This window comes from Pseudophryne corroboree, chromosome 5, assembly GCF_028390025.1.
Source record: "Pseudophryne corroboree isolate aPseCor3 chromosome 5, aPseCor3.hap2, whole genome shotgun sequence".
Taxonomy (NCBI): domain Eukaryota; kingdom Metazoa; phylum Chordata; class Amphibia; order Anura; family Myobatrachidae; genus Pseudophryne; species Pseudophryne corroboree.
In genome coordinates, this window is record NC_086448.1 from 686,861,209 (window position 1) to 687,005,387 (window position 144,179).

The 144,179-nt window shown below is 46.7% G+C and overlaps 1 protein-coding gene across 5 annotated transcripts; it reads left to right on the forward strand.

Annotated features, from left to right (window-relative positions):
* Positions 1 to 23,340: 23,340 nt before the first annotated feature.
* YTHDF3 (YTH N6-methyladenosine RNA binding protein F3) lies at positions 23,341 to 113,376 on the forward strand. 5 transcript variants are annotated; one of them, XM_063923789.1, is made up of 5 exons: positions 23,341 to 23,515; positions 34,770 to 34,828; positions 63,816 to 63,901; positions 71,127 to 72,692; positions 106,134 to 113,376. In XM_063923789.1, exons 3-5 carry the CDS (start codon positions 63,836 to 63,838, stop codon positions 106,155 to 106,157), a joined length of 1,656 nt encoding a protein of 551 aa, XP_063779859.1. In that variant the 5' UTR covers positions 23,341 to 23,515; positions 34,770 to 34,828; positions 63,816 to 63,835; the 3' UTR covers positions 106,158 to 113,376. The 5 variants fall into 5 exon arrangements, with proteins under 5 accessions (XP_063779859.1, XP_063779855.1, XP_063779856.1 ...); XM_063923785.1 differs by having other exon boundaries at positions 23,422 to 23,857; positions 34,804 to 34,828; XM_063923788.1 differs by having other exon boundaries at positions 23,428 to 23,515; positions 34,804 to 34,828.
* The last annotated feature ends 30,803 nt before the right edge of the window (positions 113,377 to 144,179 follow it).

Below are 144,179 nucleotides of genomic sequence, written 5' to 3' on the forward strand. Positions count from 1 at the left end.
GACCTTAACACACATTTTTATCAGCAGCTGCCCTTATTGAAGACAATTGTCTATACACCCGATATTCTGAAGATTGCGGGATTTGTGTTGTGGGATTTGAGGGATGCTCATAGTTGTATGGACCATATGGGTGCTGTGGGTAGGCTGTGTCTTGCTGTTCTGCTTGTGTGGTATTCCCTAGAGTATGTACAAACGTGCGATCAAAAAATTACATCTGCCTATCATGTATGGCCATTAACTTTGTCATAAATGATTGATGCATTTCCTTTTCGAATGCAAAAGATATCTCTCAATTCGTGCATCTTCCTGGGAATTCAGCTCACTATCCGCCTCACGCAGGTGCTCCGCGATAATGGACGTCACTGCTCTGACCGTTTGTTCTTTTTTGTTCAGTTTCTTTTTTCCGCTGTGGAACGTTGTAGACTGTGAAGGGGATGAAAAATAAGATTTTAAACCTACCGGTAAATCTATTTCTCCTAGTCCGTAGAGGATGCTGGGGACTCCGTAAGGACCATGGGGTATAGACGGGCTCTGCAGGAGATAGGGCACCTAAAAAGAACTTTGACTATGGGTGTGCACTGGCTCCTCCCTCTATGCCCCTCCTCCAGACCTCAGTTAGAGAACTGTGCCCAGAGGAGATGGACAATACAAGGCAGGATTTAGCAATCCAAGGGCAAGATTCATACCAGCCCACACCAATCATACCATGTAACCTGGAACATACATAACCAGTTAACAGTATGAACAAACAACAGTAACGGTCCAAGACCTATTCCAACTGTAACATAACCCTTATGTAAGCAACAACTATATACAAGTCTTGCAGAGTTTCCGCACTGGGACGGGCGCCCAGCATCCTCTATGGACTAGGAGAAATAGATTTACCGGTAGGTTTAAAATCTTATTTTCTCTTACGTCCTAGAGGATGCTGGGGACTCCGTAAGGACCATGGGGTTTATACCAAAGAATCCAATCGGGCGGGAGAGTGCGTATGACTCTGCAGCACCGACTGAGCAAACGCTAGGTCCTCCTCAGCCAGGGTATCAAACTTGTAGAATTTAGCAAAAGTGTTTGACCCCGACCAAGTCACCGCTCGGCAAAGCTGTAATGCCGAGACGCCTCGGGCAGCCGCCCAAGAAGAGCCCACCTTCCTAGTGGAATGGGCTTTAACCGAATTTGGTACCGGCAATCCAGCCGTAGAAATGAGCCTGCTGAATCGTATTACAGATCCAGCGAGCAATAGTCTGCTTCGAAGCAGGTGCGCCAATCTTATTAGCAGCATACAGGACAAACAGAGCCTCTGTTTTCCTAATTTTAGCCGTTCTGGCTACATAAATCTTTAAGGCCCTGACTACATCCAGGTATCTGGAATCCTCCAGGTCACTTGTAGCCACAGGCACCACAATAGGTTGATTCATATGGAAAGAAGAAACCACTTTAGGCAAAAATTGTGGACGTGTCCTCAATTCAGCTCGATCCACATGAAAAATCAAGTAGGGGCTTTTGTGTGACAAGCCGCCAATTCAGACACTCGCCTTGCTGATGTCAAGGCCAACAGCATGACCACCTTCCAGGTAAGAAATTTCAACTCAACCTTGGTAAGCGGTTCAAACCAGTGTGATTTTAAGAACTGCAACACCACGTTCAGGTCCCATGGTGCCACTGGAGGCACAAAAGGGGGCTGGATGGGGTTCCTGTCTATAGACAGATAGTTAAAAGATAGACAGTCATTAGTTAGACACTATATGGTCGACAGTCAAAAGTCAGACAGGGTCAAAAGACAGACAAGGTCAAAAGTCAGACAGTCAAAAGTCAGACAGGGTCAAAAGTCAGACAGTCAAAAGTCAGACAGAGTCAAAAGTCAGACAGTCAAAAGTCAGACACAAATTTATTTATTTTTTTCTGTTTTTTACAACTTTTGCCTCATTTACTATCCATGTCACACAAAGTATTACCTTTTAGTAAAGTTGTGGTGAGCGAAGCGGAGCGGAATGAGACACCGAGCCCGAAGCGTGGCGAGCGGACAAATTTCACCAATTTTGGGTTAAAAATGTTTAAAAACACAAAAAAAAATTATGACCCTGACTTATGACCCTGTCTGACTTTTGACCCTGTCTGACTTTTGACTGTCTGACTTTTGACCCTGTCTGACTTTTGACTGTCTGACTTTTGACCCTGTCTGACTTTTGACTGTCTGACTTTTGACCCTGTCTGACTTTTGACCCTGTCTGACTTTTGACTGTCGACCATATAGTGTCTAACTAATGACTGTCTATCTTTTAACTGTCTATGAGCTATACCACACCCGGCTGGATGTGCAGCACTCCCTTTACAAACGTCTGGACTTCTGGAAGAGAAGACAATTCCTTCTGAAAGAAAATCGAGAGGGCCGAAATCTGTACCTTAACAGAGCCTAATTTCAGGCCCATATCCACTCCTGTCTGTAGGAAGTGGAGAAAACGACCGAGATGAAAATCTTCCGCAGGCGCATTCTTGGACTCACACCAAGACACATACTTTCGCCAGATACGGTGATAATGTTTTACCGTCACCTCCTTCCTAGCCTTTATTAAAGTAGGGATGACCTCTTCCGGAATCCCCTTTTTTGCTAGGATTCGGCGTACAACCGCCATGCCGTCAAACGTAACCGTGGTAAGTCTTGAAATACACAGGGCCCCTGTTGCAACAGGTCTTCCCTGAGAGGAAGAGGCCAGGGATCTCCTGTGAGCATCTCTTGTAGATCTGAGTACCAGGCCCTTTGAGGCCAGTCTGGGACAACGAGTATCATCTGTACTCTTCTTCGTCTTATGATCCTCAACACTTTTGTGATGAGAGGAAGAGGAGGAAACACGTAGACCGATTTGAACACCCACGGTGTTACCAGAGCGTCTACTGCTACTGCCTGAGAGTCCCGAGACCTGGCACAATACCTCCGAAGCTTTTTGTTGAGGCGTGACGCCATCATGTCTATTTGAGGAGTTCCCCAAAGACGCGTTACGTCTGCAAAGACTTCTTGATGAAGTCCCCACTCTCCTGGATAGAGATCGTGTCTGCTGAGGAAGTCTGCTTCCCAGTTGTCCACTCCCGGAATGAAGACAGCCGACAGAGCGCTTACATGATTTTCCGCCCAGCGAAGGATCCTTGTGGCTTCCGCCATCGCGACTCTGCTTCTTGTCCCGCCTTGGCGGTTCACATGAGCCACTGCTGTGACATTGTCTGACTGAATCAGAACCGGTAGGTTTCGAAGAAGACTCTCCGCTTGTCGAAGGCCGTTGTAAATGGCCCTGAGTTCCAACACATTGATGTGTAGACAGGACTCCTGGTCTGACCAAAGACCCTGAAATTTTTTTCCCTGTGTGACCGCTCCCCATCCTCGGAGGCTCGCGTCCGTGGTAACCAGGATCCAATCCTGAATTCCGAACCTGCGACCCTCCAGGAGGTGAGCACTTTGCAACCACCACAGGAGGGACACTCTGGCCCCTGGGGACAGAGTTATTTTCTGATGTAAGTGCAGATGGGACCCGGACCACTTGTCCAGAAGGTCCCATTGAAAAGTCCTTGCATGGAACCTTCCGAAGGGAATGGCCTCGTAGGCCGCCACCATTTTTCCCAGAACTCGAGTGCATTGGTGAACTGACACCCTTTTCGGTTTTAGCAGGTCTCTGACCATGTTCTGGATGTCCTGGGCTTTCTCTATTGGGAGGAAGACCTTCATTTGTTCCGTATCCAGTATCATACCTAGGAACGGTAGTCGAGTTGTCGGAATCAACTATGACTTCGGTAGATTTAGAATCCAACCTTGTTGCTGGAGCACTCTCAGAGAGAGCGCCACACTGCTCAGCAATTTCTCCCTTGATCTCGCTTTTATCAGGAGATCGTCCAAGTATGGGATAATTGTGACTCCATGCTTGCGCAGGACCACCATCATTTCCGCCATTATCTTGGTGAAAATCCTCGGGGCCGTGGAGAGTCCAAACGGCAACGTCTGAAATTGGTAATGACAATCCTGTACAGCGAATCTCAGGTATTCCTGATGGGGGGCATATATGGGGACATGAAGGTACGCATCCTTTATGTCCAGAGACACCATAAACTCCCCCTCCTCCATGTTGGCTATTATCGCTCTGAGAGATTCCATTTTGAATTTGAATCTTTTTATGTACAGGTTTAGGGATTTCAGATTCAAAATAGGTCTGACCGAACCGTCCGGTTTCGGGACCACAAATAGGGTTGAGTAGTAACCTCTTCCCTGCTGGTGCAGGGGAACCTTGATTATCACTTGCTGTATACACAGCGTCTGAATTGCAGCTAACACTATATCCCTTTCCGATGTGGAAGCTGGTAAATCGGCACGGGGGCACCTCCTCGAATTCCAATTTGTAACCCTGGGAAACTATTTCCAACACCCAGGGATTCAGGTCCGAACTGACCCAGGCCTGACTGAAAAGTCGAAGACGTGCCCCCACCGGTGCGTACTCCCTCAGGGGAGCCCCAGCGTCATGCTGTGGGTTTTGGAGCAGCCGGGGAGGACTTTTGTTCCTGGGCACCTGCCGAAGCAGGTGCTCTTTTGCCTCTGCCCTTACCTCTGGCGAGGAAAGAGGATCCCCGACCTCTTCTGGACTTGTGCGACCGAAAGGACTGCATCTGATAGGGTGTTACTTTCTTTTGCTGTTGGGGAATATATGGTAAAAAATTTGATTTACCTGCTGTAGCTGTGGAAACCAGGTCCGTCAGCCCATCCCCAAACAATACATCACCCTTATAGGGTAGTACTTCCATATGTTTTTTGGAATCCGCATCACCCGTCCATTGGCGAGTCCATAATGATCTTCTCGCTGAGATAGACATGGCATTGGCCCTAGAAGCTAGCAATCCAATGTCCCTTTGAGCATCCCTCATAAATAAGACTGCGTCTTTTATATGGGCTAGAGTTAAGAATATAGTATCCTTATCCATATTATCAAATTGATCTGTCAGCTCGTCTGTCCAAGCTGCAATTGCGCTACACACCCATGCCGACGCAATTGTCGGCCTTAGCACAGCACCCGTATGAGAATAAATACACTTTAAGGTAGTTTCTTGCCTGCGATCTGCAGGGTCCTTAAGGGCCGCTGTGTCAGGAGACGGTAGCGCCACTTTCTTGGACAGGCGCGTCAGGGCCTTGTCCACAGTGGGGGGTGATTCCCAAATCTCCCTGTCCTGCTTAGGGAAGGGGTATGCCATATAAATTCTTTTGGGGATCTGCGGTCTCTTTTCCGGAGTCTCCCAAGCTTTTCCAAAGAATTCATTTAATTCATGAGATGTGGGAAAGTTAATAATCTGTTTCTTTTCCTTAAACATGTGTACCCTTGTGTCGGGGACCGAGGGTTCATCCTCAATATGCAACACATCCCTTATTGCCACAATCATACACTGAATGGTTTTAGTCACCCTAGGGTCCAATTTTACTTCGTCGTAGTCGACACTGGAATCAGAATCCGTGTCGGTAGTAGTGTCTTGTGTTAAGGGACGCTTTTGAGACCCCGACGGGCCCTGTGAGTCGGTCCAATCCGAGGATTGACCCCCTGATGTCCCCCCTAATACAGCCTTATCAAGCCTTTTATGTAAAGATGCCACACTTGCATTCAACATATGCCACATGTCCATCCAATCCGGAGTCGGCACAACCGACGGGGACACACCACTCATTTGCTCCACCTCCTCCTTGGAGAAGCCTTCCGCCTCAGACATGTCGACACACACGTACCGACACCCCACACACACAGGGATTAACCTATAAGGGGACAAAACCCCAACCAGGCCCTAAGGAGAGACAGAGAGAGAGTATGCCAGCACACACCAGCGCTTAAAAACACTGGAAAAAATATGACCAGATATATATAATATACCAATTCCCACTCACTGCGTCGCTAATGTGCCCCCATCCTCTTTTTTCCAGCCTGTGAAGTCCAGCAGGGGAGAGACCAGGGAGCCAGCGTTTTCCTCATGCAGCTTCTGTGGAGAAAATGACGCTGGTTAGTGCTGAGGATCAAGCCCCGCCCACCCGACGGCGGGCTTCGGTCCCAGTGATTTTTCAATTAAAATGGCGGGGGATCATAGATTTACTGCCTCCGCAGCCTAATAAATCTGCATTTGCCCAAATGTGAGGTTTATTGCTGCCCAGGGCGCCCCCCCCTGCACCCTGCACCCTTCCGTGCTGCTCTGTGTGTGTGTGACTGGGAGCAATGGCGCGCAGCTTACCGCTGCGCGCCTTACCTCATGAATATCTGATGTCTTCTGCCGCCTAAGATGTCTTCTGCCTTCTCATCCAGCTTCTATCTTCGGCATCTGTGAGGAGGACGGCGGCGCAGCTCCGGGACGAACCCCAGGTGAGACCTGTGTTCCGACTCCCTCTGGAGCTAATGGTGTCCAGTAGCTTTAGAAGCAGTGCCCAACTTGACAAGCCAGCTCTGCTTCTCTCTCTTTCTTCAACAGAAAACTCTGGAGAGCTCTCTGCAGTGCACCCATTCTCCTCTGGGCACAAGATCTAACTGAGGTCTGGAGGAGGGGCATAGAGGGAGGAGCCAGTGCACACCCATAGTCAAAGTTCTTTTTAGGTGCCCTATCTCCTGCGGAGCCCGTCTATACCCCATGGTCCTTACGGAGTCCCCAGCATCCTCTAGGACGTAAGAGAAAAATAAGATTTTACTCACAGGTAAATCTATTTCTCGTAGTCCATAGTGGATGCTGGGTACTCCGTAAGGACCATGGGGAATAGACGGACTCCGCAGGAGACTGGGCACTTCTTTAAAGAAAAGATTAGGTACTACATCTGGTGTGCACTGGATCCTCCCTCTATGCCCCTCCTCCAGACCTCAGTTAGGGAAACTGTGCCCGGAAGAGCTGACATTACAAGGAAAGGATTTGGAATCCAGGGTAAGACTCATACCAGCCACACCAATCACACCGTACAACTCGTGATAACTATACCCAGTTAACAGTATGAACAACAACTGAGCCTCATTAAACTGATGGCTCAGAACAAAAAACTCTATAGTTAAGCAATAACTATATACAAGTATTGCAGAATTCCGCACTAGGGACGGGCTCCCAGCATCCACTACGGACTACGAGAAATAGATTTACCGGTGAGTAAAATCTTATTTTCTCTGACGTCCTAGTGGATGCTGGGTACTCCGTAAGGACCATGGGGATTATACCAAAGCTCCCAAACGGGCGGGAGAGTGCGGATGACTCTGCAGCACCGAATGAGCAAACTCAAGGTCCTCCTCAGCCAGGGTATCAAACTTGTAGAATTTTGCAAACGTGTTTGATCCCGACCAGGTAGCAGCTCGGCAAAGTTGTAAAACCGAGATCCCTCGGGCAGCCGCCCAAGAAGAGCCCACCTTCCTCGTGGAATGGGCTTTGACTGATTTAGGATGCGGCAGTCCAGCCGCAGAATGTGCAAGTTGAATCGTGCTACAGATCCAGCGAGCAATAGTCTGCTTAGAAGCAGGAGCACCCAGCTTGTTGGGTGCATGCAGGATAAACAGCGAGTCAGTTTTTCTGACTCTAGCTGTCCTGGAAACATAGATTTTCAGGGCCCGGACTACATCCAGCAACTTGGAAGCCTCCAAGTCCCGAGTAGCCGCAGGCACCACAATAGGAGTCCTCAATTCTGCCCTGTCCATATGGAAGATCAGATAGGGGCTTTTACATGACAAAGCCGCCAACTCTGACACACGCCTAGCCGAAGCCAAGGCCAAAAGCATGACCACTTTCCACGTGAGATATTTCAACTCCACGGTCTGAAGTGGCTCAAACCAATGTGATTTTAGGAAATCCAACACAACGTTGAGATCCCAAGGTGCCACTGGAGGCACAAAAGGGGGCTGAATATGCAGCACTCCCTTAACAAACGTCTGAACTTCAGGCAGTGAAGCCAGTTCTTTTTGAAAGAAAATCGACAGGGCCGAAATCTGGACTTTAATAGATCCCAATTTTAGGCCCATAGTCACTCCTGACTGTAGGAAGTGCAGAAATCGACCCAGCTGAAACTCTTCTGTTGGGGCCTTCATAGCCTCACACCAAGCAACATATTTTCGCCATATGCGGTGATAATGATTTGCTGTCACATCCTTCCTAGCTTTTATTAGCGTAGGAATGACTTCAACCGGAATGCCCTTTTTCATCAGGATCCGGCGTTCAACCGCCATGCCGTCAAACGCAGCCGCGGTAAGTCTTGGAACAGACAGGGCCCCTGCTGTAGCAGGTCCTGTCGGAGCGGCAGAGGCTAAGGGTCCTCTGAGATCATTTCTTGTAGTTCCGGGTACCAAGTCCTTCTTGGCCAATCCGGAACGATGAGTATAGTTCTTACTCCTCTCTTTCTTATTATCCTCAGTACCTTTGGTATGAGAGGAAGAGGAGGGAACACATAAACCGACTGGTACACCCACGGTGTCACTAGAGCGTCCACAGCTATCGCCTGAGGGTCCCTTGACCTGGCGCAATATCTTTTTAGCTTTTTGTTGAGGCGGGACGCCATCATGTCCACCTGTGGCCTTTCCCAACGATTTACAATCAGCTGGAAGACTTCTGGATGAAGTCCCCACTCTCCCGGGTGGAGGTCGTGCCTGCTGAGGAAGTCTGCTTCCCAGTTGTCCACTCCCGGAATGAACACTGCCAACAGTGCTATCACGTGATTTTCCGCCCATCGGAGAATCCTTGTGGCTTCTGCCATCGCCATCCTGCTTCTTGTGCAAACTTGGGTGACCACCGTGATGTTATCTGAATGAATCAGCACCGGCTGGTTTTGAAGCAGGGGTTTTGCCTGACTTAGGGCATTGTAAATGGCCCTTAGTTCCAGAATATTTATGTGTAGGGAAGCCTCCTGACTCGACCATTGTCCTTGGAAGTTTCTTCCCTGAGTGACTGCCCCCCAACCTCGGAGGCTTGCATCCGTGGTCACCAGGACCCAGTCCTGAATGCCGATTCTGCGGCCCTCGAGAAGATGAGCACTCTGCAGCCACCACAGCAGAGACACCCTGGCCCTCGGGGACAGGGTGATCAGCCGATGCATCTGAAGATGCTATCCGGACCACTTGTCTAACAGATCCCACTGAAAGATCCTTGCATGGAACCTGCCAAAGGGAATCGCTTCGTAAAAAGCTACCATCTTTCCCAGGACTCGCGTGCAGTGATGCACCGACACCTGTTTTGGTTTCAGGAGGTCTCTGACCAGAGATGACAACTCCTTGGCCTTCTCCTCCGGGAGAAACACCTTCTTCTGTTCTGTGTCCAGAATCATACCCAGGAACAGCAGACGCGTCGTAGGAACCAGCTGCGACTTTGGGATATTCAGAATCCAGCCGTGCTGTTGTAGCACTTCCTGAGATAGTGCTACTCCGACCAACAACTGCTCCATGGACCTCGCCTTTATAAGTACGGGATAATTGCAACACCCTTCTTTCGAAGGAGTATCATCATTTCGGCTATTACTTTGGTAAATACCCTCGGTGCCATGGACAGACCAAACGGCAACGTCTGGAATTGGTAATGGCAGTCCTGTACCACAAAACGGAGGTACACCTGGTGAGGTGGGTAAATGGGGACATGTAGGTAAGCATCCTTGATGTCCAGTGATACCATGTAATCCCCCTCTTCCAGGCTTGCAATAACCGCCCTGAGCGATTCCATTTTGAACCTGAACTTCCTTATATAAGTGTTCAAGGATTTCAAATTTAGAATGGGTCTCACCGAACCGTCTGGTTTTGGTACCACAAACATTGTGGAATAGTAACCCCGTCCCTGTTGAAGGAGGGGAACTTTGATTATCACCTGCTGGAGGTACAGCTTGTGAATTGCCGCCAGTACTACCTCCCTGTCCTGGGGAGTAGCTGGCAAGGCTAATTTGAGGTAACGGCGAGGGGGAGACGTCTCGAACTCCAGCTTGTATCCCTGAGATACCACTTGTAGAACCCAGAGATCCACCTGTGAGCGAACCCACTGGTCGCTGAAGTTCCGGAGACGGGCCCCCACTGCACCTGGCTCCACCTGTGGAGCCCCAGCGTCATGCGGTGGACTTAGTGGAAGCAGGGGAGGATTTTTGTTCTTGGGAACTGGCTGTATGGTGCAGCTTTTTCCCTCTACCCCTGCCTCTGGGTAGAAAGGACGCGCCTCTAACCCGCTTGCCTTTCTGAGGCCGAAAGGACTGTACTTGATAATACGGTGCTTTCTTAGGCTGTGAGGGAACCTGAGGTAAAAAAGTCGACTTCCCAGCTGTTGCTGTGGATACGAGGTCCGAAAGACCGTCCCCAAACAATTCCTCACCCTTATAAGGCAAAATTTCCATGTGCCTTTTAGAATCAGCATCACCTGTCCACTGCCGAGTCCATAATACTCTCCGGGCAGAAATGGACATTGCATTAATTCTAGATGCCAGCCGGCAAATGTCCCTCTGTGCATCTCTCATATATAAGACTACGTCTTTAATATGCTCTATGGTTAGCAATATAGTGTCCCTGTCAAGGGAATCAATGTTATCAGACAGGGAATCAGACCACGCTGCTGCAGCACTACACATCCATGCTGAAGCAATAGCAGGTCTCAGTATAGTACCTGAGTGTGTATACACAGACTTCAGGATAGCCTCCTGCTTCACACAATTCATTTAACTCATCAGATGGGGGAAAAGTCACTGGCTGCTTTTTCTCCCCAAACATAATACCCTTTTTTGTGGTAACCGGGTTAATGTCAGAAATGTGCAACACATTTTTCATTGCCGTAATCATGCATCGGATGACCCTAGTGGATTGTACATTTGTCTCATCCTCGTCGACACTGGAGTCAGACTCCGTGTCGACATCTGTGTCTGCCATCTGAGGTAGCGGGCATTTTTGAGCCCCTGACGGCCTCTGAGATGCCTGGGCAGGCGCGGGCTGAGATGCCGGCTGTCCCAAAGCTGCGTCATCGAACCTTTTATGCAAGGAGTTGACACTGTCGGTTAATACCTTCCACATATCCATCCACTCAGGTGTCGGCCCCGCAGGGGGCGACATCACACTTATCGGCACCTGCTCCGCCTCCACGTAAGCGTCCTCATCAAACATGTCGACACAGCCGTACCGACACACCGCACACACACAGGGAATGCTCTGACTGAGGACAGGTCCCCACAAAGCCCTTTGGGGAGACAGAGAGAGAGTATGCCAGCACACACCAGAGCGCTATATAACAGAGGGATATACACTATACACAAAGTGAATTTTCCCCCTATAGCTGCTTATATCACAATTTTGCGCCTAAATTTATGTGCCCCCCCCCCTCTCTTTTTTACCCTTTCTGTAGTGTATACTGCTATACTGCAGGGGAGAGCCTGGGGAGCGTCCTTCCAGCGGAGCTGTGAAGAGAAAATGGCGCTGGCTGTGCTGAGGAAGATAGCCCCGCCCCTTCTGCGGCGGGCTTCTCCCGCTTTTTATAACATTAATGGCGGGGGTTTCTGCACATATACAGTGTTATACACTGTATTATGTGCTTTTTTGTGCCAAAAGGTATACTAATTGCAGCCGAGGGCGCCCCCCCCAGCGCCCTGCACCCACCAGTGACCGAAGCGTGTGGTGTGCTGTGGGAGCAATGGCGCACAGCTGCAGTGCTGTGCGCTACCTTATTGAAGACCGGAGTCTTCAGTCGCCGATTTTCTCCGGTTTCTTCCGTCTTCTGGCTCTGCAAGGGGGACGGCGGCGCGGCTCTGGGAACGGACGATCGAGGTCGGGCCCTGTGTTCGATCCCTCTGGAGCTAATGGTGTCCAGTAGCCTAGAAGCACAAGCTAGCTGCAAGCAGGTAGGTTTGCTTCTCTCCCCTAAGTCCCACGTAGCAGTGAGTCTGTTGCCAGCAGATCTCACTGAAAATAAAAAACCTAACAAATACTTTTCTTTATAGTGAACTCAGGAGAGCCCACTAAGTGCATCCAGCTCAGGCCGGGCACAGATTCTAACTGAGGTCTGGAGGAGGGGCATAGAGGGAGGAGCCAGTGCACACCAGATGTAGTACCTAATCTTTTCTTTAAAGAAGTGCCCAGTCTCCTGCGGAGCCCGTCTATTCCCCATGGTCCTTACGGAGTACCCAGCATCCACTAGGACGTCAGAGAAATGTTTTAATCAACAATGATTATACAGTATATAAAAATAGCAGTGGCAGCATATACATGTTTGTGGCCTTCTCCAACCTGCACACTAGCTATACTCTGCAACATTACCATGCACCAATCATTGACAAGGCAAAACCACAGTATTGACTGGAGCACCCTCACTGCTACTGAAATAGCTAAAACATGTTGAGAAACTTGCTGCCCTCCAGCTGTTGTGGAACTACACATCTCAGCATGCCTTTACATAGATTTTGCATAGGGACTGCTGCAACTGTGGCAGGGCATGCTAGGATGTGGAGTTCTACATAAGCTGGAGGGCCTGGAGTATTTACACCCCAGCTGTACAGTGGTTTGTATGTATGTAAATGTTTGTAAGTGGTAATACTTACTATTTGAGGGCAAAGTTGTGGTCTTGGGGGGTTGCGACGTCTCCACCTGAGACTCTGGTACGTCCTCAATAGTTGCGCTGATGGAATCATCGTTGGCGGTTGAGTCTTTAAAACTGCTGTCCGATATAAGCAGTGGGGATGGTGGGCTGCATTGTGAGTTGGGAAGGCCGTGCTGTGTTTCCTCACGGTCCTCCTCTACTGACATCTGGCGACTGGCACAGCTGGATGACGATAGTGCTATGGGATTTGTTAGCGCAGTTTTGCCAAAGACACTATAGCATAGGTCATAATATGCCCATTCCATCTGTCCAGCGCCATTTTTCTTGCGGCTATGGCTCATGTACTTTAGTAAATTGTTTGCGTATTGCCTTCAATTTGTTAACGACTTGTTGCTGGGTTTTTTGGATGCCTCTTTCTGCCAGCATAAGGGATATGTTCTTATACACGACAGCATTCTTAACTGTTCCAGTCACCTGCCTTCCAATTTCTTCCTCTTCCCTGAATATTAAGCAGCTCTTTTATCTCTGTGTCTGACCAGGTATGGGTAGCCATGTTGCTGTGCTGGAGCTTCTGCTGCTGTATAGTGTCTGTTTGTTTGGAAGCTGCTGCAATAAATATCTGCATGTGCCCAGCATGGCTTCAGAGTGTCTGTTTGTTTGCAAGCTGCTCCAATTCCTGCATGTACCCTGCGGCGTGTCTTTGTGCAAGCTGCTGCAATAGCTGTGCCCAACATGTCTCCCAGCGTCTCAACTCCGCGTTTAGGAGCTGCTGCGGTGCCTGCATGGTAGAGGCTAGATCCAAGTGGCCTAAGGGACCTTTTCCGTCAGGGGGAGGAGCCACGACACAAGGGGGAGGAGCTACGCCAGCGGTACAGTTGGTCTAGTATCCACACCACCAACTATTACCTTTAGTAATTAGGTGGCGAGCGAAGCGGAGCGAGCCACCGTGCCCGAAGCGTGGCGAGCGAAGCGAGCCCGCGAGGGTACTTTTCGGGTACCTTGTTCGGCCGCAGCTCCTCCCCCTGGTGATGGGTCTCCTCCCCTAGGTACGTCAGAAGGTCCCTTCTCCCACTCCAATATAGAACCAACCGTGCCTGCATATGCCCAGCGTGTCTCCCAGGGATGACATCATCGTCCTGTGCCCCAGAAGCACTAATCAGCATCTCAGAGCGTTACTCGGGTCTGAAAACACGGGTAATGACCGTTTCCACTGCACAATTACCCAGGTCATTACCGTGTTCAACCCAGGTAGGATTCCAGGGCCACTCAACCAGCGTTGAGTCGTTTCCACTTACTAAAAAATAAGAATTTACTCACCGGTAATTCTATTTCTCGTAGTCCGTAGTGGATGCTGGGGACTCCGTAAGGACCATGGGGATTAGCGGCTCCGCAGGAGACTGGGCACAACTATAAAGAAAGCTTTAGACTACTGGTGTGCACTGGCTCCTCCCACTAAGACCCTCCTCCAGACTTCAGTTAGGATACTGTGCCCGGAAGAGCTGACACAATTAGGAAGGATTTTGAATCCCGGGTAAGACTCATACCAGCCACACCAATCACACCGTATAACTCGTGATACAATACCCAGTTAACAGTATGAGAACAACTGAGCCTCTCAACAGATGGCTCAACAATAACCCATTAGTTAAGCAATAACTATATACAAGTATTGCAGACAATCCGCACTTGGGATGGGCGCCCAGCATCCACTACGGACTACGAGAAATAGAATTACCGGTGAGTAAATTCTTATTTTCTCTAACGTCCTAAGTGGATGCTGGGGACTCCGTAAGGACCATGGGGATTATACCAAAGCTCCCAAACGGGCGGGAGAGTGCGGATGACTCTGCAGCACCGAATGGGCAAACTCTAGGTCCTCCTCAGCCAGGGTGTCAAACTTGTAGAATTTAGCAAACGTGTTTGACCCCGACCAAGTAGCTGCTCGGCAAAGTTGAAGAGCCGAGACCCCTCGGGCAGCCGCCCAAGAAGAGCCCACCTTCCTCGTGGAATGGGCTTTCACTGATTAAGGATGCGGCAGTCCAGCCGCAGAATGTGCAAGCTGAATCGTACTACAGATCCAGCGAGCAATAGTCTGCTTTGAAGCAGGTGCACCCAACTTGTTGGGCGCATACAGGATAAAGAGCGAGTCAGTCTTTCTGACTCCAGCTGTCCTGGAAACATAGATTTTCAGGGCCCTGACTACGTCCAAACACTTGGAAGCCTCCAAGTCATTTGTAGCCGCAGGCACCACGATAGGTTGGTTCAGATGAAAAGCTGATACCACTTTGGGGAGAAACTGGGGACGAGTCCTCAATTCTGCCATATCCATATGGAAAATCAGATAAGGGCTTTTACATGACAAAGCCGCCAATTCTGATACACGCCTGGCCGAAGCTAAGGCCAACAACATGACCACTTTCCACGTGAGATATTTCAAATCCACGGTTTTCAGTGGCTCAAACCAATGTGACTTTAGGAAATCCAACACCACGTTGAGATCCCAAGGTGCCACTGGAGGCACAAAAGGGGGCTGAATATGCAGCACTCCCTTAACAAAAGTCTGAACTTCAGGTAGTGAAGCCAGTTCTCTCTGGAAGAAAATCGATAGAGCCGAAATCTGGACCTTAATGCAACCCAATTTAAGGCCCATAGTCACCCCTGACTGTAGGAAGTGCAGGAAACGGCCCAGCTGAAATTCCTCCGTTGGGGCCTTCCTGGCCTCACACCACGCAACATATTTTCACCATATGCGGTGATAATGGTTTGCGGTTACTTCTTTCCTAGCTTTAATCAGCGTAGGAATGACTTCCTCCGGAATGCCCTTTTCCTTCAGGATCCGGTGTTCAACCGCCATGCCGTCAAACGCAGCCGCGGTAAGTCTTGGAACAGACAGGGCCCCTGCTGCAGCAGGTCTTGTCTGAGCGGTAGAGGCCATGGGTCCTCTGAGATCATTTCTTGAAGTTCCGGGTTCCAAGCTCTTCTTGGCCAATCCGGAACAATGAGTATAGTTCTTACTCCTCTTCTCCTTATTATCCTCAGTACCTTTGGTATGAGAGGAAGAGGAGGGAACACATAAACCGACCGGTACACCCACGGTGTCACTAGAGCGTCCACAGCTATCGCCTGCGGGTCCCTTGACCTGGCGCAGTACTTTTCTAGCTTTTTGTTGAGGCGGGACGCCATCATGTCCACCTGTGGCCTTTCCCAACGGTTTACAATCATTTGAAAGACTTCTGGATGAAGTCCCCACTCTCCCGGGTGGAGGTCGTGCCTGCTGAGGAAGTCTGCTTCCCAGTTGTCCACTCCCGGAATGAACACTGCTGACAGTGCTAACACGTGATTTTCCGCCCATCGGAGAATCCTTGTGGCTTCTGCCATTGCCGTCCTGCTTCTCGTGCCGCCCTGTCGGTTTACATGGGCGACCGCAGTGATGTTGTCTGACTGGATCAGTACCGGCTGGTTTTAAAGCAGGGTTTTTGCCTGACTTAGGGCATTGTAAATGGCCCTCAGTTCCAGAATATTTATGTGCAGGGAAGTCTCCTGACTTGACCATAGTCCTTGGAAGTTTCTTCCCTGTGTGACTGCCCCCCAGCCTCGAAGGCTGGCATCCGTGGTCACCAGGACCCAGTCCTGTATGCCGAATCTGCGGCCCTCTTGAAGATGAGCACTCTGCAGCCACCACAGCAGAGACACCCTTGTCCTTGGAGACAGGGTTATCAGCCGATGCATCTGAAGATGCGACCCGGACCACTTGTCCAACAGGTCCCACTGAAAGGTTCTTGCATGAAACCTGCCGAATGGAATTGCTTCGTAGGAAGCTACCATCTTTCCCAGGATCCGCGTGCAGTGATGCACCGACACCTGTTTTGGTTTTAGGAGGCCTCTGACTAGAGATGACAGCTCCTTGGCCTTCTCCTCCGGGAGAATCACTTTTTTCTGTTCTGTGTCCAGAACCATCCCCAGGAACAGTAGACGTGTCGTAGGGACCAGCTGTGACTTTGGAATGTTTAGAATCCAGCCGTGCTGTAGTAGCACCTCCCGAGATAGTGCTACCCCGACCAACAACTGCTCTCTGGACCTCGCCTTTATCAGGAGATCGTCCAAGTACGGGATAATTAAAGCACCCTTCTTTCGAAGGAGTACCATCATTTCGGCCATTACCTTGGTAAAGACCCTCGGAGCCGTGGATAGACCGAACGGCAACGTCTGGAATTGGTAATGACAATCCTGTACCACAAATCTGAGGTACTCCTGGTGAGGATGGTAAATGGGGACATGCAGGTAAGCATCCTTGATGTCCAGTGATACCATGTAAACCCCCTCGTCCAGGCTTGCAATAACCGCCCTGAGCGATTCCATCTTGAACTTGAATTTTTTTTTTATATATATGTGTTCAAGGATTTCAAATTTAAAATGGGTCTCACCGAACCGTCCGGTTTCGGTACCACAAACATTGTGGAATAGTAACCCCGTCCTTGTTGAAGTAGGGGTACCTTTACTATCACTTGTTGTGAATACAGCTTGTGAATTGCCTGTAACACTGCCTCCCTGCCTGAGGGAGTGGTTGGCAAGGCAGATTTGAGGAAACGGCGGGGGGGAGACGTCTCGAACTCCAGCTTGTACCCCTGAGATACTATCTGAACAATCCAGGGATCCACTCGTGAGCGAGCCCACTGATTGCTGAAATATTTGAGATGGGCCCCCACCGTACCTGGCTCCGCCTGTGGAGCCCCAGCGTCATGCTGTGGACTTAGAGGAAGCGGGGGAGGACTTTTGCTCCTGGGAACTGGCTGTATGCTGCAGCTTTTTTCCCCTACCTCTGCCTCTGGGCAGAAAGGACGTGCCTTTAACCCGATTGCCCCTATTGGGCCGAAAGGACTGTACCTGAAAATACGGTGCTTTCTTTGGCTGTGAGGGAACATGGGGTAAAAATATAGACTTCCCAGCTGTTGCTGTGGAAACGAGGTCCGAGAGACCATCCCCGAACAACTCCTCACCCTTATAAGGCAGAACTTCCATGTGCCTTTTGGAATCTGCATCACCTGTCCACTGCCGAGTCCATAACCCTCTCCTGGCAGAAATGGACATTGCACTAATTTTTGATGCCAGCCGGCAAATATCCCTCTGTGCATCCCTCATGTATAAAAGTGCGTCTTTTATATGCTCTATGGTTAGCAATATAGTGTCCCTGTCTAGGGTATCAATATTTTCTGACAGGGAATCTGACCACGCAGCTGCAGCACTGCACACCCATGCTGAAGCAATAGCTGGTCTCAGTATAACACCTGTGTGTGTATATATAGATTTCAGGATAGCCTCCTACTTTCTATCAGCAGATTCCTTCAGGGCGGCCGTATCCGGAGACGGTAGTGCCGCCTTCTTTGACAAGCGTGTGAGCGCTTTATCCACTCTAGGGGATGTTTCCTAACGTGACCTATCCTCTGGCTGGAAAGGGTACGCCATTAGTAACCTCTTAGAAATTACCAGCTTCTTATCAGGGGAAGCCCACGCTTCTTCACACACTTCATTTAACTCCTCAGATGGAGGAAAAGCTACTGGTAGTTTTTAATCTCCAAACATAATACCCTTTTTTGTGGTACCGGGGGTAACATCAGAAATGTGCAACACATTTTTCATTGCCTCAATCATGTAACGTGTGGCCCTACTGGAAGTTACATTAGTCTCATCGTCGTCGACACTGGAGTCAGTATCCGTGTCGACATCTGTGTCTGCCATCTGAGGTAGCGGGCGTTTTAGAGCCCCTGATGGCTTTTGAGACGCCTGGGCAGGCACAGGCTGAGAAGCCGGCTGTCTCACATTTGGTATGTCGTCGAACCTTTTATGCAAGGAGTCGACACTGTCACGTAATTCCTTCCACAGCACCATCCACTCAGGTGTCGACCCCGCAGGGGGTGACATCACATTTACAGGCATCTGCTCCGCCTCCGCATAAGCCTCCTCCTCAAACATGTCGACACAGCCGTACCGACACACCGCAAACACACAGGGAATGCTCTGACAGAGGACAGGACCCCACAAAGCCCTTTGGGGAGACAGAGAGAGAGTATGCCAGCACACACCAGAGCGCTATATAACACAGGGATCCCACTATAAATGAGTGTTTTCCCTTATAGCTGCTTTTTATATATTTATATATCCTGCGCCTAAATTTAGTGCCCCCCCCCCCCCCCCCCCTCTCTTTTTTACCCTACTGTAGTGCAGGGGAGAGCCAGGGAGCTTCCTTCCAGCGGAGCTGTGAGGGAAAAATGGCGCCAGTGTGCTGAGGGAGATGGCCCCGCCCCTTTTTCGGCGGACTTCTCCCGCTTTTTCTGGAATACTGGCAGGGGTATTTTTACATCTATATAGCCTCTAGGACTATATATCAGTGATCGCAAAAACGCGCTATGGCGCGTATTTTACCCAATAATTGATTGTGGGGACTCAAAAATAAAAACACCCAGGGTCCCTCAGGACGCGCTCTGACCAGCAGCGCTGTCCTGCGCTGTCAGTCAGATTCCGTCTCCACGGCAGCAGAGGGAGGAACTTGGAAGGGGAGGAGACCCTGTGAGAGTGTGTGTGTGTTCTCCCGCCTCCCCTCACCGTCTGCTCCGCGCGTGCCGCACATGACAGGAATCATCCTGCTGTGTGTGTGGGCCGTAGCTAGGGCTGTGACCTCCGCGGGCGGGCTGAGGAAATCCACGGTGCCCCTCCAGCGAGCTACAGGAGTCAGACGGCGGAGGAAGCAGGAAGATGCCAGCGGTAAGTGGCGGGACAAGAGGCGGCTGCGGGTGCTACAGCATGAGGGTCATATGGGCTGGAGAGGAGTAGGGGGAAGCTCCTGCAGGACCAGACCCGCCCCATTCATTCCCTCTAACCTGCCGCTCTGTATTGTAATCTAAACCCTGTCACCCGCTCCCCTCTTCCACGATACTCTGTTGAAGCTCCACAGGGAACAGGAGCAGGGTAATACTGGAGGGATATAAGAACTGCCCCCCTCCCCTTTTCCCCAGTGTGTATAATAACTGCCCCCTCCTCCCTTCCCCAGTGTGTATAACTGCCTCCCCCCCACCCCCCTTCCCCTGTGTGTGTAATAACTTCCCCCCTTCCCCTGTGTGAGTATAACTGCCTCCCCCCACCCCCCTTCCCCTGTGTGTGTAATAACTTCCCCCCTTCCCCTGTGTGTGTAATAACTTCCCCCCTTCCCCTGTGTGTGTAATAACTTCCCCCCTTCCCCTGTGTGTGTAATAACTTCCCCCCTTCCCCTGTGTGAGTATAACTGCCTCCCCCCCACCCCCCTTCCCCTGTGTGTGTAATAACTTCCCCCCTTCCCCTGTGTGTGTAATAACTTCCCCCCTTCCCCTGTGTGTATAACTGCCTCCCCCCCACCCCCCTTCCCCTGTGTGTGTAATAACTTCCCCCCCTTCCCCTGTGTGTGTAATAACTTCCCCCCTTCCCCTGTGTGTATAACTGCCTCCCCCCCACCCCCCTTCCCCTGTGTGTGTAATAACTTCCCCCCTTCCCCTGTGTGTGTAATAACTCCCCCCTTCCCCTGTGCTCTGCCTGGTGGAATGTGTATAATGCAGTGATTGCAAAATACGTGCTATGGCGCGTTTTTACGTGCTACAAGCAGAGGGGGACTGTTTTTTTTTAAATGAGCGGGTCCTGTAGGACGCGCTGTCTCTAACTGACCAGTGCGTCTCTGCCAATACCGTTCTTCAGTGCCTCTCTCGCCATTAAATCGCCGCCGGCAGTCTCTTCCTGTCCAATCGCGCTGTCCGCAGCTTCTCCCTGTCCAATCGCGCTGCCCGCAGCTTCTCCCCATCCAATCGCGCTGCCGGCAATGTCTCCCCATTCAAGTGCGGCTGAGACGTGACGTCCCTCCTCCCTGTCCGCCAGCGTACTCGCCGTTCTGCTCCAAACTACAGTAAGAAGCAGCTGCGAGCAGGCGCCGGGGCGGGCTGTGTTATGACACACAGTGGCTGCTCACTAGCCAGCGCAGCGCAATCATTGAGGAAGCCTGTGTCTCTCTGGCTGCATACGGCTGCACTCCCTGGTGGATTAAGTAAGTTATACTTATAATCAACTAACATAGGGAGCGTATGTGTGTGGGAGGGAAGAGAGTGTCGGCAGCTAATGATGCAGATATGGAGGATGGGGCAGTGCCCATCATACACTCTGCCCATACCTCCTCAGTGTCCATTATAAACACACCAGATTCTTCCACTGTGGGTAACATACACCCCCCACACATACCCACAGAGTGACTATCACATGCACACCCACAGTGGCCATTATATACTGCTCTACCTGGCGCAATGTGTATAACGTGCTCTACCTGGCGTAATGTATATAACGTTCTCTACCTGTCGCAATGTGTGTAACGTTCTCTACCTGTCGCAATGTGTATAACATGCTCTGCCTGGCGCAAAGTGTATAATGTACTCTGCCTAGCGCAATGTGTATAACATGCTCTGCCTGGCGCAATGTGTATAACGTGCTCTGCCTGGCGCAATGTGTATAACGTGCTCTGCCTGGCGCAATGTATATAGGTGGTTCTACCTGATGCAATGAGTATAATGTGCTCTACCTGGCTCAGTGTGTATATAGGTGCTTCTACCTGGTGCAATGTGTATATATAATGTGCTCTGCCTGGCGCAAAGTGTATAATGTACTCTACCTGGTGCAATGTGTATAATGTGCTCTGCCTGGCTCAGTGTGTATAGGCGGTTCTACCTGGTGCAGTGTGTATAATGTGCTCTAACTGGTGCAATGTGTATTAATGTGCTCTACCTGGCGCAGTGTGTATAGGTGGTTCTACATGGTGTAATGTGTATAAGCGGCGCTACTCTGTGGTGTAATGTGAATTGGTACTATTATGTGGCCAAGCCCCTTCCCCACAAAGCCAGACCCTTAAATGTTTTATGCGCGCCTTCGGCGCGCACTGTCCATACTTTCCAATATGGGAGGGGGACCACCAATTCACTTTCTGCCAAAGGGCACCAAAATGTCTAGGTACAGCTCTGGAGCAGTGTTCTGTATACTACACAGCCCAGCAGCACTGTCACCCCCTTCTTCCCCTTGCAACACTTTTGTAGTGTCCAAATCAAGTTGTGGGGTTTCATATTTGAATCATTAATAAGATTAATAATAACCTTCATTCCGATGGGACCCAGAATAGGACAGGTAGGACCCCAATTTTTAAAAGTGAGGGGTCCCTGGGACCCACTTTTTTTTAGGCTCAGCGCGATCACTGTATATGATGTAGATTTGCCAGCCAAGGTGTCATATATTGCCCTCAGGGCGCCCCCCCCCAGCGCCCTGCACCCATCAGTGACCGGAGTGTGAGGTGTACATGAGGAGCAATGGCGCACAGCTGCAGTGCTGTGCGCTACCTTGGTGAAGACCGAAGCCTTCTGCCGCCGATTTTCCGGACCTCTTCATGCTTCTGGCTCTGTAAGGGGGACGGCGGCGCGGCTCCGGGAACGAACACCAAGGTCGGGTCCTGCGGTCGATCCCTCTGGAGCTAATGGTGTCCAGTAGCCTAAGAAGCCCAAACTACCACCTGTTAGGTAGGTTCGCTTCTTCTCCCCTTAGTCCCTCGCTGCAGTGAGTCTGTTGCCAGCAGATCTCACTGTAAAATAAAAAACCTAAATATACTTTCTTTCTAGGAGCTCAGGAGAGCCCCTAGTGTGCATCCAGCTCAGCCGGGCACAAGAATCTTAACTGAAGTCTGGAGGAGGGTCTTAGTGGGAGGAGCCAGTGCACACCAGTAGTCTAAAGCTTTCTTTATAGTTGTGCCCAGTCTCCTGCGGAGCCGCTAATCCCCATGGTCCTTACGGAGTCCCCAGCATCCACTTAGGACGTTAGAGAAACATATATCGATGCGCCCCCCTGTACAAAAACACGGATAAATTTAGCTAGTGGAAAAGGGGTATCAGTGAGTGGAGCACAGATCTAAAATGCAGTAACTGAGTGGTGTAGTAATGGAAGTCAGAGGTGAGGTGGGATCGGTATGGGATCCCGATGGTCGGGATGACGGCGGTCATAATACCAACGCTAGAATCCCGACATGCGGGATCCTGACGACGTGCGCAGCGTGTCTGCGCTCGTCACGCTTCAGGCCCGATGGCGAGCTTTCCACACTAATTTATACCATCTCGGGGGGTGGTGTGGACCACCCACCCCGAGTGTAGATTAATTGCCCTGGTCGGGATTTCTAGTGTTGGGATTCCCATGGATGGCGGGACTCCGGTGTCAATATTATGACTGCCGGGATCCCGATCATCGGGAAGCTGCTTCCCGTGAGGGGCATGGTACAATCAGTGAAGGGGAAAGTAATACATTGTAATAGAAAAAAAAGGACGAAAAACAACAAATAATGTAAGAGGCATAAATCAGGAATGAAAATATAGTGTTATTTATTGTTGGAGGGAGGGGGGGGGGGGGGGGCGGCGGCGGCTAAATCGGTATCTTGCTTAGGGCCCCATGAGGTCTAAATCCGCCTCTGTATACAAGAGATGTCTGATGAGGAATTACATTCTCTATGGCAGAACATAATGGAACACGTAGTTCCACAGCAGCTGGTCAAGCACAAGTTGTGTATGCCTCTGTATACAGCAGGACTGCTTCGTCACAGAACATACAGAGTGATAATCCAAGCACTCTCCTCCTGCACACCCACCGCACTGACAGCAGACCGACTGACACCCGCTAGTGATGTTACCCAGCCCCGATGTCGGCCACGCCCCCTCCTTCACGTGACCGGGAAATGGTTCGGGCAGTGACGTCACGGCGGAAGGTCAGGGGGAGCCTCGGAGAGGAAGTGAGAGTGCGAGGCCTCGTCCGCCATTGTGGAGAGGAGAGAGCCCGTCCTGAGCCAGAGTCAGAGCCGGGGGGCGAGGAGCGCAAGAGAGAGGAGACCGCCGAGGTCCCCACAGCTCCCTGTGTGTCCCCGTACACAGCAGCGCTCGCCCAGCCAGACAGCGCGCCGCACTAGTGCCCTGTAGGTGTATGCACATGATATATACATATATACACACACAGGGCTGGTGACTGTCTCCCATCACACAGACCTATAGGTGTATACACATAGAGCAGCGGTCTGTGTGATGTGCATAGGTCTGAGTACACGGCGCAGTGGCTGTTGCCCTTACATGGTCTCCATATCCCGGTGTGTATGAGGAGAGTCTTCCCCGGGCCCAGGCACATACGCAGCTGCAATCCCTGTCCCGGCTCTGCACACCCCATAGGCTAGCTGCTCAGTGATACACAGGGTGCGGATCACACGGCGGCCCCCGATCATCTCTGGTTCCACAGAAGAATGTCTGCGACCAGCGTGGATCAGGTAACCGAGGAGGAGGAGGCCTGTGTGTCTTACACTCACTGCTCCTGCTGCACCAGCCCCACTCATTCCCCTCTACATAATGTACAGAGTAATCCCACAGACCCTTATCTCTACAGTTCCTATTGCCCCTCCCCATGTATCCCCTCATCTACAGTATATATCCCCTACCTATATAACGTAATCTGCAGTGTTGTGTACCTCTAGATCCCCTCACCTCGTGTGGTATTCCTGTTTCCGTTTTATACAGTGTTCTAATCCTAAACATCCCCTTTTACAGTGTTATATTGCCACTTCTACAGTGCATCCTATATATTTCACCTCTTGTACAGTGTATTCATTCTATATATATCCCCTCTTGTACAGTGTATTCATCCTATATTCCTTGTACAGTGTTCTCATCCTATATATTTCCCCTCTTGTACAGTGTATTCATCCTATATATCCCCTCTTCTACAGTGTTCTCATCCTAGATATCCCCTCTTGTACAGTGTATTCATCCTAAATATATAATGCCTAATAGTGTTTTCATCCTATATATATGACGCCTAATAGTGTGTGTGTGTGTGTGTATATATATATATATATATATATATATATATACCCTCATGTACAGTTACCAACCTACATATGGCCTCTTGTGCACTGTTGTAGGATGCTAACTACACTTCTACAGTGTAGTTAGCATCCTACGGATATCCACCCCTACTACAGTGTAGTTAGCATTGTACATCCCCACTACTACCAGTGTAGTTAGCATCCTACATCCCACTACTACAGTGTAGTTATCATCCTACATCCCCCCCCCTACTACAGTGTACTTATCATCCTACATCCCCCCCTACTACAGTGTACTTATCATCCTACATCCCCCCCTACTACAGTGTACTTATCATCCTACATCCCCCCCTACCACAGTGTACTTAGCATCCTACATCCCCCCCTACTACAGTGTAGTTAGCATCCTACATCCCCCCTACTACAGTGTAGTTAGCATCCTACATCCTCCCCTACTACAGTGTAGTTAGCATCCTACATCCTCCCCTACTACAGTGTAGTTATCCTACACCCCCCCCCACTACAGTGTAGTCATCCTACACCCCCCCCCCCACTACAGTGTAGTTATCATCCTACATCCCCCCCCCATTACAGTGTAATCATCCTATATCTCCCCCTACTACAGTGTAGTTATCACCCTACATCTTCCCCTACTACAGTGTAGCTATCATCCTACATCCTCCCCTACTACAGTGTAGTTGGCATCCTACATCCTCCCCTACTACAGTGTAGTTGGCATCCTACATCCCCCCCTACTACAGTGTAGTTGGCATCCTACATCCCCCCCTACTACAGTGTAGTTGGCATCCTACATCCCCCCCTACTACAGTGTAGTTGGCATCCTACATCCCCCCCTACTACAGTGTAGTTGGCATCCTACATCCCCCCCTACTACAGTGTAGTTGGCATCCTACATCCCCCCCTACTACAGTGTAGTTGGCATCCTACATCCCCCCCTACTACAGTGTAGTTGGCATCCTACATCCCCCCCTACCACAGTGTACTTAGCATCCTACATCCCCCCCTACTACAGTGTAGTTAGCATCCTACATCCCCCCTACTACAGTGTAGTTAGCATCCTACATCCTCCCCTACTACAGTGTAGTTATCCTACACCCCCCCCCACTACAGTGTAGTCATCCTACACCCCCCCCCACTACAGTGTAGTTATCATCCTACATCCCCCCCCCATTACAGTGTAATCATCCTATATCTCCCCCTACTACAGTGTAGTTATCACCCTACATCTTCCCCTACTACAGTGTAGCTATCATCCTACATCCTCCCCTACTACAGTGTAGTTGGCATCCTACATCCTCCCCTACTACAGTGTAGTTGGCATCCTACATCCCCCCCTACTACAGTGTAGTTGGCATCCTACATCCCCCCCTACTACAGTGTAGTTGGCATCCTACATCCCCCCCTACTACAGTGTAGTTGGCATCCTACATCCCCCCCTACTACAGTGTAGTTGGCATCCTACATCCCCCCCTACTACAGTGTAGTTGGCATCCTACATCCCCCCCTACTACAGTGTAGTTGGCATCCTACATCCCCCCCTACTACAGTGTAGTTGGCATCCTACATCCCCCCCTACTACAGTGTAGTTGGCATCCTACATCCCCCCCTACTACAGTGTAGTTGGCATCCTACATCCCCCCCTACTACAGTGTAGTTGGCATCCTACACCCCCCCCCCTACTACAGTGTAGTTGGCATCCTACATCCCCCCCTACTACAGTGTAGTTAGCATCCCACGTCCCCCCTACTGCAGTGTAGTTAGTATCCTACATCCCCCCTACTGCAGTGTAGTTAGCATCCTACGTCCCCCCTACTGCAGTGTAGTTAGCATCCTACATCCTTTTTTTTTTTTTTTACAATGCTAAAATCCAATAGCATCTCTTATACAGTGCTGTAATCTTATCTCTCCCTCGTATACCATACTATCCCACAGCCCCTTTTTGCTACATCCCCTCTTAATGTTAAAATCATACAGCCTCTACTGTAGTGGTATCCTGCAGCCCCTCTTCTACAGTGCATCATCCCATATATTCTTTTTCTAAAGTGTTATCTTGTATATCCCCTTTTCTACAAAGTTAAAATACTACAAAAACTGTTCTATTATCTTATGTTCTTACATTCTCTGTTCTAAAATATTAAATACCCACATCCTCTCTTTAATGTTATAACCACATGTACCCTGTTCTATAATTTCATCTTACATTCCCTGTTTTACAATGTTATCTTACATCCTCTGTTCTAGAATGTAATAGGCCTACATGCCCTGGTCTCGAATGTTATCTAATATGCCCTTTTCCATAGTCCTACATGCCTTGGTCTAGGCTGTCATTGCCCCACACATGCCCTGGTCTAGGCTGTTATTGCCCCACACATGTCCTAGTCTAGGCTGTCATTGCCTCACACGTGCCCTGGTCTAGTCTGTCATTGCCCCACACCTGCCCTGGTCTAGTCTGTCATTGCCCCACACGTGCCCTGGTCTAGGCTGTCATTGCCCCACACTTGCCCTGGTCTAGGCTGTCATTGCCCCACACTTGTCCTGGTCTAGGCTGTCATTGCCCCACACTTGCCCTGGTCTAGGCTGTCATTGCCCCACACTTGCCCTGGTCTAGGCTGTCATTGCCCCACACTTGCCGTGGTCTAGGCTGTGGCTGCCCCACACGTGCCCTGGTCTAGGCTGTGGCTGCCCCACACATGCCCTGGTCTAGGCTGTGGCTGCCCCACACTTGCCCTGGTCTAGGCTGTGGCTGCCCCACACGTGCCCTGGTCTAGGCTGTGGCTGCCCCACACGTGCCCTGGTCTAGGCTGTGGCTGCCCCACACGTGCCCTGGTCTTGTCTGGACATGTTCATCTGACACCCAAACTGATGAGTAATATAAAAAATAAAATCATAAAATGCCCACTGTTGCTCCATTCACTTCACTGTGCTTTACTAGAGGTAGTATTGTATAAACATTTCTTTGAACCACACTTGAAAGAGAGGCAACTACACTGTTTTATAATTCTTTTACTTAACAGTAATTCATGATATGCTGTCCTATTTCTGTAATTATGCATTATACTATACTTCGCAAAATATGTGCCTATTGTAGTTCCTCCCCTTAGCTGAGATAGACATGGAGCGGTCTTCACTCCGCTCTGGATGAAATTGAGAGGGATGGGCCAGTCACAAGCCGCAACATAGAGATTGCAGCTTGTTTGGTTCTCCAGTTCATGGCTCCTGCCCATTACTGGGGTGGAGGGGGGGCACACACTTTATGGATATCTTATTCTAGGTCTGTGTTTCCCAACCTCTGTACTCAAGGCACACTAATACCCCTTTCTGCAGCGGCATACACTGGGATTCCACAGGGAATACATTAGGGTGTAGAGTTGGATCTTGATCCGAGGCACCAACAGGCTAAAGCTTTGACTGTTCCCAGGATGCACTGCACCGCCTCCTCTATAACCCCGCGTCCGGGCACTGGAACTCAGTTTGTAAGTTGGTGCCTGTAGAGCAGGTCACTAACAGGTGGGGCTACGCTAGGCAGCCCTGAAAAGAACTTTTTAAGAAGACTTCAAGGGCCGCAGCACTGTTTGTCATTCTGACATTATGTGCTGCGGCTCCATCACCTCCTCAGCAGCGCTGCATACTCCCGCGGCCGGGTTCCGGGTACTTGCAGCGGAGGCACACTGGTCTTCAGGCACATCACCGCTGATGCTCTCCTGTATCGCGTGGCTGCACATCAGGGAGGAGGCAAGAGGGTACTTTTTAAAAGTATTTTTATGACCACTTTTAGTATATGAATTAAAACCTTTGTTTTTTAGCCTGTGATTCTCATTTATGCACGGCGAATTACGAAGTGTGGTATTTTCTATCTCCACGGAGGACGATCATTCTTGAAAAAGACCTTTAATGAAATGCTGTTTGGTGTTTATATTATGGTACGCTTAATACCTATCGATTTGTGTGAACCCCAATATATTTGAAAAGTAATTTCTGCACTATGAGAGGCGTCTCTCGCTCTGGTTGATTACAGACCCGCTTTCCTGCGAATAGACCGACTGGAAGATATCCTCATTGAGATATCTATTGACGCTCAACCTGGTGACCAGTTGTGGTGCAGATAATCAATTGGAGGAATCAGCTGCTATAATTTTGATGTGCCTACTAAAAAATCAAATTTCCGGTACGCAGATTACCTATAGACACTTCATTGTAAATAACCAAAATTGGTGCGAAGTTACTGCACTATTAGGCGCTTGTCCCCTCCTTGTTTCTCCATATATATATATATATATATATATATATATATATATATAGTGCTACGCAGAATATACTGTTTTGTATTTTTTACTGTGTATTTCAGTCAACTCGTACCGCTTTAATCCTCTGTTTGTGTCCTGTATTTACTGTCACATAAATCAGGGGGTTATTTACTGGTATTGTGTTTGTCTGGCTATATTGTACTGTTACGCTCTAAGGCTACATTCCCTATAATGCCCGACACACACGGCGGGAAATCCGCGGACGCTTCTGCATCATGCAGTGCTGGCACCAAGGATTTCCCTGAGGGGGAAGTTTTAGCTGATGGTTTAGGCACTGGGTGCCATACATCTCGCACCTGTGGCCAATCAGGAACCACCTTGGGCAGCGTTCTCAAGTATGCTGAATACGCTTGTGACTTTTTACGCCCCCTGTGGGACCTCCTGTGCCATTGCAGCCACATATTGTCCCTGTAGTTAATCCGCCCTAGGCGGACACTCTATTTACCCAGTTAAAACAATTAAATCAATATTTGGTTAGACAAAAGTCTACCTCATGCCCCTCTGGGGTCAAGGGGTCATCTAAGCGGGCCATTTCTTCCTCACAATCCACTAATATTCTGGCTAATACTTTGGATGGGGAATATACTGATCCGTCAGACACTGATACAGTCGCTTCTGATGAGGGATCTACAACCCAGGTTGATGATCCTGACCTAGTGGAGGCTGTTAAGCTGATTCTCCAAATTGATGATGGGATCGATTCCACTACTGCGTCTAAGAAACCTGATAAGTTCAAACGTCAGAAGGTTACTAAAGTAGTCTTAACACATTCTGACCATTTAATTGACATACGTCCGGAATCCTGGTTGTCTCCAGGAAAGAAATTATCCCTGTCTAAAAAGATGGTCATCTACTCTACCTTTCACCTCACTGAAGGACCCGACGGATAAGCGTGTTGAGGGATGACTGAAGATATTTACTCTTACCAGTGCTGTACATAGACCCACTATACCAGCCTCCTGGGCTGCGAAAGGAATTGAAGCATGGGTTCAGGCAATTGAGGATGAGCTGCCTTTCTATTTCTGACACTGCCAGACAATATCTGTCTCATATTACCACAGCCTCCCACTATATTCAGGAGGCAGCCTCTGAGGCAGGTGTAATGGCAGCCAAGGCGTCTACTACATTTATACTGGCTCGCCGAATTCTGTGGTTGAGGTCCTGGAAGGTGGAACTAGACTCCAAAAAGACTTTGGAGTTGCTCCCTTTTAAGGGAGACATCCTTTTTGGGGAAGATCTGAATAAGATTGTGACTGACTTGGCAACCGCTAAGACTGCCTTTCTCCCAAGAACTAATCCTTCTGCTCAGAAGGCAAAGAGTACCACTTTTCATTCCTTTTGACCTCCAGGGAAGGCAAAGGGTCAGGCGTACTCGAGACAGGCTCGTATTTCCAAATCCACTAAGCCCAAACCTAAACAATCCTGAGCCGCCTGTTAGCCTGCTTCCAAACAAGACAAGCCTGCAGCATGACTCGGCGGGCCTCCCCCTGGGAGACCCCAGGGTGGAAGGGCGACTTCTGCAGTTTGCCCAGGCATGGTTACAGTCCACTTTGGACGCCTGGGTGTGGGAAGTTGTCTCTCACGGGTACACAATCTCTTTCAAGAGACGTCTCCCTCGCCAGTTCTGCTCGATGGTTATCCTTTCGGATCCGTTGAAAGCGCAATCTCTACACTTGGTTGTGCAATCCCTCCTGTACACAGGAGTGGTAGTGGCGGGACCTCTGTCCCAGAGAGGCAGGGGATACTATTTGACTCTGTTTCCAGTTCCGAAGCCAAATGGGTCCTTCCGGCCTATACTCAACCTCAAAGCATTGAACAAATTTGTGAGTGTATCCAAATTCCGTATGGAAGCTCTGCACTCTATTGTACTGGCCATGGAATCTGACGACTATATGGTATCCCTGGACATACAGGATGCTTACCTACATATAACTATTGCCGTATCGCATCAACAATATCTGCGGTTTGCTATTGACAACCTCCATTATCAGTTCCAGGCTCTGCCATTTGGACTGGCCTCGGCCCCTCAGGTCTTCACCAAGGTCATGGTCGTGATGACGGCCCTTCTCCGCCATCAGGGAATCAGGATCCTGCCATATCTGGACAACTTGCTGATCCTGGCGAACTCCCAAGATGTTCTACTCAGTCATCTGGAACCGAAGGTACGCTTCCTACAGGCCCACGGGTTGCTCACCAACTGGAAAAAAAACTGGTCCCTGCTCGGAGCATGGTGCACCTGAGGTCACTGCGGGACACACACAGCCAGAGATTGTTTCTGTCTCCACAGAAAGTCCTGAAACTTCAGGACAGGATCAGATTCTTCCTCTCTCGCCCAAGAGTGTCGATAAACTCGGTGATGCAAGTACTAGGTCTTATGGTGTCTGCTTTCAACATGGTAGAGTACGCTCAATTTCATTCCTGCCCTCTGCAGATGTTAATCCTTTCCAAGTGGGACCCATCGGATCAGGTCTCAAATGATCTCCTTGACTCCGGAGGTTCGTCTGTCACTGAGCTTGTGGCGACAGGACCAACAGTTGAGCAGGGGCAGTCCCTTCTGGATCTCCAACTGGGTCCTCCTGACAAGGGATGCCAGTCTACGGGGTTGGGGCACGCTGTTGGAGCAACACTCTCTCCAGGTTCGGTGGATCAGGGAGGAATCTCTCCTCCCAATAAACATTCTGGAATTGCAGGCAGTGTTCAATGCGTTGACACTTGCCCTGCCTCTGGTACAGAACAGGCCTGTTCAAGCACAATCAGACAACGCCACGACGGTGGCGTCCATAAATCATCAAGGTGGCACTCAAAGCCGCATGGCAATGCTGGAAGTATCAAAAATCCTCCGTTGGGCGGAACACCTTCTGCCAGCAATATCGGCAGTGTTCATTCCTGGAGTCCTCAACTGGGAAGCGGATTTCCTGAGTCGTCAGGACGTTCACACCAGAGAGTGGAGTCTTCATCCAGAAATCTTTCAACTCCTAGTGGACAAGTGATGCCTACCAGATGTAGACCTGATGGCGTCTCGTCACAATCACAAGGTTCCGGTCTTCGGATCAAGGACAAGGGATCCTCAAGCACCGTTCGTGAATGCACTGGCAATTCCATGGAGCTTTCGGCTGCCATACGTGTTCTCTCCAGTGTCACTTCTGCCCAGGGTACTACGGAAGTTCAAGCAAGAAAGAGGAATACTACTTCTAGTTGCTCCAGCGTGGCCCAGACGGCATTAGTTCTCAGACCTGCAAGGTCTATCGATATAGCGTCCTCTTCTACTTCCTCAGCGCCCAGACCTTCTCGTTCAGGGCCCTTGTTCATACCTGGACCTGGCCAGACTGGCTTTGACGGCATGGCTCTTGAAGCTTCACCTCTGAGGGCCAAAGGATTCTCCGAAGTGGTTATTCAAACTATGTTGAAGGCCCACAATCCGGCTTCTGCACAGATTTATTACAGGGTCTGGAACTCTTACTTCACATGGTGTGCTGCTAAGATTTATGATGAGTATTTATTCAGAACTTCTAGGCTTTTGGCTTTTCTGCAAAAAGGCCTAGATTTAGGCCTTCGTCTGGCCTCCCTCAAGGTTCATATGTCTGCCTTGTCGGTGTGGTTTCAGAGAAAAATTACGTCTTCATGATGTTCATTCTTTCACTCAGGGTGTTTTACGGATTAAGCCTCCCTGTGGCTCCATGGGATCTGTCTGTTGTTTTAAATGCCCAAAAAGAGTCTCCATTTGAACCTCTTGAGTCTGTGGACCTTAAATGCCTTACTCTTAAGGTCGTGTTTCTACTTGCTGTTGCCTCTGCTAGGAGGGTGTCGGACTTAGGCGCTTTGTCCTGTCGTCCACCCTTTTTGATTTTTCACTGTGACCGGGCAGTTCTTCGAACTCGCCTGGGTTATCTACCTAAAGTGGTATCTTTCCATCTTAACCAAGAGATTGTGGTTCTGGCTTTTCTCTTCTGGTTCGTCTTCCAAAGAACGGTCTTTGGATGTGGTACGGGCTCTCCGTATCTACGTGGAGAGGACTGCCTCTATCTGGAGGTCAGATACCCTTATTGTATTTTTTGTTTTTCACAAATGTGCCTGCCCTGCGAGTAAGCAAACCTTGTCCAGATGGATTAGAATGGTGATTGCACAAGCTTATGCGCAATGTGGACTCCCAGCTCCTGCTGCTATTCTACTCGGTCTGTTAGACCTTCTTGGGCGCCCCGCCGTGGCGCATCCGCTGAACAATTGTGCAAGGCGGCTACGTGGTCCTCCGTGAACACGTTCATTGCCTTCGATACTTCCGCCTCCCAGGATTCTTCCTTTGGACGCCGGGTTCTTGTGCCCGCTACGGTGCGTCCCCTCCCATGAGGAACTGCTTTAGGACATCCCCGATGTATTCCCTGTGGAATCTCCTTTTTCCACTGCTGCTAAATACTGTTAACCCGGGAGCGGCTCAGTGGAAAAGGGATAACCCGGGTCCAGTGACCTGGGAGTCCAATCTGGCTAGCTTGCAGTGTAAATAGGTAAGCTGGGTTGATGTGACCTGATATCCATTTACAGCATATTCAGAGACTGTGCTAGATGAGCTCCTCTCCAAGTGTTGCCACTGGTCACATGTGAGGTGACGTCACTGACACGGCAATGAGCCAGGTCCAGCCACCACTCTGAAAGGGGTCTCAACCAAGTTGTCCATCAACCTCAAAATCAGCTAAAAACACCCAGATTTTTTTGCAGATACGAAAAAACGTGGATTCGCTGATCGACATGTTTTTCAATCCTGCCAAATTTTTCACCTAGGTGAAATAACGGCCCTGCTATTAAACAGGGCAAATCCTCAGTCACCCTAAAAAGTAACGAAAGTGCATTTTTTTCGCCTAGGCAAAAAAACGCCTCTAATTGAATTCCCCCCCCTTAAAGGGGTATACCAGTGCAGGAGTTAGTGATATCCAGGCTTCAGCACACATGGTTAATATTCTCTGTAAAGCGCTGTGGAATATGTGTGCACTATATAAATAATTAAAATAACTCAAAATAATTGAGGCGCTAATTAAGTCACCTGTGACCTGTGCCCCTGTCATCCTTAAAACCTGGACTGTCAGGGTTGGGAACCTCTGAAATATGGTTTATTAATGGCGGCAGCACTTATTGCCAAAAAAAACCTACTGTTAACTTTCTATGTAACATACGTTTTAGACCTTTTTTTTTTATATAGCTATAACTATTGAACAGTTGTTGATCATGTTTAATCTGGAAATATCTGTATTGATAGTTTTTATGTCCTCTTATGTAGTTTATGGTTTAATGCAATACTGTACAATTTCTACTAGTATTAACAGCCTTATGCTTTTATATCTCAGGACTTCAGTAACTTCTATTTCCATGTAATATACAGAACTGTATGCATTATCAGTTATGTCAGGGGTTCTCAAACTGTGTGCCATGGTACCCTTGAGTGCCTCGGGACACTTGCAGGGGTGCCCTGGGTTGGTGATCCAGGACCAATTCAAATTATTTATGGTCAGTGTAATAGGCAAAACCAGTGCTGGTGGCTGACAATCATAAAATATTTGGACAAACAGAAGCAAATCTAGTCCATCACCACACTGAACCTATGCATGACATATAAGCACAGTTTACTTACTTTTATTGACCTTTGTGTGTTTTGAAAAAACACAAAAAAAATAAAACATTTTTTTTGAACCACTGCCATTTGTATTACCCAGCAATCTCTTACTTACAGATTTAAAATAAGGTTACATTATATGTGAGTTTATTTTCGTTTTCAGTTGTTACATTTATTTTTGTGCTTGTGGGTGCAACAGTATGAGCTGATATTACTGTGTGTACATATTTTTACAATTACTCTGTTCTATTAATATTTCTTTACACATCAGTATGTCATGTTGGCTATGAACAGTATTAATACAGCCCCCCCTTATGTATAGAATGGGGCATGAGAAATAATGATGGGAGTAATTAGTAAGACATTTGAATTTAATATGAAGTAGAGGTGTCTGTTCTAACTTCTAAAGAATTTTCTGTGTATTTAATTCCAGTGACCTTTTTCTTTCTTTTTCCACGTTGTTGCAGAGACCTAAAGGACAGGGAAACAAAGGTATGGTTTTTTTTATTTTTTATTAAAATATAGAAATAACGATTTTTTTTATACTGCAGTAACCCTTATAATATGTTTGTTCAGTTAGCAGTTGAAAATAGTTTTGTATAGAATTTGACATCCTGCTCAGTGTTCTCCCATGAAATTCTCCAAACCTGCAGCTTTGAGAAAGGGGGGAGAGAAACTAAAGTCTAATTTACCCAGTTCATGTGATTGCAATACTGCCACACCACTGTAAAATCACAGAGGGTTAGCAAATTAAATATATATATATTTCTCTGACGTCCTAAGTGGATGCTGGGGACTCCGTCAGGACCATGGGGAATAGCGGCTCCGCAGGAGACAGGGCACAAAAATAAAGCTTTAGGATCAGGTGGTGTGCACTGGCTCCTCCCCCCATGACCCTCCTCCAAGCCTCAGTTAGGTTTTTGTGCCCGTCCGAGCAGGGTGCTTAGGGGACTTAGGGGAGAGAAGTTCAACTCACCTGCGTGCAGGATGGATTGGCTTCTTAGGCTACTGGACACCATTAGCTCCAGAGGGAGTCGGAACACAGGTCTCACCCTGGGGTTCGTCCCGGAGCCGCGCCGCCGACCCCCCTTGCAGATGCTGAAGATTGAAGGTCCAGAAACCGGCGGCAGAAGGCTTTTCAGTCTTCATGAAGGTAGCGCACAGCACTGCAGCTGTGCGCCATTGTTGTCACACACTTCACACCATAGGTCACGGAGGGTGCAGGGCGCTGCTGGGGGCGCCCTGGGCAGCAATGTATAATACCTTTTATGGCTAAAAAATACATCACATATAGCCCTTGAGGCTATATGGATGTATTAAACCCATGCCAGATATCTCAAACTCCGGGAGAAAAGCCCGCCGGAATAGGGGCGGGGCTTATTCTCCTCAGCACACAGCGCCATTTTCCTGCTCAGCTCCGCTGTGAGGAAGGCTCCCAGGACTCTCCCCTGCACTGCACTACAGAAACAGGGTAAAACAGAGAGGGGGGGCACTTTTTTTGGCGATATTTTATATATTTAAGCTGCTATAAGGATACAACACTTATATAAGGTTGTTCCCATATATATTATAGCGCTTGGGTGTGTGCTGGCAAACTCTCCCTCTGTCTCCCCAAAGGGCTAGTGGGGTCCTGTCTTCGATAAGAGCATTCCCTGTGTGTCTGCTGTGTGTCGGTACGTGTGTGTCGACATGTATGAGGACGATGTTGGTGTGGAGGCAGAGCAATTGCCGATAATGGTGATGTCACCCCCCAGGGAGTCGACACCGGAATGGATGGCTTTGTTTATGGAATTACGTGATAATGTCAGCACATTACAAAAATCAGTTGACGACATGAGACGGCCGGAAAACCAGTTGGTACCTGCCCAGGCGTCTCAGACACCGTCAGGGGCTGTAAAACGCCCTTTACCTCAGTCGGTCGACACAGACCCGGACACTGAATCTAGTGTCGACGGTGAAGAAACAAACGTATTTTCAAGTAGGGCCACACGTTATATGATCACGGCAATGAAGGAGGCTTTGCATATCTCTGATACTGCAAGTACCACAAAAAGGGGTATTATGTGGGGGGTGAAAAAACTACCTGTAGTTTTTCCTGAATCAGAGGAATTGAATGATGTATGTGATGAAGCGTGGGTTAACCCAGATAGAAAAGTGCTAATTTCAAAAAAGTTATTGGCATTATACCCTTTCCCGCCAGAGGTAAGGGCGCGCTGGGAAACACCCCCTAGGGTGGATAAGGCGCTCACACGCTTATCAAAACAAGTGGCGTTACAGTCTCCTGATACGGCCGCCCTCAAGGATCCAGCTGATAGGAGGCTGGAAACTACCCTAAAAAGTATATACACACATACTGGTGTTATACTGCGACCAGCCATCGCCTCAGCCTGGATGTGCAGTGCTGGGGTGGTCTGGTCGGATTCCCTGACTGAAAATATTGATACCCTGGATAGGGACAGTATTTTATTGACTATAGAGCAATTAAAGGATGCTTTTCTTTATATGCGAGATGCTCAGAGGGATATTTGCACTCTGGCATCGAGAGTAAATGCGATGTCCATATCTGCCAGAAGAAGTTTATGGACGCGACAGTGGTCAGGTGATGCGGATTCTAAACGACATATGGAAGTATTGCCGTATAAAGGGGAGGAATTATTTGGCGTCGGTCTTTCGGATCTGGTGGCCACGGCAACTGCCGGAAAATCCACCTTTTTACCTCAGACCCCCTCCCAACAGAAAAAGACACCGTCTTTTCAGCCGCAGTCCTTTCGGTCCTATAAGAACAAGCGGGCAAAAGGACAGTCATATCTGCCCCGGGGCAGAGGAAGGGGTAAGAGAGGACAGCAAGCAGCCCCTGCCCAGGAACAGAAGCCCTCCCAGGGTTCTGCAAAGCCCTCAGCATGACGCTGGGGCTTTACAAGCGGACTCAGGAGCGGTGGGGGGTCGACTCAAGAATTTCAGCGCACAGTGGGCTTGCTCACAGGTGGACCCCTGGATCCTGCAGGTAGTATCTCAGGGTTACAGGTTGGAATTCGAGAAGTCTCCCCCTCGCCGGTTCCTAAAGTCTGCTTTGCCAACGTCTCCCTCAGACAGGGCGACGGTATTGGAAGCCATTCACAAGCTGTTTTCTCAGCAGGTGATAGTCAAGGTACCCCTCCTACAACAAGGAAAAATAAGAATTTACTTACCGATAATTCTATTTCTCGGAGTCCGTAGTGGATGCTGGGGTTCCTGAAAGGACCATGGGGAATAGCGGCTCCGCAGGAGACAGGGCACAAAAAAGTAAAGCTTTTACCAGATCAGGTGGTGTGCACTGGCTCCTCCCCCTATGACCCTCCTCCAGACTCCAGTTAGGTACTGTGCCCGGACGAGCGTACACAATAAGGGAGGCAATTTGAATCCCGGGTAAGACTCATACCAGCCACACCAATCACACCGTACAACTTGTGATCTAAACCCAGTTAACAGTATGATAACAGAAAGAGCCTCTTAAAGATGGCTCCTTAACAATATAACCCGAATTTGTTAACAATAACTATGTACAGTATTGCAGATAATCCGCACTTGGGATGGGCGCCCAGCATCCACTACGGACTCCGAGAAATAGAATTATCGGTAAGTAAATTCTTATTTTCTCTATCGTCCTAAGTGGATGCTGGGGTTCCTGAAAGGACCATGGGGATTATACCAAAGCTCCCAAACGGGCGGGAGAGTGCGGATGACTCTGCAGCACCGAATGAGAGAATTCCAAGTCCTCTTTTGCCAGGGTATCAAATTTGTAGAATTTTACAAACGTGTTTTCCCCCGACCACGTAGCTGCTCGGCAGAATTGTAATGCCGAGACCCCTCGGGCAGCCGCCCAAGATGAGCCCACCTTCCTTGTGGAATGGGCCTTAACAGATTTAGGCTGTGGCAGGCCTGCCACAGAATGAGCAAGTTGAATTGTGTTACAAATCCAACGAGCAATCGTCTGCTTAGAAGCAGGGGCACCCAACTTGTTGGGTGCATATAGTATCAACAGCGAGTCAGATTTTCTGACTTCAGCCGTCCTTGAAATGTATATTTTTAAGGCTCTGACAACGTCCAACAACTTGGAGTCCTCCAAGTCGCCAGTGGCCGCAGGCACCACAATAGGTTGGTTCAGGTGAAACGCTGATACCACCTTAGGGAGAAAATGCGGACGAGTCCTCAGTTCTGCCCTATCCGAATGGAAGATTAGATAAGGGCTTTTATAAGATAAAGCCGCCAATTCAGATACTCTCCTGGCGGAAGCCAGGGCCAGTAACATAGTCACTTTCCATGTGAGATATTTAAAATCCACCTTTTTCAATGGTTCAAACCAATGGGATTTGAGGAAATCTAAAACTACATTTAGATCCCACGGTGCCACCGGAGGCACCACAGGAGGCTGTATATGCAGTACTCCTTTAACAAAAGTCTGTACCTCAGAAACTGAGGCCAATTCTTTTTGGAAGAATATTGACAGGGCCGAAATTTGAACCTTAATAGATCTCAATTTGAGACCCATAGACAATCCTGATTGTAGGAAATGTAGGAAACGACCCAGTTGAAATTCCTCCGTCGGAACACTCCGATCCTCGCACCACGCGACATATTTTCGCCAAATGCGGTGATAATGTTTCGCGGTGACTTCCTTCCTTGCCTTAATCAAGGTAGGAATGACTTCTTCTGGAATGCCTTTCCCTTTTAGGATCTGGCGTTCAACCGCCATGCCGTCAAACGCAGCCGCGGTAAGTCTTGAAAGAGACAGGGACCCTGTTGTAGCAGGTCCCTTCTCAGAAGTAGAGGGCACGGGTCGTCCGTGACCAACTCTTGAAGTTCCGGGTACCAAGTCCTTCTTGGCCAATCCGGAGCCACTAGTATTGTTCTTACTCCTCCTCACCGTATAATCTTCAATACCTTTGGTATGAGAGGCAGAGGAGGAAACACATATACTGATTTGTACACCCAAGGTGTTACCAGTGCGTCCACAGCTATTGCCTGTGGATCTCTTGACCTGGCGCAATACTTGTCCAGTTTCTTGTTGAGGCGAGACGCCATCATGTCTACCATTGGTCTTTCCCAACAGTTTATTAGCATGTGGAAGACTTCTGGATGAAGACCCCCCTCTCCCGGGTGAATATCGTGTCTGCTGAGGAAGTCTGCTTCCCAGTTGTCCACGCCCGGGAAGAACACTGCTGACAGTGCTATTACGTGATTCTCCGCCCAGCGAAGAATCTTGGCAGCTTCTGCCATTGCACTCCTGCTTCTTGTGCCGCCCTGTCTGTTTACATGGGCGACCGCCGTGATGTTGTCCGACTGAATCAACACCGGTTTTCCTTGCAGGAGTGGTTCCGCCTGGCTTAGAGCATTTTAGATTGCTCTTAGTACCAGAATGTTTATGTGAAGAGACTTTTCCAGGTTCGTCCATACCCCCTGGAAGTTTCTTCCTTGTGTGACTGCTCCCCAACCTCTCAGGCTGGCGTCCGTGGTCACCAGGATCAAATCCTGTATGCCGAATCTGCGGCCCTCCAATAGATGAGCCTTTTGCAACCACCACAGAAGATATACCCTTGTCCTTGGCGACAGGGTTATTCGCAGGTGCATCTGAGGATGCGACCCTGACCATTTGTCCAACAGATCCCTTTGGAAAATTCTTGCATGGAATCTGCCGAATGGAATTGCTTCGTAAAAAGCCACCATTTTTCCCAGGACTCTTGTGCATTGATGTACAGACACCTTTCCTGGTTTTAGGAGGTTCCTGACAGGTCGGATAACTCCTTGGCTTTTTCCTCGGGAAGAAAAACCTTTTTCTGAACCGTGTCCAGAATCATCCCTAGGAACAGCAGACGTATCGTCGGAAAACAGCTGCGATTCTTGGAATATTTAGAATCCAGTCGTGCCGTCGAAGAACTACTTTAGATAGTGCTCTTCCGACCTCCAACTGTTCTCTGGAACTTGCCCTTTTTAGGTCGTGCAAGTAAGGGATAATTTAGATGCCTTTTTTCTTTGAAGAAACATCTTTTCGGCCATTACCTTGGTAAAAAGGCCCGGGGTGCCGTGGATAATTCAAACGGCATCGTCTGAAACTGATATTGACAGTTCTGTACCACGAACCAGAGGTACCCTTGATGAGAAGGACAAAATTTGGACATGGAGGTAATCCTTGATGTCCAGGGACACCATATAGTCCCCTTTTTTCCGGTTCGCTATCACTGCTCTGAGTGACTTTATCTCGATTTGAACCTTTTATGTAAGTGTTCAAAACATTTTAGATTTAGACTATGTGTCACCAAGCCGTCTGGCTTCAGTACCACAATATAGTGTGGAAAAATAATACCCTTTTCCTTGTCGTAGGAGGGGTACTTTGATTATCACCTGCTGGATATACAGCTTGTGAATTGTTTCCAATGCTGCCTCCCTGTCGGAGGGAGCCGTTGGTAAAGCAGACTTCAGGAACCTGCGAGGAGAAGATGTCTCGACTCTCCAATCTTTACCCCTGGGATAATACTCGTACGATCTAGGGGTCAACTTGCGAGTGATCCCACTGCGCCCTGAGACTCTTGAGACTACCCCCCCACCTTGAGTCCGCTTGCACGGCCCCAGCGTCATGCTGAGGACTTGGCAGACGCGGTGGAGGGCTTCTTTTCCTGGGAAAGGGCTGCCTGCTGCAGTCTACTTCCCTTACCTCTATGTCTGGGCAGATATGACTGGCCTTTTGCCTGCATGCCCTCATGGGAAAGGAAAGATTGAGGCTGAAAAGACGGTGTCTTTTTTAGCTGAGATGTAACTTGGGGTAAAAAAGGTTGGATTTCCCAGCTGTTGCTGTGGTCCCCAGGTCCGATGGACCGACCCCCAAATAACTCCTTCCCTTTATACAGCAATACTTCCATCTGCCGTATGGGATCTGTATCACCTGACCACTGTCGTGTCCCTGACATCTTCTGGGAGATATGGACAACGCACTTATCTTGATGCCAGAGAGCAAATATCCCTCTGTGCATCTCACATACATATATATAGAATGCATCCTATTAAATGCTCTACATGAATAAAATATTTTCAGTCAGGGAATCCGACCAAGCCAACCCAGCACTGCATCTCCAGGCTGATGGCGATCGCTGGTCGCAGTATAACCACCGTATGTGTGTATATACTTTTTAGGATATTTTTCCAGCTTCCTATCAGCTGGCTCCTTGAGGGCGGCCGTATCTGGAGACGGTAACGCCACTTGATAAGCGTGTGAGCGCCTTATCACCCTAAGGGGTGTTTCCCAACGTACCCTAATTTCTGGCGGGAAAGGGTATAACGCCAATATTTGCTATCGGGGTAACCCTACGCATCATCACACACTTCATTTTATTTTATCTGATTCAGGAAAAACTACAGGTAGTTTTTTCACTCCCACATAATACCCTTTCTTGTGGTACTTGTAGTATCAGAAACACGTAACACCTCCTTCATTGCCCTTAACGTGTGGCCCTAATGAGAAATACGTTTGTTTATTCACCGTCGACACTGTATTCAGTGTCCGTGTCTGTGTCTGTGTCGACCGACTGAGGTAAATGGGCGTTTTTTTTTTTTTTAAAAACCCCTGACGGTGTTTCTGAGACGCCTGGACCGGTCCTAATAGATTGTCGGCCGTCTCATGTCGTCAACCGACCTTGCAGCGTGTTGACATTCTCACGTAATTCTCTAAATAAGCCATCCATTCCGGTGTCGACTCCCTAGAGAGTGACATCACCATTACAGGCAATTTCTCCGCCTCCTCACCAACATCGTCCTCATACATGTCGACACACACGTACCGACACACAGCACACACACCGGGAATGCTCTGACAGAGGACAGGACCCACCAGCCCTTTGGGGAGACAGAGGGAGAGTCTGCCAGCACACACCAAAAACGCTATAATTATATAGGGACAACCTTATATAAGTGTTTCTCCCTTATAGCATCTTTTATATATATACAATATCGCCAAAATCAGTGCCCCCCCTCTCTGTTTTAACCCTGTTTCTGTAGTGCAGTGCAGGGGAGAGCCTGGGAGCCTTCTCTCCAGCTTTTCTGTGAGAGAAAATGGCGCTGTGTGCTGAGGAGATAGGCCCCGCCCCTTTTTCGGCGGGCTCGTCTCCCGCTATTTTTGAAGTTAGGCAGGGGTTAAATATCTCCATATAGCCTCTGTGGGCTATATGTGAGGTATTTTTTGCCTCTAATAAGGTTTTTATTTTCCTCTCAGAGCGCCCCCCCCAGCGCTCTGCACCCTCAGTGACTGTTGTGTGAAGTGTGCTGAGAGGAAAATGGCGCACAGCTGCAGTGCTGTGCGCTACCTTTATGAAGACTCAGGAGTCTTCAGCCGCCGATTTTGGACCTCTTCTCTCTTCAGCGTCTGCAAGGGGGCCGGCGGCGCGGCTCCGGTGACCATCCAGGCTGTACCTGTGATCGTCCCTCTGGAGCTAGTGTCCAGTAGCCAAGCAGCAAATCCACTCTGCACGCAGGTGAGTTCACTACTTCTCCCCTAAGTCCCTCGTTGCAGTGATCCTGTTGCCAGCAGGACTCACTGTAAAGTAAAAAACCTAAGCTAAACTTTCTCTAAGCAGCTCTTTAGGAGAGCCACCTAGATTGCACCCTTCTCGTTCGGGCACAAAATCTAACTGGAGTCTGGAGGAGGGTCATAGGGGGAGGAGCCAGTGCACACCACCTGATCTGGTAAAAGCTTTACTTTTTTGTGCCCTGTCTCCTGCGGAGCCGCTATTCCCCATGGTCCTTTCAGGAACCCCAGCATCCACTTAGGACGATAGAGAAAGGGTATTACTCCACGCTATTTGTGGTACCGAAGCCGGACGGCTCGGTAAGACCTATTCTAAATCTGAAATCTTTGAACCTGTACATACAGAAATTCAAATTCAAGATGAAGTCACTCAGAGCAGTGATAGCGAATCTGGAAGAAGGGGACTTTATGGTGTCCCTGGACATAAAGGATGCTTACCTGCATGTCCCAATTTGCCCTTCACATCAAGGGTACCTCAGGTTCGTGGTGCAAAACTGTCATTATCAGTTTCAGACGCTGCCGTTTGGATTGTCCACGGCACCTCGGGTCTTTACCAAGGTAATGGCCGAAATGATGATTCTTCTTCGAAGAAGAGGCGTATTAATTATCCCTTACTTGGACGATCTCCTGATAAGGGCAAGGTCCAGAGAACAGCTGGAGGACGGAGTAGCACTAACCCAATTAGTGCTGCAACAACACGGGTGGATTCTGAATTTTCCAAAATCTCAGTTGACACCGACAACACGTCTGCTGTTCCTGGGAATGATTCTGGACACGGTTCAGAAAAAGGTGTTTCTTCCGGAGGAGAAAGCCAAGGAGTTATCCAAACTTGTCAGGAACCTCCTAAAAACCAGGAAAAGTGTCTGTGCATCAATGCACAAGAGTCCTGGGAAAGATGGTGGCTTCTTACGAAGCGATTCCATTCGGCAGATTCCACGCACGAACTTTTCAGTGGGATCTGTTGGACAAATGGTCCGGATCGCATCTGCAGATGCACCAGCGGATAACCTTATCACCACGGACAAGGGTGTCTCTTCTGTGGTGGTTGCAGAGTGCTCATCTGTTAGAGGGCCGCAGATTCGGCATACAGGACTGGGTCCTGGTGACCACGGATGCCAGTCTGAGAGGCTGGGGAGCGGTCACACAGGGAAGAAACTTCCAGGGAGTATGGTCAAGCCTGGAGATGTCTTTTCACATAAATATACTGGAGCTAAGAGCGATTTACAATGCTCTAAGTCTGGCAAAACCCCTGCTTCAGGGTCAGCCGGTGTTGATCCAGTCGGACAACATCACGGCAGTCGCCCACGTAAACAGACAGGGCGGCACAAGAAGCAGGACAGCAATGGCAGAAGCTGCAAGGATTCTTCGCTGGGCGGAAGATCATGTGATAGCACTGTCAGCAGTGTTCATTCCGGGAGTGGACAACTGGGAAGCAGACTTCCTCAGCAGACACGATCTACACCCGGGAGAGTGGGGACTTCATCCAGAAGTCTTCCACATGATTGTGAACCGTTGGGAAAAACCAAAGGTGGATATGATGGCGTCCCGCCTCAACAAAAAACTGGACAGGTATTGCGCCAGGTCAAGAGACCCTCAGGCAATAGCTGTGGACGCTCTGGTAACACCGTGGGTGTTCCAGTCAGTGTATGTGTTCCCTCCTCTGCCTCTCATACCAAAAGTACTGAGAATTATACGGCAAAGGGGAGTAAGAACGATACTCGTGGCTCCGGATTGGCCAAGAAGAACTTGGTACCCGGAACTTCAAGAGATGCTCACGGAGGATCCGTGGCCTCTACCTCTAAGACGGGACCTGCTTCAGCAGGGACCGTGTCTATTCCAAGACTTACCGCGGCTGCGTTTGACGGCATGGCGGTTGAACGCCGAATTCTAAGGGAAAAAGGCATTCCGGAAGAGGTCATTCCTACACTGGTAAAAGCCAGGAAGGAGGTGACTGCACAACATTATCACCGCATTTGGAGAAAATATGTTGCGTGGTGTGAGGCCAGGAAGGCCCCCACAGAGGAATTTCAACTGGGTCGATTCCTACATTTCCTGCAAACAGGATTGTCTATGGGCCTCAAATTGGGGTCCATTAAGGTTCAAATTTCGGCCCTGTCGATTTTCTTCCAGAAAGAATTGGCTTCAGTTCCTGAAGTCCAGACTTTTGTAAAAGGAGTACTACATATACAGCCCCCGTTTGTGCCCCCAGTGGCACCGTGGGATCTTAATGTAGTATTGGATTTTCTCAAATCCCATTGGTTTGAGCCACTCAAATCGGTGGAGTTGAAATATCTTACATGGAAAGTAACCATGCTACTGGCCCTGGCTTCAGCCAGGAGAGTATCAGAATTAGCGGCTTTATCATATAAGAGCCCATATCTGATTTTCCATTTGGACAGGGCAGAACTGCGGACGCGTCCTCATTTTCTGCCTAAGGTGGTGTCAGCGTTTCACCTGAACCAGCCTATTGTGGTGCCTGCGGCTACTAACGATTTGGAGGATTCCAAGTTGTTGGACGTGGTCCGGGCATTGAAAATATATATTTCAAGAACGGCTGGAGTCAGAAAGTCTGACTCGCTGTTTATATTGTATGCACCCAACAAGCTGGGTGCTCCTGCTTCTAAGCAGACGATTGCTCGTTGGATTTGTAGCACAATTCAACTTGCACATTCTGTGGCAGGCTTGCCACAACCAAAATCTGTCAAGGCCCATTCCACAAGGAAAGTGGGCTCATCCTGGGCGGCTGCCCGGGGGGGTCTCGGCATTACAACTCTGCCGAGCAGCTACGTGGTCGGGGGAGAACACGTTTGTAAAATTCTACAAATTTGATACCCTGGCTAAAGAGGACCTGGAGTTCTCTCATTCGGTGCTGCAGAGTCATCCGCACTCTCCTGCCCGTTTGGGAGCTTTGGTATAATCCCCATGGTCCTGACGGAGTCCCCAGCATCCACTTAGGACGTCAGAGAAAATAAGATTTTACTTACCGATAAATCTATTTCTCGTAGTCCGTAGTGGATGCTGGGCGCCCATCCCAAGTGCGGATTGTCTGCAATACTTGTACATAGTTATTGTTACAAAAAAATCGGGTTGTTATTGTTGTGAGCCGTCTGTTCAGAGGCTCCTACGTTTGTCATACTGTTAACTGGGTTCAGATCACAAGTTGTACGGTGTGATTGGTGTGGCTGGTATGAGTCTTACCCGGGATTCATTATCCTTCCTTATTGTGTACGCTCGTCCGGGCACAGTATCCTAACTGAGGCTTGGAGGAGGGTCATGGGGGGAGGAGCCAGTGCACACCACCTGATCCTAAAGCTTTATTTTTGTGCCCTGTCTCCTGCGGAGCCGCTATTCCCCATGGTCCTGACGGAGTCCCCAGCATCCACTACGGACTACGAGAAATAGATTTATCGGTAAGTAAAATCTTATTATATATATATATATATATATATACATACATACATACACACACACACTTGTGTGTGTGTATATATATATATATATATATATATATGTATATATATAATGTATGCATATATGTGTGTGTATGTGTATATATATATATATATATATATATATATATATATATATATATAAAATATAATGTTATTTTATACCAATAGTATTGTAAGTCTGCTCTCGTGGAATGTGATTCTCGTGAAATGACCGTTGCTCTGGGATGGTGTTAAGAAGGAGGAGTTAGGTCTGCTACAGCGGGATACATATGATATCCTGGCAGACGGGATGCCGGCTGTCGCTATACGGTGGCCCCTCGCTTCGCTTGCCACAGGTCCTATTCCTACTCTGTTGGTGTTGTGGGCCCAACAACCGAGTGGGAATACCTAGTGTTTGTTGAGATTCCGGAACGCTGGAATCTTGACAGCCGGTATTTTGACTGCATCCCGCTACAGCACCTTCGCTGCTGCACCTGCTTTCCAGTCAAGGTGTTGACCGAGCGATTACTGTGCCTGTAGCCCACCTCCAGTGCAGGGTGGTCTGGGCACTGAGCACCTCCAGCTCCGGATGGTGTGAAAAAAAATGCTGGGTAGATTGCTCAACAAAAATGCCCTGGGAAAAACGCTGCTAGTTAATTGATATAGTTAAAACTAGTGTGAAGCTCGGGGTTAGTATTCTATCCCTGAAAGCAATCAGAAAGGCGGATGTGTGTGCTAAATGTCGGCAGCAAGAGCTTAAATTAAATTGCACAGGTTTGTGGCTATTTTTAATGCGGACTGCAATCTTTGACTTGCTACTGGAAAACTGTGTGCCGAAGTGCAGCTGTAATAATTTCCCCCCTCTCTGGATTAGAGATCTTACATACACACTTCTGGGGGAAATCAATTGTAGGTGTAGAGTGCAAATTGTCATTGTCGCAGCATTTAAATGGCGGCAACAGCACTGCATCGCTCACCCCTCGCCCGTTTGGGTGAATCCCGAGTTTGCACAAGAGTGCTTGCTACCCTATGGGGCAGCAAGCAGTTTTGTGTGAGCTTGGGCTATCGTAAAGTGAGGCTGTTACCACGATGGTTCAGCCGAGCGGATGTCTTCGCACACAATTGAAATCTCCCCTCTGTCTTTTAACGTTACTTCACAGCTTTATATAAACACAACAAGAAAAAAAAAATGAATATGGCATATGAAAATACTCGGGCACATAGACAGTTAACGGGTTTGGGGTGTTTGTTTTTATTTCTTCTAAACGTCATCGTCCTTAAGCTAAGCATTGGTGAAGACCATTCAGTAGTTGAAAAAAAAAATACTGTGATTTACAACCTCAGTATATTGTACCTAATGGGCCCTTTTCAATCAGTGGATTTAGGACTTGAAAAATAGATATTTCACTTACAAGCAGGTAATTGAGCTAAAAAGATACATCTACATGCGGTATACATTCGTCATTGTTGACATTTACTATCACTATTTCATTCAGATTTTGGGGTTCCGGTTAAACTGCATAAGTTTTAGTTGATCACTCTATAAATTTTTTTGACATATCCATGTTAGACTGCTGATGTTTTGTACCACACTTCTAAATGCGTCCCATTATGGATTTCCAGTGTCAGAAGCGGCACTAATCTGATAAATGGTAAACTGGACGGGTATGTAAAGTACAACCTAAAGGACCAGCAGAAATGTGTAAATGATACCTGCACAGTGCTACACAGATAATGGCACTCATTGCACAAATATTAAACCTTTTGCTGGGACTGACGTAACAAAAATGTGACACTTAGTCAACAATATCTAATTATATATTTGGAGAAAATCAGGTGAAACGTTTGAAGAAAAAAAAAAAGAACACCACCCGTCCAGACTTTCCGTATTTGAGTAGAGCCATTATGCTTTGGCATCCTGTGGCAGTTGGTGCACAAGGGTTATTTTCTGACTGGATGGAAGAATGAATTGAACTTCTATCTATCTATCTATCTATCTATCTATCTATCTATCTATCTATCTATCTATCTATCTATCTATCTATCTATCTCATAGGAACATAGTGAGGTTGACAAAGGACAAGTTGAGTTCAACCTGTATATATATGTATGTGTGTGTGTGTGTATATATATATATATATATATATACACGTGTGTGTGTTTGTGTGTGTGTATATATATATATATATATCTATATCATATGAAGATATTGAGGCTGAGAATATGAATAACATTTCAGCAAGCTGATATGTATTGCACCTTTGGTTATGAAGAACTTACAAGAACAAAAGATTAAGGTTTTGGATTGGACTTCAAGGTCACCACTTGGATAGTGTTACCAGCCTTTGGGAAGATCTCAGACACGCTGGCTATGCAAGAAGACCTTAGAATATTTCTGTGTATGAAGAGGTCGGCAAGAAAGATTTGAAAAAAATATTATGTATAACATTTATAGAAAAATTCTTTGACTAGAAAAATGTTTAAATGTTTTGAATTTGTGATTTATGTTAAGTGAGGTTACCAAGTACTGATAGACCAGGTGGCCAGACTTTCTTTCTTTGCCATATGCATTATTTATTGTTTTCAATAATTATCTGTTAAATTCAGCAAATTGTAATACAGTATTGCAATTGTGTGGAGTGATACTGAATGATATTTAGGTTTGTGCCCTGCAGAAGCTGTAATAACTTTTAATTTAGAGATTCTGAAAGACTTAATTCACCAGGGGTACCCCCGTACATACACCTTTGTGTATCAATAGAGAGATATAGATAGGTTACTCTACCAGTGGATCTGTTACCGCCAAGATTTGTGGGAGTGGATTATTCAGGGGATTTTTTGCCACTAGGGGGAATATTTCTGATGGTGGGTGTGCAGTAATACTACAATGGGGGCCTATGGATGCAGGGGATTTGTGTGAATTTGGGGGGTAAAATGGTCGGTTAAGTAGCTGAGTGATATATACTGGTGTTTTTGGCACTTAGCTTGAGAACTATTAAATTACCCTTCCCTGGTAAAACCATGCTACACCGCATGTGGGGGAGATTGTGTTTGTGCAGAACTATTTACATTTAAGAGGGGTGTGTCCAAAGGTATATTGCAGTGTAAAGATAAAACAGTCCATCATTTGTGGGCTACATGCACAAAAAAATCATGTATTGGCATCCCCTGCATTGCAGTGTGATTTTGTCCAGGGGCACGGCCACTTGCTTGCTTTGATGTGCTCTCAGCACAGGTTCGCCCTCTAGTCTGTAGTTGTCAGTTACTGCCCAACTGTTACATGCCAGTAACTGTGTTTACACTGTAGCTATTGAGCATTGCATTGTCCCTGAGCACCAACAGCTGCAAAACATTTCACTTTGTCTTGTTGATTCATGTTCTTGTGCAGTGTTGCAATAGTCCATAATATTTACATAAGGTTCTTTTCTCTATCGTCCTAAGTGGATGCTGGGGTTCCTGAAAGGACCATGGGGAATAGCGGCTCCGCAGGAGACAGGGCACAAAAAAGTAAAGCTTTACTAGGTCAGGTGGTGTGCACTGGCTCCTCCCCCTATGACCCTCCTCCAGACTCCAGTTAGATTTTGTGCCCGAACGAGAAGGGTGCAATCTAGGTGGCTCTCCTAAAGAGCTGCTTAGAGAAAGTTTAGTTTAGGTTTTTTTCTTTACAGTGAGTCCTGCTGGCAACAGGATCACTGCAACGTGGGACTTAGGGGGAAAGTAGTAAACTCACCTGCATGCAGAGTGGATTTGCTGCTTGGCTACTGGACACCATTAGCTCCAGAGGGATCGAACACAGGCCCAGCCGTGGAGTCCGGTCCCGGAGCCGCGCCGCCGACCCCCTTGCAGATGCTGAAGCGTGAAGAGGTCCGGAAACCGGCGGCTGAAGACTCCTCAGTCTTCATAAGGTAGCGCACAGCACTGCAGCTGTGCGCCATTTTCCTCTCAGCACACTTCACTGGGCAGTCACTGAGGGTGCAGAGCGCTGGGGGGGGGCGCTCTGAGAGGCAAATATAAACCTTATACAAGGCTAAAAATACCTCACATATAGCCCATAGGGGCTATATGGAGATATTTAACCCCTGCCTGACTGGAAAAATAGCGGGAGAAGAACCCGCCGAAAAAGGGGCGGGGCCTATCTCCTCAGCACACGGCGCCATTTTCTGTCACAGCTCCGCTGGTCAGAACGGCTCCCAGGTCTCTCCCCTGCACTGCACTACAGAAACAGGGTAAAACAGAGAGGGGGGGCACATTAATGGCTATATATATATATATTAAAGCAGCTATAAGGGAGCACTTAATATAAGGATATCCCTTGTATATATAGCGCTTTGTGGTGTGTGCTGGCAGACTCTCCCTCTGTCTCCCCAAAAGGGCTAGTGGGTCCTGTCTTCATTAGAGCATTCCCTGTGAGTTTGCGGTGTGTGTCGGTACGTGGTGTCGACATGTATGAGGACGATATTGGTGTGGAGGCGGAGCAATTGCCAAATATGCAGATGTCACCCCCCAGGGGGTCGACACCAGAATGGATGCCTTTATTTGTGGAATTACGTGATGGTTTATCTTCCCTTAAACAGTCAGTTGAGGACATGAGGCGGCCGGACAATCAATTAATGCCTGTCCAGGCGCCTCAAACACCGTCAGGGGCTGTAAAACGCCCTTTGCCTCAGTCGGTCGACACAGACCCAGACACGGGCACTGATTCCAGTGACGACGGTAGAAATTCAAACGTATTTTCCAGTAGGGCCACACGTTATATGATTTTGGCAATGAAGGAGACGTTACATTTAGCTGATACTACAGATACCGTAAAACAGGGTATTATGTATGGTGTGAAAAAACTACAAACAGTTTTTCCTGAATCAGAAGAATTAAATGACGTGTGTGATGAAGCGTGGGTTGCTCCTGATAAAAAGTTGATAATTTCAAAAAAGTTATTGGCATTATACCCTTTCCCGCCAGAGGTTAGGGCGCGCTGGGAAACACCCCCTAAGGTGGACAAGGCGCTCACACGCTTATCCAAACAAGTGGCGTTACCCTCTCCTGAGACGGCCGCACTTAAGGATCCATCAGATAGAAAGATGGAAGTTATTCAAAAGAATATATACACACATGCAGGTGTTATACTACGACCAGCTATAGCAACTGCCTGGATGTGCAGTGCTGGAGTAGTTTGGTCAGAATCCCTGATTGAAAATATTGATACCCTAGATAGGGACAATGTTTTACTGTCGTTAGAACAAATAAAGGATGCATTTATCTATATGCGTGATGCACAGAGGGATATTTGCACACTGGCATCTCGGGTGAGTGCTATGTCCATTTCAGCCAGAAGAGCCTTATGGACACGACAGTGGACAGGCGATGCGGATTCAAAACGTCACATGGAGGTTTTGCCGTATAAAGGGGAGGAGTTATTTGGAGTTGGTCTATCAGACTTGGTGGCCACGGCTACTGCCGGGAAATCCACTTTTTTACCTCAAGTCACTCCCCAACAGAGAAAGGCACCGACCTTTCAACCGCAGCCTTTTCGCTCCTACAAAAATAAGAGAGCAAAGGGCTTGTCGTACCTGCCACGAGGCAGAGGAAGAGGGAAGAGACACCAACAGGCAGCTCCTTCCCAGGAACAGAAGCCCTCCCCGGCTCCTGCAAAAACCTCAGCATGACGCTGGGGCCTCTCAAGCGGACTCGGGGACAGTGGGGGGCCGTCTCAAAAATTACAGCGCGCAGTGGGCTCACTCGCAGGTAGACCCCTGGATCCTGCAGATAATATCTCAGGGGTACAGGTTGGAATTAGAGACGGATCCTCCTCATCGTTTCCTGAAGTCTGCCTTACCAACCGTCTCTTCCGAAAGGGAGAGGGTGTTGGAAGCCATTCACAAGCTGTACGCTCAGCAGGTGATAGTCAAAGTACCCCTATTACAACAAGGAAAGGGGTATTATTCCACTCTATTTGTGGTACCGAAGCCGGATGGCTCGGTAAGGCCTATTCTAAATCTGAAGTCCTTGAACCTCTACATAAAAAAGTTCAAGTTCAAGATGGAGTCACTCAGAGCAGTGATAGCGAACCTGGAAGAAGGGGACTTTATGGTATCCTTGGACATCAAGGATGCGTATCTACACGTTCCGATTTACCCCGCACACCAGGGGTACCTCAGGTTCATTGTTCAAAACTGTCACTATCAGTTTCAGACGCTGCCGTTCGGATTGTCCACGGCGCCTCGGGTCTTTACCAAGGTAATGGCCGAGATGATGATTCTTCTTCGAAGAAAAGGCGTATTAGTTATCCCATACTTGGACGATCTCCTAATAAGGGCAAGGTCCAGAGAACAGCTGGAGACAGCTTTAGCACTATCTCAAGAGGTGCTAAGACAACACGGGTGGATTCTGAATATTCCAAAATCCCATTTAATCCCGACAACTCGTCTGCTGTTCCTAGGAATGATTCTGGACACGGTTCAGAAAAAGGTTTTCCTTCCAGAGGAAAAAGCCAAGGAGTTATCCGATCTGGTCAGGAACCTCCTAAAACCAGGAAAAGTGTCAGTACATCAATGCACAAGAGTCCTGGGAAAAATGGTGGCTTCTTACGAAGCAATTCCATTCGGCAGATTCCATGCAAGAATATTCCAAAGGGATCTGTTGGACAAATGGTCAGGGTCGCATCTGCAGATGCACCTGCGAATAACCCTGTCACCAAAGACAAGGGTGTCACTTCTGTGGTGGTTGCAGAAGGCTCACCTATTAGAAGGCCGCAGATTCGGCATTCAGGATTGGATCCTGGTGACCACGGACGCCAGCCTGAGAGGCTGGGGAGCAGTCACACAAGGAAGAAACTTCCAGGGAGTATGGACGAGTCTGGAAAAGTCTCTTCACATAAACATTCTGGAACTAAGAGCAATCTACAATGCTCTAAGCCAGGCGGAACTTCTCCTGCAAGGAAAGCCGGTGTTGATTCAGTCGGACAACATCACGGCGGTCGCCCATGTAAACAGGCAGGGCGGCACAAGAAGCAGGAGTGCAATGGCAGAAGCTGCCAAGATTCTTCGCTGGGCGGAGAATCACGTGATAGCACTGTCAGCAGTGTTCATCCCGGGCGTGGACAACTGGGAAGCAGACTTCCTCAGCAGACACGATCTTCATCCGGGAGAGTGGGGTCTACATCCAGAAGTCTTCAACATGTTAATAGACCGTTGGGAAAGACCAATTGTAGACATGATGGCGTCTCGCCTCAACAAGAAACTGGACAAATATTGCGCCAGGTCAAGAGATCCACAGGCAATAGCTGTGGACGCACTGGTAACTCCTTGGGTGTACCAGTCAGTGTATGTGTTTCCTCCTCTGCCGCTCATACCAAAGGTATTGAAGATCATACGGCAAAGAAGAGTAAGAACAATACTAGTGGTTCCGGATTGGCCAAGAAGGACTTGGTATCCGGAACTTCAAGAGATGCTCACGGACGAACCGTGGCCTCTACCTCTGAGAAGGGACCTGCTACAGCAGGGTCCCTGTCTTTTTCAAGACTTACCGCGGCTGCGTTTGACGGCATGGCGGTTGAACGCCAGATCCTAAAAGGGAAAGGCATTCCAGAAGAAGTCATTCCTACCTTGATTAAGGCACGGAAGGAAGTCACCGTGAAACATTATCACCGCATTTGGCGAAAATATGTAGCGTGGTGCGAGGATCGGAGGGTTCCGACGGAGGAATTCCAACTGGGTCGTTTCCTACATTTCCTGCAATCAGGATTATCTATGGGTCTCAAATTGGGATCCATTAAGGTTCAAATTTCGGCCCTGTCAATATTCTTCCAAAAAAGAATTGGCCTCTGTCCCTGAGGTCCAGACTTTTGTCAAGGGAGTACTGCATATACAGCCTCCTGTGGTGCCTCCGGTGGCACCGTGGGATCTAAATGTAGTTTTAGATTTCCTCAAATCCCATTGGTTTGAACCATTGAAAAAGGTGGATTTGAAATATCTCACATTGAAAGTGACTATGTTACTAGCCCTGGCCTCTGCCAGGAGAGTATCTGAATTGGCGGCTTTATCTTATAAAAGTCCTTATCTAATCTTCCATTCGGATAGGGCAGAACTGCGGACTCGTCCGCATTTTCTCCCTAAAGTGGTATCAGCATTTCATCTGAACCAACCTATTGTGGTGCCTGCGGCCACTAGCGACTTGGAGGACTCCAAGTTGTTGGACGTTGTCAGAGCCTTAAAAATATACATTGCAAGGACGGCTGGAGTCAGAAAATCTGACTCGCTGTTTATATTGTATGCACCCAACAAGTTGGGCGCACCTGCTTCTAAGCAGTCGATTGCTCGTTGGATTTGTAACACAATTCAACTTGCACATTCTGTGGCAGGCCTGCCACAGCCTAAAACTGTAAAAGCCCACTCCACAAGGAAGGTGGGCTCATCTTGGGCGGCTGCCCGAGGGGTCTCGGCATTACAACTCTGCCGAGCAGCTACGTGGTCGGGGGAGAACACGTTTGTAAAATTTTACAAATTTGATACCCTGGCAAAGGAGGACCTGGAGTTCTCTCATTCGGTGCTGCAGAGTCATCCGCACTCTCCCGCCCGTTTGGGAGCTTTGGTATAATCCCCATGGTCCTTTCAGGAACCCCAGCATCCACTTAGGACGATAGAGAAAATAAGAATTTACTTACCGATAATTCTATTTCTCGGAGTCCGTAGTGGATGCTGGGCGCCCATCCCAAGTGCGGATTATCTGCAATACTTGTACATAGTTATTGTTAACTAATTCGGGTTATTGTTAAGGAGCCATCTTTAAGAGGCCCTTTCTGTTGTCATACTGTTAACTGGGTTTAGATCACAAGTTGTACGGTGTGATTGGTGTGGCTGGTATGAGTCTTACCCGGGATTCAAAATGCCTCCCTTATTGTGTATGCTCGTCCGGGCACAGTACCTAACTGGAGTCTGGAGGAGGGTCATAGGGGGAGGAGCCAGTGCACACCACCTGACCTAGTAAAGCTTTACTTTTTTGTGCCCTGTCTCCTGCGGAGCCGCTATTCCCCATGGTCCTTTCAGGAACCCCAGCATCCACTACGGACTCCGAGAAATAGAATTATCGGTAAGTAAATTCTTATTTTTGAATAAGAAAAATGCTGCTAGTTTAGGTCAAATGTCTTTTTTTTTTTTTTTTTTCTTTAATGATGTGTTAACCAGTCTAGTTGTGAGTATAAAGCATATGAAAATGGCAAGTGATTACAAGAGAGATTTAAATATAGTCAGATGACATTTCTCATTATGTTGGCACTTTTGGAACTATTTCACACATCTCAGTTGTTTCTATGGACCCCTAAGTGTTTGTGATCCTGTTGTGTCCAAAGATTGGAGACTGATTGTAGAAATGCATTGTAATGTTCTATAAAGTAACTCCGATTCCACAGGAGGTCCGGTATTGGTTTGTATTTTATGCTTCTATGTATGGGCAGTCTTACAAGTGAGGCACATTGGTGTTTTTTTTTGGTTTTCTAGATACTTTGAGATTGTTAACTATAATACACTATGTATTATTGTTAGTCTTCTATACAAAAATAAGCCAACACATTATGATCACTCTTACATGAAGCGCACAACATTGACTATCTTTAAGAACAGCCCATGTCACTGTCAGGGAGTAGACAGTAAGCTGACATTAGGCACTCATTAGTGTGTTGAATGTAGAAGAGATGGGATGGTGTAAGAGTGACTTAGGAAAGGACAAATTCATTATGGCCAGTCGGGTAGGTCAGAGCACTCCTGATATAGCAAGGTCAGTGTGGTGAGAACCAACAGTGGATCACGTATTAAACCCCGTCCAAAAACACATTTCACCCGATGTTAGGAGGTGAACAAAGGCTATCCCATATGGTATGAACCAACAAAGAAGCTTTTGTGGCACAAATCCCAGAAAATGTAAATGATTGTGATGACAGTAATGTGTCATGACACAGTGCATGTATCACTTCTGTGTATGGGACTGCGTAGCCACAGGCTAACCCCCTGTCCAACACCGAAAGTGCCTACAAGGGGCACATGAACATGGGAATTGGACATTGGAACAATGGAAGGAGGTTATCTGGTCTGATAAATCCTGCTGCATCATTAGGCTGGCCTGGTATGTGTGTCATTTACTTAGGGAAGACATGGCACCACGATGCATTGTGAAAGTAAATATACTTACAAGAGTTAAAGGATTTCCTTGGTACCAGGCATATGGCCGTAATGTTTTGACTCAGTAACGTATCAAGACCAGTTATTACTATTAAAAATTCTGACTTATTAATTTGGTGTTTGGGCTATAAAACATCCCACCGCGTGAACGTTTTTAAAACAGTGGCGATTGGTCAAAATCGGTGCTCTGACCAGTTTTTGAAACGGACTCTGTGCAGCATGGACCCTCCGGTATCCTAGTTGTTATGGATTGTAGTGCAGGCAGGTTCTTTCAAACTTTGGTTTCCCAGACATGGAAACTCTTATGGTTGGACATTATATTACAGGTTGACTTATTTCTAGAGTTCCATATGTATAATAAATAGAGGGTGTATCCCTGGTTCCCATACCTCCCTATAGTCCCAGTTTCGGCATGACAGTCCTGTTTTTCGTGTACTGCCCGCAGTGTTCCATGGAGCTTGTGGGTAGAATGGGTGGCCTCCCTCTCACCCGCTGCTCTTTTGTAATTACAGATTTGAAATTAAGTTTTTCAGCTGACTGGCATTGGTAATATCTAAATGTTAAAGCATATGTTGGTTCTATAGGTCTCTTACTACTACTTAGATCCAAGTATAATAATCATTCTATGAATTAAAGATACAAATTGTATGGCTGGTAACAAGTCTGTCGGACCAGAGCTTCTTACTTGTTGTATCAGTGCAGCGGTTTCATATCTGGGGATGATTACCCATTATAGCTAATTACAAGTGTTTTGCATTTGTGAATGGGTGTAGATCAGTGTTTCCCAACCACGGTCCTCAAGGCACACTAATAGGCCCTACACACTGGGCGATATCAGTCAAAGATATGAACGATCTCGTTCATTAATGAACGAGATACCGTTCATATTTTTGAGTGTGGAGGCACCAGCGATGAACGATGCTCGGCCCGCGCTCGTTCATCGCTGGTGTCCCGTCTGCTGTGCAGGCAGGCCAATATGGACGATCTCGTCCATATTTGCCTGCACTTCTATGGAGCCGGGTGACGGGGGGAGTGAAGAAACTTCACTTCCCCCGTCACTGCCCCCCCACCGCCGGGTCGGCCGTATCCGCCGTCGGGCAGCTCGGCGGCGGATCAACAAATGTGTAGGGCCCTTAACAGTCCTGGTTTTAGTGATACCCATGCTTGAACACAGGTGACTTAATTAGTACCTCAGTTATTTTGATTTAACCATCTGTGCTGAAGCCTGGATATCGCTAAAACCTGCACTTTTGGTGTGCCTTGAGGACCGCTGTTGGGAATGCCTGGTGTAGATCATCTTATGAAGAGACTTTACACTAGAGTGTAGGCAATTTAGCATTGCGTTGAATCTGCAGTTTAGGGGGCTACAGCCTCAAGTCCTTGTGTCACCAGTTTATATTCTGGTTTCTGATTAATGCATTGGAAAACAGAAATGTGATATTATTTATCCAACAAGTGTCATCAATGTTTTGTGCCTGTTCTCTTTAGAAATAAGCATCCTTTAGCACATTCATATGTATTTCACATAAATCACATTTCTCTAACGTCCTAGTGGATGCTGGGGACTCCGTCAGGACCATGGGGAATAGCGGGCTCCGCAGGAGACAGGGCACATCTAAAAAAGCTTTTAGGTCACATGGTGCGTACTGGCTCCTCCCCCTATGACCCTCCTCCAAGCCTCAGTTAGGTTTTTGTGCCCGTCCGAGAGGGTGCAATCTAGGTGGCTCTCTTAAAGAGCTAGTTAGAAAAGTTTTTTTTTAGGTTTCTAATCAGTGTCTCCTGCTGGCGACAGGAGCACTGCAACGAGGGACTTAGGGGAGAGACTTGCAACTCACCTGCCTGCAGGAGGATTGAAGTCTTAGGCTACTGAACACTGAGCTCCAGAGGGAATCGGAACACAGGTCAGCCTGGGGTTCGTCCCGGAGCCGCGCCGCCGATCCCCCTTACAGACGCTGAAGAACGGCAGAACGGAGGTCCGGAAACAGGCGGCAGAAGACTTCAGTCTTCATAGAGGTAGCGCACAGCACTGCAGCTGTGCGCCATTGTTGCTACACGGCTCACGGATCTCGGTCACGGAGGGTGCAGGGCGCTGCTGGGGGCGCCCTGGGCAGCAATATAGAGTACCTTAGAGGCAAATAAATACATCACATATAGCCATTAAGGCTATATGTATGTATTTAACCCAGGCCAGTTTATTAGAAAAACCGGGAGAAAAGCCCGCCGGAAAAGGGGCGGAGCTTATTCTGCTCAGCACTCGGCGCCATTTTCCTGCACGGCTCCGCTGGTGAGGAAGGCTCCCACGACTCTCCCCTGCACTGCACTACAGAAACAGGGTAACAAAGAGAGGGGGGGCATAAATTGGCGATATAAATATATATTGAGAGCGCATATATAAAAACAACACCTTCTAGGGTTGTTATATACTGTATAGCGCTTTTGGTGTGTGCTGGCAAACTCTCCCTCTGTCTCCCCAAAGGGCTAGGAGGGTCCTGTCTTCAATAGAGCATTCACTGTGTGGCTGCTGTGTGTGTCGGTACGTGTGTGTCGACATGTATGAGGACGAAGTTGGTGTGGAGGCAGAGCAATTGCCGATGATGGTAATGTCACCCCCTAGGGAGTCGACACCGGAATGGATGGCTTTGGTTATGGAATTACGTGATAATGTCAGCACATTACAAAAGTCAGTTGACGAAATGAGACGCCCGGCAAACCAGTTAGTACCGGTTCAGGCATATCAGACACCGTCAGGGGCTGTAAAACGTCCCTTACCTCAGTCAGTCGACACGGGTACCGACACAGATGAATCTAGTGTCGACGGTGAGGAAGTAAACGTATTTTCCAATAGGGCCACACGTTATATGATCACGGCAATGAAGGAGGCTTTGCAGCTCTCTGATACTACTGGTACCTCAAAAAGGGGTATTATGTGGGGGGTGAAAAAACTACCTGTATTTTTCCCAGAATCAGAGGAATTGAATGATGTGTGTGATGAAGCGTGGGTTACCCCCGATAGAAAAATGCTAATTTCAAAGAAGTTGTTGGCATTATACCCTTTCCCACCAGAGGTTAGGGCGCGCTGGGAATCACCCCCTAAGGTGGATAAGGCGCTCACACGTTTATCAAAGCAAGTGGCGTTGCCGTCTCCTGATACGGCCGCCCTCAAGGATCCAGCAGATAGGAGGCTGGAAACTACACTGAAGAGTATATACACACATACGGGTGTTATACTGCGACCGGCAATAGCCTCAGCCTGGATGTGCAGTGCTGGGGTAGTGTGGTTGGATTCTCTGACTGAAAATATTGAGACCCTGGATAGGGACAGTATTTTATTGACTCTAGAGCAATTAAAGGATGCTTTTCTTTATATGCGAGATGCTCAGAGGGATGTTTGTACTCTAGCATCAAGAGTAAGCGCGATGTCCATATCTGCTAGAAGAAGTTTATGTACGCGACAGTGGTCAGGTGATGCGGATTCCAAGAGGCATATGGAAGTATTGCCATATAAAGGAGAGGAATTGTTTGGGGTCGGTCTTTCGGACCTGGTGACCACGGCAACTGCCGGCAAATCCACCTTTTTACCTCAGACCCCTTCACAACAGAAAAAGACACCGTCTTTTCAGCCGCAGTCCTTTCGCTCCTATAAAAAGCGACCAAAAGGACAGTCTTATCTGCCGAGAGGCAGAGGAAAGGGTAAGAAAGGGCAGCACGCAGCCCCTGCCCAGGAACAGAAGCCCGCCCCGGCTTCTACAAAGCCATCAGCATGACGCTGGGGCTTTACAAGCGGACCCAGGAACGGTGGGGGGTCGACTCAAGATTTTCAGCAATCAATGGGCTCACTCACAAGTGGACCCGTGGGTCCTGCAGATAATATCTCAGGGTTACATGCTGGAGTTCGAAAGGTTTCCCCCTCGCCGGTTCCTAAAGTCTGCTTTACCAACGTCTCCCTCAGAAAGGACGTCGGTTTTGGAAGCCATTCACAAGCTGTATTCTCAGCAGGTGATAGTCAAGGTACCCCTCCTACAACAGGGAAAGGGGTATTATTCCACACTATTTGTGGTACCGAAGCCGGACGGTTCGGTAAGACCTATTCTAAATCTGAAATCCTTGAACCTGTACATACAGAAATTCAAGTTCAAAATGGAGTCACTCAGAGCAGTGATAGCGAATCTGGAAGACGGGGACTTCATGGTGTCCCTGGACATAAAGGATGCTTATCTGCATGTCCCAATTTACCCCTCACACCAAGGGTATCTCAGGTTCGTGATACAAGACTGTCATTATCAGTTTCAAACGATGCCGTTTGGTTTGTCTACGGCCCCTCGGGTCTTTACCAAGGTAATGACCGAAATGATGGTTCTTCTACGAAGAAAAGGCGTATTAATTATCCCTTACTTGGACGATCTCCTGATAAGGGCAAAGTCCAGAGAACAGCTGGAAGTCGGTGTAGCACTAACCCAGGTAGTGCTCCAGCAACACGGGTGGATTCTGAATCTTCGAAAATCTCAATTGACCCCGACAACTCGTCTGCTGTTCCTGGGAATGATTCTGGACACGGTTCAGAAAAAGGTGTTTCTCCCGGAGGAAAAAGCAAGGGAGTTATCCGAACTTGTCAGGAACCTCCTAAAACCAGGAACGGTGTCAGTACATCAATGCACAAGAGTCCTGGGAAAGATGGTGGCTTCGTACGAAGCGATTCCATTCGGCAGATTCCATGCACGGACATTTCAGTGGGATCTGCTGGACAAATGGTCCGGATCGCATCTGCACATGCATCAGCGGATAGCACTGTCACCAAGAACAAGGTTGTCTCTCCTGTGGTGGCTGCAGACTGCCCATCTGTTAGTGGGCCGCAGATTCGGCATACAGGACTGGGTCCTGGTGACTACGGATGCCAGCCTACGAGGTTGGGGAGCAGTCACAAAGGGAAGAAATTTCCAGGGCGTGTGGTCAAGCCTGGAGACGTCTCTTCACATAAATATACTGGAGCTAAGAGCGATCTACAATGCTCTAAGTCTGGCAAAACCGCTGCTTCAGGGTCAGCCGGTGTTGATCCAGTCCGACAACATCACGGCAGTCGCCCACGTAAACCGACAAGGCGGCACGAGAAGCAGGAGTGCAATGGCAGAAGCGGCAAGGATTCTGCGCTGGGCGGAGAATCATGTCATAGCACTGTCAGCAGTGTTCATCCCTGGAGTGGACAACTGGGAAGCAGATTTCCTCAGCAGACACGACCTTCACCCGGGAGAGTGGGGACTTCATCCAGAAGTTTTCCACATGATTGTGAACCGTTGGGAAAAACCAAAGGTAGACATGATGGCGTCTCGCCTCAACAAAAAATTGGACAGGTATTGCGCCAGGTCAAGAGACCCTCAGGCAATAGCTGTGGACGCTCTGGTAACACCGTGGGTGTGCCAATCAGTGTATGTGTTCCCTCCTCTGCCTCTCATACCAAAGGTGCTGAGAATTATACGGAAAAGAGGAGTAAGAACGATACTGGTGGCTCCGGACTGGCCAAGGAGAACTTGGTATCCGGAACTTCAAGAGATGCTCACGGAGGATCCGTGGCCTCTACCTCTGAGAAGGGATCTGCTTCAGCAGGGACCTTGTATGTTCCAAGACTTACCGCGTCTGCGTTTGACGGCATGGCGGTTGAACGCCGGATTCTAAAAGAAAAGGGCATTCCAGAGGAAGTTATTCCTACCTTGATTAAGGCTAGGAAGGAAGTGACTGTACAACATTATCACCGCATTTGGCGAAAATATGTTGCGTGGTGTGAGGCCAAGAAGGCTCCAACGGAAGAATTTCAATTGGGTCGATTCTTACATTTCCTGCAAGCAGGATTGTCTATGGGCCTAAAATTGGGGTCTATTAAAGTTCAAATTTCGGCCGTATCAATTTTCTTCCAGAAGGAATTGGCGTCAGTGCCTGAAGTACAAACTTTTGTCAAAGGTGTACTACATATACAACCCCCAATAGTGCCTCCAGTGGCACCGTGGGATTTGAACGTGGTTCTAAATTTTCTCAAATCTCATTGGTTTGAGCCGTTAAAATCGGTAGAATTAAAATACCTTACATGGAAGGTAACCATGCTGTTGGCCCTGGCTTCTGCCAGGAGAGTTTCAGAGTTGGCAGCTTTGTCATACAAGAGCCCATATCTGATATTCCATTCGGACAGGGCAGAATTGAGGACGCGTCCTCAATTTCTCCCTAAGGTGGTTTCGGCATTTCACTTAAACCAGCCTATTGTGGTGCCTGCGGCTACTAGCGACTTGGAGGACTCCAAGTTACTGGATGTTGTCAGAGCCTTAAAAATATATATTTCAAGGACAGCTGGAGTCAGAAAAACTGACTCGTTGTTTACATTGTATGCACCCAACAAGATGGGTGCTCCTGCGTCTAAACAGACGATTGCACGTTGGATCTGTAGCACAATCCAACTTGCACATTCTGTGGCAGGCGTGCCACAGCCTAAATCTGTAAAGGCCCACTCCACAAGGAAGGTGGGCTCATCTTGGGCGGCTGCCCGAGGAGTCTCGGCATTACAACTTTGCCGAGCAGCTACGTGGTCAGGGGAGAACACGTTTGTAAAATTTTACAAATTTGATACTCTGGCTACAGAGGACCTGGAGTTTTCTCATTCGGTGCTGCAGAGTCATCCGCACTCTCCCGCCCGTTTGGGAGCTTTGGTATAATCCCCATGGTCCTGACGGAGTCCCCAGCATCCACTAGGACGTTAGAGAAAATAAGAATTTACTTACCGATAATTCTATTTCTCATAGTCCGTAGTGGATGCTGGGCGCCCATCCCAAGTGCGGATTGTCTGCAATACTTGTACATAGTTATTGTTACAAAAATCGGGTTATTATTGTTGTGAGCCATCTTTTTAGAGGCTACTTCGTTTTGTTATCATACTGTTAACTGGGTTCAGATCACAAGTTGTATGGTGTGATTGGTGTGGCTGGTATGAGTCTTACCCGGGATTCAAGATCCTTCCTTATTGTGTACGCTCGTCCGGGCACAGTACCTAACTGAGGCTTGGAGGAGGGTCATAGGGGGAGGAGCCAGTACGCACCATGTGACCTAAAAGCTTTTTTAGATGTGCCCTGTCTCCTGCGGAGCCCGCTATTCCCCATGGTCCTGACGGAGTCCCCAGCATCCACTACGGACTATGAGAAATAGAATTATCGGTAAGTAAATTCTTATTTTAAGATCAAGATCAACAATCATAATTAAACCTTTTCCCTACAGGAGAACACATTTTACCTCTGTGACGTAGGTGGCTTAAGTTGAATTATAGATGTTTGTGTAACCTGACTTTTTCTTTTCAGTTACAGTACAGAACGGTTCAATGCATCAGAAGGATGCTGTAAACGATGATGACTTTGAGCCATATCTAACTAGCCAGACAAATCAGGTATGGTAAAATTGTCAATGCTGATAATCACAATTTGTTTGTAAGATCCATAATGTCTGTTTTGGCTACACTGATTGCTCTGCTGTGATATTTGGGCGCCTGTCTGTGTGAAGTCGTCATTCCCCCTTTTTTTTTTTTTTTTACTACTTAACCACAATTAAATGCATCTCTTCAATTTTGGATAGGGGATCAGAAAATAAGAGGCAAGCTATAGTAGTTTCAGACAAAACATATGCCCTAAAGGTTTTAAGGCAGAGCTCGATGAAATCTCATGTCCATAGTGCCTGTAAGAATACAACCTGGTGGCCAGTGCAATAATCCTGTCTCTTCTGTTGCAGCTGCCTATGTCTGGTCTCTTACTACTGTGGTGGAGGCATATGGAGGTGCTAGCAAATAAGAATTTATTGCAATCTGATTCACTGCCTATAATGTATTTTAAAATAGCAGATGACATCATCTTGTCAGTTTGCAGACTCCGGAATATGAGTGTCATGTTACTGATGCACAGGGTGTTCATTGCTTGTTTACTTGTGTGAACAACGATTGTACTTTCTGTGGACTTTGATGAAATACAATGAATAATTAATGTCATAGCTGTAGGAACCATCTGGTAGGAGAGTAACCTACTGTATAATGAAACAAACTAATATACACTGTAAATCCATATTTGCATTTCTTAAGAAATCTACTTTTTTATGATTAGTCCGTTTTATCATATCTTACGTTGTCTCACAATGCATAGAACATATTTTCTCTATCGTCCTAAGTGGATGCTGGGGTTCCTGAAAGGACCATGGGGAATAGCGGCTCCGCAGGAGACAGGGCACAAAAGTAAAGCTTTTACAGGTCAGGTGGTGTGTACTGGCTCCTCCCCCTATGACCCTCCTCCAGACTCCAGTTAGATTTTTGTGCCCGGCCGAGAAGGGTGCAATTCTAGGTGGCTCTCATAAAGAGCTGCTTAGAGAGTTTAGCTTAGGTTTTTTTTATTTTACAGTGATTCCTGCTGGCAACAGGATCACTGCAACGAGGGACAGAGGGGAGAAGAAGTGAACTCACCTGCGTGCAGGATGGATTGGCTTCTTGGCTACTGGACATGAAGCTCCAGAGGGACGATCACAGGTACAGCCTGGATGGTCACCGGAGCCACGCCGCCGGCCCCCTCACAGATGCTGAAGCAAGAAGAGGTCCAGAATCGGCGGCTGAAGACTCCTGCAGTCTTCTTAAGGTAGCGCACAGCACTGCAGCTGTGCGCCATTTTCCTCTCAGCACACTTCACACGGCAGTCACTGAGGGTGCAGGGCGCTGGGGGGGGCGCCCTGGGAGGCAAATGAAAACCTTTAAAAAGGCTAAAAATACCTCACATATAGCCCCAGAGGCTATATGGAGATATTTACCCCTGCCTAAATGTACTAAATAGCGGGAGACGAGCCCGCCGAAAAAGGGGCGGGGCCTATCTCCTCAGCACACGGCGCCATTTTCTGTCACAGCTCCGCTGGTCAGGAAGGCTCCCAGGTCTCTCCCCTGCACTGCACTACAGAAACAGGGTATAACAGAGAGGGGGGGCAGAATAAATGGCAATATATTAATATAAAAGCAGCTATAAGGGAGCACTTAATCATAAGGCTATCCCTGTCATATATAGCGCTTTTTGGTGTGTGCTGGCAGACTCTCCCTCTGTCTCCCCAAAGGGCTGGTGGGTCCTGTCTTCGTATAGAGCATTCCCTGTGTGTCTGCTGTGTGTCGGTACGTGTGTGTCGACATGTATGAGGACGTTATTGGTGTGGAGGCGGAGCAATTGCCAAATATGAGGATGTCACCTCCTAGGGGGTCGACACCAGAATGGATGCCTTTATTTGTGGAATTACGGGATAGCGTCAACTCGCTTAAGCAGTCGTTTGCCGACATGAGGCGGCCGGACACTCAATTAGTGTCTGTCCAGGCGCCTCAAACACCGTCAGGGGCTGTAAAACGTCCCTTGCCTCAGTCGGTCGACACAGACCCAGACACAGGCACTGATTCCGGTGGTGAAGGTGACGAATCAACCGTATTTTCCAGTAGGGCCACACGTTATATGATTTTGGCAATAAAGGAGATGTTACATTTAGCTGATACTACAGGTACCACTAAACAGGGTATTATGTGGGGTGTGAAAAAACTACCAGTAGTTTTTACCGAATCAGAAGAATTAAATGACGTGTGTGATGAAGCGTGGGGTGCCCCGATAAAAAACTGCTAATTTCAAAGAAGTTATTGGCTTTATACCCTTTCCCGCCAGAGGTTAGGGAGCGCTGGGAAACACCTCCTAGGGTGGACAAAGCGCTAACACGCTTATCAAAACAAGTGGCGTTACCCTCTCCTGAGACGGACGCACTTAAAGATCCATCAGATAGGAGGATGGAAAATATCCAAAAAGGTATATACACACATGCAGGTGTTATACTACGACCAGCTATTGCGACTGCCTGGATGTGCAGTGCTGGGGTAGTTTGGTCAGAGTCCCTGATCGAAAATATTGATACCCTGGACAGGGACAATATTTTACTGTCGTTAGAACAAATAAAGGATGCATTTCTTTATATGCGTGATGCACAGAGAGATGTCTGCACACTGGCATCACGGGTAAGTGCTATGTCCATTTCGGCCAGAAGAGCTTTATGGACACGACAGTGGACAGGCGATGCGTAGAGGAGTTATTTGAGGTCGGTCTATCGGATTTGGTGGCCACGGCTACGGCCGGGAAATCCACCTTTCTACCTCAAGTCACTCCCCAACAGAAAAAGGCACCGACCTTTCAACCGCAGCCCTTTCGTTCCTTTAAAAATAAGAGAGCAAAGGGCTATTCATATCTGCCACGAGGCAGAGGACGAGGGAAGAGACAGCAACAGGCAGCTCCTTCCCAGGAACAGAAGCCCTCCCCGGCTTCTACAAAAGCCTCAGCATGACGCTGGGGCTTCGCAAGCGGACTCGGGGGCGGTAGGCGGTCGTCTCAAAAATTACAGCGCGCAGTGGGCTCACTCGCATAAATCCCTGGATCCTGCAGATAATATGTCAGGGGTACAGGTTGAAATTAGAGACAGAGCCACCTCGCCGTTTCCTGAAGTCTGCTTTACCAACGTCCCCCTCAGAAAGGGAGACGGTTTTGGAAGCCATTCACAAGCTGTATTCTCAGCAGGTGATAGTCAAGGTACCTCTTCTACAACAAGGGAAGGGGTATTATTCCACTCTATTTGTGGTACCGAAGCCGGATGGCTCGGTAAGGCCTATTCTAAATCTGAAGTCCTTGAACCTATACATAAAGAAGTTCAAGTTCAAGATGGAGTCACTCAGAGCAGTGATAGCGAACCTGGAAGAAGGGGACTTTATGGTATCCTTGGACATCAAGGATGCGTATCTCCACGTTCCAATTACCCCTCACACCAGGGGTACCTCAGGTTCGTTGTACAAAACTGTCACTATCAGTTTCAGACGCTGCCGTTTGGTTTGTCCACGGCACCTCGGGTCTTTACAAAGGTAATGGCCGAGATAATATTTCTTCTTCGAAGAAAAGGCGTATTAATTATCCCATACTTGGACGATCTCCTAATAAGGGCAAGGTCCAGAGAACAGCTAGAGATGGGTTTAGCACTATCTCAAGAGGTGCTAAAGCAGCACGGATGGATTCTGAATATTCCAAAATCCCAATTAATGCCGACAACTCGTCTGCTGTTCCTGGGGATGATTCTGGACACAGTTCAGAAAAAGGTTTTTCTTCCCGAAGAAAAAGCCAAGGAGTTATCTGACCTGGTCAGGAACCTCCTAAAACCAGGAAAGGTGTCTGTACATCAATGCACAAGAGTCCTGGGAAAAAATGGTAGCTTCTTACGAAGCAATCCCTTTCGGCAGATTCCATGCAAAGGGATCTGTTGGACAAATGGTCAGGGTCGCATCTTCAGATGCACCTGCGGATAACCCTGTCGCCGAGGACAAGGGTATCCCTTCTGTGGTGGTTGCAGGAGGCTCATCTATTGGAGGGCCGCAGATTCGGCATGCAGGATTGGATCCTGGTGACCACGGATGCCAGCCTGAGAGGCTGGGGAGCAGTCACACAGGGAAGAAATTTCCAGGGAGTGTGGTCGAGCCTGAAAAAGTCTCTTCACATAAGCATTCTGGAACTAAGAGCAATCTACAATGCTCTAAGCCAGGCGGAACCTCTGCTTCAAGGAAGACCGGTGTTGATCCAGTCGGACAACATCACGGCAGTCGCCCATGTAAACAGACAGGGCGGCACAAGAAGCAGGAGGGCAATGGCAGAAGCTGCCAGGATCCTTCGCTGGGCGGAGAATCACGTGATAGCACTGTCAGCAGTATTCATCCCGGGCGTGGACAACTGGGAAGCAGACTTCCTCAGCAGACACGACCTTCACCCGGGAGAGTGGGGACTTCATCCAGAAGTTTTCCACATGCTATTAAACCGTTGGGTAAAACCAATGGTGGACATGATGGCGTCTCGCCTCAACAAAACACTGGACAGGTATTGCGCCAGGTCAAGAGATCCGCAGGCAATAGCTGTGGACGCGCTGGTAACACCTTGGGTGTACCAGTCGGTATATGTGTTTCCTCCTCTGCCTCTCATACCAAAGGTATTGAGGATTATACGGCAAAGAGGAGTAAGACTAGTGGCTCCGGATTGGCCAAGAAGGACTTGGTACCCGGAACTTCAAGAGATGGTCACGGACGATCCGTGGCCTCTACTTCTGAGAAGGGACCTGCTTCAGCAGGGTCCTTGTCTTTTTCAAGACTTACCGCGGCTGCGTTTGACGGCATGGCGTTGAATGCCAGATCCTAAAAGGAAAAGGCATTCCAGAAGAAGTCATTCCTACCTTGATAAAGGCAAGGAAGGAAGTCACCGCGAAGCATTATCGCCGTATTTGGCGAAAATATGTTGCGTGGTGCGAGCAGCGGAGTGCTCCGATGGAGGAATTTCAACTGGGTCGTTTTCCTACATTTCCTGCAATCAGGATTGTCTATGGGTCTCAAATTGGGATCTATTAAGGTTCAAATTTCGGCCCTATCAATATTCTTCCACAAAGAATTGGCCTCAGTCCCTGAGGTCCAGATTTTTATCAAAGGAGTACTGCATATACAGCCTCCTGTGGTGCCTAAGGTGGCACCGTGGGATCTAAATGTAGTTTTAGATTTCCTCAAATCCAATTGGTTTGAACCACTAAAGAATGTGGATTTGAAATATCTCACATGGAAAGTGACTATGTTACTGGCCCTGGCTTCGGCCGGGAGAGTATCTGAACTGGCGGCTTTGTCTTATAAAAGCCCTTATATAATTTTCCATTCGACATAGGGCAGAGCTGCGGACGCGTCCGCATTTTCTCCCTAAGGTGGTATCAGCGTTTCACCTGAACCAGCCTATTGTAGTGCCTGCGGCTACAGACGACTTGAAGGACTCCAAGTTGTTGGACGTTGTCAGAGCCTTAAAAATATACATTTAAAGGACGGCTGGAGTCAGAAAATCTGATTCGCTGTTTATACTGTATGCACCCAACAAGTTGGGTGCACCTGCTTCTAAGCAGTCGATTGCTCGTTGGTTTTGTAACAAAATTCAACTTGTACATTCTGTGGCAGGCCTGCCACAGCCTAAATCTGTTAAGGCCCATTCCGCAAGGAAGGTGGGCTCATCTTGGGCGGCTGCCCGAGGGGTCTCGGCATTACAACTCTGCCGAGCAGCTACGTGGTCAGGGGAGAACACGTTTGTAAATGTTTACAAATTTGATACCCTGGCAAAGGAGGACCTGGAGTTCTCTCATTCGGTGCTGCAGAGTCATCCGCACTCTCCCGCCCGTTTGGGAGCTTTGGTATAATCCCCATGGTCCTTTCAGGAACCCCAGCATCCACTTAGGACGATAGAGAAAATAAGAATTTACTTACCGATAATTCTATTTCTCGGAGTCCGTAGTGGATGCTGGGCGCCCATCCCAAGTGCGGATTATCTGCAATACTTGTACATAGTTATTGTTAACTAATTCGGGTTATTGTTTAGGAAGCCATCTTTCAGAGGCTCCTCTGTTATCATACTGTTAACTGGGTTTAGATCACAAGTTGTACGGTGTGATTGGTGTGGCTGGTATGAGTCTTACCCGGGATTCAAAATCCTCCCTTATTGTGTACGCTCGTCCGGGCACAGTACCTAACTGGAGTCTGGAGGAGGGTCATAGGGGGAGGAGCCAGTACACACCACCTGACCTGTAAAAGCTTTACTTTTGTGCCCTGTCTCCTGCGGAGCCGCTATTCCCCATGGTCCTTTCAGGAACCCCAGCATCCACTACGGACTCCGAGAAATAGAATTATCGGTAAGTAAATTCTTATTTTAATAAATAAAAAACTAGTATTTTTGACTTGTCGCCAGCTCGCTAGCTAATGTGGCCACAATATATAGCCTCACCTCCACTATGCCCCTCCATCCTTGTGCCTCTCCATCCTCGTGCCACCCAGCTCCAAGTGCTGTGAGGGAGGGTAGTGAGGCTGTGTCTAACAGGAATCCAGTTAGAGCTGTGAGGGGAGGCGGCAGGGACTCCATGCAGCTCTCTAGTGCGCATCTGCAAGACGCACTGACTTACAGCCTTGTATAATAAAACTATTATATCACAAAACTAAATGTCCTATGAAACCGCAAAACCTTTTCAGATGACATACCTCCCTCCTCATATTTCAGATCTTGGAGTCAGGTGTATGGCCACATCACATAGAATCTGGCCACCACTTCAAATAGCTTTCGCTTTTTGACGGTGTTTCTATGATTTCTAATAGTTATGCTTTCAATTTGGAGCCATAGAGTAGGTTTATGTTCTAAGACAGTGTATCAGGATGCCATAATAACTTACTCAGAAATGAGCGAAGTATTCCTTACTATAGAAATATTAATAGAATCATAAGGACCTTATTTCAGAGTATTTTCAGGTTCCCATATTAGAAATTCATATCGCCATGTTATATTCTCAGAGTACCCCCAAGTGTGGACTCAAGAGGACAGCCTAGACCAATAAATAATGATTCAGACGTGATTTAAATTGTACCAGGTGGTAAACTCTGCCCCTCACTGATGTCCGCTTCCTGTGTGTACTGATGCAACACATCAATGTTAACGTGTTTATGTATATTTTAAACGTGTGTTTGAGATAATTAGTGGTATCCACTGAAAGTCAAATATATATATACTTTTTTGTTTCCATTGCAGAGTAATAGCTATCCACCAATGTCAGACCCTTACATGCCTAGTTATTATGCTCCATCCATTGGATTTCCTTACTCCCTTGGCGAGGCTGCATGGTCCACCGCGGGAGACCCACCAATGCCATACTTGTATGGACAGATGAGCAATGGGGAACACCACTACATACCGGATGGAGTGTTTAGTCAGCCTGGAGCTTTGGGGAACACTCCTCCTTTCCTAAGCCAGCATGGGTTTAATTTTTTTCCTGGGAATGCAGATTTCTCCACATGGGGGACAAGTGGATCTCAGGGACAATCAACGCAAAGTTCTGCATATAGCAGCAGCTATGGATACCCACCTAGTTCCCTTGGTAGAGCTATCGCTGATGGGCAAGCTGGTTTTGGCAGTGACACTCTGAGCAAAGTACCAGGTATTAACAGCATCGAGCAAGGAATGACAGGACTGAAAATCGGTGGAGATATGACTGCTGCTGTAACAAAAACTGTCGGTTCAGCTTTGACTAGTATAGCCGCAAACAGCGTGCCTCCAGTTAGCAGTTCAGCACCCAAACCAACCTCTTGGGCTGCCATTGCTCGAAAGCCAGCGAAACCTCAGCCTAAACTAAAACCCAAGGGCAATGTGGGTATTTGTAGCACTGCAGTTCCCCCACCGCCTATAAAACATAACATCAATATTGGAACTTGGGATGACAAAGGGGCTGTGGTAAAGGCCCCTCTTACCCAACCAGTTCTGCCTCCTCAGCCTGTAATTCAACAGCCTCAGCCATTAACTCAACCTCTACCCATGGTGCAAAACCAACTGCCTCAACAGCAGCTTCAGCAACAGCCACAGCAGCAACAAGGACCTCAGCAGCAGGCTCCAACACACCAGGTACAGCAGCAGCTTCAAAACCGCTGGGTGGCACCTAGGAACAGGGGAGTGGGCTTCAATCACAACAATGTATCTGGCAATGAGAACTTTGGCTTAGGTGTTGTTCCTGTTAGCTCCTCACCTTCTGGTGTTGAGGTTCACCCTGTATTGGAGAAACTGAAGGCCATAAACAACTATAATCCCAAAGACTTTGATTGGAGTCTAAAAAACGGGCGTGTGTTTATAATAAAGAGCTACTCTGAGGACGATATTCACCGTTCTATTAAGTACTCCATCTGGTGCAGTACTGAACATGGCAATAAGCGTTTGGATGCTGCATTCCGGTCTTTGAATGGTAAAGGCCCACTCTATTTGCTCTTCAGCGTAAATGGAAGTGGACATTTTTGTGGTGTTGCAGAGATGAAGTCTATTGTGGACTATAATGCATATGCTGGAGTCTGGTCCCAAGATAAGTGGAAGGGAAAGTTTGAAGTGAAATGGGTCTTTGTCAAGGACGTTCCCAACAATCAACTGAGACATATTCGTTTGGAAAACAATGATAATAAGCCTGTTACCAACTCAAGGGACACTCAAGAGGTACCCCTAGAAAAAGCCAAGCAAGTCCTTAAAATAATTGCGACTTTCAAGCATACAACCTCTATCTTTGATGACTTTGCACATTATGAGAAGCGTCAGGAAGAGGAGGAAGCCATGCGTAGGGTAAGTGTGTGTAAATTTGTGTGGTATGGTTTTTTTTTAGCTCCTGCTTGGCTGAGATCCCAGTGATTATTTGTACAACCTATTGGATTTAATTTCCCCATTACACTGTTAAAATATAGCAGACTCGTTGGGAATGATTTTTTATTTTTTTATTTCTTAATACAGATGTGTCCTCTTACATCTTTGCTGCAGTCGTACCAGACGACTTATCTTGGCACACCAGGTCCAATGAGACTCTGCTAGCAGTGGATTACTTTTTTTTCACGAAAATGTCTTAGATGCATCGTGATGCGGCTAGAATGCACCAGGAGACTGGGCTGATTAATTTTATATGCAACACTTATTTCTGTGTGCAACAGAGTTTCTGAATCTGCATACGCAGTGCTACGATGCCGTGGCTTGTTTCTTTGTCAAGTTCCTTTGTGCTTCATATACATATTCCGTCACACTCAGAACTACAAGTGTCTCATATCAAATTAATCAGCACAGTCTCCTCGGGCGTCCCAGTTGCATTGTGTTGTGACTAAAATGCATTTTCAGCAAAAAAAAAAAAGACTCCCAATGCTGGTGGAGTTGCATGGAAATTGTCGGCTCACTTGCGTCGGGCATCTCTTACTGTGTGGTGTATTGAGGCTAGATGGACGAAGGACAAACCTGTACAATGCTTCTAGTGTTAGGTTGATACATGTGTCTTTATATAGATGTAGGTTTTGCTTTATTAAACACCACCCATTTAACATCAGTGTCCACTGTTCTATCCCCACCTCATTTGCTCCCTTGACTTGATCCTGAGCCCATCTGCTCCTTTGTCTTTGACCTCTAGTAAGTTTACATCAGTGATGGGTTGGTGGGCTTTGTGCTGAACTCCTGTATATGCAGAATGGCTCAATACATGTGCAGAAACAAAGCTGGAATACGGTTGCCAACAGCAGCCTTCAGTTCCAGTGAGGTGGTCAGGAACTGTTATGTATGGTTCTAGGATTCTTGTGGCTGGTAATTGTGCAAATATCACAATGAATCCTGCAGTGAAAATAAGTAAATCTAAGTTCTATGGGCTAAAACTACAATACTTTGCAATTATTTTGGGTACTGCGATAATTGGTGCCCAAGGAGCATTTAAATTGTTCCAGGCATCCATTAAATGTAGCACCCAAATAGATGGGGTTTAGCTGCGCACAGTATATTGGCTAAACCTATCTAAACTCCTGGTTAGGGCACCCAAACAGCCATTAAGGGCCACAAACCATGGACTATTTGCCACCTCCAAAGGCTGCAAGAAGAAGTGTCCTCCATAGCGCTTGTGCCCGAAGAGAGTTTGCTCCGTCGGGCACCGTCTAGTGGCAACTGTGGGGAAAAACAATTAAATTCCCTCCTTAGTTTCCTTATACTTGTCAAAAGTAAATGTAATTTCTCTAACGTCCTAGTGGATGCTGGGGACTCCGTAAGGACCATGGGGAATAGACGGGCTCCGCAGGAGACTGGGCACTCTAAGAAAGATTTAGTACTACTGGTGTGCACTGGCTCCTCCCTCTATGCCCCTCCTCCAGACCTCAGTTAGAATCTGTGCCCGGACAGAGCTGGGTGCATTTTAGTGAGCTCTCCTGAGCTTGCTAATAAGAAAGTATTTTAGTTAGGTTTTTTTTATTTTCAGAGAGTTTCTGCTGGCAACAGACTCTCTGCTACATGGGACTGAGGGGAGAGAAGCAAACCTACTAACTGCGGCTAGGTTGCGCTACTTAGGCTACTGGACACCATTAGCTCCATAGGGATCGAACACAGGAACCTAACCTTGGTCGTCCGTTCCCGGAGTCGCGCCGCCGTCCCCCTCGCAGAGCCAGAAGACAGAAGCCGGCGGATTGAAGCAAGAAGACGTCAAAATCGGTGGCAGAAGACTCCTGTCTTCATATGAGGTAGCGCACAGCACTGCAGCTGTGCGCCATTGCGCCCACACTAACCCACACACTCCGGTCACTGCAGGGCGCAGGGGGGGGGCGCCCTGGGCAGCAATTAAGTACCTCCTGGCAAAAGCAGCATATATACAGTTGGACACTGTTATATGCATGAGCCCCCGCCATTAATTTCACACAAAATCGCGGGACAGAAGCCCGCCGCTGAGGGGGCGGGGCCTTCTTCCTCAGCACTCGCCAGCACCATTTTCTCTCCACAGCTCCGCTGAGAGGAAGCTCCCCAGGCTCTCCCCTGCAGACTCACGGTAGAAAGGGTAAAAAGAGAGGGGGGCACATAAATTTAGCGCATTAATCATATATACAGCAGCTACTGGGTAAACACTAAGTTACTGTGTGATTCCTGGGTCGTATAGCGTTGGGATGTGTGCTGGCATACTTTCTCTCTGTCTCTCCAAAAGGCCTTGTGGGGGTCCTGTTCTCATATAGAGCATCCCCTGTGTGTGTGGTGTGTCGACATGTTTGACGAAGAGGGCTATGTGGAGGCAGAGCAAAGTGCAGATGAATGACGTGTCTCCGCAGACGGCGCCGACACCTGATTGGATAGATATGTGGAAGGTGTTAAATGATAATGTAAACTCCTTGCATAAAAGGTTGGATAAAGCTGATGCCTTGGGACAATCGGGGTCTCAGCCCATGCCTGATCCTACAGCGCAGAGGCCGTCAGGGTCTCAGAAGCGCCCACTATCCAAAATTGTTGACACAGATATCGACACTGATTCTGACTCCAGTGTCGATGAGGATGATGCAAAATTGCAGCCTAAAATGGCTAAAGCCATCCGCTACATGATTATAGCAATGAAGGATGTTTTGCACATATTAGAGATAAACCCTGTCTCTGACAAGATGGTTTATATGTATAGGGAGAAAAAGCAAGAGGTGACTTTTCCCCCTTCACATGAGTTAAATGAATTATGTGAAAAAGCGTGGGACTCCCCCGATAGGAAAGTGCTGATTTCCAAAAGGTTACTTATGGCGTACCCTTTCCCACCAACGGACAGGGTGCGCTGGGAATCCTCCCCTAGGGTAGATAAAGCTCTGACACGCTTATCTAAGAAGGTGGCCCTGCCGTCACAGGATACGGCCGCCCTAAAGGATCCTGCAGATAGGAAGCAGGAAAGTATCCTGAAGTCCGTTTATACACATTCAGGTACTCTACTGAGGCCGGCAATTGCGTCGGCCTGGATGTGTAGTGCTGTAGCAGCATGGACAGATAATCTGTCTGAGGAAATGGATACCTTAGACAAGGATACCATTTTACTGACCCTGGGGCACTATAGGACGCTGTCCTATATATGAGGGATGCCCAGAGGGACATTTGCCTACTGGGCTCTAGAATAAATGCAATGTCAATTTCTGCCAGAAGGGTCCTGTGGACTCTGCAATGGACAGGTGATGCCGACTCCAAAAAGCACATGGGGGTTTTACCTTACAAGGGTGAGGAATTGTTTGGGGACGGCCTCTCGGACATAGTTTCCACAGCTACGGCTGGGAAGTCAAATTTTTTGCCATATATTCCCTCACAGCCTAAGAAAGCACCGTATTACCAAATGCAGTCCTTTCGATCACAAAGAATCAAGAAGGTCAGAGGTGCGTCCTTTCTTGCCAGAGGCAGGGGTAGAGGAAAGAAGCTGCACCATACAGCTAGTTCCCAGGAACAGAAGTCCTCCCCGGCTTCCACTAAATCCACCGCATGACGCTGGGGCTCCACAGGAGCGGTGGGGGCGCGTCTCCGAAATTTCAGCCACCAGTGGGTTCGCTCACAGGTGGATCCCTGGGCTATACAGATTGTGTCTCAGGGATACAAGCTGGAATTCGAAGTGATGCCCCCTCACCGTTACCTCAAATCGGCCCTGCCAGCTTCCCCCATGGAACGGGAAGCAGTGTTAGCGGCAATTCACAAGTTATATCTCCAGCAGGTGGTGGTAAAGGTTCCCCTCCTTGAACAAGGAAGAGGATACTATTCCACAATGTTTGTGGTACCGAAACCGGACGGTTCGGTCAGACCCATATTGAATTTAAAGTCCCTGAACATTTATCTGAAAAGATTCAAGTTCAAAATGGAATCGCTCAGAGCGGTCATTGCAAGCCTGGAAGAGGGGGATTTTATGGTGTCTCTGGACATCAAGGATGCTTACTTGCATGTCCCCATTTATCCACCTCATCAGGAGTACCTCAGATTTGTGGTACAGGACTGTCATTACCAATTCCAGACGTTGCCGTTTGGGCTCTCCACGGCACCAAGAATATTTACCAAGGTAATGGCAGAAATGATGGTGCTCCTTCGAAAGCAAGGAGTCACAATTATCCCATACTTGGACGATCTCCTCATAAAGGCGAGGTCCAGAGAGCAGTTGCTGATCAGCATAGCACACTCTCAGGAAGTGTTGCAACAGCACGGCTGGATTCTGAATATCCCAAAGTCGCAGCTGATTCCTACAACGCGTCTGCCTTTTCTGGGCATGATTTTGGACACGGACCAGAAGAAGGTGTTTCTCCCTGCGGAGAAGGCTCAAGAGCTCGTGACTCTAGTCAGAGACCTCTTAAAACCGAAACAGGTGTCGGTGCATCGCTGCACGCGTGTCCTGGGAAAGATGGTGGCATCATACGAAGCCATTCCCTTCGGCAGGTTCCATGCGAGGATCTTTCAGTGGGATCTGTTGGACAAGTGGTCCGGATCGCATCTTCAGATGCATCGGCTGATCACCCTGTCCCCGAGGGCCCGGGTGTTTCCCATTTGTGGTGGCTACAGAGTGCTCACCTTCTCGAGGGCCGCAGGTCCGGCATACAGGACTGGGTCCTGGTGACCACGGATGCAAGCCTCCGAGGGTGGGGGGCAGTCACTCAGGGAAGAAACTTCCAAGGGTTGTGGTCAAGTCAGGAGGCTTGTCTGCACATTAATATCCTGGAACTAAGGGCCATATACAGCGCCCTGAGTCAAGCGGAGCCTCTGCTTTGCAACCAACCGGTGCTGATTCAGTCAGACAACATCAACGCAGTGGCTCATGTAAACCGCCAGGGCGGCAAAAGAAGCAGAGTGGCGATGGCTGAAGCCACCAGGATTCTTAGGTGGGTGGAGAATCACGTGCAAGCACTGTCAGCAGTGTTCATTCCGGGAGTGGACAACTGGGAAGCAGACTTCCTCAGCAGGCACGACCTCCACCCGGGAGAGTGGGGACTTCATCACGAAGTCTTCACTCAGATTACAAATCGATGGGAACTGCCACAGGTAGACATGATGGCGTCCCGTCACAACAAAAAGCTACAAAGGTATTGCGTCAGGTCAAGAGACCCTCAGGCGATAGCTGTGGACGCACTGGTAACACCGTGGGTGTTCCATTCGGTCTATGCGTTTCCTCCTCTTCCTCTCATACCCAAGGTGCTGAGAATCGTAAGAAAAAGAGGAGTGAGAACAATACTCATTGTTCCGGATTGGCCAAGGAGGACTTGGTACCCGGAACTGCAAGAAATGCTCACAGAGGACCCATGGCCTCTGCCTCTCAGACAGGACCTGTTGCAACAGGGGCCCTGTCTGTTCCAAGACTTATCGCGGCTGCGTTGGACGGCATGGTAGTTGAACGCAGGATCCTAGCGGAAAAACCGGAGGAAGTTATTCCTACGCTGATAAAGGCTAGGAAGGACGTGACAACAAGACACTATCACCGTATATGGCGAAAATATGTTGCTTGGTGTGAGGCCAGGAAGGCCCCTACAGAGGAATTCCAGCTGGGCCGGTTCCTGCACTTCCTACAGTCTGGAGTGACTATGGGCCTGAAGTTGGGGTCCATAAAGGTCCAGATTTCAGCCCTATCCATTTTCTTTCAAAAGGAACTGGCTTCTCTTCCTGAAGTTCAGACGTTTGTTAAGGGAGTGCTGCATATTCAGCCCCCTTTCGTGCCACCAGTGGCACCTTGGGATCTCAACGTGGTGTTGGGTTTCCTGAAATCCCACTGGTTTGAGCCACTTAAGACCGTGGAGCTAAAGTATCTCACGTGGAAGGTGGTCATACTATTGGCCTTAGCTTCGGCTAGGCGTGTGTCAGAATTGGCGGCTTTGTCATGTAAAAGCCCCTATCTGGTTTTCCATATGGACAGGGAAGAATTACGGACTCGTCCGCAATTTCTACCGAAGGTGGTGTCATCTTTTCATTTGAACCAACCTAGTGTGGTGCCTGCGGCTACTCGTGACTTGGAGGATTCCAAGTTGCTTGATGTAGTCAGGGCTTTGAAGATCTATGTAGCCAAGACGGCTGGAGTCAGGAAGACTGACTCGCTGTTTATCCTGTATGCATCCAATAAGCTGGGTGCTCCTGCTTCAAAGCAAACCAATGCTCGCTGGATCTGTAGCACGATTCAGCAGGCTCATTCTGCGGCCGGTTTGCCGCATCCAAAATCAGTGAAAGCCCATTCCACAAGGAAAGTGGGCTCTTCTTGGGCGGCTGCCCGAGGGGTCTCGGCATTACAGGTTTGCCGAGCAGCTACTTGGTCGGGTACAAACACATTTGCTAAGTTCTACAAGTTTGATACCCTGGCTGAGGAGGACCTTGTGTTTGCCCATTCGGTGCTGCAGAGTCATCCGCACTCTCCCGCCCGTTTGGGAGCTTTGGTATAATCCCCATGGTCCTTACGGAGTCCCCAGCATCCACTAGGACGTTAGAGAAAATAAGATTTTACTCACCGGTAAATCTATTTCTCGTAGTCCGTAGTGGATGCTGGGCGCCCGTCCCAAGTGCGGACTTTCTGCAATACGTGTACATAGTTATTGCTTAATAAAGGGTTATGTTATGTGGGCATCCATTGTTGATGCTCTGTTGTGGTTCATACTGTTGACTGGGTAAGTTTATCACAAGTTATACGGTGTGATTGGTGTGGCTGTTATGAGTCTTACCCTGGATTCCAAAATCCTTTCCTTATAATGTCAGCTCTTCCGGGCACAGTTTCCTTAACTGAGGTCTGGAGGAGGGGCATAGAGGGAGGAGCCAGTGCACACCAGTAGTACTGAATCTTTCTTAGAGTGCCCAGTCTCCTGCGGAGCCCGTCTATTCCCCATGGTCCTTACGGAGTCCCCAGCATCCACTACGGACTACGAGAAATAGATTTACCGGTGAGTAAAATCTTATTATTTAGTTGCACTAATTGTGTGTAAACAATAGTTTAATTTCAACGGTTTTCCAGTTCATTTTTCCCCCACTGTGCTTCCAGAAGATCTGTTCCCCCCCAAAATAAAGAAATTAGCACTGCTGATTCATGGGTCTATATTCCAACCTGGGCCCTATTTATGTGGAGTTTCCATGCTCTGCTTTTTGTGTGTTTCTTCTGAGTTGTCCTGTTTCTTCCCACACTCCAAGACATACTGACAGGGTAATTAATGTGTAAACCCCACTGGGCCTGTGACTGATATGAATGATTCAGTATTCACTGTAAAGTGCGTAATGTGTAGTTATAGGAATAATCGTGAATAAATAATAAAACTGTTTTAAATACCTGTAACTGTCCCACATGCCCTGAGTTGTCTAGCAATCTGTTGCTGCAGTGAGGCGAGTGCATACATTACCCGCACTGCAATCACATGTGACATAGGGAAGAGATTGTTTTTGGAGATGTTTGTCAGCGCACATACCCAAGCCTTTCGGTAGCCCCGCATTGCTCATTTTCATGCAGGATTCTATGGGCTGCAGAGAAAATTGGCGATGAGGGTGTTCTGGCAGCACTTCTTGGATAAAATATGCATTACAGATGTCAATGTATAGAATACTGATATAATTATAATGATTAAATACATATTAAGTAATGAAACCATTATGGAAGCTCACCTGTGGAAAGGCAAATCCACAGTGTCCACTAAGAAGATCTATGTTATCTAAAAAGTAGAGTACAGGTTGAGTCTCCCTTATCCAAAATGCTTGGGACCAGAGGTATTTTGGATATCGGATTTTTCCGTATTTTGGAATAATTGCATACCATAATGAGATATCATGGTGATGGGACCCAAGTCTAAGCACAGAAGACATTTATGTTTCATATACACCTTATACACACAGCCTGAAGGTCATTTAATACAATATTTTTTACAAATTTGTGCATTAAACAAAGTGTGTCTATATTCACACAATTAATTTATGTTTCATATACACCTTATACACACAGCCTGAAGGTCATTTAATACAATATTTTTAATAACTTGTGTTTTAAAATAAATGTGTGTACATTGAGTCCTCAAAAAACAAAGGTTTCACTATCTCACTCTCACTCTAAAAAGTCCGTATTTCGGAATATTCCGTATTTCGGAATATTTGGATATGGGATACTCAACCTGTATTACACTAGAGAAAGTGGCAGTATTGTAATGGTTAATCCAGAACATACCATATAGTAACGCTTATGTAGTGAAATAGATCAATCTGAAGGTAAGTAGCAGAACTGGTTCTACAACTGTGTAACTCATAGCTGGGAGTCTTTGTACTGCTGAATTACTGTATGAATAAAGCCGGTGGACTTAAATAGGTGTAATATTTCCTTTCTTAGAACAGTAATATGATATTTAGCGGGGATGTAATAGTGGTTAATTGTATTTCTCTGACGTCCTAGTGGATGCTGGGTACTCCGTAAGGACCGTGGGGTATAGACGGGCTCCGCAGGAGACTGGGCACTCTTAAAAGAAAGATTAGGTACTATATCTGGTGTGCACTGGCTCCTCCCTCTATGCCCCTCCTCCAGACCTCAGTTAGTATCTGTGCCCGGCCAGAGCTGGATGCACCCTAGGGGCTCTCCTGAGCTTCCTAGAAAAGAAAGTATTTGTTAGGTTTTTTATTTTCAGTGAGATCTGCTGGCAACAGACTCACTGCTACGTGGGACTGAGGGGAGAGAAGCGAACCTACCTGCTTGCAGCTAGCTTGGGCTTCTAAGGCTACTGGACACCATTAGCTCCAGAGGGATCGAACACGGGCCCAGTCCTCGGTCGTCCGGTCCCGGAGCCGCGCCGCCGTCCCCCTTGCAGAGCCAGAAGAACGACGAGAAAGTTGAAAATCGGCGGCTGAAGACTCCGGTCTTCATTAAGGTAGCGCACAGCACTGCAGCTGTGCGCCATTGCTCCCTTAGCACACCACACACTCCGGTCATGGATGGGTGCAGGGCGCTGGGGGGGCGCGCCCTGGGCAGCAATTAGATTACCTTACTTGGCGAAAAGCACATAATACAGTCTGATAAACTGTATATGTGCATTAACCCCCGCCATTAAAGTACATAAAAGGACAGAAGCCCGCCGCTGAGGGGGCCGGGCCTTCTTCCTCAGCACACCGGCGCCATTTTCTCTTCACAGCTCAGCTGGAAGGAAGCTCCCCAGGCTCTCCCCTGCAGTATCCTGGTACACAAAGGGTAAAAAAGAGAGGGGGGGGCACATAAATTTAGGCGCAAAACTGTGTATATAAGCTGCTATAGGGGAAAAATCACTCAGTATAGTGTACATCCCTGTATTATATAGCGCTGTAGTGTGTGCTGGCATACTCTCTCTCTCCAAAGGGCCTGGTGGGGGAACTGTCTTCAAATAGAGCATCCTCTGTGTGTGTGGTGTCTGTACGCGTGTGTCGACATGTCTGAGGTAAAAGGCTCCTCTAAGGAGGTGATAGGGCGATATGTGTGTGGGAGGGTGTCTCCGTCGACAACGCTGACACCTGTTTGGATATGTGTAAGTGCTGAGGTAAAATTATTGCACAAAAGGTTAGGGAACAGAAAGGAAATCTACCCTGGTCTGTCCCTATGTCACAGAGTCCTTCAGAGTCTCTCTATGTTCACTATCCAAAATAACAAAGTATCGACACGCAGTTTAACTCCACTGTCGACTACGATAATGCAAAGTTACAGCCAAGAGGGCTAAAAGATATTCAATATATGATTATTGGAATAAAATATGATTTGCATATCACTGATGACTCATCTGTCCCTGACACGAGAGTACACATGTTAAGGGGAAGAATGCTGAGGTTAATTTCCCTCCTCTCATGAAGAAAAAGAGCGGGAATCTCCAGACAAGAGACAGCTTCCCACAAGAGAATTCTCAGGCTGTATCCTTTCCCCACTAGGGCCAGGATATGTTGAGAATCTTCCCCTTGGGTGTCCTGTTTGCACTAGCTATTCTCAGGGATCCTGCAGATAGTGTGCACATTCTAGTATACTACCCAGACCGGCGATTGTGACGGCATGGGTTTATAGCGCTGTGGCAGCGTGGACAGGTACCTTATCAGCAGAGATTGAGACCCTAGTATGCATATAAATATTTTAAGATGCTGTCTTAAGTGATAGATATATAATTATAAAGCATGCCCAAAGGGACATGAGTATACTGGGTCCTAGAGACAAAAGCTATGTCGATTTCTGCTTGACGTGTCCTGTAGAATATACATTGGACAGATGATGCCGACTTAAGAGGCATATGGAAGGCTGAGGATTGTGTGGAGAAAGGTTCTCGGGCCTGGTCTCCACAGCTATAGCTGGTAATTCTGATATTTTGCCTTATATTCCTGCACAGCCTAGGAAAGCACGACATTATTAAATGCAGCTTTTCGAATAAAGAAACAAGAAAGTCTGAGGTGCGTCCTTTCTTGTCAGAGCCGGGGGCAGAGGAAAGAAGCTGTACAACACAGCTAGTCCCCAGGAACAGAAGTCCTCCCCGGCCTCTACAAAAATCCACCGCATGTCGCTGGGGCTCCACAGGCGGAGCTAGGCCCGGTGGGGACACGCCTTCGTAAGTTCAGCCACAAGTGGGTTCACTCCCTGTTAGATCCCTGGGCAATAGAAATTGTATCGCAGGGATACAGGCTGGACTGTGAGAAGATGCCCCCTCACCGAGGACCCGGCGGGCTTCCCCCCAAGAGAGGGAGCCAGTGTTAACTGAAATTCGTAAATTGTATCTTCAACAGGTGGTGGTCAAGGGTCCCCTCCTTCAACAAGAGGGTGTTATTATTCGACCATGTTATAATCCCGAAACCAGACGGTTCGGTTAGACCCATATTGTATTAAAATCCCTGAACATATACCTGAAAAGGTTCAGGTTCAAGATGGAATCGCTAAGAGCGGTCATTGCAAGCCTGAAATGAATCGGGACATAAGGGATGCATACCTTCGTGTCCCCATTTATATACCTCATCAGGCGTACCTCAGAATTGCGGTACGGGATTGTCATTACCAATTTCACCAAGGTAATGGCGGATATGATGGTGCTCCTGCGGAAGCAAGGTGTCACTATTATCACATACTTGGATGATCTCCTCATAAAAGCGAGATCAAGAGAGCAGTTGCTGGACAGCGTATCACCTTCTCTGGAAGTGAAACGGCAACACGACTGGATTCTATATATTCCGAAGTCGCAGTTGGTTCCTACAGCTCATCTGCCTCGCCTAGGCATGATCCTAGACACAGACCAGAAGGGGGTTTATCTCCCGATAGAGAGAGCTCAGGAGCTCATGACACTGGTCAGGAATCCATTGAAAACCAAAACAGGTGTCAGTGCATCACTGCACTCGAGTCCTGGGAAGGATGATGGCATCATACGAGGCCATCCCCTTCGGCTGGTTCCATGCAAGGACAATGGAACTTACTGGACAAGTGGTCCGGATCACATCTTCAGATTCATCGGTTAATCACCCTATCCCCCAAGGCCAGGGTGTCTCTCCTGTGGTGGCTGCGGAGTGCTCACCTTCTCGAGGGCCGCAGATTCGGCATTCAGGACTGGGTCCTGGTGACCACGGATGCAAGCCTCCGAGGGTGGGGGGCAATTACACAGGGAAGAAAATTCCAAGGTTTGTGGTCAAGCCAACAGACTTGCCTTCACATCAATATCCTGGAACTAAGGGCCATATACAACGCCCTAAGTCAAGCGGTGTTCCTGCTTCGCGACCAACCGGTTCTGATCCAGTCAGACCGCAGGGGCTCATTTAAACCGCCAGGGCGGCACAAGGAGCAGGGTGGCGAGGGTAGAAGCCACCAGAATTCTCCGCTGGGCGGAGAATCAAGTAAGCGCACTGTCAGCAGTGTTCATTCCGGGAGTGGACATGACCTCCACCCGGAAAAGTGGTGACTTCATCAGGAAGTCTTCACGCAGTTTTGCAAATTGATGGAAACTGCCTCAGGTGGACTACATGGCGTCCCACCTTAATAAAAAGATAAAAAAAGGTTTTACGCTGGGTCAAGGGACTCTCAGGCGATAGCTGTGGTCGCACTAGTAACACCGTGGGTGTTCCAGTCTGTCTATATATTCCCTCCTCTTCCTCTCAGACCCAAGGGCTGAGAATTGTAATAAACGGAGGAGGGTGAACAATATTCTTTGCTCCGGATTGGCCAAGAAGGACTCTGTACCCGGAACTGCAAGAAATGCTCTCAGAGGACCCATGGCCTCTGCCTCTCAGTCAGGACATGTTGCAACAGGGACCCTGTCTGATCCAAGACTTACAGCGGCTGCGTTGGACGGCATGGCGGTTGAACGCCGGATCCTAGCGGAAAAGGGCATTCCGGATGCAGTTATTCCTACGCTGATAAAGGCTAGGAAAGACGTGACAGCAAGACTTTTTCACTGTATATGGCGAAAATAGGTTGCTTGGTGTGTGGCCGGGAAGGCCCTACAGAGGAATTCCAGGGGGGTCGATTCCTGCACTTCCTACAGTCAGGAGTGACTATGGGCCTAAAATTAGGATCCATAAAGGCCAAGATTTCGGCCCTATCCCTTTTTCTCTCAAAAAGAACTGGCTTCACTGTCTGAAGTTCGGACGTTGTTACAGGGGTGCTGCATATTCAGCCCCTTTTGTGCCTCCAGTGGCACCTTGGGATCTTAACGTGTGTTGGATTCCTAAAATCCCACTGGTTTGAGCCACTTAAGACCGTGGAGCTAAAATATCTCACGTGGAAAGTGGTCATGCTTTTGGCCTTAGCTTGGACTAGGCGTGTGTCAGAATTGGCTGCTTTGTCATGTAAAAGCCCATATCTGATCTTCCATATGGAAAGGGCAGAATGGAGGACTCGTCCCCAATTTCTCCCTAAGGTGGTATCGTTTCATTTGAACCAACCTATTGTGGTGCCTGCGGCTACTAGGGACTTGGAGGATTCCAAGTTGCTGGACGTAGTCCGGGCCCTGAAACTTTGTTTCCAGGACGGCTAGAGTCAGAAAAACTGACTCGCTATTTATCCTGCATGCACCCAACAAGCTGGGTGCTCCTGCTTCAAAGCAGACTATTGCTCGCTGGATCTGTAGCACGATTCAGCTTGCACATTCTGCGGCTGGACTGCCGCATCCTAAATTAGTAAAAGCCCATTCCACGAGGAAGGTGGGCTCTTCTTGGGCGGCTGCCCGAGGGGTCTCGGCTTTACAACTTTGCCGAGCTGCTACTTGGTCGGGTTCAAACACTTTTGCAAAATTCTACAAGTTTGATACCCTGGCTGAGGAGGACCTTGAGTTTGCTCATTCGGTGCTGCAGAGTCATCCGCACTCTCCGCCCGTTTGGGAGCTTTGGTATAATCCCCATGGTCCTTAGGAGTACCCAGCATCCACTAGGACGTCAGAGAAAATAAGAATTTACTCACCGGTAATTCTATTTCTCGTAGTCCGTAGTGGATGCTGGGAGCCCGTCCCAAGTGCGGACTCTCTGCAATACATGTATATAGTTATTGCTTAACTAAAGGGTTATTGTATGAGCCATCTGTTGAGAGAGGCTCAGTTATTGTTCATACTGTTAACTGGGTATAGTTATCACGAGTTGTACGGTGTGATTGGTGTGGCTGGTATGAGTCTTACCCTGGATTCCAAATCCTTTCCTAGTAATGTCAGCTCTTCCGTGCACAGTTTCCCTAACTGAGGTCTGGAGGAGGGGCATAGATGGAGGAGCCAGTGCACACCAGATATAGTACCTAATATTTCTTTTAAGAGTGCCCAGTCTCCTGCGGAGCCCGTCTATACCCCATGGTCCTTACGGAGTACCCAGCATCCACTACGGACTACGAGAAATAGAATTACCGGTGAGTAAATTCTTATTTTAAAGGGCTGTGCAAAGTTATAGGTGGTATAATGGTACATTGCAATCAGTATCATTGACCATCCTGCATGTGCAGTCTTTTGTGTTAATATACACATATATTGAAGCTATGTGAAGTGCCCACATGTATGAACAGAAGTCATAGCAAGCTGAAAGGTCATATAGCATAACACACTTTGTTCTTTTTCTAAACCATAGAAAATAGTATACTGAGACATATTGGGGGGAATTCAATTGTTTTGCGGGCACCCAAACGTAATGAGCCTCCACCGGAGCAATCCAGTTGTGTTCCCCCCTGCCCCCCCAAGTGTGCATGCCGGGTGTATGTGCCCAATAGTACGGTTAGGAATTTAGGACCTGGTTAGACTTTAAACTACAGAGTGTTAGCACATTTCAGCTTTGAGCTGAAATGTGTCCCACTGCTGCATGCGTGTGTGCCTGAAAGGAACAATTTAATTGCTCCATCAGTCGCCATCTAGTGGCAGTCTGAGGGAAAAACAATTGAATTCCCCCCCATTCTTTAAATATTCAGGCGCTAGCTAGTGACAGATTTTTAGTGTTCACGTTAGGCTGTTTTAGCAGGACGCCGCGCCTTGGCCGATATTTTTTTTTTTTAAGGGCAAAATCCACCCTGCACTTTCTGCGGCGCCCTGCTAATACAGCCGTCCGCTTCCTGCCCTCCCAGTGTGTAAAAGATGCAGCATCCATTCACGCTATGGGAGAGTGCTTGGGGGAAGCCCAGCGCCCACGCCCCCTGTAGTAACATCTGTGGGGCTGCACCGCCCACTTTCATTACGTTAGATAGCCACGCCTCCTATTTGCATGGCCATGCCCCTTTTTGGACGCGCGCTCACATATTCCCCCGCATTCCAGTACCCTGCCTTCTAAAATTTCTAGAGATAGATATTTAGTAAGTAATTTCTTAAAATATTAAAGTGATTTATTTTATGCTTACACCAGTGTTGTTGTTATTGTTTAACACTTTGCACCACCCTTGCAACCCAGGTTATTGGCCGGTGTTGACCTGGGTTGAGTTTTGGTATGAAAGGGCTCTTATAAAATAACCCTGGTCAAGTGCCCCGCTTTTTCAACTGTGTTAGCTTGCAGGATTTAACACGGGAGCTACCTGGGTTACAGGGCAGTGTGAACGGGTAACCCGGGTCATCCGACTCGGGTCTCGTCTAAGCATCATGGAGAGCTGACTAACTGGTGCTTTATGTCATCTCCAAGAGCTGGTTTAGAAGAAGCCCCAGCGTTATCCCTGGCCTGTGGTGTGAACGGGTTTCAAGCCTCTGTGACATGACTTGAAACCCGTATTCAGTAACCCAGGCTGGACTCAGAAAAGTGGTGTAAAAGGAGTATTAGTGAATATTGGGGTATATGTATTACCCGTCGTTATGGGGGAGAAGCGGTATCAGCGCACGTTATGTGCACTATACCGCTTCTCCCCCATGTAAGATACTAGCGGTGCTGGCTCACCCCTGTCCATATCGGCGCTACTATTTATAAGATAGCAGGCCTATATGCTTGGGCAGGGTATGAACGGTCAGCATCGCTATGATTGGCCATTTGATGTGTAGTAAGCTTCTTTCTCATTGCTGCTGTTTTTGCTTGTACATTTTGTCTTTCTTTCTGGTCATCCCCTTGCTAATATATTGCATAGAAATTTGATTGTAATTACTGATTTTACAACATATTTAAACACACAGTGAACACTTTATTAGGTATACATATACACTGCAATATCAATCATGTAGCAGCAACTCAATGCATAAAATAAGACCATGTCAAGATGTTCAGTTCAAACAAAACACCAGAATACGGAAGAAACCTAAACTAAATGACTGATCATTATGGAATGATGGTGCTGGGCTGCAGTTATTATTTACCAACTGTTGGGATCCCGGCGTTCAGGAGACTGATGCCGGAATCCCGACAGCTGTTGAAATTACGCCAGCTGGAATCCCGTTGAATGCCGGTTATTCCCACTCGGTTGGTGGGTCCACGCCGCCAACTGAGTGGGAATATAACTTGTGGCAAGCAAAGCAAGCCGCCGTGCCTAAAGCGTGGCAATCGGTCTCTCTGCCGGGATTCAGTCAGACGGAATGCCGCAGTCGGTATAGTGACAGCTGGCATTCTTATCTGCCGGGATATCATATGTATTCCATAGTGCCAGACTGGGGTGGTTTAAGTAACTGCGTCAGATCCTTTTGGTCTTTAGGGATGTTGACGCACAACAGTCTGTGGAGTTTACAGAGAACAATGTGCTTCATAAAAATCAAAAACCCCATGAAGCTTCTCCGTTTGTCTCCCTATTCAAATCTTTAACTTGCATTTAAAGTCAAAGTTTTTGTCTGACCCCTCCTCTCCTTCTATCATGAATACTATATCCATAGTGCTGTCCCTCATTACGCAGGTCTTTGAAGCACTGTTGGGTAAACACGGCTACCTCATTAAACCTGTGTTCTCTGTAGCAGTAGATAATGCGGGATAGCAGTACACAATAGATTGCATTCATCTTTATGAAATGTTAGTACATGCCAAGAAGTTATATGCTATTGCTTCTGATATGATATCTATTTGTCAGTGTTATTAAATCTTAGATTTTTGTTGTTGTTGTGGTCATTTAAGGTAACAGTGCATTCAAGTGAGACAGCTACCTAATGCTGCGGGCAGCCATAATCCTCCTTCAGTTTGGTGTGTGAAAGGTGAATGGTCGAGATGATACATTAAAATAGATACAGTGCATTGTTCACTTTACTGAAGGCGGGGGGTGGGGGGACATGTTGTGTGGAGTAAGAGTGTGTTTTATTTCCATCAGTTTCTACTCCAATATCAATTTTGTACTGCGTCCCTGCATTTCTGAGTACTTGCCTTTCCTCTATTCCCTTATCAAATGTTTTGTTTTCTCTTGACCCGATGGGGCTTTCCATTTGTAACCTATTGGAACAGTTATCTTATTTTTATATATATATATATATACACAGACACATGCCCGGCACTCCACCTTATAGGAAACATCAACCTTGGTGCCCTCCGTAAGTATTGCACAGACAGTTGGAATCGGCGGCACTCACAGGAATTTTCAGAAAAAAATACTCAGACTAGAAAGTCTACTGTCAACGTTTCAATTTAGTTGATAAATTTTCGTCAGGACATAGATAAAAAATAGATATGCTCACCTTTTAAAGCTTCACCCAAGTGCACAATCCATGCCGCCGCGTCCCGCGCTGGTCTCGTCTGACGTCATCAGTGCGCGCCCGTCCCGGGTCTCCTGACGTCAGGTTGCAAGGTTACAGGGAAGTGTAGCGGCCAGTGTAAAACAAACCCCTCACCATCAGATACTGTAACAAAAATGTAGCATCAATTAAGGCTTCACTTTCTGATTATATCTAAAGCCAATGTTATACTAACTATATTCTTATCAAACAACAATATATATCAAAATTTTTCTGGTAATTATGAATAATCTAAACACACTAGATTTAAATAAAGCAGTGGAGGCTAAGCTGATCATTAAGTCCATGGGGTTTCACTGTATTTAGTTCATAGATCCAGGGTGCTTCACGTTGCAATAATGTTCTTGCTCGATCTCCTCCTCTGGGGCTTTCAGGAACAAAATCTATCATTTTATACCTAAGTGTTGAGAGGTTATGCTTATGTTCCTTAAAATGCTTGGCGACCGGCTGGTCGATTTGTTTTACACTGGCCGCTACGCTTCCCTTAACCTGGCAACCTGACGTCAGGAGACCCGGGACGGGCGCGCACTGATGACGTCAGACGAGACCAGCGCGGGACGCGGCGGCATGGATTGTGCACTTGGGTGAAGCTTTAAAAGGTGAGCATATCTATTTTTTTATCTATGTCCTGACGAAAATTTATCAACTAAATTGAAACGTTGACAGTAGACTTTCTAGTCTGAGTATTTTTTTCTGAAAATTCCTGTGAGTGCCGCCGATTCCAACTGTCTATATATATATATATATATATATATATATATATATATATATATATTAATTATTATTTTTTTTTTTTAATATAGAGTTAGAACACTTGGAACTTTACCTTAAAGCATACTGAAATACAGTGTGTGCTGACCCAGGCCTTTCCCAAATCTGCATACTTTTTGAATTGACCCCTCATTGGCACCAGAAGAAAGAGTATTTTTCTGATTATTTTGTTGTCTGCTCCCAGCAAAGTTAGACCTTGCCTAAAAGTGGGAGAATTCTATCACCTGCACCCAACGGATGGGTTAATCTCTGTTCGCCGCCTTCCCCTGCTTATCTTCTCCACCCACAACTGGGCACCTGAATAGTGCATCAGTGAGCCTGCGGTGGAAGCCATCACCGCACATCTATATGAACTTATTTGAAAACTATAGGGGGTGCGGATTATGTATGGGCGCACTACACTAAATATATTGTGAAATTACTATAATAAAGGTGACACTTATTATTTTTTTTTATTATGTTTAGTCCTTTCTCACTTTTAACATGTTAAAATGTGGTACATCCTATGGTTGGAATGCGTTTGGCATCCCGGCGGTCAGGATGCCAGCAGTCATGTGACTGATGTGGAATCCCGACACCCCTTAGGAGACCGGATCTGGGACACAGCCGTCATCCCAATGGTGAGTATCGGGGTGGGGGTTATATTTAGGGCCCGGGGGAGGACGGTTAGGGTTAGGAACCTGGGAGGGGGATCGGGATTAGGCATGGGGTGGGCGTTAGCTGTAGCCGACACTTTCCGAGGGTTAGACCTAGTTGACACCCACAGAGGGTTAGGGTAGGGAACTGGAGAGGGGTAAAATACTTAACCCCGTCCAGTGTCAGGATTCTCACTGTGGGGATGCCGCGGTCAGTCATGTGACAGCCTGTATTTCATCCCCAGCTCCTATGGTCCATACCAGGGGTGGCCAGACTTTTAGGACCTTGGATCTACTTTGCTCACTTACTTACCGGTGATCTACTGGCATCAGATAACACCAATAGTGATGCACAAATTTAAAAATAGCATTAATAATGACGCAATCAAATAACACCAATAGGGACGCATACATTTAAATAACTTCACCAATAGCAGTGTCCACATTACAAAAAATACATTAATATTAATAAACATAATCTTGTTATGATTGTGTGCAGAACAGCCCCTGTGGAATTACTCTCCCCCTCCTTGTGCAGGACAGCTCGCTGTGCAACATCCCCCTCTTTGCAGATCCCCCCTGTCCCTTGTGCAGAAATCCCCCTCCTCACTCCCATTGCAGAACAGCCCACTGTTCAACAAACAGTACCCCCCCCCCCATGTGCAGATGCCACCCCTCTGCAGACTCCCCTCCCAGTGCGTAACAGACCCCTGTGAAGAACTCGCGCTGGTCGGCTTAAGAATCTCCCTGCTGGCTCGCTTGCTTCAGACTCAGGCTCCCCGCTTGCTGGCTGATCCCCTGCTGTCGCGCTGTGCCTGCTCCTGAGTCCCGCTTTCTGCCGCCGCTGACCATCCAACAGTCGCACAGTCTCCTTACTTTGTGGGTCGCGGCTGACGTCAAGACATCAGTCGCGCACCCGCAAATGGTTGCGAGCTACCGCTTTGGAGACCACTGGTCTATACAATACCATAAACTGCTTCCTCAAACAGAAACACTCAACCATACTTCTGGAATGTCCTTGGGGATACTGGGATGGATTAGTACCATGGGTTGTAGATCGGGTCCATTGGAGCCTGGCAATTTAAGAAATGTTCAGTGTGTGCTGGCTCCTCCCCTCTATGCCTCTCCACCAGACTCAGTTTAGAAAAATGTGCCAAAGGAGCCGGGTGCATTCTCTGGAGCTCCAGAGAGTTGTCTTCAGAGATTTCTTTTAGGTTTTTTTTTCTTCAGGCAGCACTGGCTGGCACCAGTCTGCCTGCATCATGGGACTTGGGGGATACCAAACCAACCTCCTATAGGGTTAATGTTTCCCATCCCTGCTGACAGGACATTAGCTCCTGAGGGTGTGCGCACACGCCGGCAGCATGCCACCACCCCTAACAGATGCCGAAGACGCGGTGACGCACTGTAAATTGTCCCGTTCCAGAACGTTTATCGAGAGCGAGGATTCCTGACTTGACCACATTCCCTGGAACTGAACCCCTTGGGTTACTGTCTCCCAACCCCGGCTACAGGCTCCCTGCAGCGTGGGAGTGAGGGGAGACTACTTCTGTGAGTTTCAAGGCTCTGCTTCTCGGCTACTGGACACCTTTAGCTCCAGAGGGTTCGATCACTTGGTGCGCCTAGCTGCTTGTTCCCGGAGCCACGCCGTCACCCCCTCACAGAAGCCAGAAGAAAGAAGTCGGGTGAGTATGAGAAGATCAGAAGACTTCAGGACGGCAGAAGACTTCAGTAACGGAAGGTAAAGCACAGCGGTGACGCTGTGCTCCATGCTCCCACACACATCACCAACGGTATTCACTGGGTGCAGGGCGCTGGGGAGGGGGGCGCCCTGGGCAGCATGTTACTGGAGCTTTTTTGGGCGGCAGAAAGATTGTGGGTGCCTCGGCACCGTGTACGGACCCCCGCCGGCATTTTTACACAGTTTGAATTTGGCGGGCCGAAGCGCTCCAGCTCACCGGCGCCATTTTCCCTGCTCCACGCGGCTGAGGGATAGACGCTGGCGGGACCTCCACGCTTCTCTAAGTAACGGGGTGGGGGCATTTTCAGAGGGGGGCCGCAGTGTGGTGCTTAATAGTGGGCAGCGCTGGGTACATATATCGGTTTTTGCGATATATGGGCGCTGGGGTGTGAGCTGGCATACTCCCTCTGTGTCCTCTATCTGGGCTTTATTGTAGGCCTGTCACCTAGTAGGGACGTTCTGGGTGTTGTGGTGTGTCGGTACTACGTGTCGGCATGTCTGAGGCTGAAGGTTATTCACCGGAGGAGGTTATTGGGGGAGCGGATGCGGGGCAAGAGTTGGGACTGTCGACGCAGCCGACACCTGATTTGCTAGCATTGCTCAGTACGATAAACTCGAATGTGGCTTCCTTATCAAAGAGGTTAGATAAGTCTGTGGCACAGACACAGGTGTGGAAAAAGTCCATGGAAGAGGCTTTGTCTCAGGTACAGACCCCATCCGGGTCGCAAAAGAGGCCATTGACTCAAGTGGTAGATACTGATACCGACACGGACTCTGATTCCGACGTCGATTTCACTGAGGCAGCGTTACAGCCACGTTTAGTTAAGAGTATTCAGTACATGATTGTGGCTATAAAAGATGTTTTACACATTTCTGATGAACCTGCGGTTCAGGAAACAAGGATTTGCTTGTTCAAGGGAAAAAAACCTGAGGTAAAATTCCCCCCCCCTCATGAAATGAATACTCTTTGTGAAAAGGCTTGGGAGTCGCCGGATAAGAAATGTCAGATTCCCAAGAGAATTTACATGGCGTATCCTTTCCCCTCTGAGGACAAGGAAAAATGGGAGGCATCTCCAAATGTTGACAAAGCTTTATCTCGTTTGTCTAAGAAAGTGGCACTTCCGTCTCCTGACACGGCAGCTCTCAAAGATCCGGCGGATCGCAAGCTGGAGACGTCTCTGAAGTCCATTTTCGCTAATTCGGGTGCATTGCTCAGACCCGCTGTGGCGTCGGTATGGGTGAGTAGTGCTATTGCTAAATGGGCTGAGAATTTAGCTAATGATATGGATTCTCTTGATCAAGATAATGTCCTTCTAACTCTTGGTTATATTAAGGATGCTGCAGATTACATAAAAGATGCAGCGAGGGACATCTGTCTCTTGGGTTCAAGAACCAATGCCATGTCGATATCTGCCAGGAGGTCCCTGTGGATCAATCAATGGAACGCTGATGCCGACTCCAAGAGGGCTATGGAAGCGCTACCCTTCAAAGGTACTGTCTTGTTTGGGGACGTCTTGGCTGACCTGGTCTCGATCGCGACTGCAGGTAAGTCCTCTTTTCTTCCTTATGTTCCCACACAACAGAAAAAGGCACCACATCAGCAAATGCAGTCCTTTCGTCACAATAGATACAGGAGTGGAAAAGGCTCGTCCTTCCTCGCTTCAAAAGGTAGAGGAAGGGGAAGGAAATTTTCTGCAGGTTCGGGCGCCCAGGACCAATAGTCCTCCCCTGCTACTACCAAGTCCACCGCATGACGCTGGGGCTTCCCTGGGGGAGTCCGAACCGGTGGGGGGCCGTCTACGAAATTTTCAGTCAGGTCTGGATTCAATCAGGCCTGGATCCTTGGGTACTAGAGATCGTGTCTCAGGGATACAAACTGGAGTTTCAGGAGATGCCCCCTCACCGGTTCTTCATTTCGGCATTACCAGTAGTTCTTCCGGACAGGGAGGTGGTGCTAGCAGCGATTCAAAAACTGTGTCTACAGAGGGTCATTATTCCCGTTCCCTCGTCTCAGCGGGGGGAGGAGTTCTACTCGAGCCTCTTTGTTGTGCCGAAACCGGACGGTTCGGTCAGACCAATTCTAAATCTAAAATCCTTCAATCCATACTTGAAAGTTTTCAAGTTCAAGATGGAATCCCTTCGAGCTGTGATCTCCAGCCTAGAAGGGGGGGATATTATGGCGTCAGTCGACATAAAGGATGCCTACTTACATGTCCCGATATATCCTCCTCATCAGGCTTTCCTCAGGTTTGCGATACAGGATTATCATTACCAATTTCAGACGTTGCCGTTTGGGCTTTCCACGGCTCCGAGGATTTTCACCAAGGTCATGGCGGAAATGATGGTTCTTCTTCGCAAACAAGGGGTTTCAATTATCCCGTACTTGGACGATCTCCTGATAAAGGCGAGGTCCAAGGAACGATTGCTGAAAAATGTAGAGTTGTCTATATCGGTTCTGCGACAACACGGATGGGTCCTCAATTTGCCGAAATCCCAGTTGATCCCGACCACTCGGCTTACTTTTCTGGGCATGATTCTGGACACGGAGTTACAGAAGGTATTCCTTCCAGAAGAAAAGGCTCTGGAATTGCAGACGATGGTCAGAGAACTTCTGAAGCCGTCAAGTGTGTCGATCCATCATTGTACTCGGGTTCTGGGGAAGATGGTTGCGGCGTACGAAGCCATTCCATACGGCAGATTTCACGCCCGCGTGCGTCAGTGGGACTTGCTGAGCAAATGGTCCGGGTCTCATCTACACATTCACCGGAAGATAAGTCTATCTCCCAGAGCCAGGATTTCTCTCCTGTGGTGGCTATATGCTCATCACCTCCTGGGGGGACGCTGATTCGGTATCCAGGAGTGGGTACTTCTGACAACAGATGCAAGTCTCCGGGGCTGGGGCGCAGTCACCCAAGGAAGAAATTTCCAGGGAAAATGGTCGCTCCAGGAAGCCTGTCTCCACATAAATGTTCTAGAGTTAAGAGCCATTTACAACGGCCTACTCCAAGCAAGAAGTCTTCTTCAAGGTCGACCGGTCCTGGTACAGTCGGACAACATCACATCGGTGGCCCATATAAACCGGCAAGGCGGAACGAGGAGCAGAGCGGCAATGGCGGAGGCCACAAAGATACTTCGCTGGGCGGAACAACACGTTAGCGCACTGTCAGCAGTTTTCCTACCGGGGGTGGACAACTGGGAAGCGGATTTCCTCAGCAGACACGACCTCCATCCGGGAGAGTGGTCTCTGCACCAAGAGGTTTTTGCAGAAGTGACAAGACGCTGGGGAATTCCGTTGATAGACATGATGGCGTCTCGGCTCAACAAGAAGCTCCCGAGGTATTGTTCCAGGTCAAGGGACCCTCAAGCCACGGCGGTGGACGCCCTGGTGTCTCTGTGGGTTTTCCGGTCGGTGTATGTGTTCCCTCCTCTTCCTCTCATTCCAAAGGTGCTGGGGATCATTCGTCGAGCAAGGGTTCAGGCGATTCTCGTCGTTCCAGACTGGCCAAGAAGGGCCTGGTACCCGGATCTTCAGGACTTACTGGTGGAAGATCCTTGGCCGCTACCTCTAAGAGAGGATCTGTTGTTACAGGGTCCATGCGTATTTCCGGACTTACCGCGGCTGCGTTTGACGGCATGGAGGTTGAGCGCCAGATCTTAGCTTGGAAGGGTATTCCCAGGGAGGTCATTCCAACTCTCATTAAGGCTAGGAAAGAGGTTACGGCGAAACACTATCACCGTATCTGGAGGAAATATGTTTCCTGGTGTGAGGTTAAGAAGACTCCCGCGGAGAATTTTCACTTGGGTCGTTTTCTCCACTTTTTACAGGCGGGTGTAGATGCAGGCCTGAAATTGGGTTCCATCAAAGTGCAAATTTCGGCTTTGTCTATTTTCTTTCAAAAAGAGTTAGCTGCCCTCCCAGAGGTTCAGACTTTTGTAAAGGGTGTAATGCGTATCAATCCACCGTTTGTACCGCCTGTAGCGCCATGGGACCTTGATGTCGTCTTGCGGTTCCTCATGTCTTCCTGGTTTGAACCTTTGCGGACGGCTGAATTAAAATTTCTCACTTGGAAGGTAGTTATGCTTTTGGCGCTGGCATCTGCCAGGCGAGTATCGGAATTGGCAGCTTTATCTCATAAGAGTCCGTACTTGATTTTTCATGCGGATAGGGCGGAATTGAGGACTCGTCAACAATTTCTACCAAAGGTGGTTTCGTCATTTCACATTAACCAACCTATTGTGGTTCCGGTAGCTACGGAAGAAGTGGCGATTCCAAAATCTCTGGATGTTGTAAGAGCGTTAAAAGTTTACGTTTCTAGGACAGCTGTTACTAGGAAAACAAGCGTTGTTTGTTTTGTATGCGGCCAACAAGGTTGGTCATCCCGCGTCAAAACAGACTATTGCACGCTGGATTTGTAGTACGATCCAGCAAGCTCATTCTTCGGTGGGGTTGCCGGTGCCGAAGTCGGTTAAAGTCCATTCTAACAGAAAGGTGAGCTCATCTTGGGCGGCTGCCCGAGGTGTTTCGGCACTACAGCTTTGCCGAGCGGCTACCTGGTCGGGTTCGAACACTTTTGCTAAATTCAATAAATTCGATACTCTGGCCGGTGAGGACCTGGCGTTTGCTCAGTCGGTGCTGCAGAGTCGTCCGCACTCTCCCGCCCGTTCTGGAGCTTTGGTATAATTCCCATGGTCCTTTTGGAGTCCCCAGCATCCTCTAGGACGTAAGAGAAAATAGGATTTTGGTACTCACCGTTAAATCCTTTTCTCCTAGTCCGTAGAGGATGCTGGGCGCCCGTCCCAGTGCGGACTATTACTTGCATTATATAGTTTCTTACTGGTTAAGTTAGTTTATAGACGACTTGTGTATTGGTTTGTTGCAGCTGGTTGCTGGAGTTTTATGCATACTGTTATCTGGTTTGGCGTTATTCCGGTTGTACGGTATGTTTATGGTGTGGGCTGGTAATTTGGTAGCCCCTTAGTTAAGACAAAAATCTTTCCTTGTAATGTCCGTCTCTCCTGCGCACAGTTCCTTTAACTGAGGTCTGGAGGAGGGGCATAGAGGGAGGAGCCAGTTCACACCCAGTCTTAAGTCTTTTTAGTGTACCCAAGCTCCTGCGGATCCCGTCTATACCCCATGGTCCTTTTGGAGTCCCCAGCATCCTCTACGGACTAGGAGAAAAGGATTTAACGGTGAGTACCAAAATCCTATTATTTTTTTTAATCTGAGAATTAACTTTTGCCTTAAATTTCAGTCATAAGAAAGTGAGGTAGGTAAATAGTTATGACAAGAAATGTGGTTTGAAATGTGCTAAAAATAATGGGGTCGATTCAATTCAGCAACAGTTGAATAGAGCTGGGAATTAGCTCCCGATGCTATTCAATACAGCGACTAGTTACCCTCAATTGTTGGGAATTCTTCTCTCACCCCCAGAAACGTGAGAGAAGAAAACCGACAAAAGGGCTGCCGCTCGGCCGGCGTGAGGCTGATTCTGTCGGGAATCGGCATCGCCGCGGGTAGTTTAGTCGGAGAATGCCCGTTCTCCCGACAAAACAACCTGTTAAGTCCGCGAGAACGGGCATTCGCCGACTCAACTTTAGCTGAATTGAATAGCATCGGAAGCTAATTCCCGGCGCTATTCAACTGTTGCTGAATTGAATCGACCCCAATGGCTTTTATCCCAGCTTTCTATAACTTTTCTGGGCTTAGATAGATATTGCATTTACCCCAAATGTCCACAACAGTGAAAGGCGCCAATTCAGATGTTGTTTTCACGGTCGCCGCTAGAGGGCACCCAACGTCAGCAATTAAATTTTTCTGCCATTCAGGGCGGCCGCGGAGGATACATTTTTTTCCTCACAGCTTCTTGATATGCGAGAAAAAATGTGTCCAAACCCGGCACTTTGGTCCTTGGTTGCCCAAAGCAGGAGTTTAGTCAATAATTCAAAATAAGACTAAATGAGCGCTAATGTTGCATGTTAGAACCAAGTAAGCTGAAAAAAAGGGGTAGGTTAAAACATTTTAAAACAATAAGATAAATGTTATGTTTAAGCTCCTTCTGTGAAGGGTTAAATGGCAGTCAGTTTGGGTATTCAGAGCAGGGGTGGTATAGTGATTACTCGAAACACTTGCGGTACCGCCGTCTTCCTAGGATACAGTCATTCAGTGTCTATGAATAATGATGATACGCAGTTCCACGGGTCGTTGGTTGGATGTTCTGATCTTCCTTGCTGCAGGGAAGATCTTAAGCTATTGTTAACAACAGCACTCTCCTGGATGTGGCTCTCTATCTTAATATCTATCGTATATGTATGCACAAAATCGTTTGTCCAAGGCTGCCGGGGATTTCAAGAGATTGCATTGTTTACAAGTCGTCTAGTGTATGGGCACCTATAGTCTGTGATTATACAGGTTGAGTATCCCTTATCCAAAATGCTTGGGACCAGAGGTATTTTGGATATGGGATTTTTCCGTATTTTGGAATAATTGCATACCATAATGAGATATCATGGTGATGGGACCTAAATCTAAGCACTGAATGCATTTATGTTACATATACACCTTATACACACAGCCTGAAGGTCATTTTAGCCAATATTTTTTATAACTTTGTGCATTAAACAAAGTGTGTGTACATTCACACAATTCATTTGTTTCATATACACCTTATACACACAGCCTGAAGGTAATTTAATACAATATTTTTTATAACTTTGTGTATTAAACAAAGTTTGTATAACATTGAGCCATCAAAAAACAAAGGTTTCACTATCTCACTCTCACTCAAAAAAGTCCGTATTTTGGAATATTCCGTATTTCGGAATATTTGGATATGGGATACTCAACCTGTACTGCTATCCCATTTACAGACTGAACAAATCCTCTCCTGAATGTGATTTGTTTGGTTTATTACCAAATGATTGCACATTGTAAAACATGCGTCAGCCAATTACATATTGCCTTATTAAAATTGATCATTTTGATTGTATGCCTCATAGGTGAGATACAGATACAGTAGCCACTCTCAGCTTTGCTCGATGCATACACATCGCGGCAAACCAATCATGTATGTGCACAGCCCTAAGCAATGTATGGAGCAATTGCTGGGTGCGAATAGTCGCAGCCCGGCACACTTTGCGGCAACAACGAGCATGGCTACATCTGTGGGTGGAATTCAATTGTTGCCGCCTCTTCCCGCCCCCTATCATGCCCGCTGGTAGCTATTCAAATGTTTCTGCAGAGGGGTGCGATATCCGCATTTCAGCTCGCTTCCCTGGTTGTGGCGAGCTGAAATGTGCCAAAAGTTACCTATTTAGGCATTCAAACGGGACTTTTTGTGATCGTACCAATGGCCTTAGTCAGCCAACTGCTATGGGCGCGATAGGTGTGATAACGGGGGACAATTGACTATCGCCCCGTGATCTCCCATCACTTCAGACGGGAGATCGGGTGCGATATATCAAATGAATTTCGCCCTGCATATCAAAATTTCTAAATAGGACAAGTTGAGAAGTTCCCCGTTGCAACCAATCCACTTCAAGTTATCATTTTTCAAGGACATTCTATAAAATGATAGCTAGAATCTGATTGGTTGCTATTGGCAAACTTACTTCAAATGAGGTGTTAGTCGGAATCAATACTTAAGTGACTCCCGTAGGTCATTGTTGGACCTCTTATTCCAAAACCATGGAGTTGGTCCCCTCTTGGGCTTTCCACTAGGTTTTGGAACATAGGTGTGGGGATTCGCATTTTTTCAGCTAGAGGTTTTAGTGAGGTCAGGCACTGACATTGGGCGATGAGGCTCACAATCCATGCTTATCAGGGGTGAGATAAGGGCAGCCAAGTTCTTGCACACCAAATTTTGCAAATCATTTCTTGATGGAACTCGCGTTTTGCATTGGGGCATTGTTGTGTGGTGCCTTCCTATAAACTGCTGCTACAAACTTAGAAACTCTCTAGAATATTGTATACTGTGGGCAGTACACATTTAGTGCACATTTATTGGTAAACTGCTCAATCAGATTGTGATGTCACTCAGGTGCTAAAAGGGAGGGGTAATTCTGGGTAAGAGAAAAACATTTTGCTATCCCTAATGCATACTGAGTGAGAAATAACACTACATAATAATCAGATAATGCAGAGATCTTAGTTGCGTACATCTACAGATATAGGGTTAAGCCCCCAGGCCAAACGGCAAGGCGTCTGTCACTGGGGGTCCCTAATACTAGGTGTGGGTCCAGGGTGCGGGACCCCTTCATGTCGGCACAGGTCGGCTACCCCAGGGTAGCACACAGGTGAAAATTAGTAAGGGTTAATAAGAAGCACATAGGTGCTAAATAAGTGAGGTATGATAAAAATAATACAAAAATATATACAATGTGACAGGTAAAAACATAAGTGTTAATAAAGTGTTAGGGTGTGCCAACCTGAAGCAGCCTAGCCATCATACCAACACAGGGAAAATCGCACCCCAAACACACCCCATAAATAATGACAAATATGTCTGGGTCTAATAGCCCAGTGTAAGGCCACATGATAATGGCTCCTGCAGCATCTGAGAGCCAGCTTACCTGGAGACACCCCTAACTTCTCCAATGGCACTCTGGAGTCAGCAATCCCTCCTAATGCTGACCCATCCATGCCTCTCTGAAATACAATGCACATTTATTGGTAAACTGCTCAATCAGATTGTGATGTCACTCAGGTGCCAAAAGGGAGGGGTAATTCTGGGTAAGAGAAAAACATTTTGCTATCCCTAATGCACACTGAGTGAGAAATAACACTACATAATAATCAGATAATACAGAGATCTTAGTTGCGTATATCTGCAGATATAGGGTTAAGCCCCCAGGCCGAACGGCAAGGCGTCTCGCGACACTGAGGATCCACATTCAGGCAAGTAGGTTCTCCTGACTGTATGCTTTACTTTATGCACCTCTCCACAATGGGTGTGTGAGAAATGGGCAAATAAAATACATCCATATACTGTACTGCAGCATATATAGAGCATATAAAATGTGTTTGTATATATCACATAATATACAATCCTCCTGGAAACCTACTTTAAAGGGCTGATTCAATTGTGGTGCGCGCTCCCTGCTGGTCATCAGCGGAGCAACAATTGAATATCTCCGATAGAAGCCCATTTGTTTAGACTGCCAGCAGAGGGCGCACACTCCACAATTGAATTGGCCCCTATGGGGTATATGCAATTAGCGGCGAATCGCGGCAAATTATCGCCGTTTTTTAATTCGACACAATTCGACAGGTGAATTCCGGCAGGTGGCTTCCGGAATTCACCATATTCAATGAAAAACGGATTCGACAGTCCTGCGGGCGAAAAACGGCTGATTTGCCGGATTTTGCCGCGATTTAAAAAAACAGGGAAAAACGGGAAAAACCCGGAAAAAAATGGCGTGGGGTCCCCCCTCCAAAGCATAACCAGCCTTGGGCTCTTCGAGCTGGTCCTGGTTCTAAAAATGCGGGGGGAAAATTGACAGGGGATCCCCCGTATTTTTAAAACCAGCACCGGGCTCTGCGCCTGGTGCTGTTGCAAAAAATACGGGGGACAAAAAGAGTAGGGGTCCCCCGTATTTTTTACACCAGCATCGGGCTCCACTAGCTGGACAGATAATGCCACAGCCGGGGGTCACTTTTATACAGTGCCCTGCGGCCGTGGCATTAAATATCCAACTAGTCACCCCTGGCCGGGGTACCCTGGGGGAGTGGGGACCCCTTCAATCAAGGGGTCTCCCCCACCCCCCCCCAGCCACCCAAGGGCCAGGGGTGAAGCCCGAGGCTGTCCCCCCCCATCCATGGGCTGCGGATGGGAGGCTGATAGCCTTGAGTAAAATGACAGAATATTGTTTTTTCCAATAGTACTACAAGTCCCAGCAAGCCTCCCCCGCAAGCTGGTACTTGGAGAACCACAAGTACCAGCATGCGGGAGAAAAACGGGCCCGCTGGTACCTGTAGTACTACTGGAAAAAAAATACCCAAATAAAAACAGGAGACACACACCGTGACAAGTACAACTTTATTACACACTGCCGACACACATACATACTTACCTATGTTGACACGCCGACTGCCACAGTCTCCGACGATCCGAGGGTACCTGTGAAAAAAATTATACTCACCTGCCAGTGTCCAGAGATAAATCCACGTCCAGAGATAATCCTCGTACTTGGCAAAAAAAAAAACACGAACACCCGTACCACCGGACTGAAAGGGGTCCCATGTTGACACATGAGACCCCTTTCCCCGAATGCCGGGACATCACGTGACTCCTGTCACTGAGGTCCCTTCAGCCAATCAGGAAGCGCTACTCCGTGGCGCTCACCTGATTGGCTGTGCGCGTCTAAGCTCAGACAGCGCATTGCACAGCTGCCTCCATTACTTTCAATGGTGGGAACTTTGCCGTCAGCGGTGGGGTTACCCCGCGGTCAGCCGCTGACCGCGGGTAACCCCACCGCTGACGGCAAAGTTCCCACCATTGAAAGTAATGGAGGCAGCTGTGCGATGCGCTGTCTGAGCTTAGACACGCACAGCCAATCAGGTGAGCGCCACGGAGTAGCGCTTCCTGATTGGCTGAAGGGACCTCAGTGACAGGAGTCACGTGATGTCCCGGCATTCGGGGAAAGGGGTCTCATGTGTCAACATGGGACCCCTTTCAGTCCGGTGGTACGGGTGTTCGTGTTTTTTTTTTGCCAAGTACGAGGATTATCTCTGGACGTGGATTTATCTCTGGACACTGGCAGGTGAGTATAATTTTTTTCACAGGTACCCTCGGATCGTCGGAGACTGTGGCAGTCGGCGTGTCAACATAGGTAAGTATGTATGTGTGTCGGCAGTGTGTAATAAAGTTGTACTTGTCACGGTGTGTCTCTCCTGTTTTTATTTGGGTATTTTTTTTCCAGTAGTACTACAGGTACCAGCGGGCCCGTTTTTCTCCCGCATGCTGGTACTTGTGGTTCTCCAAGTACCAGCTTGCGGGGGAGGCTTGCTGGGACTTGTAGTACTATTGGAAAAAACAATATTCTGTCATTTTACTCAAGGCTATCAGCCTCCCATCCGCAGCCCTTGGATGGGGGGGACAGCCTCGGGCTTCACCCCTGGCCCTTGGGTGGCTGGGGGGGGGGGACCCCTTGATTGAAGGGGTCCCCACTCCCCCAGGGTACCCCGGCCAGGGGTGACTAGTTGGATATTTAATGCCACGGCCGCAGGGCACTGTATAAAAGTGACCCCCGGCTGTGGCATTATCTGTCCAGCTAGTGGAGCCCGATACTGGTGTAAAAAATACGGGGGACCCCTACTCTTTTTGTCCCCCGTATTTTTTGCACCAGGCGCAGAGCCCGGTGCTGGTTTTAAAAATACGGGGGATCCCCTGTCAATTTTTCCCCCGCATTTTTAGAACCAGGACCAGCTCGAAGAGCCCGAGGCTGGTTATGCTTTGGAGGGGGGACCCCACGCCATTTTTTTCCGGAATTTTACCATTCCATCTAAAATAAATAAATAAATAAAAATTATTTTAAAAAATATATAAATAATACTTGTGCCTCCAAAAAAGACAAACCAAGTACCTAATCCCTTCTAATATAAATAGATATGCTATTATCAATAAAAAAAACACAAAAAAAACCTTGTTTTACATTTTTTTTATTAGTTTCACCCACCAAAGTGTGGCGGATTGAAAATGTCGAATTTACTGTCTAAAAGCACTGTTGTCGAATTTCCAAACTTCAATTGAATACACTTTGGTCGAATTGCAGCACTTGTATCATTGCAGAAAAGTCGAATTTGACAAAAGTCGAATTTCAAAAAGTCGAATTTTGAAAGTCCGTTTTTTGGACGGAAAGCACTGAATTGCATTGACGATTTTTTTTGGGGGGGCGAAAAATTCCCGAAATTCGACCGCAATTGCATATACCCCTATATATGTATGTTAGTTTACTCTGTGGGAGTAAATGTAGCACAAGCACTGGCTGCCAGTTTTGTGTGTACTAGCAGAAACTGTAAATAAAGGTGTGACTACAAGAAATGTGAATGTTCATAGGGATGCTATTGGAGCAGAGCCCTATAACAGGCATTCCCAACCTCCGTATTCAAGGCACACTAACAGTGCAAGTTCTAGTGCTATCCAGGATTCAGGTCAGATGGTTAAATCAAAATAACTGAGGTACTAATTAAGTCACCTGTGCTCAAGCATGGGTATTACTAAAACCTGGTCTGTTGTTGTGTCTTGAGCACCAAGGTTGGAAATGCCTGCCCTATAGCTGTAGGTGAGATGTGCTTAAATCACCAAATCAGAAATATGTATTCCCATGATATAACTTATACACAGGTTAACGTGAGGGGTTTTCTTCCACTGTATTTCATGCATAATCGCAATGAACATGTATCTGTCTTTAGAATAAACTGATGTCTTATAAAAAGGTTGGGTTTGTTACGTAGTTCTTTTGCTTTCTATAAAGGGGGGTACACACGTAGCGATGTGTGCCTTAAGGCCAGTACTCACTGGCAGATGTGGGGAGAGATGTGTGCTCAGCGAACCGCTCAGCAGACATCTCTCCCCCTGCTCAGCACAGCACAATGCGTGCGGGGGGGCGCTCATTTCACCTAGCGGGTGAAGTGAGCGACCCGCTAGATTGGCCTGCATGCAGGCCAATCTAGCACCAGCGATAGCGATGCGTGGGTTTGCGCATCGCTATCGCTGTGAGGGGTACACACGGAGAGATCACTGCTTAAAATCTAAGCAATCTAGTCAGATTGCTTAGATTTTAAGCAGCGATCGCTCCGTGAGTACCCCCCTTTAAATTCTAAGCAATCTGACTAGATTACTTAGAAATGAAGCATGCATCTCTCTGTGTGCATGCCCTATAGCGATGCGCGGCCCCACAAGTCGCTATTGCTGACTCTAAAGTGGTGCTGTGTGCTGTGCGTTCTGTGCTAGAACGCTCAGCACACATTGGTACTTGTGTACCCCCCTTAAGAGTGCTTGTCAGCTTGTAGAATGGTTTGATTGCAGCAGGAAATCACCTTTTGTGTAACATTGTGTTTCTCTTTTTTGTCTTACAGGAGAGAAATAGAAACAAACAATAATTGTATGGAGTTAGTACTGCTCTAAAAACAACACTAATGATGCAGACTGGAAATCGCCTAACTTGTCGAAGAAAACATGACTTATGCTTTTTATTTCTGCTTATGGCAACATCTTGAAACTCTACCATAAAATTAACTTTTTTTTTTTTTTTTTTTTTTTCCACCCCGACCCTTGCATACTGGTTTCAGCAATGCATCTATCCTTGTACTCTTCACCAAACACACCCGACTACTTCGTCAAGCACTTTCTATCCTGGAGCTTTTATCAGTAACTGTCGTCTTTTTGTAATCAAGCATCCTAGCAAAGACGCAGGAGACTCATTAAATGCAAGGATACCTTCTCCCTTTCAGTTTGTTTAATACTAACAACTGTTATAAAAGTGGTTAGTTAATGATGTGAGATTCACTCGGCTTTTGTTTTTTATTTTTATTGTCATATTTTTTAGTTGTTGGAAAATTAAAAAAATGAATCATGCCATATTTAATTCAGGAGTAAACTCTAGTTGTCCATTAAGATTTACTGTGGTGACATCAGTATGGCGAACCTAACCCACAGAATCCTAGAGACCTTTTCTTTCATTTTGTTTTGGTGTAAGAATGTTAAAGTACAGCTTTGTGGGCACCAAGTTTTACTGACCAATGTAATTGTGCTTATTCTCATTTACTGCCAGGCGCAGGGGATGCAGCTGTCTTGTCAGTAATGAGCGCAAGCCGGCGAGTTCATGTTTCATACCACTTGTGTCACAAATCTCTGTTTTCAGTAAATGCACCTCCGTACCCGTGAGGCTTTTTGTGACCTATCTAATTACATTTAACTTGAACTCTTATTACGGAGTGTTAGCAAATCTGACTAAGTGCTCTCATGAACTAGGAATATACTCCTCTAATTCACTAGCGTAATAAACTTTTTTTTTTTTTATTAGCGAGCATACATGTGGAATTTGGCACTTTCTATTTTCCCAATTCATTTGTTTGGCTCTTTCAGCTCTTAATAAATAACTGTGGGTGCTATTCAGCCGTCTATTTAAGCCTAGTCCTGATAAGTCCCACTGCCCACTTTGTGATTTGCTTTAAGTGCCTCTTCTGTTTTATTTTTAGGTTTTATTCTAGTTTAGAGAAATGATAATCTGGTAATGTGTTGCAGACAAATGTATTAATGTATATGAGCCTCTGTAAAGCAGGTGCAATTGTGCATTCTCTAAAAAAAACAAAAAAAAAACTTTCTAGCTTAATGTAGTGCGAACTTGGGATCCTCCTACGGTAGAAATGTTTTTCTATGCGAAATATGTCTGTCCAGCATAAATACTAAAGATTCTGTTACTTGCTGTCATTCAGTTATGTTTTGTCCTCTGATTTCATAGTAAAAAGATTAACACATTGACATTTCTGAAACAAATTTTAGATACCGTATAATTTTCTTTAACGCAAGTTAATGCTTTTATATCTACTGGTGAGAGAAAAGTCTATATGTATTTCCATAAAGAAATAAATTGACGATGAAACATGGCACACCAAAAATAATTCACTGAAACTGGTGAAACAACCACTTAATGCATATTCTATGTTAATGGTGTAATAATGGCAAAATGAAAAGAAAGTGTGGTATTTTGTAAAGGGGAATTGTTAGCGCTTAAGATGAAGAGTTACTTTATCCTACAGCACACAAGGAGGCATTCATTTTGTGGGCGTTCATGGAAATCCTGCTAAGAACTAGTGACATCACAAAAACATGACACACTATGGGGTCTATTTACTAAGCCTTGGCTGGAGAGAAGGTCGCTGGAGATAAAGTACCAGCCAATCTGCTCCTAAAGGCCCATACACACTGGTCGATATATCGGTCGTTCTCTTGAACGGCCGATATATCGCGAGTCCGTCGGCCAGTGTGTACACGCCCGCCCAGTTCATGACGTCAGTCCCCGACGGATCGGGCAGTGTGTATGCACAGCACACTGCCCGATCCGTCCATAGATATATCTATTAGTGTGTACCCACCTTAACTGTCATGTTACAGGCTGGGCTTGAAAAATGACCGTTAGGAGCCAATTGGCTGGTACTTTATCTCCAGTGACTTTATCTCCATCCAAGGCTTAGTAAATAGACCCCAATGGGTCTTATTCAGAGTTGGACACTAAGCTAGAGGTTCTCAAACGCAGTCCTCAAGGCACCCCAGTGGTCCATATTTTTGGTATATCCATGGTTATACCACATATGGTTAAATCAAATTGACAAAGGTGCTGATTAAGTCACCTTTGGCCAAGCATGGATAAACTTAAAACATAGCCTGTTGGGGTACCATGAGGACTGCGTTTGGGAACCTCTGCACTAAGCATTAGCACCTACAACAGTTGCCTCAGCTGCTACTGCTAAACTGTGCTAATGCCACAGGAGGCATCTTGTATAGCTAGACGCCTTCTGCTAGCTTTTGTGATCTGCTATGTCTGAGGATGCAGCATCAGATCTGCAAAAACATTGGCCATCTACGTAACCTCAGGTTATGCAGAATGGCCGGTGTTTTCATGCTGTTGGGGCCAGGAAATCTGCTTCAGAAAACACAGACCCTGGACTCTGCATGCCTACAAATGGGGGAAGCCCCCCCCCCCCCCCCTTGTTTTGTAAGATGCTCACCGTAGCTGCCTCCATCAGCACTGTGGCTTGCGGGCATTGCAGAAGGATGTTTGCGTACAATGCTGAATCAGGCTGTATATATCACTGTGTTAATGAGCAAGCGCTAACGGTAATGTTATGTAGTAACTGAGAAATATTAACCAAATGAGGCATAAAATTCAATATATTATAAAACGATATAATAAAATAAATTTATGCCTCATTTTATTATATTTTATGATTTGTTACATTTGTTTTATTATATCGTTTTATAATATATTGAATTTTATGCCTCATTTGGTTCATTTTTCTCAGTAACTGCATAACATTACTGTCAGCGTTTGCTCATTAACATATAAGCTAACGAGATTTATTGTAAGCGAGCTGCTTTACATAACAGCGCTGGATGTCAACCCCCACTATATATATCTCACCAGTTCTTAGTGAACCAATAGACTAAAGGGCCCTACACACTGGCAGATCTCACTGCACGATATGAACGTTCTCGTTCATTAATGAACGAGAATTTGTTCATATCGTGCAGTGTGTAGGCACCAACGATTAATGATGCGCGGCCCCGCGCTCGTTAATCGTTGGTGCCCCGTCGCTTATACATGGAGGCCAATATGGACGAGATTGTCCATATTAGCATGCATTGCTATGAAGCTGGGTGACGGGGGAGTGAAGAAACTTCGATCCCCCGTCACCTCACCCCCGCCGCTGGGTCGCCCGTCTGCCGTATCGGCAGTTGGGCAGCTCGGCGGCAGGTCGCCCAGTCTGTAGGGCCCTTAATAATCTATTCAGCCTTTGAGAAGGCTGCATCCATTGTGTGTAGGTGACATGTATGGCCTTAAAGGTAACCTGTGCCTAAGACTGCTATTGATATCTGTTATGATGGAGCAAAATCACCAAATGAAAAGGTTTTTGTATCTAAAATCACGCAAGTCTGTAAACATTTCTTGTTTTGTCTCTCAAATAAGTTATACACATGACCTTCCCATGGATTCTTGGGCACATAAGCATGGTTTTTTGTATGTTTTTGCAAGCATTTAATTATCAATGAATGTGTATAGTATTGTCAGCTGGCAAATAGAAAGACATCTGAAAATTAGTTCTTATATAATCTTTAAGTGACCTGTTCTTCGTGACGTGATTGTTTTTATTCCTTTTTATGTTTTGCGTAAGAAAACTTGACATATTGCCACATCTAAACCCCCCACCCCCCGCCCTTCCTCCAGAAATCTTAAAGCTTAGACTCCAAAGAGGGATTGTTTTTATGCAAATGCTTTTAAAGAACTATGCTTGTTTAAATGGATTTAATCTTTTAGTCGACAGTCTCCTCTTTTTTTAACGGTACTATTATATCAGAATTATTTTTAAGAGAAATTTTGCCCCAAAGTGATTATATGCTAAGTAAGCAATTCTGTACCATAAGTAAATTGGTGGTTTATTGTAGACTCTACTTTCTATTAGTGATGTAAGGAGTAGAGCACCTTTGTGACAGATCGTAAAGGAACACTAGTATGCTATCTGGTAGCCCTTGCTTCATTTAGGAGATGAAATCAAAATTGCCTAATACGTGTAATACGTATTCCACTATACATTTTTTTTTCCCCTGAGCTTGTATGAATATAGAGCCCTCATATTGCCATGCCACTAAGAAAGTGGAAAGTTTTCGTGAATCAACTGAGAAGTATGTTGCACTGGTTTGCTTCACTGCAAAGTATATTCCTGATACCTCCTTTAATTAACCTTGTGACCGCTTGTATGTTCATCTAGTACTGTGGGCAATACTGTTCACATCTCCAGTATTGGACTTGCTAACTAGTTTTATGCATAGCTCCCATATTTGCAGTCTTTATCTGTCAAGAATCCGTGTTTGTGGATTTAGAGAATGTGACTTTCTCACTAGCTGCTGCAGTATTGTAACCCATTTAAATACACAACAGAGATAGGTGGAAATACTACATAGCGTTACAATGGTCTGTATTACTGTATGCCTGTCAAACAAAAAGAAACTTTTTATTCTTCTGTTAAACTCTGTATAGTGCTATTTTTAAGATACGTGCTTGCTGTCTTTGAACCATTTCACTTGGTTATTTCATAGTGTTCACATGTAATGTACTTGGCTCCAGTGGTGGTAATCTCGTTGTTGTTGGCAAACTAAAAACCTTAGGAAGCCCTGCTGACCATTCGGCAACTTAAGAATAGCGCCGGGAATTAGCTCCCGACGCTATTCAATTCAGCTCCAGTTAAGTCGACGATGTCCCGTTCTCGCCGACTAAACAGGTTGAATTGTCGGGAGAACGGGCATTCTCCGACTTAACTCCCCGACGCGAGGCTGATTCCTGACAGAATCAGCCTCGCGCCAGCCGCGAGGCAGCACTTTTGTCGGGTTTCTTCTCTCATCCCCCGGGGATGAGAGAAGAATTCCCGACAATTGCAGGTCACTAGCAGCTGAATTGAATAGCGTCCGGAGCTAATTCCCGGCGCTATTCTTAAGTTGCCGAATAGAATTGACCCCAAGGTGTATTTCCTGTACCATGGGTAAAGCCACCGGTGTGCCAGATGCTTTTTTTTTTAACCAATAGTAGTTTGCATTCTTGTTAGTAGTGTTTTAGACTTTTCATTATGTTGAAATGCAAGAATATGGAAGTAAAAGCATACTAGAGAATGCAAATAACACTGCCATTGAGTACAATAACACTAGAAAAGATTTCTAGAGCTGTGTTTCCAAAAGCCGCCGCTCCCGGAGGGTTGGAGGAGAAATTTGGCGCACTCAGTCCGTGTAAAGCACATAAGGATTTACATGGACTGCAAGCGCCATTTCAAATGTTAAGCTCCCACTCATCCGGTAAGCCGCTGCTTCGTCAATTAAGCTCCTAGTGTCATACCAGCTTACATGTACTGTATTTTGGGTGTAGTATGGTATGCCGGTGGCCGGGATCCCGGCGGCCAGCATACCGGCGCTGGGATACTGACCGCCGGCATACCGACAGCTGGTTGAGCGCAAATGAGCCCCTTGCAGGCTCGCTGCGCTCGACACGCTGCGGACACGGTGGCATGCTACACACGCCACTCTACACTCCCTCCATGGGGGTCGTGGACCCCCAAGAGGATGAATAGTTCTGTATGCCTGGTGTCGGGATCCCAACAGCCGGCATACTGAATACTACCCTGTATTTTAATCATGTTACAAATACATGTCAAGTGAGTAAAAAAAATAAAAAAATGCCAGTGGGTAAATACCCCATGCCATCTGGTGGGGGGTAATAGCCTAATAAACAGAAGGAAGAGTATATGGGGGGAGGTGTCTTTTCATGAAGCAGTGAAAAGAGTGGAGAAGTGAGCCCATGGAGAAGTTGCCCATGGCAACCAATCTGCTTTGAAGTAACATTTATCAAGTACATTCTATAAAATTATACGTAGCAGCTGATTAGTTCACTCTTTTCACTGGTTCATGAATAGATCCCACATTATGATGGGAACGGTGCAGTTTGCACCTGCTCGATGCAGATTGGTCTGTTAGACCTGTTAAATGGTCACATTATATGCTGCAATATCGTGATATGGTATCTGGAAAGCTTTAAATTTAATCAAGATTTTTTATTTAGTGCACATTAAGTCCTCAGAATACGTTACAATCCTCAAGTGCTATACCAGTATTGTGAGCAGATTTATGATGCCTGCTCTTAATCTTAAGAATATTTTTTTAAACTATTTTCACAATGTATTTTCCCTAATTTTTTCAGTAGTAGTTAATTACTGTTGAATACTTATCCATCCAAAGCTTAAAATCCTATTATGGTACAGGTTAACAGTTTTAATTAAGATTTCTAACCACAAGCTCAGTCAGGTTGTATTAAAAAAAAAAAAAACAACAACTTTATTATATACCTATATTAAAAAAAATATATACATATATATGAAGTAGCTGGCATTTGGGTTGTAATCAATCTGGATATGTCGTCTAAATATAGAAATGTGTAGTAAAATTATATAATTTTATGCAGCAAAAAAAAGAAAAAATGTAAAAAAACTTGCTCGGTTGCTGGTGTTTTTAAAGGGATCTCTAGTTTTATTGCAAAGTTACATTTCACATAGGGTACACTTTTGCACCTGGCATTAAAATGAAAACTTCTGACTGCACGAAATAGAGGGTAAAAAAAAAAAAAAAAGTTACACATTTCTTTAATTTGTTACAATGTATGTTTTTGAAAATCTAATTACAGGAATAATCCAGTTGTATTACACAGTTGTGCCTCTGCATCACTCTGCCGTTTGTGAGAACTGTGGTGACCTGGTCTTGTACAACTAAATTTTATGTATGCGATTAAAAAGTTTAGATATCCCATATACTGTATACGAATACGGCAGAGCAAAATAGTCCTTACAGAGCTGGAAAATAAACCATGTTAAAATCCAGTAATTGGCATTTTTTTATTTATTGGATGTCTGTATTGTTTTTGGGCAATTTGGGAGTCAGTTTATAAACCAAAACACTTTCTCAGTGGTAAAAATAAATAGGAGCTTTGAAAATGACACTGCACAAGACCTTGAATATTGGTGATTTGCAACTGCAATTTCAGAACTCCAAAACTCTCTAAAGTTATACTTTTGTTGGGCATTCCTTTGAAAATATAATATTGTTGCTAAGTGTGTCTGTTATATTGGAGAACATACACTTTCTGCAAATTTCCATGGTTAAATTAAAGAAAAATCTTTTGGCAAGTGATATAATTTATAAATCATCAAAGTTTACATTTTTAGAGATTATGGTTTCAGGAGGTCATAGATTGCATAGAAAATGTGAGCGAATGCTTTACAGCTATAGATGTGGCTGTGGAATTGCTTACCTATTATATTACACACACAATTGCACAACTAAAAATCACTAGTATAAGCCTTAAAGCTGCATAGAAACCTGTATATTTTTATTGATTGTTTTATCGGTCTCTATGGATACACAATTATGTTTTGTAGATCATTTATTCTGAATAAAAGAAAAAATATCTGGATACATTGTTCAGTCAGTACTTGCCTCTCGCTGAAAGATCGTTCTCATCGTTATTCAATCTTACACTGACCATAGTTCTAAGGGTCAGAATTATCAACCTTGTAGAGTGAAAAAGTATCAACCAATCAGCTCCTATCAGTTTATAGGTTTAGTTTGAAAAATAACAGTCAGGAGCTGATTGGTTGGCGCTTTCTCCAAGATTTGATAAGTACCCCCATATAACTTAAGTGAAATGGATGGCTGATAAAAATTGATTTAGCATCATTATTAGTAGAGATGAGCAGGTTCGGTTTTACTCGGATTACACTCCGCTCTCAAAATGGCATCTTATTGGCTCACGGATGTCACGTGTTTTGGATAGCCAATAAGAAACCGAACCTGCTCATCTCTATTTATTAGACTACATGTTAAAAAAATCAATATAAAGGGAGTTTCCCAGGTAAAATTAAAATACATATTTCTTTAATTTCCAGGTTATGTAGTTGCAAGTTATATTGACATTTTGCACTATAGTATTACTTAGTACATCACTTTACATTGTAAAAGACAAAAGCAAGAGCAGCATTAAACGCGCTTAGTTTCCAGTATACAGACTGTTTTCTGCTAGGTAAGCACAAATAAACCAAAAATGGGTTTACTACACAGACAAAATGAGAATGGACCCCTGCACACTCGGTAGCTGCTTCTATCGACCGTGTCGGATGTGTCACCATACACATCTACATATTTATTACAAAAAACAAATGTATGACACCACTCTTGATTGCTCTCATAAATATTTTCAGTGTCACAGTATTACACAACATACCATTAATTAACATACACAAAATCTAACACTTCAATTTCCACAACTGTATTCAATTCAATATCTGTGTTTCACTCTGTATCTTACAGTGAAACACAGATTCAAAGAGGATAGGAGGAGACCAGACCAAAGAAACCTTTATACGCATAGAACAGTCACCGAAGAGTAAAACCCACTTGGAATAGTGTCCCACTAGTCCACGAATGTAAGCATACATGTGAGCATCTAAAACACTCTGAATAACAAAAGGGTGAACTGGCACATGTTAAAGAACCACACCCCATTTCAGGAGGAATTTATATCTAGTATGGGAATATATTCTGTTATCGATACCCATCAACATATGAACTGACAGACCTTTCTGATTATTTCTCTTATGTCCTAGAGGATGCTGGGTACTCCGTAAGGACCATGGGGTATAGATGGGCTTCGCAGGAGACATGGACACTATAAAGAACTTTAGAATGGGTGTGCACTGGCTCCTCCCTCTATGCCCCTCCTCCAGACCTCAGTTCGATCCTGTGCCCAGGGGAGCTCTCCTGAGTTTCTCTAAAAAATAATTTTGTTAGTTTTTTTTATTTTCAGGGAGCACTGGTGGCAACAGGCTTCCTGCATCGTGGGACTGAGGAGAGAGAAGCAGACCTACTTAAGTGATAGGCCCTGCTTCTTAGGCTACCGAAGACCATTAGCTCCAGAGGGTCGGAACGCAAGTCTCACCCTCGCCGTTCGGAGCCGTGTCGCCGTCCTCACGTAGCCGGAAGATAGAAGCCTTAAAAGGCGGCTGGGTGTGTGCTGGCATACTCTCTCTCTCTCCAAAGGGCCTTATTGGGGAACTGTCTCCATATAAATACACTGCTCAAAAAAATAAAGGGAACACTAAAATAACACATCCTAGATCTGAATGAATGAAATATTCTTATTAAATACTTTGTTCTTTACATAGTTGAATGTGCTGACAACAAAATCACACAAAAATTATCAATGGAAATCAAATTTATTAACCCATGGAAGTCTGGATTTGGAGTCACCCTCAAAATTAAAGTGGAAAAACACACTACAGGCTGATCCAACTTTGATGTAATGTCCTTAAAACAAGTCAAAGTGAGGCTCAGTAGTGTGTGTGGCCTCCACGTGCCTGAATGACCTCCCTACAATGCCTGGGCATGCTCCTGATGAGGTGGCGGATGGTCTCCTGAGGGATCTCCCAGACCTGGACTAAAGCATCCGCCAACTCCTGGACAGTCTGTGGTGCAACGTGGCGTTGGTGGATGGAGTGAGACATGATGTCCCAGATGTGCTCAATTGGATTCAGGTCTGGGGAACGGGCGGGCCAGTCCATAGCATCAATGCCTTCGTCTTGCAGGAACTGCTGACACACTCCAGACACATGAGGTCTAGCATTGTCTTGCATTAGGAGGAACCCAGGGCCAAGCGCACCAGCATATGGTCTCACAAGGGGTCTGAGGATCTCATCTCGGTACCTAATGGCAGTCAGGCTACCTCTGGCGAGCATATGGAGGGCTGTGCGGCCCCCCAAAGAAATGCCACCCCACACCATTACTGACCCACTGCCAAACCGGTCATGCTGGAGGATGTTGCAGGCAGCAGAACATTCTCCTTGGCGTCTCCAGACTCTGTCACGTGCTCAGTGAGAACCTGCTTTCATCTGTGAAGAGCACAAGGCGCCAGTGGCGAATTTGCCAATCTTGGTGTTCTCTGGCAAATGCCAAACGTCCTGCACGGCGTTGGGCTGTAAGCACAACCCCCACCTGTGGACGTCGGGCCCTCATACCACCCTCATGGAGTCTGTTTCTGATTGTTTGAATAGACACATGCCAGTCTAGTATACAGCTGGATAGCCATCGGCTGGTAGTGCTTACATAGCAGTGCTGACATAAAAGTGGTGTTATAAAAATAGCGTTATACCTGCGTTAAGTTATATTATCAGCTGTTATCGATTGTGAACTTTGTGAACCAACTCCTCATCACTCTTTGTGCTCAACAGGTATGATTCGTGGAACTGCACATCCCAGCAAGTTGTACTGCATTTGCTGATTATGTCAAATGAATATCATGATTGAATAGTTTAGGTATGATTCGTGGAACTGCACATCCCAGCAAGTTGTACTGCATTTGCTGATTATGTCAAATGAATATGATTGAATAGTTTAGGTATGATTCGTGGAACTGCACATCCCAGCAAGTTGTACTGCATTTGCTGATTATGTCAAATGAATATCATGATTGAATAGTTTAGGAATATTGAAAAAGCGAGGTTTTTTTTTTGTATGTTTTTCTCTGTGTAAAGATATAGTTGGCTGCCTTATTGGTATGTAATGTCTGTTTTTCTAAGCTAATTTATGGCCTTAGCTTAAAGGGGGTTTGTATTGGGTGGAGTTTGCAATCATTGCATTCACATTAGATATTGTTCCTATTTAAAGTCTAGTATACGGCTGGATAGCCATCGGCTGGTAGTGCTTACATAGAAGTGCTGACATAAAAGTGTTATTATAAAAATAGCGTTATACCTGCGTTAAACCGAAGGGAAACATCAACACACCAACACTACCACAAATGGTCTGCCTTAATGCCTCAAAAGTATGTAATTCATCTTATGCATATTATCTGATTTTAAAAACCTATGAAAAGGCATCCCAAATCTGCTCACTACAGTTCTCTCTTATGCAAACTTATGTATGTTTCTTGATGTAATGATTTCTTGTAAATGTCATTGCATGTGTGGGGAAGTTGCTCGGTGAAACAGTTTATTATTGCATACTGACTGGTGTTTACCTCCTTTGAACATTTACCCATTGTGTTCAGGTGTACTATATCTTTATATTTAGTAAGGTGTAGTCATGGTGTAAAGGACAGAGTATGATTACTGATTAGTAAATGAAAACAAATACTGAGCAACATCCCCAAACAGGTAATTTCAACTTTAAAATTGTCATTTATTTTGTACGCTCTGGACATGGCTACTAATAACAAATGCACAGACAAAATTCTTAAATCTATGTCTGCAAATGCACGTCTTCGACTTTTCAGCCACGTCTGGGTTCAGTCAGACGTGGATCCTTGGGCGGTGGAAATTGTATCCCAAGGCTACAAGCTGGAATTCGAAGACGTGCCTCCTCGCCGATTCTTCAAATTGGCTTTACCAGCTTCTCCTCCAGAGAGGGAGATAGTTTTAGCTGCAATTCGAAAGCTGTGTCAACAGCAAGTGATTATCAAGGTTCCCCTATTTCAACAGGGAAAGGGATACTATTCAACCCTGTTGTCCCAAAACCGGATGGCTCGGTCAGACCCATTCTAAATTTATAATCCCTAAACCTGTACTTAAAAAGGTTCAAGTTCAAGATGGAATCGCTCAGGGCGGTTATCTCCAGCCTGGAAGGGGGGGATTTTATGGTGTCACTAGACATAAAGGATGCATACCTTCACGTCCCCATATATCCTCCTCATCAGGCATACCTGAGATTCGCTGTACAGGACTGTCATTACCAGTTTCAGACGTTGCCGTTTGGGCTTACCACGGCCCGAGGGTTTTCACCAAGGTAATGGCGGAAATGATGGTGCTCCTGCGCAGGCAAGGAGTCAGAATTATCCCGTACTTGGACGATCTCCTGATAAAAGCGAGATCAAAGGAACAGTTGCAGAAAAGCGTGTCGCTCTCCCTGAGAGTGCTGCAACAGCATGGCTGGATTCTAAATCTACCAAAGTCACAGTTGGTTCCTACGACTCGGCTGTCTTTCTTAGGCATGATTCTGGACACAGAACAAAAGAGGGTTTTTCTCCCGATGGAAAAAGCCCAGGAACTCCAGAACATGGTCAGAGACCTGTTAAAACAGAAAAGAGTGTCCGTACATCAATGCACTCGAGTACTGGGGAAAATGGTGGTGACCTACGAGGCCATCCCCTTCGGCAGGTTTCATGCAAGGATTTTTCAGTGGGACCTTCTGGGCAAGTGGTCCGGGTCCCATCATCAAATACATCAGAAAATAACCCTGTCCCCCAGGGCCAGGGTGTCTCTCCTGTAGTGGCTGCAGAGTGCTCACCTTCTAGATGGTCGCAGATTCGGCATTCAAGACTGGGTTCTGGTGACCACGGACGCGAGCCTCCGAGGATGGGGAGCAGTCACACAGGGAAGAAATTTTCAGGGACTATGGTCAAGCCAGGAGGCTTGTCTACACATCAACGTCCTGGAATTGAGGGCCATATACAATGGCCTACGACAAGCGGAGAATCCTCTTTGCGACCTACCGGTTCTGATTCAATCAGACAACGTCACAGCCGTGGCTCATGTAAACCGCCATGGCGGGACAAGGAGCAGAGTGGCAATGGCGGAAGCCACCAGGATTCTGCGCTGGGCAGAAAATCACGTAAGCGCTCTGTCAGCGGTATTCATTCTGGGAGTGGACAACTGGGAAGCAGACTTCCTCAGCAGACACGATCTCCATCCAGGAGAGTGGGGACTTCATCAAGAAGTTTTTGCAGAGATAACAAGTCTTTGGGGACTTTCTCAAATAGACATGATGGCGTCACACCTCAACAAGAAGCTTCATAGGTATTGTGCCAGGTCAAGGGACCCTCAGGCAGTAGCGGTGGACGCCCTGGTGACACCATGGGTGTTCCAGTCGGTCTATGTGTTCCCTCCTCTTCCTCTCATCTCAAAAATATTGAGAATCATAAGATGAAAAACAGTACAGATAATACTCATTGTTCCAGATTGGCCTCGAAGGGCCTGGTATTCAGATCTACAGGAGATGCTCACAGAAGATCCATGGCCTCTTCCTCTCAGGGAGGACCTGTTGCTGCAGGGCCCCTGCATGTTCCAAGACTTACCGCGGTTACGTTTGACGGCATGGCGGTTGAACACCGAATCCTAGCTGGAAAAGGTATTCCGGAGGAAGTCATCCCTACTATGATAAAGGCTAGGAAGAAGGTGACGGCGAAACATTATCATCGTATTTGTAGGAAATATGTATCTTGGTGTGAAGCCAAGAACGCTCCTACGGAAGATTTCCACTTGGGCCGCTTTCTCCACTTTATACAGACAGGAGTGGATATGGGCCTAAAGTTAGGCTCCATTAAGGTACAGATTTCGTCCCTATCTATATTTTTCCAGAAGGAATTGGCTTCTCTCCCAGAAGTCCAGACTTTTGTAAAGGGAGTGCTACACATCCAGCCTCCGTTTGTGCCCCCAGTGGCACCATGGGACCTTAACGTGGTGTTACAGTTCCTAAAATCTCACTGGTTTGAGCCTCTTCAAATAGTTGAATTACATTTTCTCACTTGCAATGTGGTCATGTTGTTAGCCTTGGCATCTGCAAGGCGGGTGTCGGAATTGGCGGCCTTGTCTCATAAGAGCCCCTATCTCATTTTCCATGTGGATAGAGCTGAGTTGAGGACTTGTCCTCAATTTTTGCCTAAGGTGGTGTCATCATTTCATATGAACCAACCTTTTGTGGTGCCTGTGGCTACGGGAGACTTGGAGGATTCCAAGTCCCTTGATGTAGTCAGGGCCTTACAAATTTACGTAGCCAGGACGGCTCGGATTAGGAAAACAGAGGCACTGTTTGTCCTGTATGCAGCCAACAAGGTTGGCGCTCCTGCTTCTAAACAGACTATTGCTCGCTGGATCTGTAACACGATTCAGCAGGCTCATTCTACGGCTGGATTGCCGTTACCAAATTCGGTAAAGGCCCATTCCACTAGGAAGGTGGGCTCTTCTTGGGCGGCAGCCTGAGGCGTCTCGGCTTTACAGCTTTGCCGAGCGGCTACTTGGTCGGGTTCAAACACTTTTGCTAAATTCTACAAGTTTGATACCCTGGCTGATGAGGACCTCATGTTTGCTCAATCGGTGCTGCAGAGTCATCCGCACTCTCCCGCCTGTTTTGGAGCTTTGGTATAATCCCCATGGTCCTTACGGAGTCCCCAGCATCCTCTAGGATGTAAGAGAAAATAATATTTTAAACCTACCTTTAAATCTTTTTCTCCTAGTACGTAGAGGATGCTGGGCGCCCGTCCCAGTGCGGGCATATTCTGCATGACTTGTATATAGTTGTTGCTTACATAAGGGTTATGTTACAGTTAAGATCAGTCGTTGGCTGATACTGTTTTGTTCATACTGTTAACTGGTTGCGTATATTCCAGGTTATACGGTGTGGACTGGTATGAATCTTGCCCTTAGATTAACAAAACTCCTTTCCTCGTACTGTCCGTCTCCTCTGGGCACAGTTTCTCTAACTGAGGTCTGGAGGAGGGGCATAGAGGGAGGAGCCAGTGCACACCCATTCTAAAGTTCTTTATAGTGCCCATGTCTCCTGCAGAGCCCATCTATACCCCATGGTCCTTACGGAGTCCCCAGCATCCTCTACGGACTAGGAGGAAATAATTTACCGGTAGGTTTAAAATCTTATTTTTGTTTATTCTTATGAGAACCACTAAGGACAATACAAGTATTGAATACCGTTGTGGAAATTGAAGTGTTCAATTTTAGTGTATGGTATGTTGTATAATACTATGACATTGCATATGTGAGCGCAATCGAAAGCGGTGTCAAACATTTGTTTCTTTTTTGTCCACTAGGGGTCACTGGAGTACTCTTGGGATATGGACAGGGTGTTAGTACAGAAAGGCACATTTAAATATTAAAATAGTAACCCTCCCCATCCATACTCCCAAGATGCCTCAATGTTTTTTGTTCCTTCACCGGGGAAGGTCTCATTCTTGAAGTCTCTGGACTTTATTTTCTTTAAGATTTAACTTTTTATATTCACAGTCCCTTCCCAGCTTACTAAGAAGCTTGGGTCCAGGACTGTGTACTGCTAAAGTGCAGGATAGGCTTGTCGGCGTTCAGCAGAGGAGTCCCGCCATAGACCTAAATCCGTGTTTGCTGATTCAGCCTTGGCTGCAAGGAGCTGGACAGCGCTTATACAGAAGCCCTGTCAGAGCTTCCATATTGAACTGGGGTAAGGTGGGGTGGGGGCAGCTCATACTGCCGCCACTCCATTACGAGGGGGAGACCAGTTCTTACAGAGGAGCAGTCAGCTCATGCTGCTGTGCCCACCATGTGTGAAGTAATATGCAGTACGCTCCCCTGCCCAACCACACTGCCGCCACTGGGCGCCTGCCGATCCCCGCCTCTCAGCTCTTGTCACCACTTCCCTAATGGCCGCGGACAGCTCTCACTGCTGCCATGACCCGCACTCAGGAAGAGGAGGACATGATTTTGCCTGTGGACAGCTCTAGCTGCTGCCGCGGGCCGCTGTTACAGCTCCCTTCATCAGCCAGAGTGTGCTCATAGTTCAGGGGGAGATAGCGCTGCCGCCACTGGCTGCCTGCATGGCTCCCAGTCGCAGTAATTTTTCAGGGACAGAATATTACTTGCGCTACAGCTGTGGGGGACAGTATTAAGGTCCCTAGTACATTACAGGCTATTATGCCTACATAAGTACAGCAAGTCCCTGCATTAAGGGGAGGTGGCCAAGAGGGTTAATACAGGGTTGTGTCTGTTGCCTTCGTGCTAAGGACCTGGACGTGACAAAACGAGTGGGCAGGAGAGAACTTCCGCCCTTACAGCTCCTAAATGTTTTCTTTGTTCTCCGTTCGTTTGGGGGAATTTTTTTTTCTCTGCAAAATTGGACCCTCGCGGGCTTGCTTCGCTCACCGCGCTTCGGGCTCGGTGTCTTGCTGCACTCTGCTCGCCACACTTTTCTATTCCAAATAGATTGTGACATGGACCCAGGGGGTTATGGGAAAGGTCCTCTGCACGAAGAGAAACTAGACGCTACCGTTAATACAGGCTATTAAGCCTAGAAAAGTGGAGAGCAGGTTTATAAGTTTTCCATAAAGTCTAATGTATATATGTTAGAAAAGCTAAAGCACATGGTGTGGATGCAATTTTCTAATGACTTCCTGTTTCTTCCTACAGGAATTTGGTGTCAATCCTACAACACATGGCCACCAGAGGGGGCAGGGGTGTTATTAGGATATTTAGTGAAGCACAAGTTTAAAGAACTTAGTGTGTACCAAGTGTGGTGCACTCTGTTTTATTCACACTTCTTTTAAATATTTTTTACTGAGTCATGTGGACTTGTGTTTCATTGTACTATCTGTCTGTGTGTGCATGATGAGTAAAGCTAATGCAAAATCAAAAAAGCAGCTTGTCTGTGATATCTTTGAAAATGTGTTACGTGATGGAACTTCCACTTGCACAGTGTGTCTTGCAAATACGGGTCCAATTATGGATGTCTGCCCTGATCCTCCTTGGGCAATGATGGCAGGTGTGATGGATGATTTGAAGTCAGAGTTGGCCACTGCACGAAAAGACCATGAGGTGGCTAATTCTGACTCTAGGTTAATACCGTCTGAGCTGCTACAGTGGGCTCAGGATATTTCTAGAAGTTTGCAGGGTTTACAAAAGTCCATGTGTAGTTTGATTCCTAAAAGTAGTCATTTGTCTCATACTTGACTGGTTCCAGCGGTGTTGCATTATGACGATTCAGTGCCAGACCTGATATCTCAGGTGCAGGTTAATTGGGACAGGAGTCAGATAGTGAGGTCACTGATAACCCAGACAGTGATAATTTTATCAGGGCAGTACGCCAGGTACTAAATTTTACGGAGACTGAGGAGCCTCTATCAAATTTAAGTTTTATTTGCTAAAAAACAGAGTGTGACTGTGTTTTCCTTTAGATTCTCTTAATAAGCAGTTAATGTAAGCATGGAAAATTCCAGATAGACACAAACTGCCTTGGCATAGAAAATTGTTTAACTCCCCTTTCCCAGAGTCTATGACAATTAAATGGGAAAATTCACCACCAGTGGATTCCTCAGTTTCAAAACTTTCAAAGACGCTAACCATTCCAGTACCAGCTGCAACGATGCTTAAAGACCTATAATAGCATAAGCTAGAAGCTATGCTAAAGTCCATGTATACAGCAGTAGGAGTATTGCTTAGACCTGTTTTAGTTGGAGTTTGTGTTAACAAGACTGTAGTTGCATGGGCAAAACAGCTCAAGTTAGGCCTACAACAGGATCTTTCCACAGACCAGCTTATACTTCTGACTGATCAAATTTGTGAATCGGCTGAGTATTTAGGTATGGCTTCTATGGACGTTGGGCATGTTAGTTATCGGCTTTCAGCTTCACTAATTGCGGCCTGACGGTGCTTTGGTTGCGTTCTTGGCAGGCAGAGGCTGAATCAAAATGAGGAATAGAAGCATACTGGCAATATGTTATTTGGTCCTGAATTAGACAAATGGATTTCTCAGGCTACTGGGAGAAAGTCTGTTTTCCTACCGTTGCCCGCACCAGTTCCTAAAACCCGCTGGACCCGCGTAAAAATCTTTTAGACCTCAGTCCTTTCGAGTCCGTGCTCGAGGAACAACTGTACAGAGTAGACGTGGTAGAGGACGTGGTTTTCAACAAACCACTAACCGTCGTCAGTACACAAAGACCGCTGACAAGCCAGTGGCATGACGGTCTTCCAGCCCATCTCGGATCTTCAGTTGTGTGAGCATGCCTTCAAACATTTCACTTGGCTTGGTTACAGACATCCGCAGATGGGTGTATCCGCAATTTAGTGTTCAAAGGTTACAAAATAGAGTACGATTGCCTACCGCCAATGCGTTTTTTAAGACAGGGCTGCCGGTGTCAGCAGACAAAAGTGCATTTCTGCAGACCGCTATTCAGTCTCTAGTAGATTCCGCAGTTTTAATTCAGGTACCAGTACGCCAACAAGGTCAAGGGTTTTATTCCGATCTTTTTGTAGCACCAAAGCCAGACGGCTCAGTCAGACCGATATTAAACCTAAAGGTGCTCAATCAGTATGTCACTTACTACAGATTCAAGATGGAATCAATGCGGTCACTGATTACAGGTTTAGAACCAGGGGAATTCATGATTTCACTGGATCTCAAGATGCGTACTTACACCTTCCAGTTTGGCCAACGCATCAGGCGTACTTAAGATTTGCAGTACAACAAACCCATTATCAATTTCAGGCACTGCCATTTGGCCTCTCATCAGCACCTCGGGTATTCATGAAAGTGATGTTTGATGATTGCTCATCTCAGGTCTCTGGGAGTGACAATAGTTCCGTACTTAGACGACCTACTCCTCAAGGCTTCGTCTGAACAAATACTCCTTCACAATGCCTTACTGACGTACAGTGTACTAGTTCAGCACGGTTGGATCGTCAACTTCAAAAAATCAAGCCTGGTTCCGTCTCAAAGAATTAAATTTATAGGAATGATTCTGGACACGGTGGATCAACGAATTTACCTGCCAGAACAAAAAGCACAAAGTATTCGTCATCTGGTACAGTCACTGCTCAAACCATAGACAGTCTCAGTGCACTTGTGCATTTGACTGTTAGGAAAGATGGTGGAGTCTTTCAAAGCACTACAGTTCTGAAGATTTCGCTCACCAGCTAGATCTTCTAGCACAGTGATCAGGCTCTCATCTATAAATTCATCAGATGGTGCTATTGTCTCCAAGGGCCAGAGTATCACTATTCTGGTGGCTCCACATACAACATCTCACCGTGGGAAAACGGTTTGGAGTCTGGAATTGGATAATTCTGACGACGGATGTTTCAGAGGTTAAGGAGCAGTGGTCCTACATCGTCAATTTCAAGGTCTCTGGTCAGACCGAGAAAGATTACCATCAATAAATGTCCTGGAACTCAGGGCATTTTACAATGCTCTGCATCAGGCAGTTCAAATAGACTGTGCAGGTTCACTCAGACAATGCGACAGCAGTCACATACATCAACCATCAAGGAGGGACTCGAAGTCGCATGGCCATGCAAGAAGTTGCTGGAATCCTGAATTGGGCCGACCATCACCAAGTGATATTGTCAGCAGTGTTAATTCCAGGAGTGGACAACTGGGAAGCAGATTATCTCAGTCGTCAGGATTTTCATCCAGGCGAATGGGCTTTACATCCAGAACTGTTCCAGATGTTAGTCCAGCGGTGGTGGGATTACCCTCAGGTGGATCTAATGGCACCTCACCAAAATCATCAGACACCCCAGTATGTGTCCAGAACAAGAGAGCCAAAGACAGTGTCAGTGGATGCTCTCACAATAGCGTGGCCATAAAGCATCGTATATCTAATTCCACCATTTCTGCTGCTTCCTCAGTTACTAAAGCGGATCAAAAGAGCGTCTACGACCGTCATAATAGTGGCACCTCATTGGCTTCGGAGAGCGTAGTTCTCGGATCTCCACGGTCTACTCACAGACTAATTGTATCCACTTCCGCTACGTCCAGAACTTCTGCAACAGGGTCCGTTTCTTTACTCCGATTTAGCGTGGCTGCGTTTGTCGGGGTGGGTGTTGAAACCGCTCTCAAGACGAGGGGGTGTACCAGAGTTGGTTACACCATGTTATGTGCTAGGAAGCCAGTAGCTCATTATTACAGAATTTGGTGAGCTTATATTGGTTGGTGTGAATCTAGAAAGTATCCGACATCTTCTTTCAAGTTATCCAGTCTTTTACTTTCAGGTTATCCAGTCTTTTACAGACGGGGTTAGATGGGGGACTATGGTGAGCGACGCTAATGGTGTGTACACACGGTGAGATATTTTCTTACGATTTTGATTATATAGTCAAAATCGTAAGAAAAGTTAGTGCCGATGCGCGGTCGGGATCGCAAGCCTAGATAGTCAAAATTGACTATCTCGTTGGAAAGGGAGTCAAAATTGACGCTTAGCCAGAATCTCACCGTGTGTATGCGCCTTAAAGGTGCAGGTTTCTGCTTTGTCAATTTTCTTTCAACGCCGTTTGCCCCTTTTGCCAACAGTGCATACGTTTCTGCAAGGAGTCTTTAGAGTTCAACATCTGTTTATACCACCTACAGCTCCATGGGACTTGAATCTTGTCTTTTTGCAGTCTTCAATTTTTGAACCCTTACAACAAGTGGATATTAAGTTTCTAACTTGGAAAACAGTGTTTCTCCTACAAAAGAAAAAAAGTGAGAGAAATGCCGCCCTAGGCGCTTAAATTTCAGTGAAACATAAAATTAAAAGTTTAGTATACGATATGTTCCTTTTTATGGAGAAACTCTCTGGTGTTTGTCGTGAAGTCCATGTAGTGCTTGATTCCCAAGCAGAGTGGTGTGTTACGCATGAAAAAAACAAACAAAAATATATAGTGTAATACAGGTTTTTTTTTTTACAGTAAAATGTAATTATTCATTAAGGAATTTCTTTATCCCGTGAAATGTAACTCAAACAAAGAGTTATATAAAAAAAAGTGCAAAAGATGGTGTGTTAAACCCCGCAGGGCAGCGTACCCAACTCACTATGGTTAGGGGCCGGTGTAAGCTCATAAAGGTATTTTTAACTTCTATGGTGTTGCAAAAGGAGGCCGTACCCCACTCACAGTGTTACAGACAGCTTGAAACACATCAAGGTATCTTTCGGGTATCTCCTGAACGACGACCTTCAACCAGCATGCAAATCTCATATACAGTATATGTGGGAAAATATACGTTATGGTAAGAACTTACCATTGATAACGGTATTTCTCCTATGTCCACAGGATAACAATGGGATAAAATGGAGCGACAGCGGATTAGCACCAAACGATCACAAGCTTTCAGGCCTCCCAGGATGCAACGGGCTCGTCCATATATCCCCGCCCACTGGCTTAGTCAAATCAGTTGTATTCCAAAGCACTTAGGCAGGAGCATTATGTAGAACCCTATTCAGGCGAGAAGAACACACATGCACACCCTTCCATGCAAGAGGGAAGAGGTTAGTGAGTATAAAGATTCTCGAATCAGATGCGTCAGGGTGGGATCCCTGTGGACATAGGAGAAATACCGTTATCAACGGTAAGTTCTTACCATAAAGTATATTTCTCCGGATGGGTCCACAGGTTATCCACAGGATAACAATGGGATTTCCCAAAGCAATTTTTAGTGGTGGGGACGCTCCTGATTAGACAGGAGAACCTTATGCCCAAATTCAGCATCATGAAAGGCAAAAGTATCCAAGGCATAATGTCTAATGCAGGGATGGGGAACCTTCGGCCCTCCAGCTGTTGTTGAACTACACATACCAGCATGCCTTGCTACAGCTATGCTATTTGGCCATGCTAAAACTGTTGCAGGGCATGCTGGGATGTGTAGTTCAACAACAGCTGGAGGGCCGCAGGTTCCCCATCCCTGGTCTAATGAATGTGTTAATGGAAGACCATGTGGCTGCCTTACATATCTGTTCTGCTGAAGCACCATGTTGTGCTGCCCATGAAGGACCTACCTTACGTGTCAGACTATAAAAATAAAATAAGAAAGCTTAGGGCTGCCAAACACAGCAGCCCTGTGACCATGGTCCGACTTCCTGCTGCACCAAACAAAAAACTGATTTGACTGAGCCCATTGCATCCTGGGAGGCTTGAAAGCTTGTGATCGTTTGGTGCCAATCCGCTGTCACTCCATCACATCCTATTGTTATCCTATGCAGAGCCGGCCCTAACCAATATGATGCCCTAGGCAAGATTTTGGCTGGTGCCCCCTAGCACCGCCGCTAGTTCTGCAGGAGGTGCCTGGCATGAGTCAGATGGCAGCTCTGCTAACGTCAGGCGCCTTTTGTTTATTAAAATGCATCATATTATTTGCATTACTATGTGGCTAGGATGCACAAGCAGCTTCTGCTGATTAAAATGATATGCATCATGCCTATATTCTGTGTGCGACTGCGGCTGTATCTGCATACGAAATGCTACATTACAGTGATGTCCAGGAACATAGGATTTCGTATGCAGATACAGCCACAGTCACACACAGAATATAGGCATGCCGCATATCATTTTAATCAGCAGAAGCTGCTGGTGCCCCTAAGCATACCAAATGCCCTAGGCATTTGCCTAGTTTGCCTATGCCTAAGGCCGGCTCTGATCCTATGGATAACCTATGGACCCTGCCGGAGAAAAACCGGAGTAAACAACCAATGTGTAGTATCTTTTTTTATAGGAGGTTTGGAAATAATATTCCCCCGCAATATTTAGTGCTTACTCTTAGTTAATGCAAAAAAATCATCCCTATTTCGCATATAGGTATAAGGGTGTAACCCACTCACTGTTGGTTAAATAAATCAACCGCATATCAAGGTATCTTTACGAATCGGTTAGTAGATATAGTAAGCGTACCCAACTCACAATGTTGTACAGGTTTCAAAAGCACATCAAAGTATCTTTTCCTTTACATCCTCAGGAGGTTATCCTCAAGATGGTATAATATCCACATATATATCCAATATCCTGGCCCATCTAGTAGTGTCACGCAGTGGCTGAATGTCGAGAGTGGGCCGTAATTATTCAGGCCACTGACAGCATCTCCAGCACGCCCCTGTCATTTTTAAAAATATTCTGCAATTGGTGTATTTAAACAGCAGTACCCCTGGACTCATACGGCAGTGTCAGACAGGATTGCACTTTTCAATAACTAGGCCCCAAACAGCACCTCGTGCAAAGATGTTGAAGAGGTGCAATGAGGTAGCTGTATGACTAAGCTAAGTAACACAAACAATTCCCACTGGAATTATACGTCCAAATCACTGGAATTAAATGGCAGTACCACTGGACTTATACAGAAGTGTCAGACAGGATGGCACTTTAAAAAAAATAGTCCCCAAACAGCACCTGATGATAAGAAGAAAAAGAGGTGCATGATGGAATTGTCCTTGGGCCCTCCCACCCACCCTTATGTTGTATAAACAGGACATGCACACTTTAACAAACCAATCATTTCAGTGACAGGGTCTGCCACATGACTGTGGCTGAAATGATTGGTTTGTTTGGGCCCCTACAAAAAAAAGAAGCAATTAATACCCCCACCAAAAAAGAAGCAATCAATCTCTCCTTGCAAAAACTGGCTCTACAGAGGCAAGATGTCGACCTCATCCTCTGATTCCTCACCCCTTTCACTGTGTACATCCTCCTCCTCCTCACAGAGTGTTAATTCGTCCCCACTGGAATCCACCATCACAGGTCCCTCTGTACTGTCTGGAGGCAATTGCTGGTAAAGGTCTTCCCAGAGGAATTTATAATTCATTTTGATGAACATCATCTTCTCCACATTTTGTGTAAGTAACCTCCTACACCGACCGCTGACAAGGTCACCGGCTCCACTAAACACTCTTTTAGAGTACACACTGGAGGGGGGCAACCTAGGTAAAATAAAGCCAGTTTATGCAAGGGCATCCAAATTGCCTCTTTTTCCTGCCAGTATACATACAGACTGTCTGACATGCCTACTTGGATGCTGTCACTCATATAATCCTCCACCTTTCTTTCAATGGTGACAGAATCATATGCAGTGACAGTAGACGACATGTCAGTAATCGTTCGCAGGTCCTTCAGTCCGGACCAGATGTCAGCTTTCGCTCCTGACTGCCAGGCATCACCGCCAGCGGGTGGGCTAGGAAATCTTATCCTTTTCTTGCAGCCTCAGTGGCGGGAGAAATTGAAGAAGGAGCTGTTGATGGATCACGTTCCACTTGAGTTGACAATTTACTCACCAGCAGGTCTTTACACCTCTGCAGACTTGTGTCTGCCGGAAAGAGAGATACAATGTAAGCTTTAAACTTAGGATCGAGCATGGTGGCCAAAATGTAGTGCTCTGATTTCAGCAGATTGACCACCCTGGAATCCTGGCAGAGTGAATGAAGAGCTCCATCCACAAGTCCCACATACTTTGCTGAATCACTCCATCTTAGCTCCTTCTTCAATTTATCCAGCTGCTTCTGCAAAAGCCTGATGAGGTGAATGACCTGACTCAAGCTGGCAGTGTCTGAACTGACTTCACGTGTGGCAAGTTCGAAGGGTTGGAGAACCTTGCACAAGACAGAAATCATTCTCCACTGTGCTTGAGTAAGGTGCATTCCCCCTCCTTTGCCTATATCGTAGGTGGATGTATAGGCTTTAATGGCCTTTTGCTGCTCCTCCATCCTCTGAAGTATATAGAGTGTTGAATTCTACCACGTTATCAGCTCTAGCTTCAGTTTATGGCAGGGCAGGTTCAGGAGTGTTTATGGTCGCTCCAGTCTTCGGCATGCAGTGGCAAAATGTCGAAAGTGAGCCGCAATTTTGCGGGCCACCTACAGCATCTCCTGTACACCCCTGTCATTTTTTCAAAAAATTCTGCACCACCAAATTAATTGTATGTGCAAAACATGGGACATGCTGGAATTTGCTCACATGTAATGCACGCACAATATTGGTGGCGTTGTCTGATATCACAAATCCACAGGAGAGTCCAATTTGGGTAAGCCATTCTGCGATGATGTCCCTCAGTTTCCATAAGAGGTTGTCAGCTGTGTGCCTCTTAAGGAAAGCTGTTATACATAGCGTAGCCTGCCTAGGAACCAGTTGGCGTTTGCGAGATGCTGTTACTATTGCCGCTGCTGTTGTTGTGCGGGAGGCCATACATAGACCCAGTGGGCTGTCACAGTCATATAGTCCTTAGTCTGCCCTGTTCCACTTGTCCACATGTCCGTGGCTAAGTGGACACTGGCTACACCCGCATTTTGTAGGACACTGGTGACCCTTTTTCTGACGTCTTTGTACATTTACGGTATCGCCTGCCTAGAAAAGTGGAACCTAGATGGGATTTGATACCGGGGACACACTATCTCCATCAATTCTCTAAGTCCCACTGAACTAATGGCGGATATCGGATGCACGTCTAACACCAACATAAGTGTCAGGGTCTCAGTTTCCGCTTTGCAACAGGATGACTACTGTCATATTTCATCTTCCTCACAAAGGACTGTTGGACTGTCAATTGCTTACTGGAAGTAGCACAAGTGGTCTTCCGACTTCACCTCTGGGATGGCGATCGACTCCCAGCAGCAACAACAGGCGTACCACTCAAGGATCCTCTCGAGGAATCCCGGTTAGGAGAGGACTCCTCACTCTTGACAGTGACATGGCCTGCAGTACTACTGACGTTCTTGACTGAGGAGGAAGTTGACGTTGAGGGAGTTGGTGGTGTGGCTTGCAGGAGTTTGGGTACAAGAGGAAGTAGGGATTTAGGTGTCAATGGACTGCTTACGCTCTTACCCAAAGTTTCACAACTTGACACTGACTTCTGATGAAAGCGCAGCAGGTGACGTATAAGGGAGGATGTTCCTAGGTGGTTAACATCCTTACCCCTACTTATTACAGATTGACAGAGGCAACAGATGACTTGACACCTATTGTCTGGATAATTCCACACCAAAGAGGTGGCTTTATTGGTAGTTTGCCCAGGCATCACAATGGACTTCTTCATCCCACGGACAACAGGTGTCTCCCCCGATGCCTGACTTAAACAATCCACATCACCATCAGAATCCTTATTGTCAACTTCCTCCTCAGCGCCAGCAACACCCATATCCTCATCCTGGTGTACTTCAACAGTGACATCTTCAATTTAAATATCAGGAACTGGACTGTGGGTGCTCCTTCCAGCACTTGCAGGGGGCATGCAAATGGTGAAAGGAGGCACCTCTTCCCGTCCAGTGTTGGAAAGGCCAGCCATTGCAACCGCCGACACACTTGGACTTTCGTTGGGGATTTGTGATACCATCTCAGAACGCACAGTTCTTTTCTGTGCTCTTTCCAGCTTAACTATTTTAATTTTTCTAACTGGAGGATAAGGGCTTCCATCATCATGTGAAGCTGAGCTACTAGTCATGAACATAGGCCAGGGCCTCAGCCGTTCTTTGCCACTCAGTGTCGTAAATGGCATATTGGCAAGTTTACGTTTCTCCTCAGACCATTTAAATTTCTTTTTTTGGGTCTTTTTACTGAACTTTGGCTTTTTGGATTTTACATGCCCTCTACTATCACATTGGGCATAGGCCTTGGCAGACGACGTTGATGGCATTTCATCATCTATGTCATGGCTAGTGGCAGCAGCTTCAGCACTAGGAGGAAGTGGTTCTTGATCTTTCCCTATTTTATCCTCCAAATTTTTGTTCTCCATAATTTTTCTGGCGTTATATAACACAATATGCGGCACAGGAATGACTGATGGCTCATGCACAGGACACTACCACTGGTCTGATGCAGCACAACACAGCAACACTGTGAGGGACTTGATATTATTATTATTATTATTATTATTATTATAATACGTCAGCAGTCGACATATAGCAGCAGTGTATACCACTGTGATTGCCTGGTCACTGGAATGACTGATGGCCAGGACACTACCACTGGTCTGATGCAGCACAACACAGCAACACTGTGAAGGACTTTTTGTTGTTGTTATTATTATTATTATTATTATTATTATAATAATACATCAGCAGTGGACATATAGCAGCAGTGTATACCAGTGTGACTGCCTGGTCACTGGAATGACTGATGGCCAGGACACTACCACTGGTCTGATGCAGCACAACACAGCAACACTGTGAGGGACTTGTTGTTATTATTATTATTATTATTATACGTTAGCAATAGACATATAGCAGCAGCGTATACCGCTGTGACTGCCTGGTCACTGGAATGACTGATGGACAGGACACTACCACTGATCTGATGCAGAACAACACAGCAACACTGTGAGAGACCTGTTGTTGTTGGTGTTATTATTATATGTCAGCAGTGGATATAAAGCAGCAGCATATACCACAGTGACTGCCTGGTCACTGGAATGACTGATGGCCAGGACACTACCACTGGTCTGATGCAGGAAAACACAGCAACACTGTGAGGGACTTGTTATTATTATTATTATATGTCAGCAGTGGACATATAGCAGCAGCGTATACCACTGTGACTGCCTGGTCACTGGAATGACTGATGGCCAGGACACTACCATTGGTCTGATGCAGCACAACACAGCAACACTGTGAGGGACTTGTTGTTATTATTATTATATGTCAGCAGTAGACATATAGCAGCAGCGTATACCACTGTGACTGCCTGGTCACTGGAATGACTGATGGCCAGGACACTACCACTGGTCTGATGCAGCACAACACAGCAACACTGTGAGGCACTTGTGGTTATTATTATTATTATTATTATTATTATTATACTGTAGCAGTGGACATATAGCAGCAGCGTATACCACTGTGACTGCCTGGTCACTGGAATGACTGATGGCCAGGACACTACCACTGGTCTGATGCAGCACAACACAGCAACACTGTGAGGGACTTGTGGTTATTATTATTATTATTATTATTATTATTATTATATGGCAGCAGTGGACATATAGCAGCAGCGTATACCACTGTGACTGCCTGGTCACTGGAATGACTGATGGCCAGGACACTACCACTGGTCTGATGCAGCACAACACAGCAACACTGTGAGGGACTTGTGGTTATTATTATTATTATTATTATTATTATACTGTAGCAGTGGACATATAGCAGCAGCGTATACCACTGTGACTGCCTGGTCACTGGAATGACTGATGGCCAGGACACTACCACTGGTCTGATGCAGCCCAACACAGCAACACTGTGAGGGACTTGTTATTATAATTATTATTATTATTATACGTGAGCAGTGGACATATAGCAGCAGCGTATACCACTGTGACTGCCTGGTCACTGGAATGACTGATGGCCAGGATACTACCACTGTTCTGATGCAGCACAACACAGCAACACTGTGAGGGACTTGTTGTTGTTATTATTATTATTATAATACTGTAGCAGTGGTCATATAGCAGCACCGTATACCAGAGTGACTGCCTGGTCACTGGAATGACTGATGGCCAGGACACTACCATTGGTCTGATGCAGCACAACACAGCAACACTGTGAGGGACTTATTATTATTATACGTCAGCAGTGGACATATAGCAGCAGCGTATACCACTGTGACTGCCTGGTCACTGGAATGACTGATGGCCAGGACACTACCACTGGTCTGATGCAGGATAACACAGCAACACTGTGAGGGACTTGTTGTTATTATTATTATTATTATACGTCAGCAGTGGACAAATAGCAGCAGTGTATTCCAATGTGACTGCCTGGTCACTGGAATGCCTGATGGCCAGGACACTACCATTGGTCTGATGCAGCACAACACAGCAACACTGTGAGGGACTTGTTATTATTATTATACGTCAGCAGTGGACATATAGCAGCAGCGTATACCACTGTGACTGCCTGGTCACTGGAATGACTGATGGCCAGGACACTACCACTGGTCTGATGCAGCATAACACAGCAACACTGTGAGGGACTTGTTATTATTATTATACGTGCGCAGTGGACATATAGCAGCAGCATATACCACTGTGACTGCTTGGTCACTGGAATGACTGATGGCCAGGACACTACCACTGGTCTGATGCAGCATAACACAGCAACACTGTGAGGGACTTGTTGTTATTATTATTATATGTCCGCAGTAGACATATAGCAGCAGCGTATACCACTGTGACTGCGTGGTCACTGGAATGACTGATGGCTAGGACACTACCACTGGTCTGATGCAGCACAACAACACTGTGAGGGACTTGTGGTTATTATTATTATTATACTGTAGCAGTGGACGTATAGCAGCAGCGTATAGCACTGTGACTGCCTGGTCACTGGAATGACTGATGGCCAGGACACTACCACTGGTCTGATGCAGCCCAACACAGCAACACTGTGAGGGACTTGTTATTATTATACTTCAGCAGTGGACATATAGCAGCAGTGTATTCCACTGTGACTGCCTGGTCACTGGAATGACTGATGGCCAGGACACTACCACTGGTCTGATGCAGCCCAACACAGCAACACTGTGAGGGACTTGTTATTATTATTATTATTATTATACTTCAGCAGTGGACATATAGCAGCAGTGTATTCCACTGTGACTGCCTGGTCACTGGAATGACTGATGGCCAGGACACTACCACTGGTCTGATGCAGCACAACACAGCAACACTGTGAGGGACCTGTTGTTGTTATTATTATTATTATACATTAGCAGTGGACATATAGCAGCAGCGTATACCACTATGACTGCCTGGTCACTGGAATGACTGATGGCCAGGACACTACCACTGGTCTGATGCAGCACAACACAGCAACACTGTGAGGGACTTGTTGTTATTATTATTATTATTATTATAATATGTCAGCAGTGGACATATAGCAGCAGCGTATTCCACTGTGACTGCCTGGTCACTGGAATGACTGATGACCAGGACACTACCACTGGTCTGATGCAGCACAACACAGCAACACTGTGAAGGATTTGCTGTTGTTGTTATTATTATACATCAGCAGTGGACATATAGCAGCAGCGAATACCACTGTGACTGCCTGGTCACTGGAATGACTGATGGCCAGGATACTACCACTGTTCTGATGCAGCACAACACAGCAACACTGTGAGGGACTTGTTGTTGTTATTATTATTATAATACTGTAGCAGTGGTCATATAGCAGCACCGTATACCACAGTGACTGCCTGGTCACTGGAATGACTGATGGCCAGGACACTACCATTGGTCTGATGCAGCACAACACAGCAACACTGTGAGGGACTTATTATTATTATACGTCAGCAGTGGACATATAGCAGCAGCGTATACCACTGTGACTGCCTGGTCACTGGAATGACTGATGGCCAGGACACTACCACTGGTCTGATGCAGGATAACACAGCAACACTGTGAGGGACTTGTTATTATTATTATTATTATTATTATTATTATACGTCAGCAGTGGACAAATAGCAGCAGTGTATTCCAATGTGACTGCCTGGTCACTGGAATGCCTGATGGCCAGGACACTACCATTGGTCTGATGCAGCACAACACAGCAACACTGTGAGGGACTTGTTATTATTATTATACGTCAGCAGTGGACATATAGCAGCAGCGTATACCACTGTGACTGCCTGGTCACTGGAATGACTGATGGCCAGGACACTACCACTGGTCTGATGCAGCACAACACAGCAACACTGTGAGGGACTTGTTATTATTATTATTATTATTATTATACGTCAGCAGTCGACATATAGCAGCAGTGTATACCACTGTGACTGCCTGGTCACTGGAATGACTGATGGCCAGGACACTACCACTGGTCTGATGCAGCACAACACAGCAACACTGTGAGGGACTTTTTGTTGTTGTTATTATTATTATTATTATTATAATACATCAGCAGTGGACATATAGCAGCAGTGTATACCAGTGTGACTGCCTGGTCACTGGAATGACTGATGGCCAGGACACTACCACTGGTCTGATGCAGCACAACACAGCAACACTGTGAGGGACTTGTTGTTATTATTATTATTATTATTATTATTATACGTTAGCAATAGACATATAGCAGCAGCGTATACCGCTGTGACTGCCTGGTCACTGGAATGACTGATGGACAGGACACTACCACTGGTCTGATGCAGAACAACACAGCAACACTGTGAGGGACCTGTTGTTGTTGGTGTTATTATTATACGTCAGCAGTGGATATAAAGCAGCAGCATATACCACAGTGACTGCTTGGTCACTGGAATGACTGATGGCCAGGACACTACCACTGGTCTGATGCAGGAAAACACAGCAACACTGTGAGGGACTTGTTATTATTATTATTATATGTCAGCAGTGGACATATAGCAGCAGCGTATACCACTGTGACTGCCTGGTCACTGGAATGACTGATGACCAGGACACTACCACTGGTCTGATGCAGCACAACACAGCAACACTGTGAGGGACTTGTTGTTATTATTATTATATGTCAGCAGTAGACATATAGCAGCAGCGTATACCACTGTGACTGCGTGGTCACTGGAATGACTGATGGCCAGGACACTACCACTGGTCTGATGCAGCACAACACAGCAACACTGTGAGGGACTTGTGGTTATTATTATTATTATTATTATTATACTGTAGCAGTGGACATATAGCAGCAGCGTATACCACTGTGACTGCCTGGTCACTGGAATGACTGATGGCCAGGACACTACCACTGGTCTGATGCAGCCCAACACAGCAACACTGTGAGGGACTTGTTATTATAATAATAATTATTATTATTATTATTATTATTATACGTCAGCAGTGGACATATAGCAGCAGTGTATTCCAGTGTGACTGCCTGGTCACTGGAATGACTGATGGCCAGGATACTACCACTGTTCTGATGCAGCACAACACAGCAACACTGTGAGGGACTTGTTGTTGTTGTTATTATTATTATTATAATACTGTAGCAGTGGTCATATAGCAGCACCGTATACCACAGTGACTGCCTGGTCACTGGAATGACTGATGGCCAGGACACTACCATTGGTCTGATGCAGCACAACACAGCAACACTGTGAGGGACTTATTATTATTATACGTCAGCAGTGGACATATAGCAGCAGCGTATACCACTGTGACTGCCTGGTCACTGGAATGACTGATGGCCAGGACACTACCACTGGTCTGATGCAGGATAACACAGCAACACTGTGAGGGACTTGTTATTATTATTATTATTATTATTATTATTATTATTATTATACGTCAGCAGTGGACAAATAGCAGCAGTGTATTCCAATGTGACTGCCTGGTCACTGGAATGCCTGATGGCCAGGACACTACCATTGGTCTGATGCAGCACAACACAGCAACACTGTGAGGGACTTGTTATTATTATTATACGTCAGCAGTGGACATATAGCAGCAGCGTATACCACTGTGACTGCCTGGTCACTGGAATGACTGATGGCCAGGACACTACCACTGGTCTGATGCAGCATAACACAGCAACACTGTGAGGGACTTGTTATTATTATTATACGTGCGCAGTGGACATATAGCAGCAGCATATACCACTGTGACTGCTTGGTCACTGGAATGACTGATGGCCAGGACACTACCACTGGTCTGATGCAGCATAACACAGCAACACTGTGAGGGACTTGTTGTTATTATTATTATATGTCAGCAGTAGACATATAGCAGCAGCGTATACCACTGTGACTGCGTGTTCACTGGAATGACTGATGGCTAGGACACTACCACTGGTCTGATGCAGCACAACAACACTGTGAGGGACTTGTGGTTATTATTATTATTATACTGTAGCAGTGGACGTATAGCAGCAGCGTATAGCACTGTGACTGCCTGGTCACTGGAATGACTGATGGCCAGGACACTACCACTGGTCTGATGCAGCCCAACACAGCAACACTGTGAGGGACTTGTTATTATTATTATTATTATTATTATTATTATACTTCAGCAGTGGACATATAGCAGCAGTGTATTCCACTGTGACTGCCTGGTCACTGGAATGACTGATGGCCAGGACACTACCACTGGTCTGATGCAGCACAACACAGCAACAGTGTGAGGGACTTGTTATTATTATTATTATTATTATTATTATACTACAGCAGTGGACATATAGCAGCAGTGTATTCCACTGTGACTGCCTGGTCACTGGAATGACTGATGGCCAGGACACTACCACTGGTCTGATGCAGCACAACACAGCAACACTGTGAGGGACCTGTTGTTGTTATTATTATTATTATTATACATTAGCAGTGGACATATAGCAGCAGCGTATACCACTATGACTGCCTGGTCACTGGAATGACTGATGGCCAGGACACTACCACTGGTCTGATGCAGCACAACACAGCAACACTGTGAGGGACTTGTTGTTATTATTATTATTATAATATGTCAGCAGTGGACATATAGCAGCAGCGTATTCCACTGTGACTGCCTGGTCACTGGAATAACTGATGACCAGGACACTACCACTGGTCTGATGCAGCACAACACAGCAACACTGTGAAGGATTTGCTGTTGTTATTATTATACATCAGCAGTGGACATATAGCAGCAGCGAATACCACTGTGACTGCCTGGTCACTGGAATGACTGATGGCCAGGATACTACCACTGTTCTGATGCAGCACAACACAGCAACACTGTGAGGGACTTGTTGTTGTTATTATTATTATTATTATTATAATACTGTAGCAGTGGTCATATAGCAGCACCGTATACCACAGTGACTGCCTGGTCACTGGAATGACTGATGGCCAGGACACTACCATTGGTCTGATGCAGCACAACACAACAACACTGTGAGGGACTTATTATTATTATACGTCAGCAGTGGACATATAGCAGCAGCGTATACCACTGTGACTGCCTGGTCACTGGAATGACTGATGGCCAGGACACTACCACTGGTCTGATGCAGGATAACACAGCAACACTGTGAGGGACTTGTTATTATTATTATTATTATTATTATTATACGTCAGCAGTGGACAAATAGCAGCAGTGTATTCCAATGTGACTGCCTGGTCACTGGAATGCCTGATGGCCAGGACACTACCATTGGTCTGATGCAGCACAACACAGCAACACTGTGAGGGACTTATTATTATTATACGTCAGCAGTGGACATATAGCAGCAGCGTATACCACTGTGACTGCCTGGTCACTGGAATGACTGATGGCCAGGACACTACCACTGGTCTGATGCAGCATAACACAGCAACACTGTGAGGGACTTGTTATTATTATTATACGTGCGCAGTGGACATATAGCAGCAGCATATACCACTGTGACTGCTTGGTCACTGGAATGACTGATGGCCAGGACACTACCACTGGTCTGATGCAGCATAACACAGCAACACTGTGAGGGACTTGTTATTATTATTATATGTCAGCAGTAGACATATAGCAGCAGCGTATACCACTGTGACTGCGTGGTCACTGGAATGACTGATGGCTAGGACACTACCACTGGTCTGATGCAGCACAACAACACTGTGAGGGACTTGTGGTGGTTATTATTATTATTATTATTATAATACTGTAGCAGTGGACGTATAGCAGCAGCGTATAGCACTGTGACTGCCTGGTCACTGGAATGACTGATGGCCAGGACACTACCACTTGTCTGATGCAGCCCAACACAGCAACACTGTGAGGGACTTGTTATTATTATTATTATTATTATTATTATTATACTTCAGCAGTGGACATATAGCAGCAGTGTATTCCACTGTGACTGCCTGGTCACTGGAATGACTGATGGCCAGGACACTACCACTGGTCTGATGCAGCACAACACAGCAACAGTGTGAGGGACTTGTTATTATTATTATTATTATTATTATTATTATAATAATACTACAGCAGTGGACATATAGCAGCAGTGTATTCCACTGTGACTGCCTGGTCACTGGAATGACTGATGGCCAGGACACTACCACTGGTCTGATGCAGCACAACACAGCAACACTGTGAGGGACTTGTTGTTATTATTATTATTATTATAATATGTCAGCAGTGGACATATAGCAGCAGCATATTCCACTGTGACTGCCTGGTCACTGGAATGACTGATGACCAGGACACTACCACTGGTCTGATGCAGCACAACACAGCAACACTGTGAAGGATTTGCTGTTGTTGTTATTATTATACATCAGCAGTGGACATATAGCAGCAGCGAATACCACTGTGACTGCCTGGTCACTGGAATGACTGATGGCCAGAACACTACCACTGGTCTTATGCAGCACAACACAGCAACACTGTGAGGGACTTGTTGTTGTTGTTATTATTATTATTATTATTATTATACATTAGCAGTGGACATATAGCAGCAGCGTATACCACTGTGACTGCCTGGTCACTGGAATGACTGATGGCCAGGACACTACCATTGGTCTGATGCAGCACAACACAGCAACACTGTGAGGGACTTGTTATTATTATTGTACATCAGCAGTGGACATATAGCAGCAGCGTATACCACTGTGACTGCCTTGTCACTGGAATGACTGATGGCCAGGACACTATCACTGGTCTGATGCAGCACAACACAGCAACACTGTGAGGGACTTGTTGTTATTATTATTATTATTATTATTATTATATGTCAGCAGTAGACATATAGCAGCAGCGTATACCACTGTGACTGCCTGGTCACTGGAATGACTGATGGCCAGGACACTACCACTGGTCTGATGCAGCACAACACAGCAACACTGTGAGGGACCTGTGGTTGTTGTTATTATTATTATTATTATTATTATTATACTGTAGCAGTGGACATATAGCAGCAGTGTATACCACTGTGACTGCCTGGTCACTGGAATTACTGATGGCCAGGACACTACCACTGGTCTGATGCAGCACAACACAGCAACACTGTGAGGGACTTGTGGTTATTATTATTATTATTATTATTATTATAATACTGTAGCAGTGGACATATAGCAGCAGCAGCGTATACCACTGTGACTGCCTGGTCACTGGAATGACTGATGGCCAGAACACTACCACTGGTCTGATGCAGCCCAACACAGCAACACTGTGAGGGACTTGTTATTATAATTATTATTATTATTATTATACGTCAGCAGTGGACATATAGCAGCAGTGTATTCCAGTGTGACTGCCTGGTCACTGGAATGATTGATGGCCAGGACACTACCACTGGTCTGATGTAGCACAACACAGCAACAGTGTGAGGGACTTGCTGTTGTTATTATTATTATTATACGTGAGCAGTGGACATATAGCAGCAGCGTATACCACTGTGACTGCCTGGTCACTGGAATGACTGATGGCCAGGACACTACCACTGTTCTGATGCAGCACAACACAGCAACACTGTGAGGGACTTGTTGTTGTTATTATTATTATTATTATTATTATTATTATTATAATACTGTAGCAGTGGTCATATAGCAGCACCGTATACCACAGTGACTGCCTGGTCACTGGAATGACTGATGGCCAGGACACTACCATTGGTCTGATGCAGCACAACACAGCAACACTGTGAGGGACTTATTATTATTATACGTCAGCAGTGGACATATAGCAGCAGCGTATACCACTGTGACTGCCTGGTCACTGGAATGACTGATGGCCAGGACACTACCACTGGTCTGATGCAGGATAACACAGCAACACTGTGAGGGACTTGTTATTATTATTATTATTATTATTATTATTATACGTCAGCAGTGGACAAATAGCAGCAGTGTATTCCAATGTGACTGCCTGGTCACTGGAATGCCTGATGGCCAGGACACTACCATTGGTCTGATGCAGCACAACACAGCAACACTGTGAGGGACTTGTTATTATTACTATACGTCAGCAGTGGACATATAGCAGCAGCGTATACCACTGTGACTGCCTGGTCACTGGAATGACTGATGGCCAGGACACTACCACTGGTCTGATGCAGCACAACACAGCAACAGTGTGAGGGACTTGTTATTATTATTATTATTATTATTATTATACTACAGCAGTGGACATATAGCAGCAGTGTATTCCACTGTGACTGCCTGGTCACTGGAATGACTGATGGCCAGGACACTACCACTGGTCTGATGCAGCACAACACAGCAACACTGTGAGGGACCTGTTGTTGTTATTGTTATTATACATTAGCAGTGGACATATAGCAGCAGCGTATACCACTATGACTGCCTGGTCACTGGAATGACTGATGGCCAGGACACTACCACTGGTCTGATGCAGCACAACACAGCAACACTGTGAGGGACTTGTTGTTATTATTATTATTATTATAATATGTCAGCAGTGGACATATAGCAGCAGCGTATTCCACTGTGACTGCCTGGTCACTGGAATGACTGATGGCCAGGACACTACCACTGGTCTGATGCAGCACAACACAGCAACACTGTGAAGGATTTGCTGTTGTTGTTATTATTATACGTCAGCAGTGGACATATAGCAGCAGCGAATACCACTGTGACTGCCTGGTCACTGGAATGACTGATGGCCAGGACACTACCACTGGTCTTATGCAGCACAACACAGCAACACTGTGAGGGACTTGTTGTTGTTGTTATTATTATTATTATTATTATTATACATTAGCAGTGGACATATAGCAGCAGCGTATACCACTGTGACTGCCTGGTCACTGGAATGACTGATGGCCAGGACACTATCACTGGTCTGATGCAGCACAACACAGCAACACTGTGAGGGACTTGTTGTTATTATTATTATTATTATATGTCAGCAGTAGACATATAGCAGCAGCGTATACCACTGTGACTGCCTGGTCACTGGAATGACTGATGGCCAGGACACTACCACTGGTCTGATGCAGCACAACACAGCAACACTGTGAGGGACCTGTGGTTGTTGTTATTATTATTATTATTATTATTATTATTATACTGTAGCAGTGGATATATAGCAGCAGTGTATACCACTGTGACTGCCTGGTCACTGGAATGACTGATGGCCAGGACACTACCACTGGTCTGATGCAGCCCAACACAGCAACACTGTGAGGGACTTGTTGTTATTATTATTATTATTATTATTATACATCAGCAGTGGACATATAGCAGCAGTGTATTCCACTGTGACTGCCTGGTCACTGGAATGACTGATGGCCAGGACACTACCACTGGTCTGATGCAGCCCAACACAGCAACACTGTGAGGGACTTGTTGTTATTATTATTATTATTATTATTATTATACATCAGCAGTGGACATATAGCAGCAGTGTATTCCACTGTGACTGCCTGGTCACTGGAATGACTGATGGCCAGGACACTACCACTGGTC

What these genes read in the sequence shown, in the direction of transcription:
- YTHDF3 (XM_063923785.1), top strand. Translation starts at nt 23,834, where the DNA reads ATGTCTGCGACCAGCGTGGATCAG. An exon ending in TAAAGGACAGGGAAACAAAG is followed by an intron (nt 34,829 to 63,815) that starts GTATGGTTTTTT and finishes TTTTCTTTTCAG; the next exon opens with TTACAGTACAGAACGGTTCA. An exon ending in AGGAGGAAGCCATGCGTAGG is followed by an intron (nt 72,693 to 106,133) that starts GTAAGTGTGTGT and finishes TTTGTCTTACAG; the next exon opens with GAGAGAAATAGAAACAAACA.